This window comes from Cyrtonyx montezumae, unplaced genomic scaffold (genome assembly GCF_038088225.1).
Source record: "Cyrtonyx montezumae isolate F1298 unplaced genomic scaffold, pur_monq_1.0 scaffold_0, whole genome shotgun sequence".
In the NCBI taxonomy this organism is placed as follows: domain Eukaryota; kingdom Metazoa; phylum Chordata; class Aves; order Galliformes; family Odontophoridae; genus Cyrtonyx; species Cyrtonyx montezumae.
In genome coordinates, this window is record NW_027071824.1 from 47,937,790 (window position 1) to 48,081,968 (window position 144,179).

General features: G+C 39.8%; 2 protein-coding genes across 4 annotated transcripts; one reads left to right on the forward strand and one right to left on the reverse strand.

The window, feature by feature from the left end:
* The first annotated feature begins 9,996 nt into the window (after positions 1–9,996).
* On the forward strand, positions 9,997–115,938 carry CEP85L (centrosomal protein 85 like). Of its 2 annotated transcripts, none has more exons than XM_065734640.1 (13): positions 9,997–10,111; positions 25,407–25,568; positions 49,950–50,707; positions 83,963–84,084; positions 95,316–95,433; positions 97,203–97,379; positions 102,432–102,584; positions 102,859–103,013; positions 104,849–104,966; positions 105,290–105,340; positions 113,254–113,361; positions 113,748–113,961; positions 115,238–115,938. In XM_065734640.1, exons 1-13 carry the CDS (start codon positions 10,057–10,059, stop codon positions 115,399–115,401), a joined length of 2,355 nt encoding a protein of 784 aa, XP_065590712.1. In that variant the 5' UTR covers positions 9,997–10,056; the 3' UTR covers positions 115,402–115,938. The 2 variants fall into 2 exon arrangements, with proteins under 2 accessions (XP_065590712.1, XP_065590720.1); XM_065734648.1 differs by having other exon boundaries at positions 97,206–97,379.
* On the reverse strand, positions 60,812–68,579 carry PLN (phospholamban). Of its 2 annotated transcripts, none has more exons than XM_065734822.1 (3): positions 68,418–68,579; positions 63,601–63,634; positions 60,812–61,663 (listed from the first exon to the last, which is right to left on the reverse strand). In XM_065734822.1, exon 3 carries the CDS (start codon positions 61,539–61,541, stop codon positions 61,383–61,385), a length of 159 nt encoding a protein of 52 aa, XP_065590894.1. In that variant the 5' UTR covers positions 61,542–61,663; positions 63,601–63,634; positions 68,418–68,579; the 3' UTR covers positions 60,812–61,382. The 2 variants fall into 2 exon arrangements, with proteins under 2 accessions (XP_065590894.1, XP_065590903.1); XM_065734831.1 differs by lacking the exon at positions 68,418–68,579 and adding an exon at positions 67,282–67,303.
* Positions 115,939–144,179: the final 28,241 nt, after the last annotated feature.

The window sequence follows — 144,179 nt, forward strand, 5'->3', positions numbered from 1 at the left end:
TTCTGATACTAATAATTTTGTGAAAAGACATTTCTTGATAATACTGATACATAGTTCTTACCAAATGCCAGCAGTCAAATATGATTTTCTGGATCTACAAAGAAACAACAGTGCACTTCCTGCTGTTCGAGAGACAAATGAAAATTCAGGACCTCCTGCCAGGAGCCTGTTTCTTATTTCTGAAAAGCTAACTATGCTTTAATTGTGGTTTAGAAGTTAATGTTACTTCAGAACGATCTTCTGAATTCCCATAGCTTCTATTCTGCAGATGCTGACAAACTCTGTACTATATTCCCCGTGACTCTTCGTTACCATCTGCTAAAGGTCCAAAATCTCATTTAGCACACTTCTCATTTGAAGTTCCTTCTTTTTTTGATACTGAATCACAGGAGCAAGCAACTCATCTGCATAGCTACTGGTCAGCTTACCCTGCTGTTTAATAAAAAGCTCCTTTCAGAGGTACACACCAATACTTCCGTTTAGGTCAGCCAAGAGGAATTGTAATTTCTTGGATACGTCTACCCTTCTCTTTTTTCCAATGGAAAACGTAATTTTCAACAGGCAAGCTGATACTCTGCCAGGCAAGGAAAACACATGGTGTTTCAAAAATGTACACTGTCTTCAGTAAAAGCTTCTTTTTGAACGTGACTATTCTTGCTCCGTTAGCCAACTGTACATATGTAGAATTAGTGTTCAGAAAATAGTATTTAAAAGTACCATGAAAACTGTAATTGTAAATTCATTGTATATTTTACCCATTCTTCGTTAGTTTTTCTTATAGCTATGCACAGCATAGTCAGTAACTGGACTATTTTTGTTCTCCCTGTAAAATATTTAAATTCTTTTGTTTAAATGATTGACTTGAAACTGGTTGTTAACCATAATATCACTGTTATAATAATCAATTTTTTACTACTAAACCAGGAATTGACAATTCTGCAGGTAATAAGTACATTTAGTAAAGTCTTATAGAGAAGATATAAAAGGGAACACTGTGCTGTGCTTACTGAGCTGGAGCAGATGTGTAACACACCCATTTCACATCCAACAGGTGCTACTGTAAGACACTGTGACATGTTTATAAGGACAGTCCTCTCTTCTCTGTACTGTGAAGAAAGTTGAATAAAGGCTGCCACTCTCTAGTTAGACCTATAACAGTGAGACTGCCTGTCAAATCTCAGAAAGTTACATGGAGCTAATTTTGTCCATATAACTGATGAAAGTGAGGGAAGAGCTCATTCAGAAATCTTGGCTTTTATTCTTTGCCAAGCAGTCGCACTCTCAGGCAGATTTTGGAAAAAAAGCTCACCATGTGGGAAGATGAGAGCTTGGGAAAACCTGACATTGAATTCCTATGATAACGTTGCCTTCTGAGATGGTAAGCAGTGTGATTAAGTTGCATAACTAATTGGATAGTTTATTCTTTCTGCATTTAATTGAGTTGATGTTGAGGTCCATTCAATCAGTAAGCTATTTTTCAAGCTTTTTCAAGTGTTTCTGGGGACCCTGAAGATGTGTCAAGCTAAGCACACCACAGCCATGTGGACTCCAAACCTTTGCCCTTTCCTGCATTGAACTGATTTGAGTTAATCAGACCACAGTGCAACATGAAGCTCACAAGTCTATATCGTGCTGCTCTGTATGGAGTCACCAAGACTGTGCTGTAGGTACGTTTGCAGCAACTGAGGTCTGGGTACATTGGCAGCCACTACTTGGAATGGCAAAAAAGATTTCTGAGGCCAGCTGTAGGTATGGTTGACTGGGAATCTTTGCAGTGCTGTGCAGGAGATTCTATTTCAATAACTGCTTACTTGTGTTTTGAACGAATAAATTTTTAGCAATTTAGACTCTTACTATATGGCTCAGTCTGAGTCCTTATTTACAGAATTATAGAATCATTGAATCCTTAGAGTTAGAAGGGACATCTGAAGACAACCTAGTCCAACTCCCAATTTTACATAATTAATGTAAAAATATATTTAAAAGTAATATGAAAGATTATGCTAAAAAGAAAAAAAGTCAGGGAAAAGTAGAGACTTTATTAGATTGTGAACTGTATTTCACTAAGATGGTTGGATCTGACTGATTGAATGTGTCTTACAAATTGGTATTTTCAGGTTTTATTTGAATTCTAGAACTTTTTTAGTGCTTCAGAACTGATCTGGAGATCTTGTAAGGGAAGCCTTGTTCTTAACATTTAACATGCCTCATGATGCAAAAATAAATAAATAAATTGTAGTCATTTTAATGCTTCTTTAGAGGGAGTTTTAGTAATTAAAGCAAGATGCACCAAATGCTAAATATGGACCATAGTTAAATTTGTGTGTGTGTGTTTAGAGCTCAGTTTTCTTATCTCTATGCAAGGGACTATTCTCCTTCAATTGAAATATATAAGCTCAAGGATAAATAATGCTTACTACAGTGTTATAGCAAACATTACTGTCTAAATTCTACATTTAAAGTTCACTACACACTTCCAGTGTTTTACTTTAGAGGTCTATTATATTCAGCTTTCAGAGGTGATACATTACCTTCAGAAACAGAAGTGAAGGCAAGTAATATTTGCATGCCTTTAAAAATAATTCTTTATAGTTGTCTGTCTCCTTTTCATTTATTTCTCATTTTTGTCATCCTATTTCTTAATATTAGTGGCTGATTTAAGTAAAGATGCCTGGGCTGGATTCCAGCAGGATCATGAAAGGTTCACGTAATGTGTGATCGGTAGGGTCCTCTAGCAAGGGCTTCCTTAAATGAAGTGACTCAACAGAGCACTTACTGGAGCAGTTTGCAGATGGGAATCCTGTGAACAACTGTCTCTTGTGCTTTCTTAGTAATGTTGCTATTTTATCTTCCTGTACTGATCCTCATGTCCTATTTCAGTGTATCATTTTGTTTTTACTTTTTTTCATTTATCATGGGAGCATATACATAACACTGTTTTGCAAGGACATATCCAGTTCTGAACTATTAGGTAGACTGTTTATCTCTTCAATTAATCCATTTAATTTGGGTAGTTCAAGCTGCTTACCTTGTGAATAGATGATGATCAATTGTCCTCCAGAAGCTAGGGTGATGTTCCCATGTTCTGAAAACTGACCCAGAAGATTGTAAAATCGAGAACAAAAATGGTCAAAGTATAGAGAGTATCTTACAGTAACATCTTGTATTAACAAGAAAATTAGAATCATGATTCCTCAATTTAATTTTAACTGATGTAACTATACATCCTTGTTTGAGAAATTAGAATGGTAAACTAGGGCATTGACTTAAGTGCAGTTCTTAAAACATGGGATTCCTAAATTAGCGAAACAGTCTGCAACAATTTAAGCAGTGATACTTACATGTTATATATATTTTATACATATACATTTAAAGTAACATGCTTGTTTATGAGCTAAATTTCTTCTTGTTTTCTCTGTGATCAAAGATCAGGTTGCATGTTTACTGAATTGCTTCCCATATCATTTCATCACTCAAGCAGTTAGTTATAAGTAGAAGACTGGAGAAAGTGCTTACAGCCAAATTAGAGTCCAAAAGTTACTTTTAGTAAACACTCTTGTCTGTGTTAATTTTAAGTCAAAAGCAAAACAGTCTAAGGGTACTGTGGTGGATACATATTTAATGCATATAATATCTGAGGTCCTGTGAAACAAATCTGGTGGGCACTGTAGCTAGTACAAGCTACTGCAGTCCACTTTCTAATTTTCCACTTTTTTTTGTTTGTTAACTAGATCTGTCTAAAAGCGTATGCTAATCTAACATGTTTGTCAATTTAATGTCAGAATGCTATTAAAATAGTGACAGATATGAAGATCAAGACAGAAGGAAACTGTGCTTTGCTGCCTCATGCACAGGAAAACCAGAGGCTGTTCTGTCAGACTGCTTGTTCTCCACACCAGGACGTTCCCAGCAGTCACTCAGTGTCTGTTGGCCTTGGTGTATTGTACAAGGAATTGGATGCTTCTGAGATGTCTGCAATTGGCTTGCTGTGTGGGATTAAAAATGTCCCTTTAAACTGGCTTTTATTCTACTGACACGGAATACCCAGTCATTTCAGGCAAGAAACTTTTACTGCTGGGAGAAAATGAAGTATTATATTACAGACAAACGGTATATAGTAACAAATAGTTGTACAATCAGCATAGCAATGGTAGAATCAATGTCAGAGCAGAAAAATTAGGGCTGTCAAGGCATTTACAAAATACATTATATTTATAACTACACCATGAAATAATTTTTTCCAGGTGACTATTACGTATGGGCATATGACAGCACAGAGCTGACTAAACAGAACTGGCAAAGTGCTTTCACTTTACTGAAATTTCATCCCTTTGCAGTACTACAGGGTTTGGGTCAAACACAAGTGACCAGAGAATTTCTTGCTAGTAATGTTCATAGGCTGTATTTCTGACTTGGAGTAAACAAACTCCATATTTTAAGCTATAAGCAGACAGTGATGGGCATTTAGAAGAAATTTCCATTTGCAAGTATTAATATGAAGTCACGCTGCTGTTTGGTTGAGCTTTAGTTTGTTCAGCTATCCAGTTTAGAACCACTTGCTGTTTTCAATTCTGTACTTCTCAACAGCTTTAGTATTCAGTAGGGGTGTTTGTCAAAAATAGGAGAACAGGAACCTCAGTAACTGAATGCAAAGGATGTGTTTTTTTATTAGACTTTAAAGCAGGTAGATTTTAAACAGATCAAGTTAAATGCTGTTTTGTGCTTCCAGTGTGGCAGCTGCTTCCCATTTGTGGTGGTGCTTAATCATGCTACAGCAGTATCATCCTTTGCTTTATCCTCCTGTGCTCGTTTATCTATGTGTGGCATGAAGTCAAGGAAGACTGTATTGAAGTAAAATGTCAACTGTAAAAACTCAAACATTGCCAGCAGCAGTTGGATTGAAAGCCTGGCCTGCAGCACTGCTGAAGCTTCCTAAATATTAACGTAAGTTTAAGCACAGAAAAATAAAAACAAAACAAAGAAAAGTTTAGTGTTAATTACAAATTAGAAGCATTTTGGTATGACTATTTCAAAACTGAACAATGGCTGCCTGGTCTGGTGATCTCCTGGCTTAATTTTCTTGATTTTGCTTGTCTCTCTGAAGAATACTAGAAAATAATGCCAAGAAGAAAATTATCACTTTTTAAAATTATCTCAATAGCCTGTTGACTGCAACAGGTCTCAAATAAGACCTTTAAGAGATGCTCTAGCAACAGAACAGATGCAGAATATCACCAAGGGATCTCAATACACTCTCTCGACAGCATTTACTGCCTACTAGTTCTTTTTATCTTAGACCCACTGGAAAATAAATAAATAAATAAAAGATGAGTGGTCATAAAATCAGGCAGGAGAGGAAAATCAGTTCATAGTAAGGGAAGGAGATTAAAATGGGTTCAAGAAAGATGTTGAATATGTTAGTGAGTCCCACCACTAGTCGGGAGGAGGCTGGCTCTTCTAGTACAGGCAGTCTGCTGTGGAATGTGTTAAGAGCCAACCCTGGAAGGTGCCTGCTGCCTCCAGGTTTTTAAATACACTCTCTGTCCTCTCCAAAGCCATTTATTTATCCCCTTCTTGCCCTTTTGGGAGGGCAACGGAGATGAGGGAAAGTGGAACAGCAGAACTAAAAAAATTCCCCTTGAGAAAAATACATCTGGGAAACTCCTTGTTTGTTTTACAAGACCCTGGTCAGATGCCACTGGATTCCACATCCAAAATTTCTTCTTGTGGTATCAGAGTTGATGATTGTGGTATTATTATTATAAATCTCTTTGATTTATTTTAAAATCTTATGATAAAAAAATATGTTTGTCTTCCCCATCAGTAATGAACCATGTAAAATGTGTAACTCCTAGGAGTCTCCCAGCACTGGCATAAGCTAAAACATTCTCAGGCTGAGATTCTCAGATTCTGTAACTCATCATATTAAGAAGAATCTGAAATTTCAGGAGGATTGTAATAAACCATAGCTATGGTAACTATAACCTTGATTTTATTCACTGTCATGGTTTCAGCTGCTACTGAAAGAACAGAGCAAAGCATGTTCATATCAGCTTATGCTCCTTTGTGAAAGACACGCTTCCTAATTTAATTGTAGAAAAAGGTAAAAATAAAAACATCTCACATGCTATTATTTCTTGATACCCACTTTGCAGATACCAGCTGGCACAGTTTATTGTTGATGCTATACAGCGCATGCAATGCACATTTAGTGGAACATTTCAGTCTTTTATAGACCAACCTGCCCCTACCAGCAGGGTACAATTTATGAAGTAAGCTAAGCTGTTGTTAGCTACGTCTCCCCAGTGCAGTATAACATCTTGCTTTGTAACACACGTAACGGTTTTCTGGTACAGCCAGAAAAATTGTTCTAAGGCTTTTCAAAGGTTGCTTAGATTTTGCTAGGACACAGTGTTCAGCTTCAGAAGTTGTGGGTGGGGGAAAATGATTTCTGTGCTCAGTGAAAAGAAAAATAATAATAATAAACCAGTAACTGAAAATCTGTGATTTTAATTTCCAAGATGTTTAGAAGATGTTTGCAGAAGTGCTGCTGTTGGTTCTGACAGAATGCATACATGTTTGCTGTTTTAATTAGGCAGTGGAAATAGTCTGCATTTTCCTATAATGTTTAGCTACTTAGCATTAGAAGGTTTTTCTTTTATATATATAAAATCTTTTAATTCTATTAAATGTAAAATGAAGCATGTGAAATAAATATTGAACACGTTTCTGCCTTTAATCAAAGAAAATAGGCTGCTTTCAGAGGTTACATTTCAGCTTAATTTCATTTAGAGCATTATGTTTTTACTCGGGGGAAAAAAAAAAGTGATTTCTGAACCTAGAGATAGATCACAAATCCTTGGGTAAGATGTGCTGCAATTGACATTAATGAGAGGGCATCTGCTTAGTACCAAGCACTTAAGCTATTACTTTCTATTGTTGTTTTTCTTTGTTGATTCTGCCAAGAGGGAGGAGTTTGTGTCATGAGGAAAGAAGCGGGGAAAAGGCTTTGCAGACAATAGGAACTTGAGTCCATTCGTTGTCTGTTGCATCACGTTTCACAACAATTATACCGGCTGGTTCCACTCAGCTTACATTTACTTGTAAGACACCACACTGCGGCTTTCTATGAGTATCCTAAGCTTTAGACACCTCTGGAGCAGGTCAGTGTTGGAGCACCGATTGCTATACTCTTTAGCATCAGCCCAAGGGATGTAAAAGGTGATAAGCTTGTGCAAGTGCTCTTAGTGCCAGAAAGCACTATGAGGTGCAGAGGCACAAACGAAGCTGCCCAGCAGTACCCAACCTCTCTGCTCAGTTGTGCCCTGTAGACGTGAGAGCACAGACCCCAGTGCTAGCTTGGGAAATCTTCAGGGTCTACAAGGTGAGGTCCATGTAAAGGAAGTGCTTGCCCCAGCAGCAATAAACAGCACATACTTGGCTTGGCAGGAGGTCCATTCCAACTAGCACAGGTTTTTTTAAGGAGCTTTTGAGCATATCTGACAAATTCTGCTCCCTGTCTAGAACTATGCACGTAGGCTGACTGCAGATGCAAAACACTTCTGGAAAGTGCATAAAGCATTAGCCAGCTGAATGTATTCATAGAGCAAAGCCACTGACTGCAGTTTGGCCCAGTTTCCAGGCAGATACAAGGAGGTTATTTGCTTTTGCATTTACGTTCAGTTACAATAAAAATAACTTAAAATCCAATCAAAACAATGAATGTGACCCAAGTTCAATTATCTAACTGCTTGGATTTTTCTTTCTGCTTTGAGCAGTAACATTTTAAAAGCACGATGAGTGGGCTCAGACACCTTGGAAGAAGCTGCTGAGTCAACCTCCCCCTGCAAGCAATGTGGCGGAAGTGATTCAGACAGCCAAACCCACTGTTTTCTGATTGTTCTGATCTCCTCCTTTTATTTGCATTTTTTTCTTCTGTAATATTATTCACAAGTAGTTGAGATATATAGAAAACTGCAAAGCTTCCATGAAGGGCAATGCCAAGAATCCTAACAAGACTGCAGTGACACAACAAGAGATGAAAGAAAGAACTGTTGAGCGTTTCTGGGCATGCAGCTTCCTGGTGGCACAAGCTGCCTCTGGATTCTTGCAGCTCCATCACAGAAGGGCATCACAAACTGCAGAGCTCTGAACTGATAGGGGAACTTTTCTGCTCACCTGACGCTGGATGCCTTCCCCTTCGTGGCATTCAGTTTCTTCTCATGTCGCTGTGTTCCCTTGTGAATATGCTAATGGCACATACCCAGAGTTGAGCAAACTCAATAAAAGAGCTTGCAACAGACTTTACACCCAGTCAAGTTATTTATAGAAGTATCAAACCAAGATGCTCTCAAGTTACTTGGTCCTGAGTGCCTTACAAATTATACCACCTTTTATTGCCCTTCTTACATCCGTTTACCTGTCTCGCTAACATCCATCAGTATCAAAGTTGGCTTGTTGGCTGAAGGGCTGCATGTTTTCAGCTTGATGTTACTGCTAATTTTCTCTCTCCCGTTGGTATCTGTGGCATCATGAAAGTGCTTCCACCCTTCTGTCATTCAGAGGACCTCCAGAAACATTCTGAAGGTTCTTATGGAGTCTTCTGAAGCAGGTATGCACCACTTTTAGTACTGTTTTTTATTCAGCATTTACTTTTTGAAGCCTACCTATGAAACGCTTAGTGACAATTATGCTCCCTGGGTTAAATGAGCTGGTGAGGAATGCAGTGTCACATCTTTGATGAGTACATAACGGCTGTATGCAGACAAGAAAAAGGACAACACAATATGCAAGCATTCCTCCATGTTCATTCCACTATCTCAGAAGCCTCTCTTTAACTGAGTAGATTATGAATATGCAACTAGGTGTAAATAAAATATGACGTACCAAAATCTAACATATTATTTTCCATAGAGATAAAAGCTGTTCTGTGACAAACAGCTACTATTAAAAATGCATCAAGTCACCAGGAAGTATTCAAACATAGATTTAATTTATCGATTGTGGGTGCTTTGCATGAATTGCTCCTGTTTCACCTCACTTCTTAGCTCTGTTACATCCATTGTGCTATGCAATGTCATCTAATTTTTTCATATATTGGTAGTATTGGTGGGTTTTGTAATTCTGGGATGGTTACAGTAAAGGTGGAAGCCACCTAGGTATTTTTTCCTTCACTCTATGGGCAATGTGCATCACTGACAGGTTCAGAAGGCGGCTTGCATTGGGGACCACTGGGCTCCAGTTGCAGACCAACAACAGCAATGTGAGTGCTGCTGTAGCAGAATTCTCTCTCAATGTATTTTGGCAGCCCCAGAACAGCTCGGGTTGGAAGCTTTATACTGTTTTTGTCTTCTTGCTGACAGGAGCATTTTGTTTCCAGCCCTGCGGCCTAAGCTTGATTGTAATGCTTAGAATTAACCGCTCAAGGGAAAGTGGTGATTCTCCTTTCTTTGCACTTTTTTTTTCTTAGGAAGACAAGGGAGTACAGGAAAACTGCGATTTTATTATAAACTATCTGGACGTATAGACTTCGGGTAGGAAAGCATTTCACCTTTCTTTACTGCTGACCTTGATATCAAACTCGCTTCCACCATCGCAGAACTCGGCCGTACGGGTACTGACGAGGCCTGCCAGCTGCCTGCTAGGCAGCAGCTGCGCTGCAGCCCCCTCCAGGAGAGCGCGGCAGTGCCAGTGCTGTGACCTCGTGCCGCGCTCTGTCGCTTTCCCAACGACCTGCGGGCCCGGCCCTCACCCCCCCAGCCGCCCGCCCCGCGCCCGCTCCCCGTGGGCCGGCTTATGCGAGAAGCTCGCCCCCGAGCGCCGCAGCATCTGCGGGCTCCCGCCCACGTCCCCGCCCCGCTCCGCTTCCAGCGCCGGAGAACCAGGCGACGGCGGCAGCGCAATAAAGCAAGTTCGGTGCGCGGCGGGTGTGGCCGGCTCCTCCCGCCTGCGCGATCGCGGTTCGACAGCATGGCTGCGGCCGTAAACCCCCGCTAGCCCCCGCCGCCCGCCCGGGGCTGGACGGCGAGCGGCTCCGCGCTGCCGGGGCGCGGCACCATGTGGGGAGGGCTGCAGCCTCGGCTCGGCGCCGGCCCGCGCGGATACAGAGCGGGTAAGGAGCGGGATGGGGGCTGTAGGGCCGGCACCGCTTCTCTTCTCTTCCTCCCTTCCCTTCCCCGCCCGGCCCGGTGCCGCCGTTCCCCGCGTGCAGCTCCCCGCAGCAGCGCCCGTGCCTGCGGGGCAGCGGCTCCTTCCCCCTCCCCCCGCCCGGAGGACGGAAGCGCTGCAACGGGCTCGGCGGACGCTCAAGCAGTCAGTCTGCTGCTATCTTTAGGGCCGCCCGCACTCAGCGGGGTGTTTTTCCCTTTTAATTCCGCGGTTCAGTCCCCTCTGCCGCGAGGCGAGCTTGCCCGGGATGGGAGGCCCTCCCCCGGAGCGTCGGGGTAAAGCTGTGCTTACCCACGTAATCCCTTTCTGTGGATCGGGCTCTTGTTTTCTTCTTTCTTTTTTCTTTCTTTATTTCTTCCCTCTGTTGTTAGTGTATCGTTGGTCAGACGATCTAAGCAGAAGGCTTGTTTCCCTTCGTGCTTTTTTGCTTTATGTTATTTAGGTTGCAACCAATTCCGGTTGTTAAGAAGATCGTTCGAGTCCTGTTTCTTGCATCACTTTGCCCCTCGGTTTCTGGGCTTTAAATCAGAGTCTGGTTCTCACAATTTGGCAGGATCAAGTTTAAGTTTAGTTTTAAACTGACCCTATGCTAATAGTGCTTGGGACAAGTAGATTGCAGAACATAACCACTGCTGTTGCATCGGTGAGCCCAGGTACCAAGTTTAGTTTTGGGCTGCCTTTTCCAGTTTTTTTGGAGGCACTGAGCTCTAAATTCAGCAAGCAGAGTTCCTGCAAGTACTTTGAGACTTTTGCGTTATTGAAGTAATAGATTGCAGCATAAGTCTGTGGTTTGGCAGTGCCATTGCAAGTGCAAAGTGATGCTCTTGTAATACTTTTTTTTTGTTTTGTTTTCATTCAGAAATTTGGCATCGTGTTTTAATTTTGGACTTGGAAAACATGGCTGCATAGCGTGTATTTGGTTGGGTGACGTATTTAAATGGAAGGATTGTTTTGGTTTCACTTGACAGCGCTTCTCTTGCAAATACAAGCACTGCTAAGATGTTCTCGGCAGCTGCCTGAATCTCTGCAAATAGCCTAATGTTCACTCCCTATGATGTGAAAGAAGGCATTGTTCCTTTTTTTCTTTACTATTATCATTAATTTCTCTATATAATGTGTTTGCCTTGCTGAAGCATGGTGATTTTTTTTTAATGCTTCCTGTACAAAAATGAAATTGTTATCTTTGTGCCACTGCTTGCTGAGATTGGACGCTCTGAACCAAGAGCACAAATCTCAGTGATTTTGATGGAAACTGCAGGATTTCAGTGTTTCAATTCTTATCTGCTTGTCTTTAGGGGCAAGAATACTAGAATGCTGCATCATGCATGTGCAACACTTGTTCCGTTCACTAGCTTCAGGCTGTTACCAAAGGTTGTTGATGTTCGTGTTTTACGTTTGCTTTAGAAGACTCTGGGCTGGGCCATTCGTTAGTCTGTGCGTTTTGTGTGTGTTGGGAGTCAGTGTTTTCATACAGCAATTCTCATCAATAAGTTTTACTCTTTGTTTCTGTGTAAGAAATAATTTCTCAGTTGGCTGTGAGATTTGAGAACATATTTTGCTTTTCTTTGCTCTCCATCCCTCCTCTTCTTTGAATATTCACGGTTAAAGTGAAATTCAAAATACAGTTGTGAGTTAGGTAAAAGAAAGTAGCAAAACTTTTGTAGATAAACCTCCCATCTGAGGTAAGGCAGACTAACAAAAGGTAGTAGCTGATAGCAAGTGCATAATGATGAAGTTTGAACTTGAGATATGGTCTCTGCGTTGTGGTTCCAACATAGTAATCCCTTCCTTCATTGGTCTTACCTTCAGACAGTCACAAAGTTGTTCTGCTAAAGAAGTAAAAGGTAGTTAGGAGCATACAGGCATTGTAATGAAGACTTAATGGCTACAAAGATCCTGTGCTATTATGTTATTGAGGTCAGGTTTGTTTGTTTATTTATGATTGGATGCAAATTTTCCAAGGGAAAAGTATTTTGTCCACAGTTGTGTCCTAATAGGGGGCAGGAGTTAAAGAATTAAAGGTATTCTATCAGAAGAAGAATTCCTCCAAATTCCAAATTAAATGCTTTAGTGGCGGCTTCTGAATATAGATCTCATGGTATTGAATTTTAAATACTGGTTTGGGAGCATAACAATTTCCCTGTCAAGTTCAGTTTGTTAATGAAAAGCATTATATTTTGCTAGTTGTGTGGTAGTCATACATGTATGTGGGATCAGAAGCTCTATGTTTTGAAAGTCTTACACTTCACTTACAGAATTCTTCAGTAGTCAGCTGACTGTAACTATTTATATGGGGAAAATATCTTTTTTTTTTTTTCAATAATAGATGCATATTAATTCTGATTTTTCTTAGAAGTGTAACAGGCAAGGTCACTTCTAGTTTTGGCTTTCATCATTATTATTTCTTTTTGTTGTTGCTTTGTTTTGATTTTCAGTGTGATGCACATCTCAGATGTGCTGTCCTGTTTCCACATTTCCTTTAGATGGGTGCTTGTTGTTTTAGCCAGCAGGTTTTAATGACACATTTTGCTGCCCAGACAATAAAAGCTGACTCTTACACTCTTATGTCCCCTCCCTGGCAGCATTCAAGGCCAGACTGGATGGGGCTTTGAGCAACCTGGTCTAGTGGGAGGTGTTCCTGCCTATATCAGGGGGATTGGAACTAGTGGTCTTAAAGGTCCCTTCCAACCCAAGCTATTCTATGATTAGGTGATTAGTGCTGGGAATGCTTATGATTGACTTAGTCTTTCGGTCTTCTTGTAAGTGCTTAACTGTTTATGAAAGCTCTGCGGCATAGTTTATCCCTGTCTAAAGACAATAGCTGCTGTGCTGCAGCACTTGAAATAATTGAGGTGAAAGATGCGGGTTCCAAGCCTTGTGCTAGCTCTTTGAAGTATACAGTTGGTGAATTAGTTATTTAAGACCATGAGTGTTCATCTAGACATGTTGTAGTCAGTTACGCTGTGTGTTCAATGGATGCCTGTGGGATGTGGAATATATACATTTCAGAGTGGAAAACAAAACAAAAAACTGCACTGCCTTCATTCAGACTTGACTTCGCTACCAGTACTACCCATTGCTGACCATTAACATTTGGTGGCAGAGGCTATTTAGGTGACAGAGGTGAGAAGTGGTGAAGCACTTGAGCAACAAGGTGCTCGAAGGGGTGTAAATACAGCCACCCACGGCCCTGTGTTCCTGGAACCCTGGTGACAGGCTCTGCTCCTAAGGTAGAGACCAGAAGTCATTGAGTCATCTTTCTTAACCCTCTCTGGCAGTGGGTGTGACATGTGAATCTGACACTGTATGTCATGTGCTATTTAATGATGTTACAGTCAAAGTGTCATCAGCTATGAGGACACAGCATGTTATGAGGCCTGTGGAATGCTGTCTCCTTGGTGTAGGGGTCGCGGGCAGCATTGTGCCACAGCAGTGGGCAGAGAGGGACCTGTGGGATGGGATAAGGAGGAAGGAATCCAATAGTTTCCTTTCTGTAGCCAGTTTCATTAGTGTGGTGGAAACATATAGCTGAAGATGTGGTAGCACTGTGGGTACCTGAAAAGGGAGGTTTATCTCCTCAGGCTAGATGAGACAGTAAGATGCGAGTTGGTGTTACCAAGGGTAGGTTTCACATTGCTTACGGTATATAAACTTGTGTATACATGTGTATAAAGGATGTCATAAAATATATTATCTAAGCTTAAAAATTGAGTGTTCCAGCTACAAGACAGGGCGAACTTTGTGAACTTTGCCATCTTGTACAGGCTGTAACAGTGTGAAATTACACTCTTGTTTCGGTGGTGATGAACAGGAGTTACTCGCATTTCTTCACAACAGTGCCGTTTTCTTCCCTCCCTTCAGACAATTCACTTTTATGGACCTAATATCTGTTCTTTCAGTGTATACAAAGCATAAATGCCTTAACTGCTCAGCTGCAAAAAAAAAAAAAAAAAAAAAAAAATTGAAACTTTAACAGTGTAAGAATGTACTATGTGTTTTTTCTTTTTCTTAAGGGGTAGTAATAGTTATAACCTCATGTATTGAATGTTTACTGAAATATTGGCTTATGATTTCACACCACAGAAGGACAGTTCTGTCCTTTTAAGACTTTAATGAAAGAAAACAGTAATTCACTTAATGATTGCATTGATTTGAAGCAGTTGTACAGAATAAGCATGTAGTAAAAGGCAGCGTGAGCCATCATGTCTGCAGTGGGTGATGGAGGAAAGTGCTTGTTGACATAAGAGCACCTGTGTGTTCTGCACTGAACATCTAGCATTTGTCTGCCAAATATTGCTTCTTACAGTGACATGATAAGGTTTTAACAACAGGCATTTGAGGAGTGTTAAAGGACCTGTGCGTATGGACAAGTGGCCAAATGCAGTAAAAATACGTGGTGGTAAGGATGTGCTGACTTGGTTCTAGTTGTCAGTTGTTTGTCAGGTGTTCAGGTGTGTCCTGATAGTGTACACTGGCAATAAAAATCTCATTGTGGCTGCAGTTTGCTTTAAAGCACATTCAGTTTTCTTGCTATGTGATTCAAAAAGTGGCTTTCTATTTGCCTTTTATAGTGGGCTCACCTTGCCTGGCTGCCAGTGATTCTCACTTTGCCCTTCTACAGCACTAGGGAGAAACAGTATGGCAGAGTCAGCAGGTTAAGATCTGAGGGAAGGGATTAATCACCGTCATGGGAAATCAGACTCTGCGTGGGGGAAATGAACTTAATTTATGGCCAATTAATGTACGCTTGTGTAGTGGGAAGTGAGGACAGAAGCTAAACAAGCCAACACACGCACAAATCACATGACCCCTATATTCTCCTTACACTACTTCCTCTCTTGGGCCTATCTTCCTTTCTGACAATACATCCTGGTTGAGACAGGGTTTCTGGTTATTCCAAATGGTTGATTTCTCTGCAGCTCCTTCCTCCTCATACTTCTCCCCTGCACTGGTGCAGGTCCCCCCTGAGTACTTGAGTCTTCCATGAAACTTGCTGCAGCCTGATCCTATCTCAGATGCAGAGCTGCTCTGCTGTGGTCTCCATGGGCTGCGTTGGAGCCTGGAGCACCTCCTCTCCTTCTCTGACCTGGGTGTAAACAGAGCTGTTTCTCTCACTTCCTCACCCGTGGACAGTATTTACCTTTTCATAGATGTACTTCCTGGAGCACAAGGCTGCCCTGGCCTCTATTCAGGTGCCACTGCTGCAGCCCCCTCTGCCAAGCCTGTGACACTCACCCCCAGTACGACTTGAGTAGAATGCTGGTTCTGAGGTAATGCTGCATGTTGCCCTGAAGCATATTCCTGCTAGTGCTAAGGGAGGGTGTTAGTAGGGATGCTGAGGTCTGCTAAGATCTCCAAATGGGAGCTTCTTGCTGTTGGTCTGATTGAGGAGGTGAAAAATATGGTTTGTGGGAGACTGTGAATAAGCTGCAGGGACCTGAGAGTGGATGGCTAGAGATGATGAGATGGATATAATTTGGGTAAACAAGTTCACAAGTATACCTGGCTTATAGTAGTCCTGACCCTACCCTCCTTCAGCCCAAAACTGCAGGCTCCTGTGTAATTGCCCACGAGATGCTCATTTTCCACAGGCATCTGGCTTTGTTGCCTGGGCTGGAGCTTCCTATTGATCGCCCAGCTGTATCCCAGTGACCTATTTCTCCACAGCCAGCCGTGCTGTAAGTGGATCACATCTTTCTGTTCTGCATCCCTAGTGACCTTGGTTGATTTTTCAGTCAAATGGCTACTGTAAGAGGAAGCAGTGATGCAAATAAGAGAAGGGCAAAGGTTGAGAATTCACTTACTTTCAGGGTATAATATTCCCTGAAATTTGGAAGATACAACAGAATTGCCTGAGATGGTTTGTGTGTGTGAATTTCAGAATGTGATTTCCTTTTGCAGCAAAAATGATCTAGTCTTAGTTCCAGTGCTTTGGGGTTGTCAACGGTTTACGGGCCAGTTCAGCCTGGTTCCATGACTAATGGGGCAGGGGGATCCATGGATTTTTGTGGGATTTTGTGACTTGTCAACAGTTTTATCTTCCCCTCTGATTAGAAAATGAAAACATGGAAGGTAACGTGAAGTCCTCTGGGGTACGTAGTTCTTTTTGGAGACAGGTATGCCCAGAACTATCGCCTCTCTATGAACTGAAGTATTAACTCTTTAACTTCCAGTGCACTATGTGGGGATTTTTTTTTTAATCAGTATTCAACATGAAGACGTGACAGGGGTACTTCTGCTCATGCATCCTTTCTACTTCCAAGGGGCCTGGTCTGGCAGTTATTCAGCCTTATGACAAACTGATCTGGAGGACTGGAACAAGGAGAATACTAATGGTAAAAAATTGATAAATGGGGGATTTACATTTGCCTGACTCCTGTTTGAGCCATTGCAGCAGAAAGAGCCTGTGCTGGTGCTAGGTGAGTGCAGAATGCCTGGTGTCATATGGGCTAGCTGTAAAGCAGCTTGCAGGTAGTGGAGAGATCTAGCACAGCCTTGCTTCTCCAGTGCAGAATTGCTGATGATATCAGAAGACCCATAATTAATCCTCAGACTTGCTGCGAAGGCCAAGGAAGATTAAGGGTGAGGATCTGGAAAGTGACATTAATTCTACTGGACTTGCATTCAGGTTAAAACTGGTCCAGAGTAATGGACAGTGACTGACAAGGTGGTAGGAGGCTATCTCTACCTTCCTGAAGGACAAGTACTGGCCAAAAAAAAAAAAAAAAAAAACCATGCTGTCTCTTTATGTATTAAAATACTTGGAACAAGCTTACAGCAAATGATCCTTTTCAGACTTTTAGATATCTAATATGTTAAGAGACTTACAGTGTCAGGCAAGAAACATTCTTGAAGCAGCTTGGAGTGAGATCTGAGATTCCTTATAAGGTATCTGTATGTTTCTAATGTCTGCTTTGTTCCTTTTGTAAGCATAGTTTCCAGATGGTGTGAGAAGCTGCAACTTTTTTAAGGTTTAGAATAAAAATGGCCTTTCTTAAATTTGTGTTTCTTTAAAAGATGGTGTCTTCTCTCCTGCGTACTCTATAGCAAATATGTTTTTGTTTGCAAATTTTAACCTGTGGTAACATTCTTTTAAGAATTAATACATGTGAAAATGCTTTGTATGAAAAGTTCAGTGACTTGCACTGATCAAAGGCTGAAAGTGGGAGTATAGGAATACTAGAAGGCATTGACAATGCTGTTACTTAAAACTTTATTGTTCTTGCTGAGAGCTGTGGAGGACCCAGCTAACAGTTGTCATCTTGATCTCTACTTGTTAGCTTCATCATCCTAAATACCAAATTGATTGAACAGAGCTCGTGTCTTCAGTAGAATTGTTATAATAAAAGGTTTTGCATCAGTAGTGATTGTAGTTGAGAAGAAGTTAGGAGCACAGAAGTGACTTTTTTTTTTTTGTCTGGAAGTATTCTATGTGTAGTTTGTCATAACAATGTATGAAAGATATAAATATACATATATATCTTTTAAACTATTGTGTTGTTTCTTTAAATTTCAGAGTATTTTTCCTTGCTTGTTTTGAATAGATATGCATGGAAGAGAGGTTTTTTTCTTTTTTTGAACAGAGAAACTGAACTTGGGAGAAAATTTTACCTTGTCTCATAAGCCTTAGAAGTTAGTAAAGGAAATCTCCTATTGACTTACATTAAGCCAGAATGTCACCCTTTTAACTTTAATTTGGGAACTCGGTTATGTGTTGTGCAGACTTCTGTAAGCGTGGACTGAAAATGCAGCCTGAAGGCTCTGTCTCTGGTCCATCCATATTAAAGTAAATTCTACCGTGTGTGTAATGCATGTTAAGCTTCTTTGAAGAAAGATGGAAAAATGCTATAATTATGTTTTAGCAAACTGGTTCCGTGAAATGATTTATTTATTTATTTTTGTCTCTGTCTTATCCTTGGCACTAAAGGAAATAGTAATCTGTAGATCTGATTATTAGGAGAAATTATGTTCCTATTTGAAAAAATGAAAAATTTAAGTGTGGGGACAGCATAAAATCATCTTTTTTCTTTTATTGCTCTTTAACCCATTGTTGCAGCTGTGATTACTTTTTCCTATTCAGAGAGGAGGTGGACTTATTGTTTTAAGGACAGAGGTTGATCTGGTAGCAGAATGTTACGACAGCAAAAAAATCAGAACAACTTACCTGATTGTGATTTTTAATATCAGTATGGCTAAGCCCAAAGAGAGGCTTAAACGTAGAAGATAAAAGGATTTAGGAGGAGGATTTAGTGTCTCACCTACAGTACATAGCCTTCTGAATCTCTAGAAGCTGACTGGGTGTCCTGAGGGCTTGCTGTTCTAAGTTTATATAACTTTAAGCTTATTTTCCTAGACATTCATCTCTTCATATTATGATAAATTTAGCAAGCTTAAAAGGTGGGCTTTTGACTGCGTTCACTACGTGGAAGTGAATGGAAACTTAAGAAGTTTATTTTGTGTTTCTGTGGGGTGAATAGTGTAGTCCAAAGACAAAGAGGCAAGCCAGCATAGCAGGCATGACGTAATACACGCGGTCAGTGTGCCAGACTTGAAATGAGAAACATCTGCAGCTTGTCGAAGTTCTGCTTTATGCAAATGGGCTCTCTCTGGAAGGGGAAAACCTCACAGGAGAGCTATCATCAGTTGGACACAGTGCCTGGTCTTGCCCTGTCAGCGGTGAAATGAAAGCAGACTCCTTACTCTCCTGACAACAGTAGGAATGTCACTATTGAGGTGATATTAAATAAACGTGGCTAGATGCTATCTGTGTAAAAACTAGGAATTTTGTTACAAATTGAGTCCTTGTTCTGGATATTTTCTGGTCTAGAAATCAGGCTGAGTATTATTATGCACTGTGCCAACGTAAGGATTTTGTGACCTTTTTAGCTAGTGGAGTGCTATGTTGAGCACAGCTTTCTGCTAGCTAAACAGATTTTGTCCTGCATAGTGAAGCTTGCAGAAATTTATGCCTGTCTTGCTCCGGTTCAGAATTGGCATTAATGCACAGTTTGGCAGTAGGGTTGATTGGCCAAGCACTTCAGTCTAGTGATAAGCTAGTTGCTGTTGGGCATTTATGCGTACCTATACATTCCCAGTCCTCACTTAGCGTTGCAACTATCTGTCCCCTTTCTGGGACAGCTTTGGAGATCAAATTAGAAGAGAACCTCGTTTGTAAATGGGGTTGATTTTCTTCCTGAAGCACTTCTGTGGTATATGCAGTGGTAGGGCTTTTGCTAGGAAACCACAGCAAATCTGTGGGTGGGAAGAGTGACCAGCTTGTGTGTAGCAGCTAACCAATAGATCCAATTAGCGCTAATGTCACACAGCATTCTCAGCTCAAACCTGTTTTTGTTAGTGAAATAAGCTTGCCAGCTGGTCTTCTTGGTACATAGAGATGGGCACCTCTTGCTTTCTGTCCTGTGTGGTTCAATGAGAAGTGAAATACCTGGCTGTGTCTTTAACTACAGTGACAGAGGAGCTTTACAGAACCTTGCTAAATTGCCACCTTTCTTTTAAATTCATATTCACTCTTCTATATTGCATGCTTCCCAGCTTGAGAGACTTTGTCACATGTTGACTTGGTATTGTACAGTGCCATACGCATTTTTCTAGTCACAAAAATGTGTAACTTGTAAAAGCTCACGGATACTGTTTTACACAGAAGTCAGTTTTCATGGCTATGGTTTATGAAGAAAATTTGTGTATTTACCTATTTCTATTAAAGAATAAAGTTAATCTTTATGAAGGAATTCCAGAGGCAAAATAAACCAGATTTGTTGTCACAGTCAACTTAAAATATTGCTCTCTTAGGAAATTAAATTGTGAACACATGTTCCTTAAAGTATGATTCTAGTCAAGTTCTGATTAAACATGCCCTTGACTGGCAGTATCACTTTGAGGACTGTACTTTGAGGACTTTCTTCTCTGGGTTTTTTTTTCCTCTACTTCTCTCAGCTGATACAATTTATGACACTTTTATACCTTCTCCAGTAAGTGAATTATTTTGTGGATGGGCCTTTATATGCTATGTAGTATACTATCAGACTATACCAGTAAAAATGCAATGAAAAGCCTTCTGTCAGTATTCTTCTACTTGAACTCATTTCTGCCTTTTGTTGTACGTTTTTATCTTTCTTGATGTTCATAGTTACTCTGTTCAGTTTCCAACTGAAAAACTTGGAGAACATGGTTAAATTGTTTTCAAGTTCTGTCAAGAAAGCACACCAATAGGGGATGTGAGTCCTCAGGATGAATCATATTTCAGCTATCTGACACTGTAAAGTGCTTTGGAGAAGCTGAAATGTATAGATTCAGTAGTTAAGGCTGTCACTTCATCCCACTTCCCTCTGCTTGTTCATGCACTAAGATGAAGTTGCATCACCCGCCTACTCTCAGCTGTGTTGGTTCGAGAGGTGGGGCTGGGACCTGCTGGTGCTTTGGTTCGTGGCAGTGAGCAGAGCTGTGAGCTTCCACCAACTTCTGGGGCATCAAGAGGAGTGTCTTCCTGCTGTCATCTGTCCACTTTCCTGAATATGTTAAGAACCCAATTTTTTCCAGACCACTGTTCATCATAAACACAGGATTTTTAGAAGAGACCGTGTTGTAGGCCTGGAACTTGTTTTGAACACTTGTTACTAATTAGTCACAGCTCATTTTGTGGAAGGATGATAGAGGTGAAGTGTGTGCCGGGTTTTGTATTTTTATTTTCAAGAACTCTAACCTTTTATTCCCACAGTCCAGCAAACAGTTCACCAAGACAATGTTTGACACTGTCCGTGGAAGCACTTCAGGCCGGTTATGCTGCCATCGTGGTGTGGAAGTTTATTCTATAGCCTGGTCACATCCATGCTGACTAGAATAAGTATTGAGTTGTTAGGTTTTGATAGCACTATAGTAAAACCTCCCCTTCAGAATCCTTTAGTTGTGTACTCTTGCACTGGCTGTCACTGGTAGTTCACTTCTGGATACAATCTGTCTGCAGATTCTCCTGTGGAAGCCACTTAAGTCTTCTGGTGTTTTTGTTCAGTATCTAGGTAGATGTCATAGCTGCCACTTAAAATAATTTTTGTACAACCAGGCGTGTTAGAGGTGTTTTAGCAACCAAGTATAAAGGTGGTGATGCTGTTATTTTGTGTGTGTTGATCATTTGGGATCTGTGCATGCCACTGAAATTAGGAGTGGTAATGATACAGCATTAACTTAGCTGCCTTTCTGCCAGCTGTCTGTAATACAGAATCACAGAGGTTGGAAGGGATCTATAGAGATCATCAAGTCCAACCCTCCTGCCAAAGCAGGTTCCCTACACTAAGTCATAGGAAAAAGTTGCTTATTCTTGTGGAGTGAACTTTCAGTTGCTACTGTACTTTAATAAGTGATTTACTTCCTATACTTTGTTGTTCACTGATCTGCTTTAAATGCTTTGGCTAGAGAGACAGCACCACGCCAGTAAATTTTGCTGGCCAAATTCAAGGTTGCAGTCAACTGCTTATATAAACAAGGCTCCTTTTTATATTTGTTTGGCATGTTGGCTGTAGTCTGTCATGTTCTTTGAAACCATGGCCAGGTAGGATGCCACTTTTTACTGTTCTTTCTCTCCCATTCAATTCTGTGGAAGGTAGATTTTCCTGTACTGCTAAGCTATGTTTATAGTCAAATGGTAACCTTCAGTCTGGTGTACCATATAAGAGATTTTGGCTTGCTTCTCTTGCCCCACTGTGTATTTTGGGCAGATGGATGCTAGCTGGTGATTGGCAGGGTAGCCATCACAGCAGCAGGGTGAAGCAGGTGTGTAGCTGAGCAGTAAGGGCAGTCCTGTGCATCTTTCCCTTTTTATGCTTGGTTTATTTAGTGTCATCTGTTTGCTGTGTGGAAGATCATGTTTTTACAGAGAGCTGTTGGAAAAGAGATGGAAAACACTGGAGTACAGAGTGATTGGTGGTTCTTTAGTACTTGGCTCTGAAAGTCTGTGCCAAATGTGAAACTAGTTAGTATTTAAAAACTTTATTAAAAAACAACAACAAAAAACAACTGACTTGGATTGATGGAAAGATCTGTAAGGTTTTATTTTTTTTGTATTGTTTCCTCAGTGAAGCTTGTGTAACTTCCTTCCCTCAGTGATGGAGCTGTCTGGTACAAAGACAGCTTACTGATTGAGACTTTCTTAATGAGCGTTTTTCTTAATGAGTGTATTTCTACTATCTTACTGCTTTATTTATTTGCCATTTCTGGGACTGGGTTCTGTTAGCTTTGAGAGGCTTTTTCATATGGACTATTGCATGAAAGCAGCCTGGCCCCATGGAATAAGGAAAGGGGAGTGCTGCAGCAAGACCTTCTGTGGCCCTGGGCACAGTGCAGAGGCATGAGTGCTTCCCTGGAGAGCCAGCTGGGGTCTGTCAGCCTGAGCTGAGTCAGTATTAATGAACCAGTGCTGCACTCATGCTGGTCCGTGTGAAGTTATATATTTGGGTGAGCACTTTAGGGTTGCTGGCTAAAGAGTCAGTCTTTACCAAGTAACTTGGAAATGCTCTCCAGCTCCTGGGGGGAACATGCCCCAAAAGTGGCGTGTTCCTTCCTTGCTATCCTTTCCTACTGGATTGTGCTACAGCAAAGCACCTAAAGCTTGATGTGCTCATTATCTTTGTGCCTGTAGGTGTGGAATTGAGAAGATATTCCAAAACACTCTGTGTAATGCTTTCTGTTTCCTCGACTTACACTAACTACAGCAATTGTGCTGGGGATGACTGTCTGCACCCTACTATGTTATCACTGTAGGGTCTAGCTGGTATGGTTTTATCTTCTGGGATATGTTCTAACATGGGAGATGCTCATGAGGTGTTAGGAAAATCTTCTTTGCACTGAAGATGGTTAAAGACTGAAGCAGGTTGTCTGGAAATGGTGTGGCATCTGTCCCTAGAGTTGTTCAAGACTCAGCTGGATGTGGCCCAGAGAAGTCTAATCTAATTATAATTAGCTTTGGTTTACTTTGAGCAACTGGTTGAACTGGATGACCTCTGAATGTCCTTCATTACCTATGTTATTCCATCCTTCTGTGCTATTTTAAGCCTACATTTTTCTTACTGTTAGGAATATTTTTATTACTCTGCCCTTTTTGAGGGGATGTCTATAGATGATTGTGGTCCAGATACTGAACATCTCTCTGACCAAGAAGTCAAATGAGTTTTGCACTTAATGTATTGATTTAATGTGTGGTAGTAATGTTATTTGCTGCAGTTCTGTTAACACTTTAATGTCATAAAAAGTGAAATCCTCTGAAGAGGTGTATTGCAGAGAAAAACATAATAAAGGGTAAATTAAACTAATTTTCTCTTCTATAAATGTATTTCAAATATCTCCTAAATCAGAACTGCCTCAGGCTTAATTAGCTTAGGCTCTCATAATTCAACTCAGCTCTTGCTGGAATAGTTAGATGCAGGTTGAGGGGTGTGACGTAAAACTGTTAAGGAGAGCAGAGCTATTTAAAGAGAGGGAGAATACGACTGCTGCTCCAGAAGCAGCCAGCGTGTTTAATGAAAGAACTGCTGGGTGATAGAAGAGAAAGAAATGTCCCAGTTTCCCACCAGCTGTATGTGGAACTGCCACATGGCAGTACGTTTGGTGGTGATACAGAGTGGGTGGTAGAGGAACGGTACTGGAGTAGCACCCTATTGGGACCTTGGAGCCTGGCAACTGGCAAGCCGTGGGCGCTCATGCCTGGTTCTCTGGTTTTAGGTTTTGCTGCCTGTTCCTTGAAAGATACTCTGAGGGTTAATGAAGGGTTAAGTGACTCTTGGGAGAAAAGATAGTTTGAGGAAGAAAAGGAAATGCATTGCACAAGGCTTGGGTGAAAAACAAGGGTTAGTGAGATACTGAAGAAGCAAGAGAAAATACAGGAACATGCCTTAATGGAAAGGTGAGGGAACTCTCAATAGAGATTGAATTTGACACAAGTGGACAGAGATATCAAAAGCCTCCAAGAACTACTTACAGAAGGCACATTTAGATGTCATGTTGCAGTTAATTGCAGCATACAGTTAAGAAGTGCATACTGTATTCCTCAATTTACAAGTGGTTTTGTGAGCAACTACTGTTGCTTTGGCTGGTAAGTTTAATGATTTGACTGCTTAATGGGAAGCGTGTACATGTTTATACTTCCACAGATAAATGTGTTTGGGCTTGGTTAATATGTATATTCATTTTTACACCATTTTCTGAACTACTTGATTTATTGTGAAACAAATAGAGCTGGAATTAAGGGTGAGCTGTGGAAGTCCTTGTGGAGACAAATAGCTCTTACGACTTCGGGTGCTGCTGAAAGTGCTTAAGTGACCTCAGAGTACTCATGTGTAGCCGAAGAGACACTATATGCAGGCTGATAGGCTTTGAGTCATTTCCTGCTGAAAGCGTTATGCAAAGCTTGCTGCTAGAGGGGGTGTATGTGAGCAGTTTCACAGAACACCAAACCTGGGCTGTGCTTATCTCTGGAGTTCTTTATCTGCCCCTGCTGATGTGGAGTGCAAATATGGTGATTGGCATGCTGACTGTAAGCCATGCTTAGGTTTAGATTATGGTTATTAGAAATTGTGATTGTCCTTCGGGGCTGTGCTCTGGGTTATATTTTCCACTTCAATAGAATAGGACACATTCTCAACAGTTCTTTGAACAGAGAAACTATTTGCTGCTCTGAATTGTGCTTTCAAATGTAACCTTTCAAACACTATTAAAATAACAAAATGTAGCAAACCCTGGATTCTCACAAAGCCTACGTGCCTGCTTGATTTAATAGTCCATCTTGTGATATAACACAAGAAGAAAACAAGTGGCTTAAGATACCAGTGCTTGCTTTGTTTTATAACCTCAGTCCAGTGCAGTTTATGCAGTTGGAAATGACTGTGTTTCAACTGCAAAAGCCTCAACTGATTTCTGTTGCTGAAACATGTTTCTTTGTAGCTAAATGCTTGCAATGCAATATCCTGCTGTATGTTCAGAATCAATCCTAGAATAGGAAATGCATGGTAATTATCTTGGGAAGTTATCATGAGAGCAGTTTAAGGACTGTGTTTTTAAGTAGTGAAAGTGTATTTACTGGAGCTTCTTGGAAAGGAAAAAACAAACATTGGCATAGATTCTGTTTCAAACCTTATCTATGACAGGTAGTGCTCAGTTTTCATCTTGACTAGTATTTTGTTGTTGAATTGTGTACTGTATCTGTAATGACAGACTTCTGGCTTCCTTCTTTATAGGCTCAGATTATTCCTCTGTGGGACGGTTACCTGGTACAGAATCCCTGTTGCAGTCTGCAAGCATTGTGTCAAGCAGTCAAAGCGATCCTGTCAGAAGACACAGTACAGCTTCCGACAGTGGGGACACTGGGATTGGTACCTCCTGTTCTGATAGTGTGGAAGGTGAGTGTACACTGTTAAACTTCAGAAGTTTCTCAGAGAGAAATAATCCAAACTATTTTAAAGGCATGCTTCTGAAGATAATGGTGATTTTGTTTTTTTTTCCCAGAGCTATTGAGAGTATGCAGTTCTATAGTTTACTGACTGGACCAAGTCTTTGTTTTGGCAAGGTTTAATAAACTTACTTCTGTGTGAGTTATGCACATTAATTTGCATTTCTGCAACAGAGCTGATAATTGTTTCATCTTTTGATAGCTGCAGTTAGAAGAGGTGCTGGACTTAAATAGGGGAATAATATCTTGCGCAGCAGTGCTTGGTAAACAGTTGGTAAAAACGGAAGGAATTTAGGAGTTGCTGAAAGGGCACTGCTTTCTGATATTTACTGTGTGTGCCAGCAGTGAAATCATACTCAATGAAACTTTAGGGAAAACAGGGTTACTGTCCTCTAATTTCTTATTTCTTTTGGGAAATAGGTTTATGTTTTATTGAATGGCATTTTGCACCTAATCATAGGATCATGCCCTCAAAACTTTCTTTTTCTGATTGAGGTTCCTTTGGAGGCTCAAATAAACAAAGGTCACTGTTATATTAAGGTCATATTAACTATATCTATAGATTGTCAAAACTTGCTTTGGATTAAATCATAATTCTTCAAAGTTGCTCTTGTTAAGGAGGATTTCAAGCCTCTAAGGTAGCAGCATCTCCATAATATTACAGCCCTTTCTATGGTGTATGACAGTGGGAGGAGGAGAGAAGACAGTGAGAAAGGCTCTGCAAGAAGGCAACCTCAAGCCTAATGCCCCAGTAAGATTTTTCAAGAGTAAGAGAAATGAAAATAGGCCTATAGTATAGTTTTCTCCAGTGCTTTTCTATGTGGAGGAGGGGACAGCTGGACTGAGGTAGTACAGGGAGAATCAATAGAAATGAGGAAAGGGATGCTGTACTATATGAGATGTAGGATAATATACATGAGGGCGGAGTGTTCCTGGGGAGAAATCTAACTGCTGAGAAGTTTGTTAGTCTTTGTAGGAGAGGGAATTGTTTGCTGCCCTTTGTCCCGCTTCATCTGACAGTTAGAAAGGAACTCTTTAGAAAGGAGATTCCTTACAACTTTCTTTCTACATACTTTAGTTTTAAACCCTTACTGGGTTTGGCAAGATGTTTTAATTTAAATATTCAAGTTTTTTGATGTAAAATTGAAATATTAAATGGTTATTAATACAGGAGTCTTACTGCTTTTTTTCTTTGTTATTGGAATTGTAGGGAGGATGAAGGTCTTTGCTTATATATGTATTTACAAGCTGACTTACCCACATGTTGCAGAACAGTATTTTAAAATGCAGTATCTGAATTGAAACCATTCTTGCCTGCTTTTTTTTCTCCCTTCTCTTGAGGGCTTTACAATTTGAGAGAGAGGGAGTAAGAAGAGGAAATGAAACAGCACCTCTTCATCAGATAGTTCTCCTGGCTTAAGAGACCAAAATAGCTGTTCTTTGAGGGGGGTGGGAAGGGGAATGACACTGATGCTGCCACAAGTTTGAAAGTCATTTGTTGCCATCTAATGACTGACCATTTGTGTACTTTTTGTAGAGTGTAATTGCAAGCTGCATTAGGAGTTTCTGAAATAAGAAGTGAAGAGGGAGAAACAGAAACTAGTTCATGAAGTTTGTGCATCTGGTGGTACTTAAATGTAGTGGTCAATTTTTCTGCATCTTTAATATTATGCTTCTTGCCACCGTGTTTAAGAAACTTTTAGCAGAAAAGAAAATCTTAGAGGAGAAAAGAAGGAAATGTAAAGGTAAAGTCAGTGGGGGGAGTCTATGCCAGGATTGGATGTTGAATGTATGCACATTTTTAGTAGAAAGTGCAGTTGCCTAAGATACCTAGCTATCTACATCTCCAGCTGCTCCCTCCCCACACCCACCAAAAGAAAAGAATATTGTGATCTGTGGGACTGCCAGGCCAGACTGGTAAATTGCAGGCTTGATGCTGGCCATCTGCTCTCCATGTGCTGCTTTGGACAGAGCCCTTGGGGATTTTGCGAGGAGAATTTTTCTCACAAGTCAGCGATCATTAGAATTTTTAACAATGCTTAGAGAATGAAATGTGGCCTTGCTATTTCCTTTCTACTATACCTACTAAAAAGCAAAAACTTAATTTCAGAATTAATATTAATGTCTTGTGGAAATCTCAGGTGAACTTTTTTGTGCAGATGTTCAGTGACTTGTAAATATACTGGTACAGGAAATTGAGGTTTTTCTCCTTGTCTTTCCTTCAAATCCAACTACTTGGTCATACTTTATTTCAGAAGCATTTGTTCTTTTTGAAAGTTCAAGGCTTAGAAAATAGTGCCGGGTGGCTCTTGTATTCTTTTCAAACCTCTGTGGTCTGGGGGAGAGTTGGGTTTTGACAAAGGCATGAGGAAGATAAGTGTTTTGTGATTTAAGTGACGTGATGTTTTGCAAAGGTAGGAAAATTAGGATATGAATTGACTAGCTGAGTTTCATTGCTGAAGGTGAGAAATGCTGATGTGGGCTGGGGGAAGCTGTGAAGAGAAGTCTTAGAAACCATAAATGTGGGGATATTAGTTTTGTCAGAATAGGTCTAAATTTCTAATTCAGTGTGCTCTTAATTTCAGGATTAATGTAAAAAGGTTTTATCTTTCTGTAAAAGGTGGTTAATGTGGTGGGGATTTTTTATTAGTGCCTTTTGTTTGTTTGTTTCCTTGACAGTAAGTGGTAGGTGGATACAGTTTAGCTTTTGAAGGAAGGGAAACAAAGCCCACAGATAGAGGAAGCAGAAGGACAAGATTTTTACATTCTATATTTGAAAGTTCTTTTATTTTTAACCTTTCTCTATGCTTAAACAAGGTGTGCTATTACTGTTTTTCATTTTATCCTGACTGTAGTTTGCTCTTGGACATTGCATGCCGTTAGCCTTTGGAAAAATCTCATTCTTTCTGTTAAGAAGGAAGGTGGAAGGAAATGAAATAAATGCAAAGCCCTGGATTGCATTCAGAAGATCAGAGTTGATCTGAACATCTTCATCAGGGAGTTGATGTTCTGCTTGTTAAATTTATTTTTTATAAGTCCTGGTAGAAGTGGTGATGTAAGATGGATGTCTAATTGTGTCTCTGTCTTTTCATTCAGAAATCTGAGTAAGCATGGTCTGTTCACAACTTGAAGCACTGCTACATAGTGCTTGATATATTGTCAGTGCATTTTTGTATAGGCAGGACTTCTTCAGAATACTTAAGACGTTCCTGTTCTATCACTTAATATTAGGAGGCCCAGAAGAATCTCTGATCAGTCACTCTTATTGAATGTTACCATGCTAATGGATTTAAAAAAAAATAATCAAATTACTTCAATTTAATTGTAGTGTTTCTTTGTATGCCAAGAAGGCATGGTACAGACAGCTCCAGAGTTGCTTAGTTTTCTTATACCAAGCCTTTCAGCAGGACCTCACCATGGTATGATGCACTCTTTTCATTTTTCTTTCTGCTGGGGGTGCAAGTAGGGAAGAAAAGCTGATGGGAGTAGCTACTAAATATAACTTGGGCAGAATACATTTTCAGGTTGTAAAACCTAATTATGAGTAACTTAAAGGGGTTCTTGTTTTGTTTCATGGAGCATGCTGCTAAAGATAATGGGATTGAGAATGTGTATGTCTCAAATATTAGCTCACTCGCTCTGTTTTGATGTCAGTCAGGAAGGTGCCTTAGCAGTAGGATCCTGAGAGCCGGCACATATACTTTGTGTTCATTGTCTGTTCTGCTCAGTGATTTTGGAACATGATGGATTTTCAGAGAAATTCATGGACTTCTCAAGTAGAGGTCAATCTTTAAGCATTTGGATCTTGGCAAATAGTGGTGTAAGTTTGGTGAAATAGCTCAGTTATTTGTCAAGAGGAAAATAAAGAAGTTGGAGTCATTCTTCCTTGACTTCCTTCTTCCCTGCTTGCCAAACTTCACATTCTGAAGAAGCATCCCATCCTCTTTGTGTCAGCTTTGTGTTACTTGGATGTTATCTATCCTGACACTCAGAAATGTGCACTTCACCTAAGCCTGTATTAAACACTGTTCCCTGTAGAAGAGGTGCTTTTGTTCCTTGCTACAATGAAAATGTCTGTATTTTTGAGTGGAATCTAAGTACTGAATGCTCTGAGGTTGGCTGTTCATTTTCTGTTTTTTGTTGTTGTTTTGGTGGGATTAAAAATAAATAAATTGAAGCCTGGGTTCTTTTAGAAGTTTAATCACGTTTCTAGGAGTGGATAGGAATAAAATAAGCTATTAAGTTTCCCTTTAAGTGACTGTGAAATTGGCTTGAATGACTGTAGTCATACTGCTAGAGCATCATATATCTGTGACATCATACAACTTGAATGATGGGTTATTTTCACCCGAGACTTGGTTTTCTTGAAGTATGCATCAGATTTCCATGTCATTCACCAAATACATAGAAGTCCTCAAGCAACAGAAATCCTGCAGATGAGTTTGCCTTTTTCAATTGGAAAGTGTAACCCATGGTGTCTTCCCCTGCCAGTTCCTTGTACACGCTACTGGGACTTTATCCCCTCCCACAGGATGGAGGGTCTTTGGTCAGGGTCAGCTCTGTAAGCAGATATTCTAGGGTTTATTGGTGGAGCAGCTTCTGCTATATTTACATCCCAGCACTTGAAGGTCCCAGCAGCTGTCATTCAAGTTTTAAAAGCCCGTTATATCATTTAATCTTCTCAGATACTCTTTGTGATACTCTTTCATCCTCTTTCCTGCCTCCTTTCTTCCCCTAGGGCATTTTTCACTTGTCCTGTGAGGAAAATACATCAATTATTTAATATGCATTCACATTTACAATGCAGCTTCTACTACTAAAAAGCTAAAACTAGGTAAGCATTAGGAAGAGCAGAGCTTCTAAGTAGAAGGTTGTATGAAACTCTAATTTATACAGTTGTGGATAAAATAATATCAGGTAAGGTGACATCTAGGGGAGTTGTCTTTAATATGTCCTGTCATCTGTATTTTGGAGTGTGATGAATATTTGGCATTCTGGTAGGAAAACAAGGAGCATCATACAAGAATTCTTTTCATATTTATGTTAGTGCCATGGGACCTGAGCACCCCGAACTTGCATCTTTGCTGAGTGGTCTTATGGAGGATTTCACATTCTTCCTTGCTACCTTCACATTAGAGAGAGCTCCTGGCCTGCGTTCATCAGAGTCACCTGAGGCAAGCAGGAAAGAGATTAGAGATCATTTTCAGAGAACAGCATGGGAAGAACTTTTTGAGCCATAAACTGTCACTGTATAAGCACTAGAAACATATTCAGATACTATTCAATATTTAATATATGTATTCAAGCAGCATTTGTAGCCTTATCTGGAAGAAAAATCACATAATCCCATTGTAATCTTTTCTGCTGTAGGTGAAGTAGTGTTCTAGGTGGATTACCTCTAGTCATTTGGGATGTAGGCACTGAGTTGTTCAGAGACTTTTTGCTGATTGCTTCTTTTGAAAACATTCTGGTGCTGCCTGGAGTTCTGGGTCAGTAGATGGCAGAGAGGAGTGATTGTATCTTCTGCAGAAATCCTTGTAAATTCCTGTTTTGCTTGTTGTTGTTGCTTTCAACAGACTTGTGCCACTGCCTATTTCTGGAGGGCTTTTTCTTTTAGTTTTTATTGGGAAAAAATTAAATTTCTACCTTAATGCAAGTAATAAACAAAAGAAAGAAAAAAATATCAAGTGTGAGATCTAGTATGTTTAGCATCATCCTCTATTTTAGCTGTGATTTCAGTACTGACAATAAAGCTTTTTGTGAAAAGCTTTGAAGAGAGTATAAAAACTCCCTGCTAAAGGGATTCTTTTTCAGTGCCTCACTATGTTAAGTCAGATGGACTTCTTGCATCAGTTTTGGCGATATAAAGACAGCAGAAAGAGCGAGCAGTGTGCAGTGACCACTCTCAGATTAAGTGTATTTACTCCTTTCATCTCACTTCCTTCTTCGCTGACTTCCTTCAGGTTAGGGGAAGTGAGAGAGGAGAACTGTGACTGCTTTGTTTTTAAAGTAGTTAAAACTGTCACTTTTTTGCAGTCTTAAATGCTTTTTACCCCATCAAACTTAAATGGAAAATTGGTGGATTCCCCCATTGGAAGCATGATTTAAAAAGAAAAAAAAATTTTCTTTTTTCACGTTAAAGGTCTGGGGGGAAAAGACTTTGCTATGATTGTGAACATGTGTATCAGGAGTAGTTGAGGAAGTCTGCATTGTAGAAGTGTACACAACTACACAGAGCTCATTTCTGTGCCACTGAAAGGAGGCAACCCTTCATTCTGGAAGATTTTTAGATTATCTAATGAGAATCTATGGAAACCCTGAATTGAGATTATGACAAAGATCATCCGTATTTTTGTATAATGTAGAGCTATCAACAGCTACCAGCTGTCTTTCAGTTAATTGCAGAACTTTTTTGCTTCCTTACTAGCAATTTCCTTCTGTCGTTGTTTTCCCTAGATGGTTTTAAAGAGCCTGGAGTTGATGTTCATATTCTCATACTGTTACGCTGCATTCTTGTGATGCTTATAGAGGTTGCTTTCAGTATGTCTGTGGTGCCTGAAATCTTTGACCTGCAATGTTGCACTGTAGTTTTAGTAAAGTTTTAGAGACCTTGAGGATATGTGTCTTGCTTTAGGTACATTTACTTGTGTTTAATAGCTGATTTAACCATGCTTAAAGTTCTTACTATTTTCATCTAGAAGTACAAATAGAGAAGTAGCATATCATTAACTAATATTAAACAGAAGCATTTGAAGAAGAATCACAGCAACTATGTGCTAAAGGAGTTGGTCAACAATGTTCGTTCACAGTGGGAGAAAACAGGCTTTCAATTGCTACTTTTGTGGAAGCATGAGTGAATTTAACTCCTTTGTTGGGTAGCTTATGGTTTTACTGTTCTTTGTTTTAGCCAGTGTCGAGGTTTTAGAGATGAGGTGCAAGAGGAAGGTTCTTGGTTCAAAATATGGTTGGATTTAAGAGGAATCTGTACAAAATGCATCAGGAGAGTAGAGGTGAGAACATATCCCAAGTAGATGTTCCTATATATGAAACTTAGCTTTATAGATGTACACTAGAGCCATAGGTCTGTATAAAGAAATCTGTAAGAAGTTTGTATGTAGTCTGAAGAATCGTCTTTGTTATGTAAATGCAGAGATGTACTTTTCTACGATATGAACGGTTAACTGAATTTGTTAGGATGTTCCAGACAACAGTGAGTGACCTGATCTGAGGTTTGGCAGTTCTAAGAGTTCAAAACTGCTCTGAATTCAGCACTGGACTGAAATGAACTTGTTGCTTAGGACTTTTTTTTTTTTTTTTTTTGTGGCTCTGTTGTTAAGATAGAGACAATATTGGTAGTGTTAGTACTGCCAGGAAAAAGAAAGTTTAAAAAAAAAAAGAGAAAACCAACAAAAACTGGAGGCCCTGTGTTTCCTCCTGGCTACAGATTGGTCATTGAGGTGCAGAAATAAGTAGCCTTTTGATTTCAGGGTGAGATTTGGGACCCTTGTTCATTTCTCCCTGTTCCACTTCAAAGGAGCCCTTCTCTTTACTTTCTCTGTAACTTCATAATAAGAGTTAATGGATGATGTTACAGATTCCGACAAACTCAGATGTCATATCTGTAATTTTAAGCCAGTTGCTAAGAGAACTGTAGGATATGTCTCAATGTAGAAATTATTTTTTTTTTTGCCTTTTCTTAATGGCTTGGGTTTTTCATTGCTAATGAAAGAAACAATGTTGAACTTAAAGAAATTTGGTTTTAAAGATGTATTTTTATTGGTGTATTAAGTTTTACGTGTGGCTATTCAAACTCTTGTTTTTATTTTACTTAAAATTTGGCTTAAAGTTAAATCTCTTGTCTGGATATAGATCTTTGGCATGCTCTTTTCTGAAGGAAATTTCCTTCAAAAATCCTCCTGTTGATGAAGGAATATTGGCCATGGTGAGAGGGTGCTTGTACCTTGGTTTGGGTTAGTTTGTGGTGGTGGTGGTATTGTTCAGTTGCTTTTTCTTTTTTTGAAACAAGATGCTCAATCTTTCTCTTTCCTGGGGTGTCCCCAAATAAGGCATTCTGAAAAGTTCAGGTTTCATTCTGCTTATGAAAACAAGTACAACTTATGTAATGAACAGCTTTTAAACACATTTTCTAACCTTCTTTGCAGAAAAACACTTCAAAGCAACCCTGGCCGGTAGTTACTTGCATGGATCTGAGGAGTATCTTGTGTGCATGCATATTGTTGTTTTTTTTTTTTTTAATTTCATTCAGAATAGCTAGTAGTTTTAAAAGAAATCAAGTTTTATTTATTTATTTAATATCACTGAGTGATGTTATGATGGTGGAGGATTCAGACTGACAAGCATACTGGAGGTCTATTTCTGCTGAGTTAATAGGAACCTGTGTTCTTAAAAAAGATATGAAAGAAAATGCTCTGATTTTGGTCATGGTGTGGTTCAGGGTTTGCACCCTGTTCACTTTACTGTTCTCCCTGTTGCTGTTCCTTCAGATGCAGAAGGAAGAGAAAGTACAATAAAAATGAAACACATCGAACAGGTTGTTTATATTTACAGGAATTTGTGGGGAATTATTACCCATAAATGTATCTCCCTGTTTGAGAGCCTTACCTTATAATATTCTTCTTTTCCTCATGATGACTTGCTGCACTGTTATTATTATTGCTTGTACTACAAGTAGTAAATACAACTCTTTTCTCTTTTTTTCAATTTCTTTTCTGAAAGAGTGGTCAGGCACTGGAATGGCCTGCCTAGGGAGGTGGTTGAGGCACCATCCCTAGCGCTGTTCAAGAAGCGTTTAGATGAGGTGCTAAAGGACTTAATTTAGTAGTTGGGTAGAGATAGTGATAGGAGGATGGTTGGACTAGATGATCGTATAGGTCCTTTCCAACCTTATGAACTTATGAACTATCTGCCTTTTTTCTGGTTTTATTTATTCTTTTACTGGCCAAAACTATGTGCTGAGTTAATCATTGCCTCTCGTTTTTAGCAAGTCTGTAAGTTTTACGTAAACAGTTTTAAAAAATAAATAAAAAATAAGATACGAATATATGACACAATTTCATTACTTTTTATAGACAGCAATCACAGAACTGTAGGGGTTGGAAGGGACCTCTAGAGATCACCTGGTCCATCCCCCAGTGTAATAAAAATAACGTTACGTATGTTTATACATTATTATTGTATGTACATGTATCTATATATAAATAGGTCTTGATTGGATGAGCTCACTGTGCATGGGCTGTTACTCTTAAGTAAACAGGATAACTCTATTCTTGATGTGAATCTGTGCAACAGATTTGAACATCCGTGCATATTTCTTCAGTTGTAGGAGCTAAGTTAAACTCTTAGTGACACATCCTTTTCCATCAGAGTTTAGCCTATCACCGTCAATGGCTAAAAATGTTGTATTCTTAAATAGAACAATTTTTTCTAGGCTAATTTAAACAGTGACCCTTTTTTGTATGAAGAAGCAGGAGGTTTTCAGTTTTCCCATTTATAACTTTAGAAACACTTAGAAATTCTGGATAAGATTATACTTAACTGTTCTAATTTATACAATTGCTGCAAGGGAGGCTCTTAAATTGATGAGAGGTGCTTTAGGATTAAGCTTTTCCTTTGAGAATTTGTGTAGTTAGAAGTGCTTCCTTCTTTCTCACTGTGGACTATCTGCATGCATTCATTCTTTGCAGCTGAAAATGGTAGCAAGACTCTAATTAGCTTGGCTCAAAAAGTGAATTAAAAATATTTTTGGAGTGTGTAGAAGGGAAGGGAGGTGGATTTGTTGGGGCCTATAATTGTTAGCTGGTGTTATCCTGAAGTGTTAGTATTTCCAAATGGATAAAAGAATATTTAAAACATTTGAAACGAATAAGTTGAAACTTTATTTTAGAGATTATTAAGGACTCAGATGAAGTTTTTGTTTCAGTCTTGGTAGAAATAAGAATTGGGAAATTTGTGGTACAGATATTTAGAAAAAGGATCGTGATGATGAGATGAAAAGATAAGAACTTCAGATTTAACCTTGGTGTCTTAGTAGGATGGTTCTAAGGAAGAATTTCAGATGTCAGCGTTCTTTTATTACTGCATGAAATGTGTGCCTGCAATGCACACTAGTGGTTTGATAGACCATTTAAGTTTAATTATGTAAAAAAATAACTAGAATAGACAGCAAGGTGTGAATTAGGATGTTTAAACACCATATAATTCTTTTATGCATAGGAAAACCCTGTTGGTAAACAGTGTAGTTGTTCTCCATTTGAGAGAAAAGCTACAAAAAAAATTACTAACTTCAGAGAACTAAGATTGGTCCAAAAAAATGTGTGGCTATTGTCATATACAGGTAGGTAAATGTGATGTCTTCTGAAAGAAGGGTCTTCTGGTTTGTAACTGAAGAGTAGGCTGGTCGGTTTTTGTAGATTTGATGGATGTGGAGTCTTAAAAATTGTGATTAAGTTTGCAAGCTATAAAAGAAAATGTGTTCTGCTGGGTGGTACTGCTTGTGGAAGAGTAACTCCTTTCCCTTACGTAGGGAAGTAGGAAAAAAATACTTGGAAATAAAATATCCATTGTGAATAAAACAAAAGCAGTTTTTGTGGAGATTGCTAGTATTATTTGTGTTGTATTTGCTGTCTAGGAAATCCTTAGTAAAGTGATTCATGACTTCAGTTGAACTGGAAGTGTGCTGACCTTGTGACATTTGGCCTTACCATGATCTTACTTTTCTTCAACTCTCACCAGAGTTACCAGCATCAATAGTCCAGGTAGTTCCTCTCATGGCTTGCCACTATTTTCATTTCTAATAGTGTTGAGGGAGAGGAGGAAAAAAAGAAGTCTGACTTGAAGCAGTCTGCAAGATAGGTACGCTTTCCACCATTCAGGCCTTTCCATGAAACATATATTTACTGGAGAGGCAAACTACCTTACTCCTTGATGTCGAGAGGTCTATGGTAAAGAACTGTACAGGGTGCTAAGCTGGGCAAACTTAATGTGGAGTTAACAACAAGTGATGCAGTTGCTCCAGTTTATACTTTGCCATTCATTCACTGATCATTTATTGAAGAAAAAATGTGAAGGTTAGTTCTGGCTCGACTTCTGGGTTTATGGTCTCTGCCATAACTTCTTAAGTTGCTGATCATAGAATTCGTGGAACTGGAAAGAGCCTTTCAAGTCCATCTAGTCCAAGGAACAGGGACATGCAGATGTAGATGAAGTTGCCCAGGGCCTGATCCAGCCTTGCCTTGAAAGACGCCAGGGATGGGGCATCAACCAAATCTTTAGGCAACCTGTTTCAGTGCCTCACCACACTCACTTTAAAAAAAAAAAAAAACTTTTTTCCTTATATGCAACCTAAATCTACCCTCTTTAAGCTTGAAACCATTTCCCCTTGTACTATCACTACAGACCCTGGTAAAGAGCCTGTCCCCTTCTTTCCTGTAGTTCTCCTTCAGATACTGAAAGGCCGCTGTCAGGTCATCTCTCAGCCTTCTCTTCTCCACGCTGTACAGCCCCAGCTCTCTCAGCCTGTCCTTGTAGGACTCCCTGATCATTTTTGTGGTTTCCTCTGGATGCATTCCAACAGGTCTGTGTATCTCCTGTACTGAGGACTCCACATGTGAATGCAGTACCTCCACGTGAGGCCTCACTGGTGCGGAGTAGAGGGGCAGGATCTCCAGTTTTTCAGTGGAAAAGAGATTGGATTATCTTGGAGAGAGCTGAAGAATGCAAAAAACTCAGAAGGTCTTAAATGCGTATTTTTGAAGTTTTTGATTGAAATGGAAATTCAGAGTAGAAAGGAATCCTAGGGATACAGATGAACATATACTTAACTCTGGCAGGTAGCACTGTCTAACAGAAATGTGATTTACTGGTATGAGTTCTTGTTTGTGGAATTTTCTGGGAATTTTATACTCCCATGGGAGCAGCATACCCTTAATTTACTGTAACAGTTGAAAAACATTATTTAGCCATTTTCTTAAATGAGTGGCTATTATTCCTGCTGCCTGGGGTGTACGTGTAGGACTTCATAGAGTCGGACAAATATGGTTGAGTTCTGTGCTTCAAGTTTAGAGAACAGAGATATTTAGAGAATTATGGATTTTTTTTTTCCTCTGAAACTGACTGAATTTCAGGCTGGTTGCTTCATTTCTCTTCTGTATGCACTTGTATGGATACATTTATGAATATAAGCAAGGAGAGTTTGTGTGTCTATGGGTATAACAAGGATATTGTACTTGATTTTTCATAGGATTACTAACATCACAAATATTTTAGGCCTATGATAAATGAGAATATTTATTACAGTTTTTAAAACAAAATGCAATATGGAAACATGGGATAAAATTACTTTCTGCTTTTTGTTAATAAGCCATTCTTGCATTTAGTGTTTACAGTTTTATTATCAATACAGTTCTGTTTCCTGTGCTTTGAAATTTCAGTGTTATAATTGAGCCTAAGCTGCCTACAATTGCTAACTCAAGACTTGAAGAAGAATTGAGCTGTGGTCAATTTTGTTTTTATTTTATGAAGTATTTTATGGAATGTGAAGCATTCTAGTTTTGATTTCTCAAAAATCATTTGTGTCAACCTCTTTAAAGCTAAAGTGCATTAATAGCCTTCCACCACTTGAGTGATGATGGGAAGATCTGTATGCGGCTTCTAAAATTGCTACCCTTTGCGGAGTTTCAGATTTCATCCTTGTAGCTTGGATGTGGGCTGAATGCCATTACAATTGGCTATGTTAGGGATTTACTGGTACTATTAAGTAACACTGGAAAACATACATACTGCATTGCGCAAAATGGCTCTCTTGTGTTTCTCTGGGGTGAAAGAAGTCTAATAACTAACGTTATTAGGCAGAGTTATATATATATTTTGAAATAGTTCTTGTAAGTATGTAATTCACAATCTGTGAACTAGTGGTTGTACAGCTCGCTCTGAAATAGGGCGCAGATCCTGATAAGCTGTTTTCTCCCACACTAGTTTTTATGATGTACTTTACCCCCTGTGTTTTGCTTCTTAAGATAAAAATATAATCTGAAACTGAGTCTAGCTTTTTAGGAGTTCTGGTTTTCATTTTTGGACCATGCTATGATCGCAATACCAAAAATAAGGTTTTTCCTAGTAGGTTGGAGAGTGAAGGAGACGCAGTCTTACATTGTTTTGCATGGGTCAAAGTGCTGCTAATGTGCTTAGATACCACAGTGATGAGTACTATAAATACCCAAATGTATGAGCCAACAACTGGAAATAAACTTATAAACACTAAATTCTTTCCATTATCAAAGGCAGCAATTGAAACGTTCTCTAGTCTCCACCTCTGTCTCTACTCACAGCTGTGCTCACTGGAAAACAAAATGGATGGGCTAATGCTCTGTCTTCTAATTTTCATGATCTGCAGATAGTTGTCATCAAATCTTTTAAAGGAAAGCTGATTTCTGTTGTTCAAGCTTGTTAGTTTGTGAAGAGTTAACTCCATGTTTTAATATTGCATTTCAAAGTAAAAAGAATTCAAGGATTTAGTGCTCATAAGGCAGTAAGTGTTGCAGATGGCAGCACTGCAGCACTTGAAGCGAGTCTGCAGTTCTTGAGTTTAAATGTGAAAGCTCTCCTTAGTAATGCTGGTGATGTACTCTAGGGAGGGATGTTGACACTGAACCATCATCCTGTTCTGGTGCTAGATAATCCGTCCTGGTAGACATAGCAGTACCAATCTTAAATATTTATGTATTTATTTTTTGGAATGACGGTGCAAACCCTAGAACTTTTCTGAGGAGAAGAGAGAAGTGTCTTCTCTCTGTTTTGAATGCTTTAGCACAGTTCTGTTCTCTACAGGGGATCAGGTGTTGTAATGTGAGACCGCTCGTGTCATTTGCAGCATGAGCTGAGTTTCAAAGCAGGGAATATGGATTTGGTGAACGAAATGGTGCCTGACATGTACATAAGTTGTCAGAAAAACTTCTTTCAGGATAAAAAGTGTTCTTTTCAGAAACTTATTGTAATTTATGGCATACATTTTCTTGCCCTTGTGATTTAGTTGGGTTTGTTGCTTCTATTTAATTACTGTGCTAATGGATGAGATTTTCTAAAATGTGTCAAGGCACAGGGCACTGAACTCTTATCTTCTCTTTGGCATAGATGGTGGGAGAAAGCAATTATAATGTGTTGGGTTTTTTTTTGTTAAGTGAATTGCCAGTGAAAGAATGGAGAAGTAATAAACTGCTGTGTGTGTGTATATTTATATATTAGAAAGCATTGTGGAACTTAATATTTTGTCTAGGAAAAGACAAGCTAAAAAACTGTATGTTATACAGTTCTTTCCTAATTTGGTATCTGTGTATTAAGTCACGCTTTATAGTTGAAATCAGATCTTTCAGATGATCTTTTGGAAGGACACAGATGGCTTACAATTTTCAGAATGTTTCCAAAGAAGTGACTTAGATTCAGCGGGACAGTGTGTAAGCCCTATTATATAACCATCTTTGCTTTGTGTGCAGTCTACTAGCAGGTGAAAATGCTGATAACCATTAAGATATGCATTCTTATATCCTGGAAAAATTCAGGGAAGTAGTATGCAGATGGCAATGATTGAGTTTTTTTCTCTGAAACTCTATTTCATAGCTTCTTTGGTGGACTTAAAAGGAAGTATAGTCCTTCTGGATTGAAGCTCGATTATTTTACAATGCAGAAATTCTCTTAAGAGTGTAAGATTTACTTCTAAATATAGTCTCTGAATTAACACAGCTAATTTTATCTGTGTATTATTCACATTGGCTCAAAATATCAACTGTCCTCTAAGGAAAGCAAAACCAAGAGTGCGTGTGGAGAAGATGGAGGGCTTGAAGGGAGGTTGTTAGTGGGCATCATAGAAACGTGGACCCCAAGGTTTCTTTTGTTTCATGTTGTAGAGAAATGAAGCGTTAGAAATAGAACAGTATTCAGTTGCTGTCAGTCTCAGTACCATGTCTTCACAGGTCTGTCAGAAAACAGAAGGTAATAGAAGTTAGAGTCAAAATGGTGAAATTCAGAAAAAAGGTACAAGAAAACAGATCTTTCCATATCTTTGCAATCATGTTATATTGTCATCAGCTTTATAGGGTAGATTTTTTGTGACTTTTTATTTATGTCTTGCCATTGTCATTTTCAGAAAAATTTGTTATTAACAGGAGAGTCAAATTCTCCTGGTAATAGGTAATTTTTGTTTGCAATAGGACAATGCTGAGAATTCCTGGCTACCAGAACTGCTCATTGTAGGTAACAATGGGTAAAAACAGGTTAGCTTTTTAGATGTCGCTGACATCAGGCACGTTATTTTAATACTCTGCTTCCTGTTCTTCATATGGGAAATTGAGACAGTAGTACTTTTTAAAGCATGGACAGTGCCTTCATCTTTAGAATATAGAGTAATGCTCAAATGCAACTTAAAGGTACTCCAGTGTGATCTGAACTGGGTTCCAGATGGTGACCCTATTGGTGACATGATCTGATTTATTGTGGAAAACCTTAGGTAGCCAAGAAACTTGCACTCTTTGTCTACATAGTTTCCAAGGTTCTCCTTAGCCCAGTTCTAGCAGAATGAGTTACTATTAACACGTTATTCTATTACTGTGCAGGGACCAGCATCTTAAGGGCAGAGATTTTCACAGCAAGTTCATTGCTCTTGAGGTAGCAGTGGAAGTTTGGGATTAACAAGGATGACTTCTGTCCCTTGGAAGGACTTTGTGGAAGCATACCCAAACTGTATGAAGAAAATGGTGTGTGATGTGTTCACCACCTCTGAGTGGCACATAGCAGTGGCAGGTTGCCTGCATTTAGCAGCCTGGCCTGACACGTGCCTGAGGCTGGCAGAGATGGAGGTTATGTACTGAGGCACCTGGCCTCAAATTGCTATGGAGACCTTCAGGCTGTGTGCAGGGCTTTGTCCTTCTGCCTCACAGAGCTTGCAGCCTCACTGCTTGAGTAGTCAGCAGAGAAAAGTGGCAGTGAGTAGAGGGTCGAGAGAGGCTGAAGAAGGTGGTCTGTCACCTGCTTGCTTTCTTAAAGCTGAAAGTTGATGCTCCTGTTGGAAGGAGCTGTTCTTGATGGCTTGAATCAAGGTAAGGGATCCATTTCTTACTGAGCAAATGGAGCACAGACCAACTCACACATAGTATTCTTAGGCTTAATACTGTACAGGTTATTCATTACTATAGACAGTAGTGAATAATCCCAAATGTAGCCAAGAATGCCGTTCTCCTCAGAAACTGGAAGTAGGATTTAAACTTTTGAAGTTGGTTGACATAATCTATGGACTGTACTTACAAATTAATTATGTGCTTACAAATAAATTACTTGCATAATTTATGGCTGTACTTACAAATAAAATATACCTTTATATTTTATATAATAATAACCTCACACTCAGTGGTCAAGAACAGTACTTCTGTCTGCATGGAAGTAAAGTGCTTGGGGGACCCCTCAGAGTCCGCTCTGGTCCCCTGAGTCCCTTTTCTTCATGTCTGAGGTGAGGTGGTTCTGGTGCTGAAAGCTATCAGGTTAGTTCATATGGGATTGCTGGTATTGGAGGTGGGACCTGGAATAAGTTAGAGTTGCAATAACATATGTAAATTTTCTTTGGATCTGAGAAAGTACAACTTCTGCCTCTGTTGGTATAGGAAAGTGGAGGGGTAAGTATGTTCCCAGTGATGGATGTTCTTTTACAGAGGGTGAGAACATCCAAGATTTTTCTCTCCCTGGTGGGAAGCCGTGTATTTCTTCAGGTGGGCTTGGTTGCTCCCTCTTTTGGACAGCCTTCCCTGAGTGGAGTTGAAGCAACTCCAGCAGAGGGATTATCTAGTGGCTGCTGAAGTAGATAGTGTTTGTAGCATGAATATCTAGACAATTCAGAAATTAAGGACAGATATTTTGTGGATATTTTGTGGTATCTGTACCATTTGTTTTTTCCTTTTAGTCATTGCTTTTGATGAATGTTCCTAGAGGCGTATTTGATTTCTGCATGTCTTCACTGTAAAGAGCTTATTGTTGAAGAAAATGGAATTGGAAGCTGTAGGCAGGCTTCACAGAGGTCAAATGCATGTTAAGATGTGGACTTGAAGTAAAAATAAAAAATAGAAAAATAAAAAACCCTATGGCAGAAGCTTCCACTTATTCTTTCATTTCAGCAAAATGAAGTTGCTTGATTATGTGACTGCTCTTCTGGAGTATTGCTTTATCCTCTTATCAGAGGCGGGGAAAATAGAACATGTTAATCTAGAAACTGTTCTACTTAGTTACGTAACTGAAGCTATTTTTAAATAGCTTCAGATTGCTGGAAAAGAAATGTTAGATATTATGAGGTAGGATTTTCCTCTTATGTTCAATTTCTACTCCTTTATATGGAGCATTTATGTTTTAGACTTAAATCTTTTGTTTTACGATTGTTGCCAGTTGTTTGTGTACTTGTACTGCACTGTCCTGTAGCCCAGCTCTGAACTGTGCATGTGCTGCAGTAAAATAGCATGGAAGCTGAATGCCAAAAGTTGGTAGGCAGAGAAGTACATGTCTTTTCATGGTGGGGGCAGGTAATGCTGGGAAGGCAGATTGTTGAAAGGGTTCAGAGCATTCTTTTTATGTTGTCTATGGAAATCATGGTTATATTGGACTGTGGGTGTCTTTTAAATTAGGAGGCAAAGCATATAATATTATCTTTGGAAGGAGGTGGCTCTTTTGAGACCCACTTCTATTCAAACATGCTTAGTTTTGTCATTTAATAATACTTTATCTAGGTTGGGCTAACCTTTGTCTTTGTGGATGAATTTAGCAGACAAATCTGATTCTGAAGCCTAGTTTCCATTTTCAATTACTATTGCAAGCTTAGTACCATGGCAGTAATTTATGCCTTGTTTCCAGTGCCTGAAATGCTCTTACCTTCTGTCTTCTTTAGGCTGTCTAATAAGATGATCTGTGTGTTTCAGAAAAAAGAAATGATAACCTCCCATATACTGTCATATTAGCCTATTTTCCTCACAGGCTTTTAATGGATCTGTATTTCTGCATATCTCCAACAGTGGTAGCTAGAATAATTGAATACTGGAGGGAAAATAGTCCTGCAGTAATTGACTGCTGTAATTATTTCTTTGCTGAATAATCTCTAACAAGATTTACCTGCAGCTTTATGAACTATGTGGCACTTTAAAGCTGTCCTTGCTGCACAGGTCTGATACTTGCCTTTATTTTTAGAGTGGCAGCATCCCACCCTCTGTACAGTATTTCTCTCCTTTACATTCCACATGTTAATTAATTTTCCATACATGATCTTCATGAGATTGGGCTTTTTTGATCCAGATCTGACTTAAGATACACATATCTTTGAAGATATCTTTTTCCTGGAGTTGTGGACTCTGCAGCTGAATATTATTAGCCCAGATATTGCTAGGCAAATTGTCCCTTGACAGAAATGTTAGTAGGCAGAACTATTATGTATTGAGTCTTAAAATATCATCTATATGAAGATCCCTTAAGTAGCCTGGGTGTGCTTGGTGCATATGGGATGTGTTGAAGACTTGAGGGCATAGTTCTTATCTCCTGCTTGCATACACCTCAACATTTGTTAAAACCTAAGCTTTACTACAGTAGATCCTGGGAGCATTACTGTGCATCTCATAGATTCATTTCTTTTGGCCTTTTTTGTTGTTGTTGTGAGGTGTGTGTTTGTTTTTCCCCTGTAATTTCTTTCTGTTTCACTGACAGGTAGAGTCTCTTTGAAGTCAGTTGCTGCTAATAACAAAACATTTGAATTTTTTCTTTTCTTTATTTGTGGAAATACACTGAAAAGTTTTTTTTTTTTTTTTTTTTTTTTTTTACTTGAGATGTGATAACACTTAACTGCCAAGCAGCTAGTTTAAAGGAGCAGTAAGGAGGATGGGAATCATTTTACTCTGTATTTCAAGGGATTTTTTTTTTTTTTTAGATTATTTTAATTAGGGGTAGCTTAAATAACAGATTGTTCAACCAAGTGTTTTTTTAACTTAATTGGGAACTTCAACCTCAAGTCTTACTGTAGTGGAACATAAGAGAAAATTAACGCTTTCAATCAAGCATGTCCCTTTGCTCAGTGGCTTTCAAATTTGATATATTTGCTTTTTTTGTTTGTTGTACTTCATCCTGATGCTGTTTCTTCTTTGATTGCATATGTGCAAGTCTACATTGCCTCCCTTGTCATCTAACTCAAGTAATGAAATCAGGAATTTTGGCTCTTGAAATGACCTTGGTAAATGTAGGGACTGATTAGTGCTAATCAAATAAGATTGTATGAATGTTCTCTCTGTGTGGCCCATTATACTGTTTAATTGCTTGTCCTTGTTGCTGGAATCTAGCAGCTTTGCTAATGAGACTTTTGCCAAGACTACATCTTGGATGTGATGGAAGTGTGACATGATGTACGCAGAGAGCTTGTCAAGTATTAGACTACTTTTTTACAGGTAAACTAAAGTTGAAGATTATCTGCTTTGCTATGTTTGTCAAAGACCAGACTTCAGAAAGTATTTCAGTATCCTAATTACCATAATTGACTGCGCTCTTGAAATAGAAAGTCAAGTGGCTTTTATAGATCAGGCTCATTGTCCATAGTGTGTTCTGCAGAAAGGTATGGAAATCTGAATGAGGGTAAGCAACTTTTTCTGATGTATGCTGAGAGCAGGACTCTCTTGCGTATGAAAGCAGGGAAATGTGAATAAGATTTTCCACTATGAGTAAATAACTTAATGTTGCTCAATGTAACTTTTGTTTGCTCACTGAAAATTGGATACTGCATTAAGCATCATTAACCAAACTTTGAAATCAGAGTGGGGGATATAAATTCTAAATTATTTGAAGTTGAATGTTATCCTTTGTGCACTGTCGGATTTCTGCTATTTTACCTTCTTTATTGCTCGCCAAAGAGATGATGAGTTTGCCAGAAGGGTTATAGCAGTAGGAAGTTTTTTAGGTTCAACTTTTTTTTTTTTTTAGTGTGTGACAATAGATTACAAAAAATCCTACAATAATTAGTTGATTCAGTATAGAAGAATTGGCTCTGAGTTTGTGCCAGAGCAGTAACTGGTGGTGCTGGAAGCCAGTAAATTTGCTATTTTTTCTAATACCATTAAGTGAACTTGCTCCTGAACACCACATGCCTGCTTTTGCTCTGCAGACATAAATGTGACACAAGCAACTTGGCTTTCTGACAGTAACTGTTTTAGTATTTAACATACATATTTTAAATCAGTATTACTTTAATACTAATTAATGCAATTGCTACAGGTAAAATATTTTTAATGTATTAAGGGTTTTTTTCTTGTTGTTTTCTTTCCTGATGTTCATACCCAGCACCTTAGTTCCTAAACATGATTTGCTTATATATAAAGGTTTCAGGCCCACTCTCTCATTCAGAACTTACTAAACGACTGAACAGTTATCTCTGGTCTGCAGAGCTTCCATTTCTGACACAGCTTTCCGTGACACATGCTTGTTTGTTTATTCTCTAGAAGAGATTTATTTTCAGAGACTTCCTCCATTCATTCAGCTCTTAATTCAAGTTAACTATATGAAAATATAGTATGAGTGCATTTGTGAACAGAATGGTGAGGATTTCTATGTGGGGGGGGGGGGGGGGGGAAGCCCAATTAAAAGAAAAATAAACCAACCCATTCCTGTGACTGGCTACTGCTGCCTGGAAAGGCACCTTCTTGCTTCCGGGGGTGATGTTAGTCCCTTGAGCCCTTCTGGTTAGGGCTGGCCAGCTGCTCTTCCATTTGGGATGCTGCATTTGGCCTGGCTGTGGTCAGGTTAGCCCAGTGTGTAAGTGGGTAGATAGTAGGAACATAAGTGTAGCATAAGCATTGCTTGGCATGACATGTCAATCTGTGGTCTTTGTGTGTTGTTTGCTTTTTTTAAAAAAAAACTTCCAAGAGAGTTTAGATGTTCCCAGTATTGAAAGCAGTGAAAGCAGCTGTTGCGGGAAAGATTTTTAAGAGGCAGCCACATGCTCTCACGGCACAGAAAACTTGTGGCTACATCCGTGTTGTATGCTGGACACTGGAACTGCTCTGGCTTGCTCCTGGAGTATGTGTAGTTATATTACACCACAGGGAATAATTTGGCAAGCATCCTGTAATGCACATAAGAACTTTTTTACGCTAAAGCTCAGTCAGATTCAAGTGAATAAACAACAGTGGTTTGACTTCCCCTGTCTACCTTCTGCTCAGTTAATGATAATATTTTAGTTTATTTTCCTGGATTGGAGTAATCTATGTGTTTCTGGGGTTAGGGAGTGGAGCAAAAAGGAAGAGAAGGTCATCTGTTTCTAATAGGGACATTATTCTCCGTGGTCAGGGTTTTCTAATTATAGCCTGGATAAAATATCGAATTTCAAAGTCCTTCACGCAAGGGAGGTCTGTTTCCAGTGATATTACATACACATGCATCCCATCAACACATGCATCTCAGTGTTTTGGTTTTGATTAGTATTGGGCAAATATACTAGCTGGTTGTTTGGTAGTATATTGGGAGACATGAATAAACTGTTAAATGTGGAAGTATATCTCGTAGATGTGTGGTTTTTTAGTGCTGATTTCATTTTGCAGCTAGAGAAGGTTTTCAGGGTTATAGTAAGCCTTTTCTGTCTCTCTTGACTGACTGCTGGAGCAGCTGATAAGGATTTGAAGTAGCTAATTGATTATGTTATGAATCAAACAGCGAAAGCTGTTTGAGCCATGCTGAGAAGAGAGCACTAATTCATTTGTAACTCCATGTGCTTATTCTTTGAAACCAAAATTGACAGATTTCACTTTGAAACAAATTGTCCGATACATCCAGCTGCTGCTGTGGATGTACATACTGTATTGCAAGTTTGAAGCTGATTGTAGAGTTGAGAATCAGAATTGAGGAGAACGAGTTTAGATTTAATTCAGGACTTTAAATTTGGAGCAGAAGAAAGCAAAATGAAATTCTCATATATGAGTAACTCATTACACCAGTAAACAGAGGTGAAGGAATGTGTACTCTTCTAATTAAAATTGGTTTTAATTCTAGTTTGAAGATGATATCTAGATTGTCATCTATATTTTAGACCAAGAATTTTATACTGAATACTACTGTAATCTCCTTGTTACAGAACTGTATTTGAACTTGTATAAGCGTACAGGTGGAGTTTCATCTCTTGCCATTCTTGCAGATGTGACATTCCTACTCATAGAAATCTACATACCCCGAAGTATAGATCTCCACTGTCAAATAAGTCTTTCTGTTTCTTAATACTCTCTGCACCTGATGCAGGAGAATTGTCTACATGTGGTCGGCACATTGCAGTTGTAGGAACTTGGTGTTGTGTATCACTGTCTCCACTGCTGTGGCAGCTGTGTGTACAATTATTTGGCTAGAGAACCATGATTCCTTCAATTTTAAATGGATTGTGTAGCATTCCGTCTTCTTTACAGTATCCCACTTCTTGAGCAGTATCAAGACATAAAACAGACAAGGAAAATGTTTCTCTGTAATACAGGGTTTTAAGGACAAAGTGCTGGGAGGAAGGAAGTGTAGTGTGTCTGTTTGTTAGTGATATTGTGCATCAGGTAGCAAAGCTGGTAGTATTCTTCATTTCATCCTCTCTGATTATGAGCATGTTGTATGTGTTTTTTTGACTTTCAGTGCCCTATGGTAGCTCTTAAAACTGTTGGTCAGTCTTGACCACATCAGCCAGTTCTGTGGAAGTCTTCAACATTCTGAAACTGCAGTGGAAATAGGCAGCTGGGTGGAGGTGAGAGATGACATGGTGTAAGCTTTCTCTTGAAAACGAGAAAATACACAGTGGGGAGGATGTTAGGAGGATGGAAGCTTCAGCAAGGATTTTCACCTCCAAAGTGGCCTTGGTTGCTTTAGGAGTCAGACACGTGTGTAAGAACCCAGTATCAGTCAAGGAGAACTGATTATTATTTTGTGGGATATAATATATTTCTTCTCCAAGATGAGGACCATGCCTTTATTGCTACGTTATTTTGTGTAGTGAAGCATGTGCACAGAGTGGGAAAGTCTCCTTCCAAAGAAGGAGGAGCGTGCAAGTTAGGGGTAAGGAATTCTGATTTTGATACATAAAACTGCTGTTCTTCCTATCTGTGGCATGGAGTATTGGAAAGCATACCCAGTTAATAACTGGTTCTGTCTTTTGCCAGGTCGTAGTCACTTACTGCAGCTATCAACCTGGGTAGCATAGCTGTAATTTTAGAGTATTTAGTTGGGGTATGTGTGTGTGTATGCATGCGTATAGGTTAAGAGAAATGTTGGGATTGTGTCTCTTTCTTTTAGGATCCTTTTTGCTCAGAGAATAAATAAACTTAGCTCTTTTATTCTCTGATCTACTTTAGACCTAATGAGCAATATGAGCTTGGGTGAGGTGTAGTCATGTGACATGGTGGGAGCTGATCCTTTAATGAGAGGATGAGGAGCTTATTTCTTGTTGTCTGCCTTCTGTGATATGAAGTGCTTGTTGCTTGGGATGTGAGAGGTCTCAGGCCTCAGTCACCTCTCCTTTACCTTGGTCATCTTTGCCCTTCTGTCCCTTCCTGAGCATCATATGACTTCTCCGTTCTTAGTATTTCAGTTTGCATTAGGTTTAATAAATTACACGAAACACTGTTTATGTTATGTCCTGTTTGGATTTGTAAATAATACAAAACCTAAAAGGACCATAAGTCTTTTTTTTTTTTTTTTTCAGAATATATATATATTCTAATCAAATGATCTGGGGAAACATAGTTTGAGAATAGTGAAATCTGAAAAGGCTGTGCAGTACTGTCTTGGAAGCTGTCATTAATCTGCCTTGTCTCCAACACTTCAGTTTTACAAAGTGCATTCAGTGCATTGTGTTCCCTCAAAGGAGAGGGGGGGGTGATGGAAGAGCATCAAATCAGGACACTCGTAAATTGGGTTGCCTTTATTGTTTGTGTCATAAAAACTATTTGAAATTGTGTGGGGGTGATGAAGAAGCCTTGCCTTCCATGTTGAAGGTGGGAAATAAACACTGCCTTCAGCCCACAGCCTGCCTGATAACTGTATGTGGAGCTGCTCTTACCACCCTCTTAGTGCAGTTCTCAGCAAAGTAAATTATTAAGGCACTCATTTTGAGAATGAAAGCATCTTGAAATCTCGAGTGGTTCTGAAGACTCCATTTTCTGAAAGAAAGAAATTCTGAAAGAAACCCATTTCCTTCTATTTTTGCATTTCTCCTTGAGGCTGATGTTTTGCCCTCTGGGTGTTGATGTAAGTACAATACAAAATGAATACTAACGTAGTGAATCTTTCTTCCCAGATCATTCATCTTCAAGTGGTGCATCCTCCAGCCGATCACTGGTTTCCATTCCCACTGCCCATGTGATGCTGTCTGATCCCAGCTCTTCACTTTCCAAGCACAGGGAAGCTTTCAAGTCTGATGGCTCTAAATGGAGTACAAGCTTTGTACGGCTGGGAGGAGGCAGAAATCCAGACGCTCTAGAGAATTCTCTTGACATGAAAGCTGCAAGGCCTGTAAGAAAATGGTCCTCACTGTCTAAGCTCAGCTCACCAAACACCTTCAGCCAAGATGACAGTAGTCATTCAATGGACTCCAGAGCTGATTCAGGCAAAGTTGTGTCACCACCATTAAGGACAAATGGACCAAATTGTTTGCATGACAGCATGGAGTTACTAAAAAGTGAGGACAAAGAAATAGGGAAAAAACGATCTTCTCTACTGGACTGCAAATACAAATTTGAAACGTGCAGCAAAGATGATTTTGTTTCAGATTCCTCGAGTAGGAGACATGCCTTAGACATGAACTACAGTGCCTTACCTGAAAGCAAATCTGTGGAAGCCAGTTGTGAAGCATTTGGACAGAGATATGCAACCTTGGGACAACAGGCTGTAAGTGGAACTCCCATACAGCCAGCAGTCAGGACTCAGATGTGGCTTAAAGAGCAGTTACGGTCAAATCCCCTGGACTGCAGGGCTGCAGAAGAACCCTATGTTGTAGCTGTATGGAACGTACAGCAGCTGGAAGACTTTAGGCCAGGAGGTGAAGAGCCTGCGCAGGTAAGACTAAAGGGTGGTGTTTGCTGCCATCATGTGGCGTCTCATGTTATATGCAACGAATAACGCCTTTCCGACAGCTTTTAATAAAACACAAAAGGAATCACAGGTCCTTTTACCAGGTGGTGGCGGTTTTAAACATATATTGGGGTTGCTGCTGCTTGTATCATAGCATCATTTGACTGCCAGTAATTTTCTTCTGACATGTGCTTACTTAGATTGAATCTGCTGAATCTTACTTAAATTGAATCGGCTCACATGAGACCAGCATCTCTTGTTGAAGCTGGATACAGTAAGAGGTTAAGCAGCACACATTTTTAACAGTTATTTAGAGTTGTTAGTCACAGTGTAGTGGAGGAAATGTGAATTTTCATCTGAGTTATGAGACGTAATTTACGCAGTCAGTAGGACTGGTCCCTGCATACAACTTCACTATATCTGGGACTTAAAAGCTCAGCTCAGTTTGATGTTACTGCTTATATTTTTAGTAAATTAGCTGATTACTGTTAGTTGAATCTAATCATTTATTTAAATAAAATGTGTTTGTATTATTTGAAGGTTTTTCATATAGTTAACACCAAGTATGTGAATTTTTTTTAAGAGGAGGATTTGTGACAACATTTCTGATGTGACAGTTCCAAATCTTTGCTTCTACCTCTTCCCCCAATGGGAAAACATAGCTCATATGGGAAGGCAGTGAAATGGAAATGTTTATGCTTGCATATGTAGGTAACTTTGTCTGGACAAGAAAATTGCAGGGAGATTACAGTATGCAAACTTTCCTAGCAGGCAGTGTGAAGTTAGACTGAGATACTGTCCCAGTGGAGATAACATAGCTGTATGTGAAAATAACCATTTCTTCCAGGCTGATGATAACAAATAGTTGTGCTTAAATTTTGTTGTTTGTTCCATTGTGCATTGTGGGAAAGACTGACAGATTTAGAGGTTCTCAGGATCTTACATTGCTCTTAAAGAGATCTGTGTTTTTATTAGTATTTATTAACATAAAAGTTGAGGCTGATTAAAGTTACCAAATTAATATTATGTTGTCATCTTAAGAAATGGACATTTTTCTAGATTCTTCACTTTTCACAAGTGTATCCTCAGTCTAGTTGTGATGGTGTGCAGTTTCCTTTTGGTTTTGGAACAGATGAAGCCCTGGGGTGTATTACTATGTTATTGTTCAAAAGCCTCTCTTTGTGGTTAAAGGTAGATAAACGGGCATTGATGCCAAGCTGTGCTTTGAGGACAGGGCCCATAGGGGGAGCACAAACGTTCGTTACATTTTTGGCTGTGTTCTTAAGATGGAGCAGCAGCTTTTCTGCAGGTTTGGGGGATTGTAAAATTGCAGGTTAAAGTTTTTCCTGAAATGGCTTCATCTTGTTTCTCTTATTTTTATATCTAGATTGGTAATTTATGGCTGGATCAATGTTTGTTATGGAATACAGATAGGATCCTTGCTTTCTCAGTCAGGGCCCATATCAGCCATTGATGATAGGGTTTATCAGGCTGCCCAGAGAGGTTGTGGATGCCTCATCCCTGGAGGCATTCAAGGCAAGGCTGGATGTTGGTCTGGGCAGCCTGGTCTAGTGGTTGGTGGCCCTGCCCATAGCTGGAGGGTTGAAACTAGATGATCTTTGAGGTCTTTTCAATCCAGGCCACTCTGTGATTCTCTCTGCTTTTCCCCTTACTTAGTTGCAAGGGAGAGATCATAGGGAGTCCAGTAGTTTTAAAAAAAGAGTTCCTAGTGGTTCTAACAAACCCTTTCATTGGTATGGTTTGGGGTTGCATTGGTGGTTCTTGAACCAGGTCTGTCAGGTTTCTTTAAGTCCAATTTGTCAAATAAGTTTCCATAAAGTAGAAAAGTAAGGCACAGGCAAGAGCTGGGCTTCCTCTGTATGCAGGTGTGATAATTCTAGTAGAGGAAGACAGAGATGAGGGAAGGAGAATGTTGTTTTAACAAAGTTTTGATTATAATTATGGTGAGGTTTTAAAAGTGTTTTTATATGTAGTAATATTTTTTTGAAGATGTGTGGTGTGTGCATCTAGGAACTGAGGTGCAGTTTTTCTGTGAAGAAATGAACCTCACAATCCTAAGTGAAGTATATTCCTGGGAAAGAGAGCAGAAAGCATGATTCTAATTTATTTTTTTTTAAGGGGAAGCTATGAATGAAATCAATCAAACAACCTTCTATAGTGTCTTAGTTCCAGCTGGGACTGAAATGTTTTCTTCAGAGGGCCTATTATTATTATATTTTGGTTCTAGGAGAAAATCAAAACCAGTGTTGATAACAGACTGATGTTTATAGTTGCTGCTAAGCAGTGTTGTACATAGCCAAAGCCTTTCACACTGAAGGGCCTGGGAGCTGGGAGAGAGCAGAATTACGACAACTGACTCAAACTGTCCAAAGTGATGTTCCATACCAGATGGCATAAAATTGAATGAGTTTTGAAGGGGATAGGAGTTCATTTTCCTTTTTTCTGTTACTTGGGGGACTAGCTGGGCATTAGTCAGTGGGTGGTGAACAATTTTTTGTGCAGCACTTGTTGAGTACATTTTATATATATACATTTGTAATGATTTTCCTTTTTTTTTTAATCTTAGTTTTTTCTCAGCCTAAGAGTTCTACTTTGTTTTTTCTATTCTGTCCTCCATCCTTGTGGGAAGGATATCAGTGAGCAAACAACTGTGTGGTGCTGAGCCACCTGCTGGGTTAAACCATGATATATAAAAATCTTCCCTTTTTTTTTTCCCCTTTAGTGGTTATTATTTCAGGTATTTTGCTTACTGAAAGTAAGCATGTATACTGATGGTAATGCAGTGCTTTTAATAGGATTGAAATAATTGCCATTTATTGTATTTCTTCTTTAAAACTACGTTGTCCTGTACAGAAAACAAACTGAACTTTCCTTTTAGCAGAGAATATTGGGCAGCTCTGTGTAACTTCAAGGTGCACTGACGTTAAAGACAAGAAAATTGTAAGGAAAGTTCAGAATGTTGGGTAGCAGACTTGCATCCTGTCCTGAAAGAGAATCTCAGTACATCTGTGATTTATACCAGTAGGAAAGATGCTGTAGATCAACAAAAGCCCTCCTCAGAGGGGATGGTGTTAGTCTGTGGTATGTTTGCAGGTTTCTGAACTGAATCTCCAAGGAGGATCTAGAATTTGTTGTGTAACATGGAATTGGATATAGAATTTTTTTTCTGGTTAATTTTTATTATTTAATGTAAGCCTCTTGAAGATAAACATTCTTCTGGACTTTCGAGGAACAGATTTTAATGACACTTCAATGAAAAAATGTTATTTTTTTTCAGTGTTCAGCTGATCTTTTGGTATTTCAGCAGAGGTGGCCATTCTAATACATTTTTATTTTATTTTAAACTCTCAAAGTGAGTGAGTGACTAATTAAGCCTTTGTTAAGAGGAGAAATTGCTTGTAATGCAGAGCATCCCATTTACTGAACTGACAGGACGTAACCAAATCTAGATATGAAGGCTCAGTGTTTCCGTGTAAGCATATTTCTTAAAGCCTGATCCTGTCACCTGAATGCAATTAGGTAGATACTGTATGTTAGTCCAGAAATAAAATTTAAAGACACATCCCACAGTTTTGTTGGCATATAATACAGGAAGAGAGGAGTTTCAGAACACTTCATGTATGTAGAATGACACGACTTAACTGGAAGAAAAAACAAACAGATCATATGGTGTCTTTGACTTTTTTTTCCCCATGGTGTGCTAACTTTGAACAGAATGTTGCAAAGATGATAGATGAAAGTTGCTTACGTGCAGCTTTTTCCATTAATGCCTCTCATTTACCATTTTTTTAATGAAGAAAACAATGTCTTGTTCATACCATATATGTTACTACAAATCAGATTTTAATGCAGTGAGAAATGAGAGATGCTGCAACAATCATCATTTCAAAACAGTGCATGCGTACGTAAACATCACCAAACATGTTACAATTTAACTCAAAGAGAATGTGCTTCATCATACTGTTGTCACTGAATTTTATTCTGAAATGTGAACTCAAAAGTAGTTTTTCCTTATGATTCTGACAGGCCAGAGAAGTGGGGGAAGAAAATCATTATCAATGTTTTTTCCAAGTCAGATTTTGATGAAAGCATATTTCAGCAGGATGAAGCTTTTAAACATGAAGAATTACCACTTGAAGTTAGAATTAGTTCACTGTTGTGAGCTTTTGTGCTCTGTTTCTTTTGCTGTAAAGTCGCTTGCAGGCTGACAACTGGATTCAACTCACAGTGAATACATGGCTCAGTCTAAGTGCTAGCAGATGGTGGTAAAGCAAGCTTGGACCATGCCTGATTACAGGAAGAAGCTTGGCACTGGATAACTGATAGCTCTTCCAGTTTTGTGTGTCATCCATGGAGAATGCATGTTTCAGTTTCAGGAGCATGCTTCAGCATTTAAGGTTCTGTGACTTTCATGGCTGTCTGGGAGAAGCTTAGGATAAAGCTACCCCACGAAACAATCCTAATGGCAGAGTTTGTGCATAATTTTAGAACTGGAAGTAAATGATAGGTGGAATCAGACTCAACTTTGTCCTTTTTAATAGAAGGAATCGTTTGTGTTTGGTTTTGTGTTTTTTTTTTTTAATGCTAGCTCACTTAACTTGTTCTAGTTGTTCAGCTGTCAGTAATTTCCATAAGGTAAGGAAACTTCTTTGTGCAAAAGAACAGACAAAGTGCTCTATGCAATCAACAAGTAGCCGTTTTGCTTGAAAACCAATTTTTACTCTTTAGACTAGAGTGGGCTTTGTATCTATTTCTTAATTTCTCAATTTTTCATCTTGCCTGTATCAACTACTAGCAGAAATCCTAGAAGATATGGAACTGCATAACTGTTACAACATATGTGTTTATAAATCTATGCATTTTGAAGCAGAATATTTCAAGATAATCAAAATAAGTGGAAAAAATGGTTACAGTGATATGACTGTGTGAAGTTTTCTGCTTTAAATACAAATAATATGTATCAGCATGAACAAAAAAAAGCAGAAGCTATTTTAAATTTTTATTGCATTTCACAAAGCACAAGAGAAATCTTCTGTTTGACTTCCGTATTGATGCTGTCCCGCATAATGGTATCTTGGTGCTGAAGGAGATAATGTGGTGTGGAACATGGGTGCCTCGTCATAGTGGACCTGTATGAACACTGTTTCTCTCAGCATATTGCCTTCCTTCTGTGGTAAGTCTTTTTGTAGATCCAGCTGATATGGTCTCTTCTGCTCTGGATACCTGAAGCAGCCACAACAGCAGTAATCATGTGGTGATCCTATATGGAGCTGCAGTAGGTCAGCTCTGTAATTTAGAGGGTGCCTGTGGTATCAACGGCATACCTGCTGAACCAGGTAAACTTTATGCCATATGCAATGCGTATATGCTGTTATGCTTGGTACCCGATTTGTTGGGGGGAAAAGAGATGCTAAAGAGCAGATCTTGTGGCCTCAGAGTGGCCTACTTGTGGCCTCGTTCTTTCCCTGTGTGTCTTAGGGCTGCCTGCTAGGCAAATAGTTCTAGTAGGAAGGAGCTCTCCTTGATCATTGCCTTTCCCAGAGAGAGTGGGGAGAGCAGGTTATCCTGTGAAGGGCCATAGAAGGATATTCCACGGGAAGCTTTCATTGCAGGCTTGATGTGAGGATATGCTATGCTATGCTGGTGAGTTACAAGTGGCATGTCAACCAGTTCGAGGGTTCCACGTGATGCTCTTGACCTGTGCATAAGTGGTGAATCTGACTTGCTGAGGATGCAGAACTCTTGTTCCTGCTGTGCAGAGGCACTGACAGCTCACATATGTGGCAACACTAAAGGATTTGTGGATATCATAAGCCTTGATACTTGCCCTTGTTTGTTTTTGTTTTAGATCTCGCAGCTGCTGTTTCTGCTGTGTAACATGAATGGCTTCTGGCTTTCCAGGTTGCTGTGAACCACAGGTGTCAAAAACAGTGTCCCTAGAAATTACGTTTTCATCTTTAAACTTAACCCGTTTGCACCTCAGTTGCTGCAAACCACAGTTCATATCACCGGTGTCTGTGCTTTTGCTTTCTGCACGTGGTTTGATGCATGCTATGTACTCAGTGCAGGTTTTTCGCTCTGCCTTCCTGCCATGCACTCAGTGGGAATCCCATTTTTAAAATTAGATGGTTGCAGGAATTGGTTTTTGAACGATGCTGATCTTTTGCAGGTCTTTAAATGCAAGTTGACTGTAGCATCTAGAAAACTAGAATAATTGCTTATGTATACTTGGATTTCCTTCCATACTCAACAAGACTCTCAGCACATTCCTTACTAAATGGCAGGACACAACTGTGTGTAGCTTTTAGGTTCACTTCTGCTAAAACTCTCCAACACTTTCTCTGTTGAACGCTTCACTCTCTTCAGTCTTGGCATATTTCTAGTCAGACAGATTGTTTGACCTCCTTATGTTATCATTTCAAAAGAACTCCAAGCCCTCAGAACTAGGCTTGGAAAGAAAGTAGAACTTCCCAGGGATTCACATCAGCTTCACAAGGATGAATGCAAGCACTAAAACCAAGACTATGAGTAGGAAATTGAGCAGCAGATTGAGACCTCTGTTGGTGGCAAGATCCATAATGTGTCTTGGTCTGCCCTCTTGTGCTTGCAGCAGCGCTCCAGATTATTTGCTGAATGATAAGCAGCACAGAGTCACTCAAGTTTCATTGTCCTGAGCTGTTTATCTGTTCTTAGTTTCTGCCAATTACAAAAAAATACATGCCATAGCTTTTTGTAAGATAATATCTTACTGATTCTGTTTCATATGCAGAAATGGATATGTAGAAAAGAAACAAATGTGACCAGTTATCCTTTACACTGAAGTGTTGCCCAACCTTTTTAATAACCAGCTAAGTTAGAAAAGATCACAAGAGGGCACTGTTCTATAGTTCTGTATCATTATGAAGTGGTTCTTCTGTCGTTTTTAAAAGCGAACAAACCATAACTAAGAGCAACAAAAAACAATCCTAGGAAGCAGTCAGTTTGCCTAACTGGTGTTGTCAGATATTGCCATAAAACAAGAGCCCGTTTAAAGTGGCTTAAATTACCTGAGTTCTTGTGGAGATAACCACCAGTTTTTAAAGGAATTCTTAGAAGTGTGCCCTGGGCTTTAAGCTGTGCAGTGAGCAAGAGGTCTTCCCTCATCTCTTTTCCATAAGCAAAACACAGACCTTCCTCAGTTTTTAACATCTAGTCAAAGCTAAAAGGCTCATTTTCAGTGTTAAATAAGATATCCTACAGGATCTAGAGATATCACAAAAATATTTGTGACAGTTAATAGCCATATGAAGTTGGTGTCTGGCCATATTCAGTCGTGCATTAGTTTGCTTCCAGATATGAACAGTGATAATCTCTAAATGAATATGTTCATTGCTCTGTGCTCAAATTTTGGTACAGCTGGCTTAGGTGAAGTACAAGGTGTGAGTGTATGTCTGATATGATTAGTTTTCCAGGTGTTCTTAGAAAGTTTCTGTAAAAGTTCTTTATGCATTTTGTGAGAAGCTTTGTTGTGTTGGATTGAGTGCCTCAGCTCTTCTGCTGGAGGCAGAGGCACCTCAGTACTTTTGGAGCTGCCTGCCTGCCTGCCTCATCCCCATCAGCACAGACCCCTGAAATGCATAATGGCTTCATCTGGGGAAGAATGAGCTCATTGGTATTTGCATCTTCTCAGCCAGGTTCTCTAAGTGTTTGTTTGTTTACATCTGATGTCTTTTTGTTCCCAATTCAAATCTTTCCCAACATAAAGCTGCCACAGATATGTCATTTAAACCAGACTTGGGAGTCAAAAACGGAGTCTTTTTTGAGGGAGAGATATAAGATTGTCTTATGCTTAACAGTACAGAGGCTGAACAGGCAACAGAGTAGCAAAAATACCTTTCATTGGGTGGAGAGGAACAGAGAAATGGTAGAGAAAATGGCACCTGCTGTGTCTGCAATTTTTATTGTCTCATAGAAACGTTGAACTTTTCTCTAACACTTTGATAAAATTCCCTAGGTTCACTTACGTGTACTAGATATTGAGTGTAAATTAAGTATATTTCAGTGATTTGGACATCACAAAATAGACAAGATTTCTGTTAAAGGGCAAAACAATATAAACAACTATTAAGAATCAGGAAGCTTGTCAATGACTCTTATTCACATAACTTTGATTTTAAATAGGTGATAGGATGGATACTTTATAAACAGAATTGTGTTTCAATATCTCCTTTTATGCAGTAGTATGTTTTCAGACAGTCATTTTAATAAATAAAAATACAACTAATGCTAGTTTTAAAGCTCTTACAAGTATACAAAGAAAAAGAGGGCGTATAAAAGCCTTTATTTCTGGGTTGACATTCTGTGATGTGGTGCATGGTAGCAGTTTCTTGTATCAGTAGTTTTTTGTATCAACCCTAAAGCACAAATGAACCTTACAGTACATGCAATTTATCTGTGTTGAAGTTGAATAACAGTAGAGCTTCTAGCTTATTTATACCTTGGTTTATTCTCATTTGCTTATTGTCTATTTAATTGTTTATTGTCACAATTAATGGCTTTTGAGATACATAAGAGAAAAGCAGGTATTTGGGTTTTTATAGGGAGGTGGTTTTTTCTTTTTTTAGCAATGCTCTGCTTTCACTGTAGGCTATAATTCCAACATGTTCTCAGAATGTGTACTTCTGTTTGACTCTTAACACCTTTTCTCTTCAGGAAGTTTTTCAATATAAAATTGTTAGCTATTTTCCAGTAGAAGTTTACTGAAATAAGTCCAAAGTAATCTAAAATGCCCATCTGAGGAAAGCAAGTATGGAAACCCTCCCATCACAATAATATAGATTTAAAAATAGAAGTTTTCTATTATTTGTATTTTCCCCACAGAAGTAGTACACTGTTTGTGGCTTTTGTCTTTTCCTTTTTTTTTTTAGTAGTAGTGATAGGGAAAGTGCATGTACGGAAAATCATGCATTTATGCAGATGCTCAGAATGCACAAAACAGGAGTTGAGTTTTATATTGATAGTTCCGGTCTTATTATGACTTAAAACAGGGTGTGTCTGTGTTGCCAATTACATCAGTGCTTGTCTTAATCCTCATACAGTAACTAACTGCCTCTAGTGACTAACCTCTCTTCAGAGATCTGCTCTCAGTGTGCCTGTTTGCTGGTTGGGAAGTATGTCACCACTGAGCTTGCATTAAATTCAGTACGTGGTTTTTTTTCTGAAAGATTTCTTTCCTTTCTGTTGTCAGACTCTATTTATGTAATGTTAAGTCTTAAATAGAGATTACAAGATTAAGATAAACTCAGTTCCATTTTCTGTGCTTATCAGTGGGATAGTGGGTGGTGTAGAAGGACTCCTATTTAAAATAGATGTCTGATCTGTCTGTTGGTTGTTGAGCTTTCTTTGTTTGAAAACTGTAATGTTTCTAGAAATTTAGCCTAACACCAACAACCTGTGAGTACGATGATATGTATGAAAATACTCGCTTGTTCTCTAACAGGCATTTGCAGTTGAGTATGGTAGTGTTGCTAGTATTTCTGTGGTGTGTCCCAGTCACAGTAGTAAGGATTACCTGAATCTTTTTTTTATCACATCAAATATAAGCCACCTAGAACGGCAATGGCAAATACCAATCTTTCTGTAGTTTTAGACCGAGGCAATTATTGTATGAATTACAGCAGGCTATACTCAAGTTATCTGAAACCAAATATTAAGAACTTGGGTCAAGTTATCTGAAACCAAATATTAAGAACTTGGGGCTATTTCTAATTTTTTACTTGTGCCAGTTTTTTATGCTACTTACAGAAAATCTTCACCAGTATGGTAGTGTGCATTTGTCTGCAAAAACATACTGAAAAATCTTTCTTGATGTCCTTTAATTCTGTAAGGTTATATCGAGTGAAGGTGCAACAGTGAAAAATGCCAGTGGAAAAAATATGCCTTTTTGTTTTCAGATCCAAGTTCTGTGTGTTTGTATAGAAATACACACACGCATATAATATATATATATATATATATAAAATAAGATCCTTTAAATTTGGGAAAAAAAACATTTGAAATAATAGTAAAAAAAATGTGTTCAGAAGATACTTTTGTTTTACTTTCATTCCCCTAAAAATCCTAGAACAAGGTGTATGTTGTCAGTTGATAGCACAAAGATACAGCATATTGTAGGGCTTAGAGCAGACGTTCTTCTACTCTGCAATGTGTGTGGCATGTGTGCCAACAGATCTTCTTTGGGCTGAATTTGGAACGAGTACAATAGTTCATGGACTTTCAGAGAAATCCAGAGATACTAAAAAAGTTCTGATCCTGTTTGTCTGTAGTGGTTAACCCACGGAGAACTGGCTAAAACATGGGGAGACTTACCAGCCCTCTGGAGAGGCTGTTCCCTGCCCCAGTCAGAACAGACATCTCTTGGCTGAACAGATAAAATAGGTCATGCACAGCTGTGTAACAACAGGCTCTAGACACTGTTCAGCACAGAATTGTGTTTTTAATACATGTTGCAGGCAGTAAGAGCAGCTCAATGGCTGGCACACAGCACAGCCTTAGTCCAAGCCCCTCTCCCAAGGGGATCCTTGCATTGGGGTTGGAAGTGGAGGTCACTCTTCCCTTTGGGCGGCTTTCCTAGAGAGCAATGCAGAGAAGTGCTGGAACTTCAGAGGAGCATCACAATGATACAGATCAGCAAGAGGCAAATTAAGATCAGGCAGAAATTCACAAAGAGCTCCTGGAGCCTTTGACGTGCTTGTGGGTTGACCTCAATAGTTGAGGCTCTCCTCAGAGCAGAGCGGGTTATGTATTGGACCTTCTCCATGGCAGCAAGGAAGCAGAGGGCACAAATCAGAGGTTTTAGAAGTGCAGGAAAGGAGAGGAACTGTCAGGAGCAGTGTAAAGTGCCTATTATCTTCTCTTTTTGTTTAGACAGCCTTTGTGGAGCTGGGAAAGCAGGAAAGTGAAGAGTTAGAAATGCAGAAGTAAAGTGCTTTGAATAAGTGCAGGAGATTGTTTTGAAGTTCTAAGAAGCTTGAAGTAAATAAGTTGTTTTCACAAGGGCTTTAGTTTAAAATTCTACTCCCAGGGGCTACTGCTGCTTGGCAGGGGTTGAAGACTGTAAAATGGAAATTGTGGAAATGTGGGACTTAGCAGGTCTTGCCTGTTTAGATGCTAATCCTTCCATCCTTCCTAGCCTGTGGAAAGGCTGGGGTTGCTTTCCACCCTTCTACCCACATTACTGCTAGTTGAAGCACACCTGAAGCCTTGGGTTAGGGCTGGAGGCCAGGATCTCTGACTGAGGCTGCTGGTGACTTGTATAGAAGATCAGGCTTCTCAGAGGTTTGTTTTGGAAGGGAGGAGAGTGAATCTTGATGCATTGCCATTCCAAACAAAAATACTTTATGGTGTGTAATTAAAAGCTATGCATCACTGATGCAAGGAATTACAGTAGTATTTTTTTTAATCAGACAGAATAGAATAAGGACTAAAAAGTTGAGGTACCCAGGCAGAAGGTGGCTGTGGGAGCAAGATAAAGGATGTGTATTACTTTGTCTGATGCTTGAAATAAAAAATGCACACTTGTTTCTTCTCCCTTTTGATAGCGGATGGAAGCACATGGCGTTGGTCCTCTTAGAACTCCCAGATGGTTATAAAAGCCCTACTGTGTATATCTTCCATGGTGAGAGACTGTGTGCTTGCTTAGCTCATGGTAAAGGGTAGGTGCTATAGCAGTGTGAAAAATTAGTTCTTAATGTGATGATGTTATATACATTTCTCACACAGTGCTCTGAAAGCTGAACTTGCCCCTGTTGGTTTACAAGTATGTATGGTGGTAGTATCTTTGACACAAAGCCTCTCCTTCTGCTTTTTTGTTTTTTGTGTGTGTGCATGTGTGTGGTTTTCTTTTATTCCTCTCCAGTAAGTTATACAGACATGTCTTCCTCTCTTTCATATTCTTCAGATAAAGGCAAACAATTGCTTAGGTATCTGCAAAAATTTTAGGGCATTCTGACTGACCCAGAGATATTTTGTCACTTGTGATTTTTTTTTATTCAGCTGTTTGTTGTCTTCTGCGAAAGACACGGGAGTTGAACCACTGATGGCCTTAAATAAGTGCAGGTAAGTTTGTGCAGCTAATTTGAGTGATGGACACTGTGCAGAGATTAGGGTTTCCTGAGGATGGCTTCAGCCCAAGTCACTGTGTCAATTTTTTTTTAAGGTACGGGGTATGCAGCTTGTGGTCTCCAGGCTGTGTGACCTGCTGACAGCTGACTTCACCCTGGCTGCTTTGTTTCTTGGGGGCCCTCTGATGACTTTGAAGAGGAATGGAATTGAGTTTTACCTGTGCCAGTGCACAACAAGCCCACTTCTGTGGGCTGCCTTAGATATCCTGTACATTTGCAGGAACCTGTACAGCATGATGCTGAGTATGTTTCCAGGGACAGTGACTGAATACTTTAAAGCACTGCTCTTAAAAGATGGGCCAGGCATCACTGCTGGGAAGGCATCACCAGTACACAGAGACAGAGATCTTAGAGAGGACAAAACATCAGCACACAGCCAGTCACTGTGCTCAGCTGAGCAGTTACACTGGCACTGGCTATACAAAAGTAGTTATACAAAAAGATTTTAAAATAAAAGGATGGTAGCATATCTTAGAGTGTATACCCCTTATTGCTAGAAAAATACATAGAAAAGGATGAAGAGAGGTCAGATTACAATAAAAGATTGTGTGGGTTTGGAAGTCTTTAAAACACCTACGTGTTGCTTTCCCTACTTAGCCTATCTGTGAGAGAAGTTCTCTTGTAAGCAAAGAGAACAAACTCTGCTTAAACAAGCTTTTCTTTACAAATGCATGGTTTCAAGTAGTAAACACATACCTTGCTTGTTAGTCCTCCATGACACTGTCGCCACCTGAAGCATGGATAAAGAGAAACAGTCAGTTAATACAGCTCAGTAACTAGCAAGGTCAAAAAGGGCAGTCTGACCATTACAATAAAACAAAGGCAACCATTGCATAGATAATAGCTGTTCTGTTGTTTGCTCACTGACCTTGCTTTGGGTCAATATGAAGAAGTATTATGCATGCACAAAACCACTTCTTGAAAGTGGAGCAAATAGTGATATTTATTTGGAACTTAAACCAAACTGTGTTGTTTGGGTGTGGCAAGCCCAGAAGGGAAGATGTTGGCTACATTTGTGTACAGTTGTGTTTAATGCCGGGCTCTTAATGGATGTGAAGGATCTGTCCTGTGCCCAGGGCAGCTCTGCTGGAAGACATGACATGGTTTACCCCATGTTGCCGTGTGGGGGATCCCCTACACTTGGGGCCTTAGGGTGAGTCACAAGTCACTATTACCGTCTCCCTCTTCACTGACGTATGACTGTTTCCCTGATTTGTGTCAGGCTATTTTTATCTTTGTTTCTGGACGTCCTTCACCGTGACAGGAGATCTGTGACCAAAGTGAAAACTGTGCGCCACGCTTGTTCCTGGTGCAACTGCATTGACTCCATTGAAGTCACACGGGATAAATTTGGCTCCTTTGGAAATGCCACAGCAATTTTAGACGCAGTCTGTTTCCTGTCATATGTTTACTAAATGCAGTGGTGATATCAGTGGAATGGAAGAGGTTTGACATATTTGATTTGTTGCTGCCCTGTACAAGCAAGCTAAGCCCTGAAAAGGCATTGTTAAAAAGACCTATTGTGCAGCAGCTTATTTCACAGATTCTTCTTTACAATGAAATATATATTTATTAAAAAAAAAACAAACAGCAACAGTGGTCTAGTTTCATATGCTGGAAATAAGTTTCACACTAATTGTCAGGATAGCAATGCAAAAAAGCACCTTTAATTTCTGTGTTGCTCTAGTACATGTTTAGATCTGTTCTAGAAATTACCCAGTGTAAGGAATTACTCTGTGCGTTTCTGTGAGCAGTGTGGTATTCCTGGGTACATTCTCTGTGTGTGCAGAGGGGATACATTTCAAGTTTTTTGTCTGCAGTGCCAAAGTGAAGAAATTCTGTGAATTGTGTTGACTCTGGTGTCTTTTGTCCCAGTTGTCCATGGATTGTGAGGACCCCAGAGGAGGAAGTGTTGCAGTTACAGCTCTGCCTGCACAATGTGCCTGCAGTTAATGTGTGGGCATGCTTGTCATCTCTGGCTTCTTGTGTTAATGTATAGATATTATTCCCAGTTGCATTACTTTGTTTTGAACCTGCCTGTCGAACACCTCCTCACTGACTGTGCAGAGCTGTTTCACTCAAAACTTCCCCAGTCTAAAAGTTCTCCTTTTCTGAGTGAGGAAGTTAAGAGCTGATAAGAAACCAGTCTGAATTGGCTTGAAAGACTTCAAGTAGGTCTGCTATCAATTTAATTCAGTGAGTAAAAGCTTCCATTGATAAAATAGAAGTTGCTTAATGGGTTTTCAACACAGAAGTGATCTACAGAGGTATGTTACAATTTCTTTTATTGTGAAAGATGGGTTTCACCCTGTTAGATGAGTTTACCCAAGCTAGGGGTACAAGATGCTGTTTCCCATTCTGGTTCTGGACTGGGAGTTGCACTATGCAGTTGTACTAGTGAAATACTGTCAGCCAACTCAACAGCTTGACTGCAGAGAACAAAAAACTGATTAAAAAAAAACATAAGGGGAAAGAAAGAGCAGAAAGTAAAAAAGAAAAAAATCTGGGATGGGTGAAAGCAGGAATGCAGAAAATAGTGCAGGTAAGGAAAAACTGAGGGAGAAAGTAGGAAAAAAATGAGCAAAGGAAGAGTGTGGGAAAAAGAGCAAGGAATTGTGTGAGGGGAAATAGAAAATTGCAGCTGGAATGCATTAAGTCAGTGAAAGGAGCTACAGACTGACTAGTGGGAAATGGTTTTTTTTTTTTTAATTGCATGCAGAGAACATTGCTTTCTGGAATGGGAAAAAGTAACAATTCAGCTCAGATTTTGAGATGTGCTGGTAACAGGAAAATTAATTTTTCTATTTTAAAGCCTGTATTGTACTGAAATGCCAGTGCAGAAACTCACACATTAAAAGCATCAGTTTAGATTCAGGTTTTCCCCTTTTATTATTTTCATTTCGATGACTTCTGATGTTCTCCATGTTTGAGAAATGAGATCATCACTTGAATAAGAGCCTGTATATTTCAAGGCCACGGTATGGAAAAAGGTACGGCTATATAAAAATAAGCAAACAAAAAAACAAGGTAGACTATCAAATTTTTGAATATACATAGCTTGGCATTTTGGTTTTTGAAAATTACCTACATTCCTTGTGGCTAACTGTGACTTTTATTTCTGTCCATTGAAGCAGCCTGGAAGCTGGTGTTTTTGGTTTGATTTTTAACTCTGGGTTAAATTCCCTGCAAGTGCTGCGGAACAACGCAGCAGGGTCTTAGACAGGTGCCTCAGCCTCCACACTCTTCTGATATATCATTAAAATTGGATGTATGGTACTATGTACTTTTTCCCAGCTGTTCATGATATACTTTTTCATAGAAAAGCTTCCATGGGGAGATGGCTCCTTTCTCTGTTTACCCTGTGAACTGAAGTGAGAACTGAATTGCATCTAACAGTCATAAAGTATACAAGTGGGTGGGGAATCTGAAAGTTATTTCTTATTTTAACATTTATAGCAGCAGTGATGAAGCATGGATTGTGAAAAAAAGAAAACAGTAGATGAGAAAGGTTTTAAAGTAACGTGATGCTGGGAAAGTCCTCATAAGCCACGTACTGATCTCTGGAAAACAAGAGCAATCTTCCAGTTCTGAAGTATCTATCTCATAAGCTAGGGAACATGACATAACTTTCCTGCAGGGTTTTGATTTCTCAGCTGAGATGCTTTTCTGTTGCTAATTCAAAATTAGTGCTACAGCACGTAAAAAGGTGTGCTTGTTCCCATGTAGGCGTATCTTGTTTACTGAAAAATTAAATAAAAATCACCTTTATAGCATCAAATGAACCATCCTTAGCTTTGTGCTGCACAATGAAGACACTGTGTCCTTAAACTCCTTGAAGGATGAGAGATTTAATGCATTTTTTAATAGAAATGTACTGTATAAGTAAATTGGAATATCTGGAAATAACAATAATACAGTTGTGTTTAGAAATAACTGTCAAAGAAGCAGAAAATTCTCCCTGTGAGCTAAGTGTGGTATTTCATATCTGATTCGTAACAATTGCTGGCTTTGCTGAATCTGAATGTCTGCAACATGGGATGTAACCAGAGTGAAATTATTGGATTTAACTTAACAACAGAGCCTTGCTTATGTCTACTGCACTGCTGTGATAAAGTTTGTGTGTGATGGCTGGAAACCAATCCATGCCAGTTTGCAGGTGTGTCCCTGAAGAGCTGCTCTAGCACTAAAGTTTGAGTGTGCCTGCATAGGCAGTGTCATTTTAAAGAGGTATACATGTTATGTATGTTATGGGGGAGAAGGTATTCTGCTTCATGGGAAATATACAAATTTTTTTTTCCACATGAAAACACATGTTAAGTGACTTCAGTTATAGTTGTTGGCTTTGAAGGCTCTGTGGGTCTGAAGTGCTGCTACTACCTGCCAGGAACAGCTTCTGGAGAGTTTTTCAACCAGCTCTCTGGCTTCAGGGCTACAGAGCATCCAGCTACTGCCTTCATCAGCCAACACAGGGTGCTGAGCACAAAGCCAAGTGCTTGCAGGTATCCCTACCTGGTGCCTAACATTTGGAGAAAAAGGAGCCAGGTGTCTCACAACATCAGCACGCTTGTACTTTGTCTCTTTCCTAAACCAGAACCTTAACAGTACCTATGTAATAAGGTGGGCATCAATGCAGAGCAGAAGAGCAGCCATAAGGAGAAATTTCTTAGTCTGGAATAAATCTTATTCTTGTGGTATTTGTGTGTGTGTGTGTGTGTGTATTGAATTTAAATATCCTTTGTGGTGTGTTCCCGCTTGAGATGTGGTCCCTGTTGCTTGTTAAGGCTGTATTTTGCTGTACAGTGTATATACTCTTCCCTCCACTAGGATTAAATGGATTACTTTCTGCATTAGAAATTAATATCATGATGTTACAAATCCTAGTTACGTTTTTATTTGTTATTGGGAGTGTTCCAGTTTGGCAGTTACAGTGGCCAGAAAGAAAACAGAAATTTTTCAAAGGAATTCACAGCAACAATATCACAGGAGTTCAGTTGCTTAAGTACAAATAACAGGATACGATTCCAGTTCTAGTGCTGGTATAAATCAGTTAACATGTATAATGAAGGGTGATCACTTTATCATATAGCAACCAAAGGTTTCCTCACTCAGTGTCACATCAGCAAAGCACTCTTCTCTGAGTTCAGTGACGGAGGAGCTTTGTGGGGCTGAGTTTCTCTATGTGGGTTTTGTATTTAAAATGAAACAAAACCAATAGATTAAGAGGAGGAACAAAGATTGAAGGATGATGATGGAAAGCTTCTCACTGCTGCTTTGATGATGCCTGTATATATCATCTTCCCAAGGATAGTTAGTGTCTAACCAGCATGTAGAAATACATCAGCTGTCCCTTAAATGCAGCACTGTATAAGTAACTCAGAGCACATTTGCCTGTTCCCCTACTTCTAATGAACATTGAGAACTGGATGTTAATTTGACTAGAGGAGTTTATGTAGAAAGCTGCAGCTATAGTGCCTTGCTGTGGGGGTTAAAAGTGCCAAAGAGAGGGTGCTTACCTCTGCTGCAAGCCCTTGGGAGCGTGGTGGCAGCTGCCTGTGGGTCTCTGGTAGCCTGTCTGAGTCTGTGACCAAGTGCTGGGAACAATTGAAGGAGGCTGAGGGGAAAAATAACAAAAGTTCTAGAGGCAGGGCTCCCGGTGTCATTCAGCGATGCAGAAGTTGTGATTGGCCTCAGCCCTGCCTTTTGAAGCATGCAGTACTCATCTCCACTTGTTGGCAGCAGGAACACACTCAGTTTTGGCAGATCCTCTGTCCATGTGGGGCGCAGGGAACTGCAGCCAGGGCGCGAGGGAGGGGGTGAGCTGTTTGCCGTGGCCTTTTTTATGTTTACTTATATGAGAACTTAAATAGGAGTTGGTTCAGAGGGCTGTTCTGGCTATGCTGCTTTAGCTACAGTGATGCAGTTTCTTATTAACAAAAACCTAACTCCATAATGTCAATGCATTCCACTCAGGATTTGGAATGATGTTCTTTTGTACCACAGGTTTCTTAAACTGTACCCTTCTGCGTGTATATATAGATTCAGTAATATTGTTATACAGCTGCTACAGTGATGTGAGTTCTGCTATATCAGCTTTCTTCTGACCATGTTTGAACTTAGAAAAAATTATTTATGTCATGCCTCTTCCACCCCCTTAAGTTAATTTGTGGGTTGAAGGGTATCATGTGTGGTGGTAGTGGTATTTTTAACTAGTAAAATCTAGTATGTGTAAGTTCATCATTTGAAATAATCATTCCTATATAATTTGAAGTATTTTACCTTACCTATAAAATACCCCAGTACTCTTTTTGCGGCCAGGAACTGTACCCATGGTTTTGTGCCCTGTTCTCTGGGGAGAATTGGAACTGGATGAGGCACTGCAGGTTACCTCCTGCATCTTATCCATGAAACAGTGTCTGGGAAATGCCAGGTAGGACCACAGCACACATTGTGTATCGTGCACTTGTGAGGAGGTTTGTGCTGTCTGTTGCGTGGCTGCATACAAGTGGTACGGTTCATGCATTCAGGAAATAGAGGATTTGCTGGGTGTGGAGGTACTCAACTGCTGCGTGTGAGCACCCAGCATTGCGTTTAGTGTGTGGATGCTGTAGGCAGCATGAGCGTTATCCTCATTTGGAAATAGCAGGCAGAAATACAGAAGCTCAGCCTAACTCTAAACATTTAGATCCAGTTTTGACAGTTGTTGCTTAGCACAGATTAGTGCCTGGCATGTGCATGATTGGTTTACTTTTTTTCAGTTGGTTTACTGTTTAATTTTTCTCTTATTCCCTGTAAGCCATACTCCGATGCCTCTGCTGCAAGCCGGGGGCAAAAAAGTACTTGAAGACTTTGGAGGTGATGTTTAGTTCTTTTATGCACTTCTTGTCAATGTTACAATTAAAAGTTAGAAACTGAGTTTTTATATTATGTGACTGCTTTCTGTTATCCTTTAATAAATTCAGGAAATTCAAGGTCACTTGTTTCAAATGAAAGCTAATTGAGTATCTCCACAGTGATAGTTCTTCACTAGTGCAAAGGATTTTACAACTTAGTTATAATGGTATTATTAGAATTATTAATCTCTTAACAGTCAAGCAAACTGCATTTGACCTTTTTATGAGGGAAGTTTCATGTTGTCACTTGCTATCATCCAGCAAAAATACTGCTATCTTTGCAAGGTGTAATATGAAAATGATTTAAGTGTTAACTCCTGAAATTCATATATTCTGTTTGTTATTAGTCCTGCATCCAGCACTGCAGTGCCTTTAACATCAGTTCCTCCCTTTTACCGAGTCATCCTAAGATTATAACAATACTTAGTTACTCTTCCCCTGACTTTCACCTTTTTGTGTTGAATTGCTTGTAATCAGCATTCTAGAGCTTTTATAATATGAGATGCCCTTAAAGAATGCTGTGTGCTGTGTGCAAGTGAGGAGCTGCAATCAGCATGGTCTTCTTTTCAGAATGGTATCTAGTAGTAAAAGGTAAGGCATTAATGCAAATGGTAGTACCTCGTCAGAAATGTAATACGTGCCTTCTGTATATGCCTAACTCAGAAATCTTATACATTTCTGGTATTATTTAATATATGTTAATAGTAAAATTCTCCAGTGTAGCTCTTGTGAATGCACTGCATTTGTATTGGTGTTTCCCTGGCAAGAGACTTGCTGGGACACCATCTCTCCAGAAGCCTCATCAGGTTGATTTACTGTCACCCACTGGTGAGGCTTTGCGAGGACCTGGGTGAGGCAGCCTGCTGCTCAGGGACTGGGCAGCAGGACCACGTGTGTGAGGGTGTCTGTGTGCTCTTCAGTTCCCTCCTTGGTAGCCTGAGTCTGAGCACCCATGGAGACCAGAAAGGAACAGCTTTTTAAAAAGGAATTTGTGTTGGAGGATTTGGTCTGCTTTATTTTGTTCTGGGGAGCAAAAATGTGCAGCTGTTGCTTGCTTGACCTTAAATGGAGATGATCTGGGCTTTCTCCAGTGGGATTAGAGGTCTGCCACCAGAGCATGTTTCTTCTCATAAATTTATTTGGAGATCCGGTTGATGTTTGGGATAACGTCCAAAAAGAGACTGTTACACTCCAGCATACCAGCTCCTCCATTTAAGTAATAGTAAGACTCCCACACGTATGCACTAGTTTGTGTGTGTAGGAGGAACAGAGCGGCAGGTAGTGATACGAAAGTTGAATACAGGAATTAAATCTTTCCTTTTGTAACCAGTACTTTCTGACCTGATAGTGAGGTGCAGTCCACCCATGCTGCCCTGGGGAGCCTGTGCCAATACCTCACCGCCCTCTGGTGAAGAGCCTTTTCCTAACACTCTGTCTCACACTCCCCTGACACTGCTCCATGCTGTTCCCTAGGGTCAGTGCTGCCCCTCTGCTCTCTCTGAGGAGCTGTGGGCCACCATGGCCTTCCCTTAGCCTCCTCCACTCTGGCTGAACCATTTGGAAATAGTTCTTTACTGGAAGATGCTCAAGCTGGGGAACAGGCTGCCCAGGGCAGTGGTTATGGCACCAAGCTGTTGGAATTCAAACAGCGTTATAAGTGTTTCAAAATGCTTCATGATCCTTGTGGATCCCTTCTAACTGGGAGTATATTATAATTTTGAATTCTTGCAACATGGGTAGAAATCCAGGCATCAACAAATGTGACTTAGGAGGCACTTCATTATCTCCAGTAAGGGAAAGGTTTCTTTCAGTTATATTGTATTGTACGTATCCTTCAGTTATATTTGTGTTGCAGACTGAGTTCAACTTAAGGGAAGTTTTTTATTCTTTTCAAAAATACAGGCAAAGCACTATTTTCAACCAGTGTGAGCAGCACACCAGATTTACAGCAGGTGAGAATATAGCCTGATCAATTTCGAGGTGCTGGTGTTGCTCACACTTTTGAGTTCTCTTGCTTGATTTTGATACATTTGTGACCCAAATGTTTCTGCTCTGCCTGATGCTCCCTTTAATGCTTGCTTAAGTGATTCTCATCGGGATCTGGAATGTGACTAGATTCTGACAGTCATTTAGCAATGTTTTCTGGATGAATGGGGACAAACTTGCATTTTTGAGACTGCAGATTTTCCTTCTATCATGAGGCTTACAGTTTCTTTTAGCATTGTGGAAAACAGCTATGCTGAGAAATGTATCCTTGGTGTTGTGTTCTTCTACTTTGGGACAAGCAGTATTTACTTCTGCTAAGCACTGGACAGTCATTAAGTAGTCAGATCTTCACATTTTGTTCTTTGTTATAAACAAGATGAACTAACTTTTGAAGCTGCAACTTTTGAAGCATAGCACTGTGAGGTCATTAACAAACCTGTATGAACAGAAAACTATGACTTGGGCTGAAATATTTCTCATTTTGGAAATGCTGAAGACTCTGGCAGTGCTACTTGCCTGATTTGTTAATAACTGAAGACCTTTTCAGAAAGGCCAGCTTGAATGTTTTCAGTTTGGTTGGTGTTCTGTCAAAGTAGATCACAGAACTCACAAGAGTGTCATGCCTGTTTGTCTTTGGTACTTTGGCCTAGGGTTAGGAGAGAAGCAGGGGAACAAGAAATTTTGCCTGGCTCTGAAAATTGATGGCAGCCTCCCATATCCCTGCAGAGAACTTTTATTTGCCTTGGACACAGCCAAACTAGATCAAACTTGACTACTTCTATTTTACAACAAAATACTGATGGTGCAAAAAGCCTGCTCTTTCAGGTACTTGATTGCTTATATATCAGCAAAGGTAGATTAATGAAGGTCAAAATAATCAGTAATTTGAACAGTAGCAGTTAATTACAGTATTTCAGAGTGTCTTCCAAATAGCAACATGATACAGAATAGGACATTCGTGACCATCATTAAGGCAGAAAGTTTTTTCCTTTTTATGAAATGCTTGTGGGATTTGTCTTTGATGTTTCCTGGTGTCCTCAGCTGACTAAGCTGAATAATGTATTTTAGGTGGTGTGCAGAGGTCCTTGTACCTAAGAAACTGTGCTGAGTGTCTTTGAGATAAACTGTTCTAGCAAGCACAGATATTAGCTGTGTTATTTGATGTGTTATGAGTGATGGATGAATGGTGGGACAAAGACATATGAAGGAGAGATAAAGTTGGAAGCCACGTTCCAGTTGCCAAGTGGTGATGCTGGACTGTCTCCACTTCAACACCAGCTGCGCAACAGAACAGAACTGGCTGGGGTTTGGACTCAGCTGCTGCTTATCTCCAGCTGCAGGTTGTGCAAACAGAAACAAACTGCCCAAATGATGAACTCACCATTCAGCATTTAGAGGCCAAAGAGTTATTTCGTGTGGAACATTACAGGAACCACTCCCTGTGGTGTGGAGGGGCAGTTTGTAGACCAGTGACCAACAGTACATCCACCTGCCTGATGGGCATCTTCGTTCAGTTCAGAATGGAGACAGTATCACTTAGACATCCAAATTTGGTGTACCAGGGCAGCTCTAAGTGCTAATACCTAGCTGGTCAAACTTTGAGAGGTATGTTTGAGAAATGCAAATGCAAAATACCTTCCTCCTCTCGATTTTTATTTTACTTAAACAGTGGGAATGCCTCTCCTTCCCTTTCTTCAATAATGAAGTGTCATTTCACAATTACATAGGCAAGAAAAAAATGCATTGTCATAAATTATTTCTTTCATGCCACCTAAAAAATTAAGATCCTAAACTCTATTTTCTCAGAATTTGAGGGAAAATACTTTATATTTTTCTTTTACCCTATTACGTAATGCAACAAAATAAAACAATGAACCACTCTTCTAATTCAGACAATCTCTGAGTTAAAAGAACGGATTTCACCATCTTGAAAGTATTTCCCAACTATGTATTTTGTTGTGGGCAGCTGCTTCCCAATGCAAGCACTGCTCTTGCTCACCGGAGGGCAGAACTTTGCCATGCAGATTTAAATTTGACTAGTGAGTGATAAAGCATGGCTTAATGGGAACGGTTGTGGACTAGAATTTGAAGAATAATGAATTTCAATCTCATCTACGTTACCACATTTGAGGATGTATTTGGTTTCTTCAGAGACTGCAAGACATCTATTTTGAGCCTGCTTCATAGAGAAGCTAGATAAAGATTTGCATGGACAGCTTTGAACCATCTGGTATTGAATCAGCTTTGAATCCAGATGCTGTGTTATTGCTGTCTTTAGAAGGGTTTGCTGTAGATGCCTCTAGTTTTCTTTCATTGTCTTTTGGACAAAAGGGATTCTCCAGCCAGGTGAGCAGGAGGGCTGCTCCATGCTGAAGTGTAATGCAGCACTACAGCATATTCCAGCAGGATGAAGAACGGGTTCTTATACTCTCATGTGGAAGATGCAGCTTCATCTTAATTTTAGCTCCAGTGATGTTCTGGATGGATAAGACCTTTTTTTTTTTTCTAATTCACATTCTTAATTCAGCAAGTGTTTGTGTTGTTTTTTTTCGTCAGCCAAAAATAGTCTTATTTGTGCTTAACAAAAGCAGTGTTTTGCTTACAAAACTTGGTTTCCACATAGAGAATCTGCAGTGTTTTGGTACTTCTTGGTGAGCCTTGGAAAAAAGCATCTTCATTTTTATATCAATATCCTTTCTGTAAAATTTGCCTAATAAAGGTCGTTTCTTTATAAGAGCCTTTGAGACCTACTAGTGGGATATGCTGATGGCTGGAGATGGAAGTGCTAATTATTTTTAGTGTTTTTTTTTTTTTCTCTGCTTTTTCTGCTTATACTAAGGTTCTAGGCCTGCCCCCATTAATTTATCTCTTAAATAGGGAAAACACCTTCACACACTGACACCAATGCTAAAATGCACCCTTACATCATCCTGCTGCTTTTGTTAGAGACAAGTGTGTTTCAAGTACCCCTCATAAACTCAAGTGGAAAAGGTTCACAATTTGGATTGAAGCCAGACAGTTTAAAAATCCATCACTTGTTCCACGCACAAATTATGTGACTATCTTCCATGCCTGTGTGCTTCTCAGTTTATAAGTGAATCCTGTGTTAAACTAGTTGTGTTTCTTTTATTTGTCAGTGTTGCAGAAGTTTCAGACCAGAATCTTCAAGTATCTGACTTTGGATGTTCTAAGAGTTGATTTTGCAGAATTAAAGTAATTCCTTCTAAATGCTGGGGGGGTGGGGGGAGGAATAAACAGGTCTGTGGGAGGCAAAAAATAAAAATAAAAAGAATGGAAGAGAAATATTTTTTCAAAATTACAGTGCAAGAGCCTGAATCGCTGCTGGTTGTGTAACAATCTATGTGCTGCTGTGCAGGGATGGTGGTGGTAGTGCCCCTAAGCCATGGAAATCTTGTAGTAGTAGATCCACATGCTTTTTTCTTGCTGGCTGAAATCTAGATAGTACCTCCAAGGAAGAATTTCTACAATGGGAACAGAAAATTTGAGTGTGCCTTTAATGTTTCCACCTACTGAGTCCTGTAGTCATCATGTACTCAAAAGAATCCACAGACCTTCTCAGATTTGCATGGATCTGTTTCTTAGGACAACTTGTTTTCATCTTCCAATACACAGTAAGATGACATACTAAACCTCCGTATTCTGCTGCATACAGAAAGAACATCATTGTCTTTTTCCTTCTTTGTTTTTTTTCTTCTTTGTGTTCATGATAATGAGAGCTGAAGGACAACAAAAGTGAATTTAGCAGTGATTTTTTTCTTCTGTTTGAGATTGTTTCTGCTGAACTATTTGAGTTTACCAACATAAGGGTGTAGAAGGTAGTAGAGAAGGCAGATCACTACCTGATCACCTCTTCTCCAGGTGCTCTCAGTTATAACATGCACAGAAGTTTCATCTGCAAAACTTGAAATGAAGGAATTTGTCTGGATCCCATTCTTTGTGCAAGTGCCCGCTGACACCAGTTCTGGATTGCTATTTTTAAGTAAAAAGAGTTATTTTGTGAATTTGTGTGAATGTTTGGTTTTGTTTTCATGTAAATATTTTGAACATCTATGCTTTATTTTTGTGGGAGTTTTTTGTTTGTGTTTAACCTCTGTTAAATCTGATGAATGTTAAATTCACAGTTAACGTTTCTTTTAAAGTCATGAAAAGCTGAACCAAACAATGCAGATGAAGAGAGGCCCAGTTTTCTGGTTTGGGGGCTGACACTTTTCACAGAATCTAAAGATCATCCATTTAAAAGCATTGGTAAAGAATTTGAGGATCACTTTTCCCCAAATGCCTACTCATGCTTCAAATTACATTGAGAGGAACGCTTCTCTCTTTCAACACGTTTGCATGTCAAGGGGCTCTGATGCTTTGCTTGGTAGGGTCTTTTAAATCTTCTTTTCCAATTATTGCACGGTAATCCCTTTTTTAATCTAATATTTGCTTAAGTTGAACTCTTTTAATTATATCCTCCTTTTAGAAAAAGGCTCCTGTCAACTTCTGTACAACACTGGTGCCTGCTGTGCTCATCTTGGCAGAGTTTTCAACTGTGCTGCTCATCTTGTGCAAGCTAGCAAAAAATAGAAGCATTTTTGCTTCTTACCGGTCACTTTTTTATCTAGTTTTCTTTGAAAGTGAGCAGAAATAATATTCAAGTAACAAATAGGCAGTTGACTCAGGCCTTGATAAATTGATATTTGTAGATATCAGTGATCAGAATTTATCTGAAGGTGTCCAAGTGCAGATGACTGAGATACTGTACTTTCAGGGATGCTTCCATTCAGGATTGATTTGTGATTTATTTTCTCCCTACCTAGCCCATTTCTTATTTATTTCTGTCTTTCTCATACATTCCATACAATCTTTCAGTGAATAATGTATGCCCTACGCTTGTGCTGCACTTAAAACAGAGGGTGCTTTCTAGGCTTCCAACAACCAGTCACTTTTTTGTCATGCTGCTTTCCAAGTCAGAATATGAAACATAAAAAGTAAATTTAACTTCATTGTGTTCAAGGAAAATAGGTTATGGATGTTCTCCCTTTCATTTCCTGATTTCTTTTGAGAACATTTGAATTTAACTGTAATGTGAAGATAAAATGAACACTTAATAAAACAAGTGCTTCTATACTTAGGAAAGCCCCAATTGTTATCAGTGGAAAATTCCAGGCACTGTTGTTTTTAACGTCATGCTAAGTGGCACCTAGAAGTGTTTTGTGTTCATAACATTTGCCAGAATATAAATGGAAAGGATTTCTGACAAAAATAAAATCAGTGTGGTGTGGACTACAAAGGAATGTTATAGCAACGCATAAAAGTCGGAGCTGTTTAATTGTTCTTGGGAAGATAGGCAGAAGAGGGTGCCCAGCTGGCAGCTCTGGAATTGCTGCCTGAGAGGAGTGTGGTGGCTCAGGGTGGCTGAGGTGGGAAGGTGTTGAGGGTTGAGTGGTGTGGCTAGTCTCAGTAAGACCCTCCTCCTCCTCTCACATACAACAGCACGCTCCAGTGGGTGTCCTGCCAAGCCTCCTGGGAGTCACTGTGTTGACTTCTTAGTTTGTTGGTTGAGACTTTTGTTTTCTATTCCAATGTGTAGCCTGGGTTTTTCCACAGCTCCTGCTTCTGCATTCAGGTCACCAGTGCATGCAGTCCTTGCCTGTGGGCCTGGGCTGTGATGCTGGCCCTGAGCATGCTGCTGTCACTCAGCTAACCTGCTCTGGACTGTTCAGGAAGCACCTTCACATAGCAATGAGCAGAATCAGCCACAGTACTTCGTTTCTATGTGTCAGTATCATAGCAACTCGCTGCTATCCTGATGTAAGCTGCTGGGGTGAAGAGCACGGCTTCTCTCTCTCTGTGACTGTCAAACCCAGCCTTGACAGCTCAGAAGCTGCAGTGCTAGGGAAGCTGGGAGAAGGAAACGTACAAATGGCAGTGAGTGTGAGGGCCATGATGTGTGGGTCCTGTCTTGTCTGCAGCGCTGCTTGTGTTTGTGAGAGATGCTTCAAATGTTCTTGGCAAAATGTTTGATTAATAGCTAGATGGAGGATTGCTTTTAGACAACAGTTTAGTGTTGTTACTGTTGATTCTTTTTTTATTTGGAAGCTTTCCCCTTCAAAAAAATAGGATGCTGGTAATGTCTGTGAATATTCAGCATTTGAGTTTCAATTTTTGCTGGAAAATGGTTAAAAAATCGAACAGCAGATACGATAGTGCAACTCTGCCTAAAAGGCAAGAGGCACACTGGCTGCCACTTGCAAAGCCAGACAACTCTATTGCAGTTCTGAATGCTTGCTGCAACAAGAGATGAAGAAGGGCAGAGCACCAGCAAAGGACTTCATGGGCTTGCTTTATAAGGCCCCGAATAACTCTTCAAGGCCAATATGGCTGGATCCTAATTATATAATGGCCAAAAAAAAACCCAACAGCAATGCTTGAAAATGAGAAAGTTGTCCTTTTATTTGTTGTATTGCTTAGCCAATTTTGAGACTCAGAATTACCAACACTCAATTAGCTTTCACAAATCAGTGTACCAACAAGTACATCTGTCATGCTGGCTGGCTGTTAGAGCTCCTCACTGTAAAACCTATGCTGTACAATCATGGCTATATATTTTTAGGGTCAGCCATTTCTTAAGTGAGTTTTAATTCTGTTTTATTTGGCCTGTGTTGGTACCTAGCTGTGATTCTCCTCTAGATGTTTCATCCATTATGTTCTTAGTCACAAATTCTTGATCTAAGCATAGTTTAAACCTAACATTGAGCAGAATTTCTGATGTGTTACTAAATAAGGATGGACTTGCCTCATATTTTCTAAAACATATCCAGTGTAGATCTTAAAACTCGAATATTCTTTTGGTTGCTTGTGATGTGCTTTATTTGCTTTTCCCATTTTTTATAGTTAATTCTTTATTTTCCTGATCCTCTTATCCCAAATTTAATTCCATAAGTTATGGTTGTATATGTACTGTCAGCCTGGGAAATGAAGTATTTACTGTTTTCTTTTATGCTTCTTTAGCCTTTGACTGTAGTATTCAGTTCTTTATTCATAAATCTTTTTACTAAGCTTCCTAATAATTAGGATTGTTCTTCTTTGAACATGTTCTACTATTTCAGTGACTTTCTGGTAGTACAATGCCCAGAACTGAACTTATTTTTCCAGCTGAGTTTATGCCAGAGCTATTTAAAGCCACCATTGTGTTCCTTCCATCACCCCCTTTCGCTGTGACCTGACACACACTATGTAGGCAGTCCAAACTTGTTTTCAAGCAGCTTAAATTTTGAGCTCCTGACAAGTTTATTCTCCCCGCTAGTCTGTGATCCTTCTTTTGTTAATTACTTTGCAGTTTACATGTCTATATAAAGTCTACTTTGGAATTTTTTCCAAGCTTTGTTGATTTTTTGTTACTTTTCTCATTTCATGTTTCACCACTCTCTGTTAGTGTAATGCTAACCTCTCCATAATACATCAGTAGTCCTTAGTACCATACAAATTAAATATTCTTCAATTTTGATTTTAGTTGTCTCCTTCTCAATAAAAATTCCCCAAGGAGCAACACAGGTGCCAATGCTGGACTGAGGATGCACACATGGGCATAATTAGACATTCTGCCTCTCTCCTCCAGAACTGCTTCAGATTTGTATAAGTACAGCAAAACAAGGTACAGCCTATGTGTTAGAGCCAAGAACTTCTCTGATTATATTGGCTGCGCAAAATCACTGTCTCCCCTAAATGGCAAAGTTGTAGGAGAGCAGAGCTGTAAGTAGGTGGTGGTGAAGCACAGATGCTGCAAATCAGGATTTCTTGGTTCAATCTGTACTCATGTTTTTACCCATCTGAGAATGTATTAAAATACATTAAAATGCTGCTTTGTGGCTACTTGTTTCAGCAGGGTACTGCACTTTCTGTAGAAATGATTCCTTGCATAAATGGGTACTTGCTTTGCTGAAAAGTGATTAGGGCCAAATTCAGCTTCACAACACTTGTGCAGCATGAAAACCCTTAGCCCTGTCTTGCTTTGCTGGCAGGAAGACAGTCTTGGAGGACTGTCTTGACTAAAGGAGCTGTTGCGTACCAAAGCATTCTGCCTGATGTTGATAAGAAATCTGGGGAGGAAGGGATAGGTAAATCCTTCTTTCCTTGCTGTGTGTGGGGGGATACTGTTGCAGAGCTCTGCAGTGACCACTGTACTGGTTCACAGATGGGAACCTGTTCCCATTGCAGGGGAGGAGAGAACAAGAGGCACCTCTTTGATAATGGCTGCATGTGTGGGTTTGCTGGTGCCCTTACCACATGTTGAGTTGGGATGGCGAGAGGTGAGTCCCTGAGATATGCAGTACTTTCTCTACGTCAGTCTTACCAAGAGAGCTTCTTGCTGTGTGGCTGACCATGGTTGTGCTGATTCTTTGCACTGGGTTAATGTGGGTGCACAGTATTGGTTTTCCTCCAAGTAATGAATGGCAGTCAAACCTCACAACAGAAGATTAACAGCAAGGTGTCAACCAAAATACATCATTCTTGTAAAATCTTTATAGTTGTAGTATAGATAGTGTTAAATTATTTGAACTGCAGCTTTAAAATTCGAAATCTACTGCTTTTTTTTTTTGCTTGCTTTTACAGTAGATGTCATTTTGATATTTTTTTTACTCCACCTGCAATATGGTGTATTATGATGTGGAATGCTGCTCAGTAAGCTGAAACACTGAACTGTTTTGGGTAGAAACTACGGAGAAGATAACGTTAATTATTGCAGTTAAAATCACAGTCATTATTGGCCTAAATGATCCGTATGTCGTTATCCTGTAGTCCAGAGAAAAGTTTTTTTCCCACTGCTAAGAAATGTGATTGAATCAGTTAGCAATGTCTATTCCAGCAATAAATATTTACATATGGGCTAGTACAGCAAAGTTTTTTAAATTTTATTTCCCAGCAACTAACTGTGTCTTAGCAGTGACTTGAAGGCATGCCAAGTCATGAAAATCAAGGCTAAGTCCTTATCAAAAACAAGCAAGAACCTTTGGACACCACTGCTTTAACTGTGCAGATGTTCTTAGTCCAAGGCTGATATGCTCATAAGAGTTGCCAGTTGACAGAAATAGTTTTATTTTGTGGGCCAGATGGAAAAGAATGCTGTCTGTTTCAAGCTAGGTTTATTTTATGTGTGTATGCTTTTTTGTATTGTGGAGGATTCAAGTTGAGTACTTAGCATTGGGAATGATCTGCTCTTCTGCATGTCAGTACTAAAGACATGCCTTGCTCTTTCTATTTGGCTTAATGTCCTTAAAAGATGAAGTACTCAAATGTAAGTGGACCACCTGTGTGCTACCACGCCATTCAAAGCATCTGGAAAGTTGTTTGGAGTAGTCAACACCATGTGCTCATAAATAAGTGAAGTGTCTTGTTATTCTGGGCAGTGCTAAGAAGTATTTTTAGCGGGTTCTTTCTTTTTTAATTACTGAAATGTGATATTGGATCTTTTGTTTTTTTTATCTCTTCAGAGAGATAACTTGAAGAACAAAGGCAATTGAAACAATGTAAAATAACGTTTTATGTGTTATGTGTATATCCAGCAGGCATATGCTCTATAAGATTTAGATAAATTCCAGCAAACATCTCGATCAGTCAGCTAAGGGAAAGAATTTTGAAGAATTAATTTTGAAGAATTTAGCACTAGCATCTAATTGGTGAACTGTTACTCTGTTCTTAACATTGTAAAATGCATTGCCTTGTTTTTCAGCAGCCTTAATATTTCACTGTCTTCTTACTTAGTCATTTATTGAAACCTAAGTTGAAGGCTTTATGTTTAATGTTAGTGTTAACTATGGAGTTTGCATGTGTGCTAGATTTAAGCAACAGGTTTGCTTTGAAGAATTGTGCTAGGAAAACCACTGATGGCTTCCAAAATGTTTTCAGTTAAGATGGCTTCATATTTAAATAGTTGTCTGTAATCTCATCCAGTCTCTGTTCCCTTTTAGTTGCTTTTCTGAAGGTTTATTTTTATAGTTTGCTCTTAAAAAACAAAATTTGCCTCACTCAGTAATTGGGATGATTTGGCTTTGTAAAGCCATAGGCTTTCTGTTCGTAATGTCAAGCAGTTGTGGGTGGTTGGTTTTTGTTGTTGTTTTGTTTTTGTTTTTCTGGAGGGGTAGGGAAGGGGTAGAGATGGAGTTTCTGATTCTGAGAAGGAAAGAAAATTGAACAAGGATCCAATCCACCTTCATTTAGAACTATTTCTTCCTCCCTCCCTCCCTCTCTCCCTCCCTCTTTCTTTTTGTCTGCAACCCAAGGATGCTGAGGTGGATATATAAAATCAGTTAGCACTGTAGTTGGAGAAGCAAAGGAAAAAGAATTTGTAACACCAAGTACAGTGTCGGTAACTGATGTTGTCACTTTATACTGTATGACGTGGCATGTGTGACTAAGAGAGACTTTGACTGGAATAGTTTTATGCTGGTGACTATTAATTCAAGCAGTCACAAGAATAACTGTAATACAGAGCAATATGTGACAATCCTAAGGTATTCTGTAAGTACTGATGACTACTTCGAAGTTATGTGGTTTGGTTTTGGCAACCCAAACATAATAAATTTTTCATTCATAGATCTGTAAAGCTTAAGTTTCTTACAGGAAGAACACTTGGTTAACAAATCAGTTGAAAATCTTAACCCAGCTTTTTCTTTCTTTACCTCCCAGTAGAGTACCATCTTTGTAGCTTCCTTTGAACAAGCCTAAGTTTGATGGATTTATTAGAAATAGCAGATGTGAAAAGCTTCATTCAATAATATTTTCACAGGGTATGCTCCAGCAAGAAGTTGTACAAGGCATCTTTTTTAGGCACAATGTTTGAGAGAATTTCCAGATGCTTTTGGTGGTTTTTAGTGTTTATGGGATGTAGTCATGAGTGAGCATAGGGCAAGAATTAGTAATCATAGTCATATATCAGTGACCATTTTAAGGTTTAGAGCTATTAAGCACAAATGAGCAATACAGATACAAGTATTATTAAAAACTCTATTTTAACTTTTAAACCAAAATTTGCCATATTTTCACTTTCTTTTCTTGCTCTCTTCCAAAAACTTAGAGGCACCATAGTCCAAGGTGTCACCCCGATAATATGATAAGTCTTTTTTCTTAAATGGTGGTGAGACCCTGGCTCAGTCTGCCCAGAGAAGCTGTGTCTGTCCCATCCATGGAGGCATTCAAGGCAGGGTTGGATGGGGCTCTGGGCAGCCTGATCTGGTGGGTGGCAGCCCTGCTTACAGCAGGGGGTTAGATCTGAATGGGCTTTAAGGTCCCCAACCTAAGCCATTCTGTGATTTTGCTAGTAATGAGAAAAACAGTGGAAGATGAGATGAAGGCTCATGGCAGTTGATGCTGGATTGCCTCCATCTGAACACAAAAATCCTAACTTAAACTTTCCCTTATGTGGATTTCTGATACAAACACTCTCATAATGCTTTTTATACTCTGAGTATAAAAATATTCCCTATTAATCATCCCAGTTAGTTATTTACTCTTCTTCCAAACCATGTTGTTGTTGGCTTCTGTTCAGCTTGACTGTTGTCTTCATATCAGTTTGTAACGAGGCAAACTGCCTGGCTTTTCTGAGTATCAGTGGCAAGACTGAAATCTGCTATTTCTGAAACTCTTTTTCTTGGAAGAAGTTAGGATTTAACCAGGATTGTATTCCCATATTCTATATTTCAAATGCACTTATTTACAAGACTGTTTCTCTGCTTGCTCTAAGTTACAGGTGGGCGTTAACAAGTTAAAGGAGTGGATTTTTCTACAGTTATTGAGCAGGTCCAAAGCTATTCAGCTGTCTCATTTCCAGTACTCAGCTGCAGCAGCATATGAACATTTTCTGTCATTTGTCTTAATAATGTATTTAAATTCTAAATGAGCTTTCCATCTCAGACTGGTTTCAGAGCTATGAAGTCATTAGTTATTATGAAATAATTTTTAAGTAGTTTAGGCCATACTAAAGTCTGTTTAAAGAAAATGTGTATAAATCCAATTGTTTTATATAAGGCAAACCTGAATGAAGTGTAAAACAGCATTACATTTCTGGAAAAAAAAAAAAAAAAAAAAAGCCAAACAAGCCACTTTATGAATTCATGAATATATAGGAGATAATCTACCTTTACTGTTTTGGTGGCTAATTATAGAAATATTTTATGCAGGTTCCATCTGGAACGTCTCGTCAAAGTTACCCAGCTACCACATATCAGGACTTCAGCAACTGGGAATCTCTAATGAAAATTAAAGACGGGCTGCTAAGACAGAAAGAGATTGTGATCAATCGGTGAGTAAGCTGCTCTTTGCTGTGTTTGTTAGATCAGATGACATAAAAACTGATGCAGAACCTGAAACAGTAGAATCATTAGCTTTCAGTCCTGCAAGTACTTATGCACAAAATATGTGGGACTTAAATCTTGCCAGGAGACAATACAGGCTGCTTACTGAAAGTTTTCTACAGATTTGGGAATTTACTCAGGGGTTTGATGCTTTTGCTAAGGAGAAGGGAGAGCAAGACCAAAGCTAGTTCTGCTGTTATCTTGCCCAGACTAGTTTCATGCAAGTCTTCATGCTTGTATCAGACATCTTTCTGCTTGTACGTAGGTCTTGGGAGTGATGCAAGGTGAGAGCTGGTAAACTGCCTTGTACTGATTCTGCTTGTCATGGGAAAAGAAAGAAATGCAATATATCTGAAGCCAGCTGATAATTAAAGCTTTGATAAATTGCGGAAACATACAGTAGTAAAATCCTATTTAATTGCTCACACAAATCGTTCAAATAATGAAATATTAAAATCATTATCTACATATCAGGAAATTCATAGTTTCAAATTGAAATTGTTATCAGTCTGAAATTAGAGGTTGGCAGCAACTCACTGCTGTAAGTTTCTAGTACAGCTGATGTAATTTCTGGAGTTCTAGATGTTTAGATGGAATTAAGCCTTAATGAGGAAAATGTGCTTTTAATAAAGGTCTTGAGCTTAATGAAGCTTGCACTAAATTAGCAAATGTCATCAGGAGCTGTGGAGTTTGGGTGTAGGACATTTAAGAAGGGTATTTTTATATTTGACATAATTATCATTTGGCTTAGTCTGTGTTTTAATAATAAACTCTTGACTCATGATTGAAAGGAGTGGTTGTTCTTATCTTGAAATAGTTTTGCCCTCTTATTGTTGCTTTGCTCTGCTGCCTGGGGAGAACTGCGTAAAGCAGGTGTGTGCTAATCACAGGAATGTCAGGCATCTGGGATGAATGTTTTTATATTTCATCTGATAGTTCCTCTCCCATAATTGGGTGGAGATGGACAACTTTGGCAACAGAATTATGCCTGTGCACAATCTGTTATTTGCCCTCTTGCAATAGGAAAAGTAATTGTGGCAGTTCAAGATGTTTCTGCCCCCTAGCAATCTGCCCAGTGCCTCTGCTGGCCAGTATCATTTTCCCTATATCAGTTTAGACTCATGGTAGCATGTGTTTTCCTGACCCTGCAGGAAGATGATACATGAAGTAGGAACCACAGTGGCTGGTGCTGTGCTCAACATCCTGCTTTAATGCAGCTCTCCCATGAGGAGAAGCAGTTAAGATGGAAACATTTGTAGTCATTGGATAGATCTACTCTGTCAAGAATTTTTTGATCAGCTATTTAGGGGCTGTCCAAACTACAGCAGATTTTTGATAACAAGCCTGTTCTATCAATGGTAATGGTTTATAACCTGCAGCCTGCCTGCCTTTCAGTTTGTAAACACAAAATGCATGATGGCCAGGGGCTGTCTTTTGGTACCTTTGCTGAGCACCTACGCTCTACAAGAAGGCTTGTTACACAATGGCAGCTAAGCCATCAGTTCACATTACTCTTCTCACAGTGAAAATGGATTTACAGTCAAGGTGAAGTTTCATTTTACTGAAGTGACAGTTGGCAACCTAGTTACCTGATATTGTCCATCCTGAGAGAGAAAAGCAATTTCTTGACATCCCAATGGCAGTGTGTTAGTTCTTTTTTTTTTTTTTTTTTTTGTATGACTTAGAGAATAGCTTTTTCTGGATTTATGGTAGAAGTTAGTTAAGGTGATCCCTTTTCATTCATCTGAAAAGAGAAAATGCACTCTGAAAGCTACTGAAATGAAAGATCACTTTGTGAGTTTTTAGAGTCATGTGCTTTAAGTAGGCATTTGGTGTTACTGTAAAGCACAATGTAAATTGTATTATAATCAGAAAGCACAGAAAGGACAGTTGTCTAAATATTAAGCCTCCACTTAGGCAAACAGAAAAGGCCTCAAGATTTATGATTTGAAAACAAAGTTACTTCAAATAGCTGAGTTGTGTTGTTTAAAATTAGAACAATATGATGTTGTGTATTTGGAAAGGTCTTTTAAAAGATTTTAATAGTGCTTCGGTTTGGGTTTTTTTTATTGATGGTTTCTCTCATAGAGGAAATTGTACATAGTTGCATTTCAAAATTCTAGAAGCAGAACACCATTATGAAGTGCTAGTGTTCTATTTATTATTAGATGGAATATTCATAATTCTTAAGCATGAATAATACATTCATTCAACACAATCCATATTTTCCAAGAGGGATGCAAGGCATTGCACTGAGAGTCAAGATGATGTCTGGTACTAAACCTAGGATTTTTGGCTACTGTTATACTTAGTCTTATTTTAAACATTTTTTTCCCCTTATTTAATGAAAATTCTGAACACCAGCCCAAAGTGCCTAAAATAAATGTTGAATGTATAACCTGAAGGATATCAGCAAGAGTTAATTAATGGGGGAGCTGGAGAAGGACAGGTTACCCCCATGCCATCTGGAAATTAGAGGAACAGTAAAGGGGTTGGCCAGAGGATGCTGGAGGTGGGGCTCTCAGCTGGTGCTCTGGCCATAGATGTTTGCAGTTGAGAGGTGTGAGAAACAGCTGAATATAAAACAACACACCAAGAACACCCTTGTCTTGCTTTCGTTGCTAGCTGCTCTTTCACCCTCGTGGTTGCTGTCCTGTCTATTTGAAGTTAACGCGCACGCTTATGTTGTGAATTGCAGCAGGAGGTAAAGGAGTTAAACATCACAGCTGAAATGCTTAAATCTGTTGATGAGCAGGAGATAGAGGCTGCATATGTAGCTGTGTCCTTGAGGTGCTCTGCCTTGTTGTAAAGGTGGCAGAGAGGAAACAGAAACTACTGCCTGCTTCCCTTCTTTACCCATGGTGATTAAAGGGCAACAGAAAACCAACCCATCCGGGTAACATTATTCAACTTCCTTGTTGAATCTAACAGTTTGGAAAAGCTAACAGTTTGGAGAAGCTGCAAACAAGATCTTGTTTGAAATAATTCAAGAATTAACACTTGGTATGTGAATCACCACACTTGGGTAGATTTGTGTGTCACTGGAATTCAAAGCCATTAGTAGAACGCTAGGAAAAAAACAGCCACTTGCATATGTGAATTGAATAAATGGCTTGATGTGTGTTCTGTACACTGAACATCAGATTTCCTAGTAGATGAGTTAAAATTGATGGGACTTGTACATCTGAACAAGTATAAATGAACACAGTAGTATAAAATGAGTGGATATAAAAGTGGTTTGATTTTGCTTTTATAGCTACTGTAGAAATCCTTGCCAGTTTCATGAATCAAAGCTTGAAACCTGTTTTTGAGTCAGCTCTTAAAGAACAAGGGAGGCACCACTTTTATAAAGTGAAAATGTGGCATGAGGGAGGGAACGTGGCATGTGTGTACAGAACACGGTGGCACTTTCTAAAAGTGTGTATCATGCTTTTTCCACTTAAGATCTGATGGCGCAGAGTGTGAATAAGGATTAGGGGTCTTAACAATTTTGTTTGCAAGAGGAAATCTGCTGCTGTAATGCTTATTACTAAAATGTCTGTCACCCAGTGTACAAAATAATTGGATTATGTCATTGCCTTACTTCTCTGGCAGTTTAATATGTGACACTACATTATATTTGGCAGCAGAGGGAGCCAGCAGTATATGCATTAGTTTAGAAAATTACAGCATCACATTTTAATTCTCAGTGCTGTTCCCATGCTGTGTTCTCTGTTCAGTACATTAAAACTAAAACTACAGCATTATGGTACAACTATGAACATCTTCTCAGACTGGCAAGCCACTGTGGATGTCTCTAGTGTGATACTGGCACCGTTTGGTGGGGATTGCGTGTAGGGAGGTATGTGAATAAATGCCAAATATCTGAACATATGACATAAACTGCTGAAAATAACACTTTGCATGCAGTGTTCTTATCCAGACAGCTTAAGGGCATTTGAACTGCTTTTTAAGGAAAGGTAGATAGGAAAGTATCACTTTAGTGAATAGCTGTCATTCTTCAGGGCATAGTAATGTTCACAGTCTCCAAACAGTTGCTAAATTATTAGCTTTCTATCCAGAGTTGAATTCCATTTTGCTGTTTTCATTGGGACATCTGTATTAGATTTTCTTTGCCTCCTGTCAAATGGGCCTGTCTTTACTTTTTGACATCACACTGGGTATGCTGATAGTGTTGTGTTCATGTTACTGCTACTGCAGGGCTGTAACTTCTTAATTTTTGGATGCTCTGTAGATCTTAACAGAGATCTGGGATATTCCACTGAGTTGATGTCATTTTTGATAAATAGCACTGAAGCTTTATGCCTTCCTTGATCATGTACAAATGTACAGTGGGAGTCCTGTGCAGGGATTAGACTATGAGGAGCCTTCTTGAGTGTCTCAATGTGTAAAATACTAATTGCGTGCAGTAATATCTTCAAAAACATGAATTTGTCTCTTTTTGATACCACCAGTCCCCTTGGTAGTTGCTGGCTGAGGTATCTTGGGCCAGTAAACTTTTAAGGAAGCATTTTAACAGTTCTAAAAGTTCGGTTTCAGGAGCCAATATCAGTAATATTGCTGAAATGAAATAGCAGCAGCCCCTTATTAAATAACAGCCTAAATTGTGGCACCGATGAGGGGTTGGAAGGACCTGTCTAATGCTTCTTCAAGCTAAGGGGATACACTGCAGCAGTATTGCTCCTGACCCATGCAACCTGTTCTTCAAAGCCTGCAGTCACATGCTTTACAGTGTTTCCAGGTTGGTCAGTTCAGAGATTACTTAGCTTAATCATTACAAAACTTTTTCAACTGTGTGTTAAGTTCCAGGTCATGCTTTCCGGACCTCTGGTAGCTTTTCTTATTCCTTGAATTCTCTCCAGCTGATTTTACATCATCTGGAAGTGTCCAATTTGACAGCTGAGGCTTCCCTCTTGCAATCTGCCCTTCTGCATTGCCTGGTTTTGTAGTATAACATCATGTAGTTATGCTCAGTAATTGCTCAATAATCCCACATATTCTCCTCTGAAAATTCATTTTCTTTTATGTGAGTTTAAATGTTTTTAAGAAGTCTCACTCTTGGCAGAGATGGGGGGAGCAGCATGACTCCTGTCAGGAGGATGCAGAAGTCACAAAACTCCATGGAGGGAGGGAGGGAGTATCCACTGCCTGGGCAGTCAGCCATGTCCATGTCCCTCTTGTTCCTCACTCCCCCTTGGCTATATGCCAGACACCATTTGAACAAGTCAGGTGCAGTTGTTGGCTGTGCTTTTACCTAGCATCCCCATATGTCAGTGCTAACTTGCCTCCTGAGATCAGAACAGCATATCAAACTTCAGTGCAATTCAAAAGAGTCACTTAAAAAGTAACAATCTGACTATTAGAGAGTGTCACCTCTGGGAGTCCAGAACAGATCTCTCATGTTCTTCTCCACATTAACTTTTCCATGGCTGATGGAAAGATAGTGTTCCTTTTGGGTCACAGATACGGGTTTGCAAAAACAAACAAAACACCAAAAAGCAAGTCTTGATTGCATAGGAAATTGGAGTCTCTCATTCTTGCATGAGCTTTAGTGGTATCAGAGCAATTTGGCTTGTCTTACAAGTTACGGAAATGTATTTGTGTTGTTTTAGGACTTTGTGTACTACTGACTTCCCTTTCTATCAGCAGTTTGCATGTCTGATCCCAAGAGATTGCCTTTAAAACAAAGAGATATAAAAACTAGCATCCAGCTTCTTGAATCATCAAAACAAAGCACCATACCTCTTAACTGTGGCGTGGAATGAGTGACGCTGGAACTTCAGAAGGACTCTTATTATATTACACTTCATGTTCTGATTCTGAGGAGGTGTTTTGAATCATTTTCACCTAAAGTGATGATTTCTTGATAACCTTTGAAGGTGAGCATTGATTGTCATTTGACTCACTATGAAATTACTAAGATGACTCCTGTAGTGGAGGAAGCTGCTTTCTTCAGTTCCTCGAGTGTCTGAAGATGCTGGACCTTTATCTTCATTTTATAGGACTCTTAAACTTATGCTAATTTTAGACTTTTTGAAGTTGAAAGGAGGAGATAATTCTCTGGTGACCATGGGTTTCTAAAGATGCTTTCATATTAGAATAAGTGATGAAATGATTTTATGGAAACAAATGAGTTGATCCTCAGGTTGTAGAAAATGTGGCTTGTTTCCAGGCAAATGCACATATGAGTGTCTGCCTCAGCATGTGTGCGTGGTTAGCTAGTCCAGTGTGAATATGAGAAAATGTTGTGAATGCCAATTATGTTCTACAAACGTCCTGAGAGAGGCACAGGAGCAATTTGTATATTGAACAGTTTATTTATTATTAAAGCTGGCCTCTGAGGGCAGTCCAGGCTTTTGCATGCAGAGCTGAATTGTGTTGATGGTACTTCATGTCTTTTTTGCTGATTTGAGTTTTCGAAGAGATTTGTTTGAGCCGAAGGACAGAACTCCAAATGAATTGAAATCAAGATTCCCCCCACCCCCACCTTACTGAAATTTCAGTTAAGGCTGTAATTTTCTTTTTGCACATTTAAATGTCAAGGGATGTGAGTAATTTTCCTCTGGATTCTGGCCAGATTCATAAGTAGAATCTCAGTCATCTGGCATGGGATGAGCTTATCTGCCGTTTCTTGGAGGGCCAAATGTTGTCTTCCCCATGTCAGTCTACACAGAGGAGCAACGCAGGAATTATGCAGTAGTAGCAGCCTCATGCTGCCCGAGGGGCAAAAAGTAGCAGCCCCCCAGGGGCTCTCAGGAGGCAAAAGCGGTGGTGGGCATTGGGCAGGGATCTGGTGAGGGACTTCAGCAGACTAGGCAGCAGTGTGGTGTTCTTCTGTTCTGCATGTACCAACTGGAAGTGAGCTACTGATTTACAGACTTGGCTTTAGGTATGCTAGCAACAGTCACTTCGTTCCAGGTCATACTCGTGCTCATTAGGAGAGAGCAGTACAGATGCTAGGCTGTTTCTCTGTTGGTGAGGGATTGAAAGGAGTGATTTTTTTCCTTAGGTGCATAATCAATTAAAAGTATTCTGGAACGTATGCATTTTCCAAGATCCTTAACGTTAAGGTGAAGTCACTTGTGAAAATGGTAGTCTTCTGTAAATAAACTTAGCTAGCATGTAACTAACTAATGTGGGAGTTGGGACTGAAGAGACAGATAGAGGGAACCTTAGAGCACTTAGCCACCAAGTCTGTCTTGTGTCTTGGATAACCTGTCACTGCTGCTGAGTCCCTTTAGAAAGAACATACCTGGGCGCAGCACAGGCAGGATTTGGTCTTAGGGTATCTATATATATCTGTATCTGTAAATTATGGCTGAAGTTCAAAAAAAGGTGGTGAAAAGGCTCAGAGTGAAACTCACAGGGTATCAGTGGAAGTTTCAGAATAATAATAATGAAAACATGGGTGTAACAGGCAGATTACTTCAGAGAAAAAACAAAACAGAAAAATCAACCTATCTAAAGTAAAATCTAACAATACGGTGGCCTCCGTATCTTCACTGCAGAGCTCTTCTGTAGGTAATGGAAGTGGTATTCTTGCTCATTTAAAGAGGATTTAAAATTTGATTGTTCCTGTGCTTTCCATTCCTGGAGACTTCTGTGCCTTGAAACTGGAAAGGTTTGTGCCAGATTTGTCTTTGAAAGCAGTGATATTAGTGCTATGTTTGTATTAGCTGGATGGATGGGAGAGTTAAAGTTTATACACTTTTCCATGATACTGTCTTCTGAAATGTCAAATTAAGTATGGCACACTTTTAAATATCCCTCTCAGAAGGATATCTTTCATTCCTGCTATTTGAATTTTTTCTTTCTTTGTTTATTTTTAAAGAAACCCTTCTTCCTTTTGAGTCCTAATGATTGGTTTGTGACTTCAGAGCAGGACTGCGTCTCCAGTTCTTCCCTCCTCAAGTCTGAACATAAAGGGGGAGACATGACTGGACAGAAACTTGAAGTATTTTCTCATCTGTCTGACAGGGGAATGGGTTAAATCCTATGACAAGTCCTGTGATACTCAGATAACATGCCAGTAATTCTTACTTTGCCATCAACATAGAGTTGCAACACCCACTGATGGAGAAATGGAATTTGTGAATGAGAGCACTTTTTGTGGTATTAAGTACAGTGTTTCTACTGCCCCTTAGTTACTCTCTGGTTTCTGTAGAGGAGCGTTTGTGTGTGTGTGTGTGTGTGTGTGTGTGTGTGTGTGTGTGCTGAGCTGAGGCCTGGGCCTGCAGACATTGAGGCACAGCTAGCTAGCTGCATTCTGGGGCATAAACATGCTGAATGCCTGGGGAGAGCTGATGGTGTTTCAGCTGATTAGTGAAAGGGAAGAGCTGTGAAAAGTTTGCCATGATTGGTCAAAACAGTTACAGAATTTCAGCCTGCTCTGCTCTGCCCTCTGTGAACATGGAGGGTGCACGTGAGTTACAACACCGTAGCGGTTACAAGGGGAGAGTGGCCTTGCTGCCCCGTCTTTCCATCTCGGGATTATTTGTATGTTTTTTGCCTGCCCAGTGTGGCAGTCAGCACGTACCTGAGTGGAAGATGGATTGGTAATGGGAAGGCTTGTGGGGACAGTGTCCCCTCTGCAGTACACAGGTCATGTTTGTGAGAGCACTTAAATAATGTTTGCAGCCTGTGGTTATGCTGCAGATTAGTAGTAACAGCTGTGGGGTAACAGAAGATTAAAACTGTCTTAGCATATGAGAACATCAGTGAGAAAACGCATCTGGTATGAAGTCTCCAAAGACTTAACAGGACTGTATGTAAATAGTAAATATGTTTCTATGGTGCTTTATCTTTCCCTCTGCTTGTGACTGCTGGGCTGTTCACAGGATTTTTGTCTCTGGGTGGCACGAGGTTAATGATATTTTGAGAGAGGCAGTTATGTGAAGAAGCTGTGCAGGATCTACACAGACGTGAAACATTTTCATGACAAGTTTTGCTGGCCGGGTTACAGATGGGGGAGAGTTTCACGCTTTGCAAAGCAAAAAGAAATGCAGTTACACTCTTCGCTCGTGCGTCTCTATTTCATCGTGGATTAATTTGTTCTACCTTTTTTCCTACAGGGATTTGTTAGGGTAGAGAAAAGATTATGAACAACGGTACTGTAGTTGGAGGTTCAGAAATATTTAAAAATGTTTACTCTGTGCATTAGTGTTTGTTTTGGGCTATTGAATTCCTGCCCGTCAGTAAGGCACTGCTAGGATGTGATCAGCCAGGAAAAGAAAATCGCGTGGTGTCTTCAAGGGATGAGTGGCGAATGGATGAATAATGTTAAAACAAATGGGGCAGGGACGTTATAATAGCTGTATCTGGTAAGTAATAAGGTAATAAAAAATGAAAAACGACTTCTGTTCATGGATTGAGACAAATCACAGTAAATGATCCCAGTCTCTGTGACCAAGGATGCAGCAGAAGTCAGCAAGGCTGTATATTTTCTCATATGATTACACAAGCTTTTGAGCTTGTATATGGCCTGTTACAAGTTATGAGCATGCTCTTTTTCTTGATCTTCAAATCTGTTTGAAGCTTTTAGATTGAAGTGACCTCATACAGAAAGACATCAACCTGAAGAGCTGAGTCTGAGTACAGAATTGTTCAGCATTACACAGTCCATTTATACAGACTTTTTTCTATGGATAGAAGAATTGAAAAGGGAAGTTTCAGGTTCATCTGTTTATATATTTTAGGCCATTTACATGGAGTCATGTAAATGCATTCACTTTCTCTTATTTATGAATTTCACTGAATGAATCATTTTAAGGCAATTGCAATTTTGCAACTACAGAATTGCAGCTTCTTTGTACTGGTTTCCCATTCGTTGCAGTTCTTCATAGCTGAAAAAATAGAGGAATGTGTTTTGTGCACATGCATCTTATCTTTGATGCTCTCCTAGTATTAAAAAAAATAAAAAAGAAAAGAACAAAAGAAGGAAGTGGAATTAACGGAGTACATAGAATAAGAGAAGAGCTGAGCTCAGAAGGAACCTCTGGGTCCATGTGGTCCAAATGCTGTTTGAGCAGGGACAGCTAGAGCTGCTTGCACAGTACTCTGTCCAGGCAGCTTTTGAAGATCTCCAAGGAGGGAAACTCCACAGCCTTGCTGGGCACAAATGGCAGTTGTTTGTAAATTGTTCGAGCAGGTTGTTCTGTGTGTTTCTGGTAGGTACTGATTACTTTGCTCCGGTTATGTCATGGGGCACCCAGCTCTCCCCAGAGAGAACAGCAGAGCTTGCAGTCTGTGCCTCTCATGTTCACTTGGGCTGGGGTTGAGAGATGTCTTGATTGCCACCTAGTCACATTAGTTCAAATGAAGTCATAATTTACATAGTGATACAATGTATGATATAATTAAATAGTGATGGAAGTGTGGTGCTAATTTTTGCTGTACACTAGCCAAACGATTGGTGTAAGAGGTTTAATTATTTAATATGCAGTACAGGATTTTACTGTAGTGGTGGGAACTGCATATAAAGCAGCTACTGAAAAGACCTGGAGCAGCATGAAAGACCCCACAGGAAAGACATGGAGCAGCATGACAGACCCCACAGGAAAGGCCTGATAACTTTTGTAATGACATTTTCTTTTTAATTTTTCTGCTCTTCTTGCTTTGTGCATCTCTAAACTGTGTCAAAAGTCAGCTCTCACAAAGAGAGAGGAACCAGAGCAAAGCCCAAGTAAACTGAAGATGTGAGTTTTATTTGTTTGCATTCTAATTTCTGTATACTTCTTGCTACTTACACTTCTGGATGTAGGAAAAAATGACAACAGAAGCTGCTCTCCAGCCCCTACAAAACTGATACCCAAGTACATACTTCTGAAAGATGAATTTATGATTCCCACTTGAATTCAGGCCACTTGGGGGATGCTTAGATGAAAGGTGCATGGCAGCTCTAGTTTAATAGCTTGTATCCTGATGAGATTTCAGTTCAGGCTGAACTAGGCTAGTTGCAGTCTGGCAGCGGTGGGAAAAAAAGCCCACAGCTAAAGTAGATCCAGGATTATGAAATACTTAATCTGGTCTATTGAGTATTTGTTACCATTTCATTTGACAATATGGAAGAGAGTAAGTAAGTTGAATAGCATTGCTATAGTATTTTCCAGTATAAGTCTCAAGATCAGTTTTTTTAAATATTGGTTCAATTCAAATTGTTTTCAAATAAAATTTATTACAGGCAAAAGCAGCAGATTAACAGTTTACATCAGAAGATAAGAGAGAATGAATTACAAGCTCAACATGCAAGACTGAGCCATCTTGTGAACTGCGAGGAGCCCTACATGACTAATTTGCAGGTAGGATGGATACTTTTTATTTTAGAGAATCTTTCCATTACTCAGTAACTGTCACTTGAAAGGATGCCCAAAATTTACAGTAGGATAAAATGCAGAGCTTTTATGTTTATTAATGGCTGCCTTCAGATAACTGTAAATTGTATGGAGTAGGATGTCCTGAAAATATGGCAATTTACTTTGGATTTGTAATATTGTGTACATGCTTTGATGAAAATGGGATAAGAATCCTCATTCGTATTGCAGCACTGTGCAAGAATGATGGTTTTTAACAGCATGTGTGTAACACAGCTGTATAAGGAGATATTAGAAGATAAAACGTCTGAGAACCACTGATGAAAGGTTTTCTGAGGGGGACAAGGAGGTGCTACCCAAAGAAGTAATGGAAATAGTATCAATATAATCCATCTCAGCACCTCCGTGTATCAGAATGGTCTTGCCAGAAGAAACTGTTTAAGGCAGATGTGCAGAGAAATAGCTTTGCCATCCTCTTTTATTACTTCATGGTTTTTGTGACAGACACTGTACCAGGAGCTCAGCTAACATACTTCAGCACAGTGTCAATTGTGTTCTTGGAATAGTACGTGTGTGTAAGGCAAGAATGTTTTGTGTAAGATGGGGGGGAAAATTCAAGTAGTAACTCACTGTGAAGGTGGAGAGAAACAATCTTTGCATGTGGATTTTGGTGATTTCAGAATTTTCCTCATGAAATACCTTAAAACTCTGCCTAGATTAAGATTTTGGAAAGAAAACTAAATCACAGAAACTGAAATGTGAATGTATGTAACCTTAGTATACCAAATGCACTTCAAATAAAACAGCAGTTGCTTTCGTCTTTCATAATTTAAAATGTGCAAGCGATTTATAATAGATCTTAGGATTTCTGCTTGATTTGTTTGCTTTCCATAAGATTAACTTGCAAATGGAAATCTACTTTAATGGAGATTTTAATCTCTTATAATGCTCTGCACAAGGAATGTTATTTTAAAAGCTCTCTGCATAATTTCTTTAAAGATACCAGTTAATATTATTAAAAGAATATTGAAACTGAAAGCCTAATGGGATCCATTTCCTTTTTCATCCTATGGGTGGTTGATTTCCATTTTGTGCTTTCCCTCCTTGGGCAGTGGAAGTAGGAAAACAAGATCGAACTGTATGAGATAGAAAGGGAGGAGGGCTTTGGTGGACATGACAGAAGGCAGGAAGCCTGCCAGCTGGTTGTAGCTATAATCTGAGGCTATCCCTGCACCCTTCTTCTTCTCAGTTGTGATAGCTCTAAGGTTTAACTGTTGTGTAATGTTCTACTTTAGCAGAGTCTGTGAGATTGAAGCATATCTTACTTTATAAAATGTACGTGAACATATTATAGTTTTTTTTACTTGTAGGAGATAATAGGGTGATGTAGTGTCAATGACTTATTCTGGAAACACATTTTCTTTGGATTTTAAGGATTGGAGCCTGTTTTGGAAGAAAAGTTGCACCTCTTTGGTATATCTCAGAGAAAAATTGTCCCACGATGTTCATTTTCAGACATTGTGAATGTAAGGGTCCAGCTTCCTTTTTTTCATTCCTTTTTTTTTCTCTCCAGAAAATTCCTGAAATACACACTGTTTGCACATATTTTTAATGTTCGAAAATCAAACTCCACCCTTCCTGAAAGTGACGAGGTGGGGGGGGGGGGGGTGAAACCAGAGTGTTTTCTTTTGTGCTGCTAAAGTATGCAGTGGTATGTATGTGTTCATTTATATGATTGTTCAATTTCTTTTTGAAAGCAGCCACAGTATGAGAGTGCGTCACTGCAACCTCGCGTTTCAGAAAGATCAACATCTCACCTGGAGGAGCTTGAGCGGAAGATTGCAGAGGCTGAGAATAAGGAGTTACAACTCGGTGAATTTCTAAAGCAGATTTCAAACAAATCTAGCGAGGAGAAAAAGAAGATGGAAGAAAAAGTAAGTGTCTTTCATGTTCCATGTTTCCTTCTGACCTTGTTAATACAGCATATATTGTACTTGTTAGGAAGCAACTTTGTGTAGGGATTATAGAGCTGTTTTCAAAATGAAGATAAACTTTATCTGTGATAGTAAGCATTGGCAGTGGATAAATCTGAACTTGTAGTGAGGAAGTAGCAATCAAGACACATATTTCAGACCTGGTTATGACAATTTTAACCATGTATCAGTTAAATTTATTTCAAATAGAAGCTGCTCAGCTCTAAGCCTCATAATTCATTTAGATTGTATGTTTATTGCAGTAACTGGAGTATTGTCTGAGAACACAGGAAAAGCATGGAAATGAAAGCTCCTTTTTAATATGATGTGTAGGTGCAGGCCTCACACTCTGAGGTGCGCTGAAGGTGCCTACTCAGCAGAAAGCAATTGCAGCTTCCTTAGGATGTGCAGTGTAGCCTTCAATCTGAGATAAGGAAAGGGCTTATCTGGCTGTGTTCTTGGAACTCTCTTGATAAGAAGTTTCTTTGGAAGCTGAAGCAGTACCTGAGGTGCTTTTGAATGTCCCGACAGCCTGTCATTAGTACAGGCTGGAATGTGCCACTGATCAGTGATTCCTAATATTCAGTGAAATGTTGGCACTGTTACCTTCTCTTTAATCAGTATGCCTTACTGCTGTACTTAGATTTATATTCATGCAGATTCAAGGGGTGGGAGCTGTGTGTTACTATGAAGCAACAGGTAGGAAGGAAAAGTAGAAAGTAATAGCTAATTTCCATTTCTGCCTTCCCATTTCTGATAAATCCTGCTGTATGCGTTTCGTTGATGATGACGTTAAGGAAGGGGAGAAACTGAATTCTTCTGCTTCCTCCTGTTTCTTCTATTGTTTTTAGTGCTCATGTTCAGGTGTAGGCACTGCTGCTGTGAGTGGTGGCAGTTCTGAGGAGCTGTGCCCCAGTGCCTATATTGACTGGATAGTTGGTCTCCAAGAACCTGATTCATTGTGCAGATCTGACCCACCCCATAACACCCACTCACTGGGGGAACAAAAGGCTCTCAATGAGAAAAAAAACAGGAGGGGGAGCATGTGTTGTAGTAATAAATCGAATGCCCTTCTGTTTGAGGGAAGTCTGCAGAGGGAAGAAGATGTGTTGTGATCCTGCAGTGGGGTTGTTGAATGTTTTGTTGCCTGGCAACAGTCCTTTCTGCAGTTCCTCAGCTGTGCCTACAGGGAGAACACCCCAAAGACCTTGATGTCCCTGCTGCGTGGTACCAGATACTAAGGGGCAAAACCTAGAATTTCTGTACTGATCAAAATGATTGTGGTTAGTAGCTGTTCTTGGGGTTATATTTGAGTGAATGCTTGTGTTTTTGAAGAGCCTGTTAACCCTAAGCCAGATTTGGCCAGGTACTGGGAAAATGCTGGAGGGCTATTATATGAGCTTTCTAAGAGCATGTATAAAAGAGAATGAAAGTTGGATTAAGGTTGCTGGTGTTATCTAGTTACATACTGTTGCAAGTTTTTTTTCTTATATCGACATTTTAAACCTACAGCATTTAAATACAGTGTTCAGATGACATGTTTTTGACAGTAAGAGACAAGCTGTGACTGTTCCGGTGCAAGTAGAGGAAAGAAAACATAAGAACTCTCCCATTTCCTTGTTCATCAGTCGGCAGTGATGGAAGGCCTAAGAGTCTCCCTCCTCACAAAAACAGGATGTAGTGGAAATGGAGAAAGTTCAGAGAAGGGCAGCAAGGCAAATATCCTAAAGAAGAATATGAAATCATAGCTACCTTGGGAGAAAATTGGACAAAAGCATCTGGAGACTGGAAAAAATTACGTTTATCATGTTCTTTCCCTTCTGTAAACATGTACATGTGTGCACTGTTGGAAATGAGACGCATTGAGCTAAAAGACTTCTTGGTCTGAAGTGCTGTGTCCCTTCTAATATAGCTTTCCTTTTGAGAAACAACAGAGCTGGCAGAGAGAAGAATCACACAGAATCTCAGAATTGTAGGGGTTGGAAGGGATCATGGAGTCCAACCCCCTGCCGCAGCAGCTCCCTAGCCCAGGTTGCACAGGTAGGCGTCCAGGTGGGTCTGGAACGTCTCCAGAGAAGGAGACTCCACCACCTCTCTGTGCAGCTGTGCCACTGCTCCGTCACTGCACTGGGAAGAAGTTCCCATGCACATTTGTGCAGAACTTCCTATGCTTCAGTTTGTGGCCATTTCCCCTCATCCTATCACCACACACTGCTGAGAAGAGTCCAGCCTCATCCCTTTGCCTCCCACTCCTTAGATATTTATAGATGTGGATCAGATCCTTTCTGAGTCTTCTTTTCTCAAGGCTGAACAGCCCCAGGTCTTTCAGCCTCTCCTCATAAAGGAGGTGTCCCACGCCCTTTATCATCTTTATGGCCCTCTGCTGAACTCTTTCCAAGGATCCCTGTCTTTATTGTACTGAGGAGCCCAGAACTGGGCACAGTACTCCAGGTGAGGCCTGACAAGGGCAGAGTAGAGGGAGAGGATTGCCTCCCTTGTCCTGCTGGCCATGCTTCTTTTTAATGCACCCCAGGATCTATTGGCCATCAAGGCACACTGCTGGCTCGTGGCCAACCTGTCATCCACCAGGACACCATGTCCCTCTTCTCAGAGCTACTCTCCATGAGGTCATCCCCCAACCTGTACAGGTGCATGTGGTTATTCCTCCCTGCATGCAAGACCTTACACTTGTTTTTCTTAAACCTCATCTGGTTCCTTTCTGCCCAGCTCTCCACCCTGTCCAGTTCTCACTGAATGGCAGCACAGCCTTCCAGCATGTCAGCCATTCCTCCCAGCTTTGTGGTGCTCTTTACTCTGTACCTGTCTTCCACATGCTGACATACCAAACAAGGGTGTATTTTTACCACTTTGAAAATAATACTGGTGCCTGAAGAGAAGGTTTGTTTTCTCCAGGCTCCACGTGTGCTCAGCCTGGAACTGAGGTAACTGGGAGTGTTTCAGTAGGTCCTGAAGTTTCAGCAGCCTGAAAAAGCTCTGCTGTGGCTGTCCAAACACAAGCTTGGCAGCTTGTTGCTTCTTATCTGAAGGAGTCTGCTGAGGTAGATATTACAACACTCTTCACAAGTGTCCTTGTCACAAGTGCTTAGCTTCTTCCTTTTCTTTCTGCCAGACATGAGCACACATCCTGGCTTCTGTAGATGTTGCAGCACTCACTTTAGTTTTGAAGCAATTCAGCTGTGAATTGCGCTGCTGGACTGGAAAAGTTTGAGCTCAGATACCTGTACCCTGCTGTCTCCTTCTCCTTCTGTTGTGGTTAGTTGTGAAGACTTCTGTAAGGCACCTCTGGTAGCTGACAGTAATGATCTGCCCTTCGATTTCTATGGCTTTAGTATCTAATTGCCAGGTGGTGAGAGCCTGTCCCAACTAAGTCATATGCATGAAGGATGAAATAATTAAAAAAAAAGAAAGAAAGAAAGAAACAACCCACCAAACCAACAACAGCTTTCTTCTCAGTAGAATGAGCAAGAGTGAGTAGAGGAGGGGTGGGAAGCATATTTTTTTCATCTCAGGAGAGAGAAGGTAGAAAGAGCACTTGGGTTGATGCTGAGGATGTAGAGGGACAGGGGGAATTGTAAGGTGAAAACTGTAGCTGTGAGAACCGTAGGAGAGAAAATTTCCTAGTGTATGTTTGCAGGGCTCCAAGAAGATTCAGAAACCATGTGATCTTTATCAGAGGTACTGAAGTATTTGGAATGTTATTTGGAATGAAACTTGAATTCCTTATGCGTGAGAAACAAAGGAAAGGGATTTCCAAATTGGACAGTCACTAAGTGTGTCCTAAGGCTTGGAGTATGGGGGGAGTATGTGTTTCTACAGGGCATGTTGTGGCAGAAAGTGATGGCTGAGTTGCAGCTTTGCCTCACTGAGTGTGGGGTTTAGTTCCATTTTGTCTAATTTGAAAGATTTTAAAGTATACTGAAAGCTTTGCTCAGTTTTGAGGTCATAATGAGAACAGCAACAAAAAAAGATGTAAAGACTTCTGGCCTATTTGCAGTCTTCAGTTTTCTGGTCTATTTTAGAAGGCTCTTTCTTTAAAAACCTTTCTCAATACTGTCAATTAAAACTTTTCTGTTGGCCACATCTCTGAGCTCTGACATTTTCACATTCATTTCTCATAGAGGTGGGTGTCTCTAGAACCAAAACAAAAGTTCATTTTGCATTTACTGTCATGACAAGTGTATGTTGTCTTTGAGTTACAACGCACTGGTTTGAGTAATAGAGATACTGTTTTCCATTAAATTGTAAATTGTACTCTGACTGGAAAATACTCTTCTTGGAGTTTTTTTTTGTGTTTTTTTTTTTCCTTTCTCTCTTTTCACAAAGTACCAGCAGTGTAAGCAAACATAGTACAAGATGCTTTAAGAAAGCAACTGTTCTGTTTTGATGTCATCTGATGTAATTGACTGGTCAGGTTTCTGGTGGCAGTTCTTGGGTTAAGTTTTTAGGTCTCAGTGTTTCAAGTCCCGGTCCTAGGCCAGGAGAATAGGAAGGAATAAAACATCTCCTCATCATTTTTTTTTTTGCACTGGAACATGCTTCCTAGCAAAGTGGTTGTTGCTCTGTGCCTGACTGCTCAGGAGGCATTTTGGCAATGCTCTCAATAGCATGATTTGACTTTTGGTCACCCCTGAAATATTCGGACAATTGGAATTGAAGTTTGCTGGTCCACTCCAACGTAACTATTATAATTCTAGCACGAACGTGCTTGTTGGTGAAAAAAGAATAAATGTCTATTTTAGCCATTAAATTGTAATTTTTTTCCATTTGCTTTCTAGACATAGGTGGAGCAGCTGTGGTTGGAAGTCTGTTGTGGATCTGGAAGTTTGAGCTGCTGCGATTAATAATGGTTTTTTTGTTTGTTTGTTTGTTTTGCAGTAATCAATGCTTTTATGAAGCTGAGAATACAATTCCTGAAGAGTGACCACCCTTTGGTCCCAAATCAGGCTTATTTTCCACTGTAATCTTAACACGTGTTTTCTTATTTTCTTCTAGCTTAAAACTAGAGACCACTATATTAATAGCCTGAAAAAGAAATGCCAGAAAAAGTCAGAACAAAACAAAGAAAAGCAGAGACGAATTGAAACCTTAGAAAAATACTTGGCTGACCTACCAACGCTGGATGATATAGAAGGTCAGAGTAAGCAGGTAGGGTGAAAGAAGTTGGTTTTACTTTTTATAAACAAACAAACTCTGTAATATCCATTGCCAGATTTTTTTACTGTTTCCTAATTCATTTTTCCCCATCTGTTGAGAAAGATAGGTGTTTCAGTGTTTTAGGAGACACTGTTGCTTTTTGGTTATTGCCATGCTTAGAGAACTGCAATGGGACTAAGACTATATGTAAGGTAACTGCAAAGCCATGGCTTGCTGCAAGCTCTTTTAATGTGGCATTGTGTCTGACTAATGTAACCTGTGTTAGCTGCAAATTCTAGAGGAAAAGAACAAGCAACTTGAAGAAACTGTGACTGAGTTGGAAAAGAAACTTGAAGAAGCTCAATCTCAGTGCAGAGAGAGAGAAATGCAACTGGTGTGTCAGAAGAAAAAAGAAAAAGAACTGATCACAACAGTGCAGAGGTATGAACAGCTCCCTAAACTGTGCCCTGAAGTAGATATGCTTTCCCAACTAATGTCAAGATCTAATGTTTTGTTTTTTCACTTACACTCTATTACAACTTTCTATTTTCGTTGAAAGAGTGGTCAGGCACTGGAATGGCCTGCCTAGGGAGGTGGTTGAGGCACCATCCCTAGCACTGTTCAAGAAGCGTTTAGATGAGGTGCTGAGGGATTTGATTTAGTAGTTCAGTGGGTAGGGATGGTGATAGGAGGGTGGTTGGACTAGATGATCTTGTAGGTCCTTTCCAACCTAATGTATCTATGAATCTACAATACTAATGACTTTTTATGCTGTAAGTTGGTATGAATCGTAGTGTAATGCAATAGAAAATCCACCAAAGTTTGGTTTGTATCAAGTTGCAAGGAGTACCACAGAGAAGTCTGTCTAGAAATTCTTTGCTGTCTTTTCTGAAGATGTAGGACTCCACTACAATGGCATCACAGGCTGCTGCCAGGCAGAGGATGGAGTAAACATGTTCAGCAAAGGAGCAGTGTGTAGAAGCTGTCAGCACTCCTATTTAGTAACTAATCTTGTCACGAACTGTGCAGAAGCTCCCTTGGATATTAGCTGAAGGTTTTATCAGTTAAGGGTCAAAGATTTAAATAAACTGTAGCCGTCTCTTATCTTTTCGCTGAGACTGAGGGATACTTACAGAGAAATGTAGCTGTTGCTTGTCTACTGTCATTGAACTTGTATAACTGTATTTAAAAAAAGCAACAAAGCCAACTACGGTAGGACAGGTCACCCTGAGAAGATTCCAGATGAAATTTTGAGATACTGTTACAGTGGTACTTTTTGGATCAGCAGAGATACCTAAATGCTTGTTTAATAACAAACAAGCAAACAAAAAAGGTAGGGAGGATGGCTTTTAGTAATTTATGTGGATGTCACTATAGTTCAGTGTCCCACCCTTGCATAAACATGCATGCCATAGCAGTCAGAAAGTGTTTCCATGATGAAAGGCAAGCTGGTGGGGACATCTTGCCAGCCAAATTGTTGACGCATTGTTTCCATCTTACCAGTGAAAGGCCTTTTTTCTTGGTGCCCTCATAATCTAGAGGGGGATCATTTTGTCTTTTCTGAAAGCCTACAAATAGCTGAAGTGACCCTTGGTTTCTAAATTAGACAGCAAGATTAGTACTAACAAAATGCATGTTCTTTCTGATTGAAGGTAGGCAAGCAAAAGCTCTCTGATTCTAGGAGCTTGATTTTTAGCTGCAGAAGGCCTGAATGTCATGCCTTGGTATGGAAGCAGCTGGCAGAAATGGCTCTGTGACTCCCTGGCAAGCCAGACACAGAGAGTATGGAAGGTGGGCTGCCTGTACTCAGTGCTGCCTCTGATTCTGGACTCTGCTTCAGGTCATACATGCCCCTGTGACAGAGTTGGATTTTTAAGGCTCCTGTAACTTGGAGAAGCTCAAAGACTGCCCTGACCAGTGCTGGTCAGCAGCACAGAAGAGCTGTGAACAACACAAGGTTTCCTTGCTCTTCTCTTCCTTCTCCTTATGCCGTACTGCTGGGTCTGTGCCTTTCAGAAGATATACAGTGTTTAGTCCTTAAAAACCCTTTTTACGTAAGTTGGCTCTAGTCAGTGCCACAGCTACTTCAGTAGTTTAAGATTTCCATATCATTCATCCACTGTTGGTTCGCTCATTCAGTAGGCTGAATTCTGCTAGTTACTATTTTACAGTTCTGTGTGGAAGATGGAACTTCCTTTTTTTTCTTTCTTGCTAGAACATACAGATCTTTTGCATTTTCTCAGTACAATTATTTTTTCCTTCATGTTGAATGGCAGCTTGCAACAAAAAGTAGAAAAATGCCTAGAAGATGGTGTTCGCCTTCCTATGTTGGACACAAAACAGCTTCAAAGTGAGAATGAATGTCTCAAAGAAAAGAATGAGAAAGCCAGTGAGGTTAGTCTGCAAACTGTGTGCTATTTTTAACCCTGAATCCTGTATTTGCTTTTTGTTTGTTGTTTTGTTTTTTACTTTTGAAACAGTTCTGTCAGCAGAGAATTTCACATTTTTTGCTAAATCAGTTTTCAGTATCTGCTTCTGTTCAGTGGAATTATTTTATGTGTTTTCAGTTGTGTGAGAGTTAAACTTTCTCTTGTAATTTGTTTTTTCAAAGATATAATGTAAAATCTGTGGCTACACACCTGTAAGTTGATTAAAAGGAAAAAAGCCACAAGCTGAAGATTTTCAACCCTATTAAATGACTCAATTTTATATTCTAGGTCATAGACAATCAACAAAAACAGATAGAGGGACTGATCTTAGACATGAAGGTAAGAAAGAGTATGTTCTGTTTACTCTGCCTGTGTTTACTTCATAAAAATGACATTAGTAAAATTGTGTTTTGTCCCTTCCTAAATAGGACACAGACAGAAATATTAGAATTTAATCTTACAGTCTAGTTGGCCTGTGTTCACTTGCAAGCTTATTATTTATTTGTTATTGTAGTTTGTAGGGTTTAACACTCGTTAGAAGATACTTTTTGTGAAGTGGTAAACTGTTGCTATATAGCATTCTTATTCACTGCTGATCTAGTAGATGTCCTATCAGAACTATGACTGTGAACTGAGAACGGCATTTTGTGAAGCATCTCTTCCAACATTGGGACTCAAAATGAAAATCCAAAGTACAAAAAGTGACTTTACTGCTAAGTTCCCTAGCAAGATGAGAACCTTTTTAAACTATGATTTCACAGAGTTGAAGCAGATTCCTCTTCATATGGTTTCTGACATGTTGCTCACTTAAGTATTCTCTTGGTGAACATTGAACACTCAGGATAGAGTCAAGGATTTTTTAAGACAGCAGAGGTTACTAGAAGTCAGTTGCAGCTCTGTCAATCAGATTAGCACATCAAGTTCTTGATCCTTGAAAGGTACTTAGTGACCAGTGTTTGTTATGGAGAAAAGGAAACATTATACAGGATATAAGAAAGAAAGTATGACTGGTTCTAGAAGAAGCTGAGCATTAAAAGCAATAAGTTAAACATCTGTTTTCTTTAAGTACTGAAGCCAAATTCAATAAATTTTAGTTTCTGTGATCTTCTTCCACTTTGGTATTTGTCTCCACGTTTCTTATTCCCATACTCTCCAGCAAAAATTGAATTACAGGTTTGACCCTTGAGGGTAAAGGGGGTGTCTCTACTTTGGCTCAGGGTGCTTTAGGTTTTGGAGAACAACAAAATGGTGGCTGAAGGCCTTCTCCTGAAATGGAAGGGAATTCACTGTGGAGAGAGAAACCAAATAACAAAGAGATACAAAACTGCCTGCTTAGCACTTGATAGGAAGACGTGCTTTCTTACTTTCACTTTGCACACTGGGGTAGTTTTCTTTATCTTCCCTTATGAAATTGTTTCCTTTTTCTACTGTGCAAGTAAACAGCAGATCTGATGTCTGTTGACAACAACATTTTTGCTTAATTGAATTACAGTGTATTAAATATATCTGTAAAAAAGCAGTAGGGAGTTGCAACCTAAAGTACATCTGTTAACTGAAAAGCACAGTCAGACATCTAAAGCTCTCCTTGGTTTGAGGACACCATCTATCAAATGGCCATGTTTGCACAGTGCAGCCTGCCGTATGTGGAAATTACGGCACAGGCGGATGTGCTTCCCTGATTCAAGAAACAAGGTCACAAAATGAGCTCCATAGCCTTCTCAAATTCTCTGTCCCTCTCCATAATTCAGTTTAGATTGTTTTGTTGAAATGCGCACATTATTTTTAACCAACCTAAAACTTCTCATATTTCCTAAACTTTCTCATCTTTTTCTCACCACCACCTTAATCTTGAGACTTAGTAGTTTCAGTAGACACTTATACAGATGGCTGTTGTGTGTGCTTCTTCTGAAATGACTAGGGATCTGTGACTGGGAAATGCTGAGTAGCTGTAGCAGCCTGTGAACAGAGGAGTGTTCTGTTCTCTGGGATTTCCTCTTACCTTTCCCATTTTGAGATGTTTTGTATAAGGCCAGAAAATAAGATTTGAAAGTAGTGTTAGCCCTCAAATTACTTGCAGACTACAGCAGTTTCTTTGTATCTTTGATCCCCTATCCTTTTCACATTTGTTCCATGGGAAGCATTGAAAATTAGTTTATAAGAAATAGAAATCCCGTATAGGCAGGGAGATGTAATTCATCTTCAGTTGAAATCTTATTTTATTTCCCATCCTCTGACACATTGTAAAGCTATGCTTGAGAATGTCTTTCAGTTTTTCAAGCTGAAAAAGATGATTCTGCTTCAAACAGTGTATCAGGCAATACTGGGTTCTACTTGCTCATAATTGTGATGGAGTGATTTTGATCTCTTCCATATATGGCTTTGCTTAGTTGATTTTTTTTTCTCCTGGCTGTGAGGGATTAAAATTTTGGTTGATCTTGACGAGATGTCATCCTGAATACATTGCACATCTTCCAAAAGACAAAAATGACAATTGAGAGTATATTTTTTTAATTAAATAAAATAATCCTTATTTACATGATTAATTTAGATAATGCAGAATTAGCATTTTTTTGTACTAAGCAGCTAGAAGTCAACTTACACGACGCCTGTGTTATCCAAAGTACATCTGTCAATCCTGTCAGTCATCATAAACCCTAACAATGCCAGGGCTGGAAGTAATGCCACCAAGTTGTAACTTCAGAAAGCAAAAGGGAACAGTAAGGATAAATTACAGAGGACTCTCAGAACTATGAGAATTGGGAAGCCATAGCACTATGGGATCTAGCAAGCGGGTCAGCATATGTGCTTTTATGGAGCTTTAATGTAAGGATAGCATAGAGTGATAGATGTTACGTGTGCCTCTCAGAAGTAACACTTGTTTCCATGTTTGTAGTTGCTGTTCTGACCATCTGCATGTTATTTTGAATATTCCTAAAAGGTGATTTTAGAGCAGCTTGCACAATTATGCAAGTACAGTGTCAGATGTAGTTCTCAAAATATACTGGGAAATGTAATATTTCTGAACCCATTCTCCTACCACCTTCCCACCCTAAGGAAGGCTGCATGGTCGAATCTTTAATGTCTGTCACTGACATAAACTTGAAACATGTAAATAATACTTCTAATGCATGTGTCGTAATTGGGGCTTGGTGTCCCTGAACTTGCTTATGGAAGAGAAAATGTGAAGATATGCAGAAGATGGGAAAGTAGTTTGGATACCTGTCATTACCTTTGTTGCACTGTTCTCCTTGTCTCTAAGCAGCTTCTGCATGGCTGCTACCACACGCAAAGCTAGTTGATCCTTCAGTCTGTCTCAGTATGGCCATTTTTCTTAGTAGACTGATTTAAAAATAAAATAAAGGCGACTGTTCAAAACCACTGCATGTTACACTCATCTTCAAGCACAACAAAGGAAAAGCATCAGGCAGAGCTATTTCCTGACCTCTGTGGCCCAGAGTGTTTCCTTTGACATGGAGCCATGATCCTCTTCCTTCATCCCCTTCCTTTGTAGCATGAAGCTGTGCTTTCTAGTCACTGCTTATCTATAGGATGCACGCTATTTCAGCACTTCCTTGCTAAGGGCATGGTGTGGGTGAACTGCGGAGGTACATCAAGCGTGTGAAAATGTTCTAAAAACAAGTAGTCATTTCTAGGTTCTGCCTTGTGATCCCTATTACTTAGATGAACAAACATGTATTTTTATCTTGATTAAATGCATAAATTTTAACGCCATTGTTTTCTGTCCTTGAAGAAGGTATCCCTAAGTTTCTTGTTACCTGTGCAGCACTGAGCTGAATGTCATTATTAAGAAACTTTCTCAACACTGCACACCATTTCCCACTGGCCCTTCTTCAAGAGGCCTTGCTTCTCACTGCTCCCTACCTCCTTGTCAGCAGTATTACTACAGCTGCCAAGTCAGTTAAAAGGCTTCTCCTGTGTTATGTAAGCCACGTATGTGGAGTAGGCAGGCCTGTATGTGTAGACATGGTTTCCTATGTGCTACAGTCCACAGTATTAGTGCCCTGAAAGTTCCATCCTTCATGCCGTTTAGGAATAGCTCCCACATAAGACTAAGTTTGGCTTTATTCCCAAACTGTGATTGAGTCATAGAATAGAGTATCCCAAGTTGGAAGGACCCACAAGGACCATCAAGTCCAAATCCTGACTCCACACAAGACCACCCAAAACTGAAACGCAGTGTCTAAAAGTGCTGTCCAAATGCTTCTTGAATTGTGTCAGCTTGGGGCTGTGACCTCTTCCCTGGGGAGTCTGTGCCTGTGCTTGACCACCCTCTGGTGAAGAACCCTTTCCTAACCCCCAGCTGACTTTGCTCTGTCACAGCTGCACATGGTTCCCTCTGGCCCTGGTGCTGTCACCAGAAAGCAGGGCTTAGCACTGCTGATCTGCTCCCCGTGAGGAGCTGTGGCTGCCATGTGGGCTCCCCTCAGCTCCTCTGCTCTGGGCTGAACACGCCAAAAGACCTCAGTCGCCCCTCATACACCTTGTCCACTGGGTCCTTCACTGTCTTTGCATCCCACTTATAGATGTTCTTTAATATTTTTACATCCTTCTTGAGTACGTTGTCATATTGCAACAATTAAAACATGAATTTTACTCAAGACTGACTTTGATCTTTCTATAACATATTATTTAAGTTATTACATAGAATTCCCTATAAAAGAGTTCTTTGTTTTGGAGGAAGAATGTTAAGGATTTTAACTACAGAACTTTAAGACAAACCATTCTTCTCAGACAGTGTCATTCTGTAAATCAAAATCTATTGCTTCTTGAAACGTTCCATCTCCTCCCCCTCTGTGGTCTCTGGTTCCATTCCATGGAAGGTTACATTCAAAACTGTGCCAGAGCACGCACTGTCACCGATGCACCAGCTGTAGTTTGAGCATGATGAGACTGGATTTGCATCTGGTAATTGAAACAGGTTTTACATATTAACGTGCTGAGCTAGGGACGGGGAAGACACTTCAGATGTAATGTTGTAGCTCAGCATCAAATCTGTCAGTATTAATGACAAAAGAGGATCTCTTTCTTCATTGTGAAACCTGAAAAGGAGTATATATAATAATCAGTATATATTATGAGCATTTGACTTTTTGGCTTGCTTGGGGTGCACTGAGTGAAGAGGAATTGTGTTGGGCTTCATTTAATATATATAATATATATAATTATAAGATAATGTGTTTAAGTAAGCAAACACTTTATTTTTAAATATTATTAAAACATAAGAGCAATGAAAACATGGAAGTAGTGGGATATTTGACGTTATTTTTTGTGCAACCAATGTGTTGGTGTGGTTCAGTGGAAGTGGTTGCAATTCTTAGTGAGTTTTCAAGGTGTTTCTTGGAGATTTCTCATAAAATTTTTCTCTTCCTGTTCTTCATCCAAATATGAATGTGCAAATGTGTGTACTGCCAAAAAGCTATGATGTGAATAAGGTTTGATTGTGAACTGAGGGATACTTGTCTCTGGAAGGATATGTCTCACAAAAGTCTGCTAAGGAGACAAGGTTAAATTCTTGAGTTGAATATCTGATTACAACTTGATACATTCCATTTAAAAATTCACACTTATTTGTGACTTCATTTTCAATCAATATAAACCATAAAAGGGATGGGGTTTTTTTCATCAATCTTGAGACATATTCTCAAATTCCTTTATCAAAACAGAAGGCATGGCTGCATATGTTTCACTGTTCATAGGACTGTGTTTAGAGTATCCAAATGCATAAAATTATTTACCATAACATGAGTTTGCTGTCATTTAAGTTTCATTTCAGTTGCTGTTAGGATTTGAAACGTAGCAAAGATAAGCTGACTTTTTCCTTGAAGAACTCATTGAAATGAGTGGTCAAATCTAACAAAATTGCTAAATCTGTGAGCCATTTTTCACCTTCAAGTTCTGGCACAAATTTTCCTCATTTATAAAGACTTGATTTCCATCTTGCTTCATAAAACTGAATGACATCCTTATAATCAGCATCCATACTTTTAAGAAACTTCTGGAATTGGTGATGATTCAATTCCTCGGACTTTACAGAATTCAGGGCTTTGATGATAACTTGCACATTACCAGTTTTTAAAGCTTTTATGCACAAATTTTCTTGATGTGAGATGCAGTGATACTTCATCAAATGAGAGTTGCTGGTGCAATTGCATCATCTTCTATTAACTTCTTAAGTCCCTCTTTTTTTTACCATCATCAAAGCTCTGACAGTAGCTGTATCAGATATATTGACAAAGGTGAAAGAAAATTGCTGTAATATATTTTTTACTGCTTCATACAAATCTAGAGCTGTACTTTTGTCTTCTAATGGCACCAAAGAAGCCATTTGTTCAGTGACATTCGTTATCAATACCTCTAATGAAAATGACAAGTTGAGCTGTATCTATAGCATCAATACTTTAATCTGTTGCCAAAGCATTAAATTTGAAATTAGCAGCTTTACTGTACAGTTTGGTGGGGTTTTTTTTGACAGAATTTCCTGTTTCTCCAATTTACCTGGCTACAGTCTGGTTAGACAAACTGATTTTAGAAAAATCTGCTTTTTATCAGGACAAATTATATCTGCCACACCTTCCATGCACTGCGTAATAAACTTACCATCAGTAAATGCTTTTGATTTTACTGCAGTCAGATTTGTTACCACATAACTAGCTTTTATAACAGAGTCTGACGTGTAACTTTTTTTTACAGATTGGTTGAGGTGACAGACTTTTTTTCAGTTCTGTTATTTTGTCTTTAAAAAGCATTCCTTGATATTCAAGGAATTTGACAACATGTTTCTGCATATATCTTTTTCAAAGATAGTCTTTGAAAACTGACACAATTTCCTTACAAATTAAGCATAGTGCCATTTTACTTGCCTCGACAAAGAAGTGCTAATCTCTCAGTTTTTCACTGAACACTCTTCTTTCATCTACATTTTTTCATTCTTTTGATTCCTTTTTTCTTTTGAGACTACATTAGGTCGCCAGAAATATTACTGTCAGTAATCACTGCATTCAGCAATCACATGTAATATGGTTCGTGTGGGTTTCAGTTTGAGTGTGTGTGATGAGTGGAAGAGGTAAAGTTAGCTCTGTACTGCAGCCTCCCCTTGTCCTGATTTCAGCTGAGACAATGGTAATAGCACACCAATGTTTGGTTGTTGCTGAGTGATGGGTGCATGTCTGGGACTGAGCCAGGCCACTTGGTGACCCACTGTGGGTCAGGGAGTGGGCCACTGTGTGGGCAGTGCTGGGCCACGTGCAGCCCAATAGACGTGGGTTGGACATGCCTGCTATGCATTGTTATTAGTATTCAGATAAGATGATTCAAATCTTCCCTTTCTGAATTTTACCAGATGAGTGAAGGTATGTGTTTGACAGCTAAGGTAATTGCAGACATGCTGAATTCATAAAATAAAAATAAATCAAATCGTACAGAGAGTTGCAAGCAGCTCTTTCTGTGTTGCAGGAGTTGTTGGTTTATTGCTGCTTATGACTGACCTGGAAGTCAAACCCAGAATCTTCCAGTTCTTAAGTGCAGCAGCATCTGAGAGTTGTATTTCTAGTTTTATTAATGATAATCATAATTATTGCATCTGTTAAAAAAAACAACGCTATAAACTGCAAATAAGTTATGTGTTTTTTTGCCTACCATTGTTGTTATTTCAGCGCAGTAGAACTGTAGTACCCTATTCTGATTTATCTTGTGTGAAGGGTTTTAAAGAGGATGGTACTCTGTGTCAACTACTAAAAGCTTTCTTCTCTGCTGTATAACAAATTCAGGAGGTAGACACTGTGTTGTGAAATGCTATAAGAACCTGTGCCACAGTCTCCATGGAAAACCAAGGCAAAAAACCGTTTAGCTATGAATCTGAAATGACATAAGTTAAGTTTACTTGTCATTAATCTACTTTTTTCAAGTGAAATGATTTGGATAAAATAAACACGATTGTGTGATTATTTTACACTTCTACACACCTCTAGTTATCCTGCGTTAGAGTGACATTTTGCATACGTGGTCTTTTTGTTTAAAAACAGATGCTAATAATTTAAAGATTTCACAGGTACTTGGTTCAGCTAAGCTAGTACCCAGATTGCTCTCAGAGTTCAGTTGAACACTATGAAGTGGAACTTGGTAGAAATTCAGACGTAATTCAAAAGCAGTAGTAACAAGCTTGGGAATTTATTGATGATTTTTTTGTCAGTATGAAAATATAAAACTGCTACCCGTGCTTTCTTTCAATATAGTCTATGCAGGAGAAGCTTTTGCAGGAAGAGAAAACAGTTCTGAAGATGACAAATGAGCTTGAAGAAAAAGAAAGAAAAACAGAGCAGTTAAATAAAACTCTCTCTGAAGTAAGTATAGACTCCAAAAACCCGATCCGTAACCGTGTCAACTTGGAAGAACCTCATAAAATGATTGCAGTAACTTGTGAGGCTTTATGAGCTTAATATGTATAAGGCTTTATGAGCTTAATATGTAATTCACTGTATTAGATTCTGTGCAGAAATATAACAGATACCATCCCTACCTCAAGAAGTGAAAATTGTAAGGGTGAAGGCCACTAAGAGCTGTGTAAAAGCTATTTGCTGTTCTTTGGGGGGACACAGAGTTATAGCTCTTACGTATGGAAGTAGCTATTTTTAGTTCATATTGCTTGTGAATTGATACAGGGAACTTTCTGTAATGCTACACGCTGCAAACTAACGTGACCTTTTTTTCCTCTTTATTTCTTGTGAAGAACCAAAGACTGACGGAAGAAAACGCCTCTCTGAAGGAGCAGATACGGCAGCTGGAACAGTCCCAGCAACCAGTGTCTGAAAAGATGCCTGTAGTAGACGAGTTGTTCAAGGAAATGGCCCATTGCTTTTCTGACTTGAAAGCTCTGTGCAGTATTCTTACCCAGAGAGCTCAGGGCAAGGAGCCTGACCTTTCCTTACTGCTGGGAATCAGATGTAAGTGATGCTGTTATTCCAGTGCGTACTACTGTTTTGCACATAGAATAATAACAGTTTAGTTAAGTGACTCTCTAACATTGCCAGGTAAAGAGGACAGTCCTCCCCTGATCATGCAACTAGAGCACTTGTGCACTAAGTGTACTTCTGGAGCTCTCTGAAAGTGCTGAGCTTTTACCACACCTGGGTTGCTATCTGCCTAAGGCTACACAAGTCCTTGTCAAGTCAGGAGAAGGTCACTGGGTGTTCATACAGACTCAGTCACGGATATATTCACACTGTTACCACGTGTCTCCCTCACGATGCACACAACAGTCAGCCCTAAGGGTTAACAGACTTCTGTCGTATGTGTTCTGCCCTCTAAGATAATGAGGAAGGTGAGGTGTAGGAAGTCCTGATGAATGAAAATACATGATGTGTTTCTTAAAGCCCATGGGATCAAGTGGTGGAAATACACATCTGCTCTTTGAACATGTATATGTCTGATTTCAGGGGGGACAGTAGGTGTCTGAGTGTCTGGCAGCTCCAGCTTTGGTAATGTTAATTGCATATCCTTCTCCACTTCCCATGCTGTTAACCAGGAGATAGAAAGTACGTCCTATGCCAGTCTGATAGAGCTTGAGTGTAGTTTCTGTTAGGTTTTTCATTTTAACAAGCTTAATAAACTGTTTTGCACTTGAACTTAATCATATCCTCTTGCCTTCTGAGTGTTAACTAGAACAATTCAGATAGACGAGTTGCTGGACTCTAGCTGCAGCAGAGTAGAAAGGTAAAAGTGCAGTGTTGTATAGAGACCACGTAGATTCATCTGCACTGGAAAACTCTGGAAACCTCTGAAATGCTGTGAATGCACATAAACCAGTCTCAAAGTCTGTGAGATCATTGTCAGCCAGCAGGATGAATAGTGCAACGCCTCTGTAATACTGCCTCGTAATTTTACATGGTCTTGTTTCCCAAGCCTGCCTGTCCCTCTTTACTGAGTGGCTAGAAACTTCAAAAATTGTTATCCTAACCAACTTTTTCACTGCTTTTGAGGATTATTAGTCATTACCGAGTGTAGGTGCAGAAAGAAAAGCAGCAGGGATGGGTTCTCAGCTGGCTTTAAGTTCCCATGGCACAATGTTTTGTCGGCCTTTCATCACACTGGAGCGTGTTTTTTCTTGAGCTAATTAAAGTGACTTTCCCTTTATTTCAAGCGAGGCTGACTGTTTTAGGTATTCAGAGCACGGCTGTCAGAGCTTTAACCTTGGCTTTTGTTTTTGGTTTTTTTTTGTAGCACTGAACTGCTCAGCTGAAGAGAATGAAAACTATTGCAGCACAGAGACTCTTTCGAAGAAACTCTCAGACATTTGTCAGTTACGAAAGGATATTGATGAATTAAGGATGATAATGTCAGACCATTACGCTCAGGACATGGGGGACAATTGTATCACTCAGTGACAACATTTCTTCTAGTAGCAAGTGACTTATTAAATGCTGCTGTGTCACAGGTCTTTGCATTTCTGTTAAGGAGCCATATTGGAAGATAGCAAATAGCACTGCACGTGCCTCTCTGTGAGGATCATGCATATGTAGTCTTGGGAGCCAGGTGGGGAGGGGGGAGAGTCGTGGTTTGAACAGAGTGGTACAAACTTCAAGAGATCTTTCTTTTCTCCAAACTACTGAATGTAAGAACAAGCTGTGAAGAACGTTTAAGTTGGATTCTGTTTCCTTCATCGGGGCTCATTTTGTTGCTTCAACTAGTTTGTGGAATCAGAGCGTTGGAACAGCCGTGCTGCTACTACACTCAGTCCTTCCCTTCCTCAAGGGTTTGTGTGGCATTACCTGCATTCTGACATCAGTGTGGAGAGTCAAATGACCTTTGGCTGTATGTGGTGAAGACAAGGGCTTCTGAATCTTCACTTAGCTGTGGGAGCTGCAATCGGAACAGTCACAGAGCGCTACCAACAGTAATTGCTCTTCAAGTTGCCTGAAGAATTTGCTACAGGAAATATCTTGCCTTTAGTAGTAATGGATGTCTAGGTTTGCTGAAGAGTGGAATAAAATCAACTTTCAATTCCTGTATGCACACGAAGCCCATTAAATTTAAGCATTATCACGATGCTTTGAGGAGTTTCAGTAACATCAAGTCTGTGACAAGCCCAGAGAAACTGAGAGGCGTGAACCTGCAGTGCAGTACATGGCTGACCAAAAAGAATAGACTGAATTTTAGTGTTCATACCATAATACTTTTTACTTATGTCATCTCCATTTTAAAGCACAGCTTCTCTGTATCTGTATCCCTACAGACCTCTGATGAGGTTGTAAACAACCTCAACCATTCTTTACTGCAGCTACAGAATGAGTGTCAGGCATTTGGAAGAGTCAGGGCTCGAAACACAATGTCTCTGCTTATCAGTATTAAATTGTCAGTTATCCAAGGACAGCAAAATCTTTCATGTTGTTTGGTAATTCTTGATCTTTCTTATAGGAAGAGATTACCTTAAAAAAATAAGATCAGATTTTATTCAGTGAGTGTCACTTGACAGTGCTGCTTCACTCTTGTGGGACAGATAGAATATTAACACTTCTGATTTCCTGGAACAGTACTGAAAGCTGTCTGCTATAAAATGATGTTGGTAATGAGCAAAACCACTCTCAAATTACATTATCAAGAAAATATATGACCCTCAGTCATATATGTGGTATTCAAAGAAAGTTTCATGTGGTTGAGGTGCAAGTCAGGCTGCTGACCTGTATCATGGACAACAGCAGAAGTCACTTAGTGTAGAGGTTAGAATTGTGTAAATTCTAGGGTAACATTTTATAGCAAAAGTTTTCTGATTATATCTCTTTTAATAGAAAAAAAATGGTTATAGCAGTGTAGACTGAATTTACTGATTTTATCTTGGTGTTTTGCTTTCTGTTCATTGTTATGCAGTTATTGGTAATGTGTTTTTAAGTTAGTGGTTTTTGTTTGTTTTTTTTTTAGCTATAATGACTAATTTATTTGACAGTTTTCTCTATCACAAACCTACACATGGACTAATCTGTGAAAAAATGGTTTTACAATGTATATTGTAGCTACACAGTATTTTCAGATAGATTAATCTGACTGGCCCAGCTCCTGTGGGCACTAAAACATCTAGATTAAATCTCAAGTGAAATTGCGTGGTGTCTGTGCTCTAAGGTTGAAGGGAAGAAAAGGCCATTTTATTTTAAACTGTTGAAAGCTGTTCTTTCTATAGTTTTGAAAGCGTACTGTTATACTAGTGCAAAACTGAAAGCAAGGATCTTTGCACTAATTTTCCTGTGTCTCTCAACCATAAAAGCTTTGGCTTTTTGGATGAGGGCCACAGCGAGTTCCTTTGGTGTAGTTCTGTGGCCCTGCAGTGAAGAAATAGTCCCCAGCCTATGGCTTCTGTCTGCTGTCAGAAATTCAGCAACAGGATTTCAGATAACAAATTAGTAATATTAGGGAGAAAGTGAGCACTGAAGTAGCACGCTGTTATTTCCTTAGATGGGAATGTTGTACCTATAAAAATTACCGAGCATTTTTCTACATTTTGTGGAAATAGAGCATGTAACAGAGAATGAAGTAGGAACAGGAGATTTTTCAAGTCCCTGTTGTGCTGTTGCTTGACTGGTGTGGCTCCACTATCTTGCCTGTTGAATGTACTGCAGAGCTGAGATCAGTAATTTAATATTTGTAAAGCACTTCAGGAGCTGTGATGCTCTGTAGGTATTAGTTGAAAGTCCCTCAGGAAGGAGGTCCCATTTTATTTGTAATACTTTGATTGCAATGCTGTAATCTTAATATTTTTTTTTTAGGGAACCCGTGATATTTATGTTGACTTTAAAGCACTTGGTTGTTGGGTTGTTGTTGTTGTTGTTGTTTGTTTTGTTTTAAATATATAACTATCAGTCGAGTTTACCTGCCTCAGTCAGATGAAAATAGGGCTGTAATTGGTGGATGTTTGAGCCAAAGATGCAGGCTACCAACTGAATATCTACACTGATACTGTATTTTGCTTTGGTTTCTTGAAATTGGGCCTGTCGTAGTAGTAGCAGTTACTATATATGCATCACTTCACTGATGCCTCTAAATGGAATAAGCTTTGTCTAAGATATGCATGACTGATTAATTGATTAAAACGTAGTGTATGTGATCTCATTCAGCATATTGAATACACAGTTGATTAATGAATGTTAACATTGGAATTGCTTGGATTTAGTCATGACAACTTTTTGCTGTGGCTGTTAGACAATCTCAAGGGCTGAAAAAGAACTGCTAACGAATGGATACTGTACCGTTCTGTTTGTCAGCACATTTGTACAGTAATTTTTTTTGTATAGTTTCAGATCGAATTTGTACAGTTCTTTTAGAAGGTATTTACAGTAACTACTGTATTTAAGAATGTATTTTGAAAAAGACTTGGAAAGTCTTGGGACAAGCTATAGGTGATGCTGTCTATTTGCTACGTAGAAGTAATGCAGCTCAACTGTGTAAACGTGATTTAGGTTCCCAGCCCCAGTTGTGTTGCTGCAGGGTGCAATAATTCTGTGAAACTGCCGAGATTGCTGCCACCACCCGCTCAGACTTCAACATTTGGAGCTGCTGGTGGCTGTGAGGTAATGGCAGGAGCCCAAGTTTTGTCCTTTTCACTTCAACACGTTTCTTCCCCTCCTTTGCCCTCACTGCCTGCCTCTTGTTGCAGGTGTCCTTCTGGCAGGGTAAGAGCACAAGGAAAGAAAGAAAGAACCCTTGCTCTGCGTCCCACTTCCCTAGCACTTGTTCCTCTCACTGATGTTGCATAGGTGGAGACACAGATGTCATTGGGCTCTTCCCATTGATGCAACGAGTTCTGTCAGGAGAGAGAAGACCTGAATTAATCCGCTTTTGTAGGCTGGAAACCAGTCAGTGGTTATTACTGAAAGGGATAATTTATTCTGGTAGCTCATTAGCAATATTAATTCCACAGCTGCGTACCTTTGTGCCTTTTTTTGCCCGAAGTTAAGTAGAAGTTCCCTTTGAACTTGAGATAAGCCGTTAGAACGCTGATGACTGCACCTTGTTTTCCTCTTACCTGCCAGTATTTTGTTGTTGGGCTTTTGTAGGCAGAACTCTGCGAGATATCTAGAAACATGAAGTGCTTACAGCAGGTACCAGGTGTACGCCCAGAATGTTAGCCTGCTTGTCGTATGCGGCTTCCTTGAATATGAAGTGAGAGCAGGAAACTCAAAGCATAATGTGATTCTTTTGTGTGTGTTAATTGCAGTATATCATTAGTTCAGTGGGGAGGAGTGTCCGGAGCTATCTTTTAAAAGCACAGCTGACATATGGACTGGATCAGTCCCCAGAGACTGGTGGTCGTGTAAATTGGGTTCAGTTTTTGAACCGCTCAGAATACCTCATATGTAAATAGAGTTGTCATGACTTAATCAAAATGTGTTTGTTGTAAAAAGTGAAGGAGCCACTGGCTGGCTCAGCTTTAGGCTCGTTGTTCTTGCCTCATTTTGTAATTTTTTTTAAAGTAGGGTTTACAGCTAGAATTTTGAATGCCAAAGTTCTATTTATTAAATAATAATGAAAGTTTTCATTGTTAATGACTGGTATTTTTTCACTGGAATTTGTTTGTTGATGTTTGGGATTTGTATCCACAGAGCAAAAATAAATTTTGTTACAAAATTGATCTCTTCTTTGCTGAATTTTTTTTCCCTGTTGTTATTTCTTGTTCTAAAACGGAGACATTGGTAGCAGAACTGCTACTTCAGAAATCTGAAGAGGAATCTTCCCAAATGCTGAGTAAGTAAGTGTTCATACCTGGAAATGGTTTCTTTTCAGGCTGCTCCCATAAGAAATCTTAGGGCCCAGCTGGAGCATAGAGTGTTAAGTAAGTATGTGGTCTCTCTTGACAACTTCCCTCAAGCCCCTGGCTTTCTTCACTGCGCAAAGCATAGAGGTCAGGGGATCTGTTTCCTCACCTTTTCAAAGATGAGATTCATTTCAGTAAGCTAATGCATGATATATAGTACTGATCTCTTGCTTTTCTCAAAGCTTGTGACTGAATGTTGGATGACGTGCTCTTAATTCAATTAAAACACCGTGTGCCCCATATAAATGTATGTAAAGGGCTGCACAGGTGCCAACTTTCCATAAGATTTCTGAGGGTGACCTTTTGTGAACTGTTCAAAGTCAGGTTTAGATTTCAGAGTGTCACGATGAAAGCACAGCTAACAATAGTAGTGGCAGAAAATGTTCTCTTGCCTTCACACCACAAACAAAAATACAAGTCCAAAACTGGTTAGAAATAAAACATGAAACAAGAACGTGGCAGGTAACACTGCAGCATCTCGAACAAGGACGACTTTGCTGCAGCAAAAACTGCAGCAGAATACCTGCTGTATGGAAATCAAATAATTCTGTGGGAGTTGCTAATGGACAGTGGGTCGTTTGTTTTATAAATGAATGGGCTCAGTGTACTTGGAGAATTTCCAGGTGGTGAAGGAAAGCATATAATGATGAACTATGATATTGATTACATCAACATACATTAATATTATGTAGCACATGCATATTTATTTTCCTTGCAGCAAATCACCCCCCCCACCCCCCCCTTTGGGGGCTATTGCTGCTTTTATCATTGTTCTCTCAACATTACAGGTCCTAACAGCGTGGAGCTGAAGCCTCACTTCAGATCGTGGCGTTGCGTGGTTTGTGGGGAACCTGATCGGTTCAACTAATGCTGCTGGGCTCTCTCATGGGCAGCTTGGCAGCTACCCTGAAGAATGCAGCCCATGTGTATTAATAGACTGCTCTGTGTACCTGTGAAAGCATTTGCCTGGAGGAAGGAGAAAAGAAACTGTTGTCAAGTTCTGGTTTGGAGTGAACTGTAATGCTGAAGTTGTGGTAAGAGGATTTTCTGACTGGAGTTTCCCCTGAAGGGAAAAACTGAGTAGAACTTAATGATAAGAATAGAGGGAAGGGCCTCCAGTAGCACCAGGGGGCATTCAGGTTGGATGTTAGGAAATACTCCTTCTCCAAGAGAGTGTGATCAGGCACTGAAATGGGCTGCCCAGGGAGATGGAGGAGTCACTGTCTCTGGAGGTGTTCAAGAAACATTTAGATGTTGTACTGAGAGACATGGTGTGGTGGCAGGTGAGTGGTTGGACTGAATGATCTTGGAGGTCTTTTTCAACCTTGGTGGTTCTATGATTCTATTGGTGTAGTATCATAGACACTTGTCTCCTTTACCACTGGATGTCCCCAGACCTCTCCTGACCACACTCATTCTGAGCTTCATAGTGACCTCGAGTGCCACACTGGAAGGTTGGCTCAGCCCTGCAGCCGTGGAGTCAGCACCACCATCCCACAAGGCCCCCTCTGGGGCAACCTGCTCTTCTCAGCGTTTTGACACAAAATTGCTTCAGTCTCAGGGAGTGTAAGCCACGCTTCACCAAGGTTGGTGAGCATGGAGACAGCTATGAAGCCAATTCGCCTCCTCACTGCCCCCCCACACCCCCCAAAGTGCATCATACTGAGGCAGGGCAGAAAAGTAGTTTGAAATTGCAATTGAAAGTGAAGAAGTGAAGGTAAGGAAAGCACACCACACAGGGCTTCAGTCCCCACCTGCTGCCACTGCCACTTCCTCTGATGAGATCAGACTGTGTCAGTTGTAAAATAATTTTCTATTGAAAATAAACAAATTTGATCACCGCAGTGCTACCGGTTAAAGCAAGTTCTCACTCACCCTGCACTGTAGATTCTCTAATACCAAATGAATTGTTGTCTTCTCTTTATGACACCCGTGCTGAGAAAATACATTACAGATACCACTTTGGCCAAAGCTTTAAGCTGATGTAATAATTTGAGCAAGGTCTCATTATGCCCTCCATAATCACATCCACTCTCACGCAGGGAACTGGGCACAGGGACTGCTCATTCCCCAGCATTGCAGCCAGAGCCGGGCCATCACCGAACCTCAGCTACTTGCAGTCCCCTTTCGCCCCCCTCACTCATTGCTTTGTGGATGGAGAAGGAAGACTGCGTGGCTGCCCAGGACATGCTTCGTTATGCAGGCTTGCCACAATCAGCTCATTGGTTATGCTATCTCCCCTGCCCTAGTGCCCATGAAATTGAGAAGATAAGTAATGGGATATTTCTAGTTTAGATTAGGGCTTGAAATCGTTAATTAAAAGCCAATTATGATCAATCTGTTTCTAACAGCTCTCCCCCCTCATAGTCATAAAAATTAATTACCACCATAATGAGCCACCAAGCAGCCATGCCCTGTTGCTGCATCCACAGACCCAGCCCAAACTGCCCAGGCATGCAGAGCTCACCACGCTGCGTAGTGCTCTTAAAGTCAGCACACAAGCTGCCCCAATGGCTGATAGAGCAGCTTTGCTTCCCAACCTGTCAGGCATGTTCTCCCTGCTTTCCGTGCTGCAGAAGGAAAGACATCTCCTCTCCACGGCAGAAGGAGGGCTTTCAGACACTGCTGCACTCAGTGTGGACGTATCCTTATGACTGGGGCCAGTTGCTGGGGGTGAGAGTTATGGCTGTCTGGGACTGCAAATTAGCAGCTCTCAGTGTAGCAATTTTTGGCTACAATTTTCAAAAGCCTGAGAGCTCTTGTCTGTACAGCACAAAATTGGTAACAGAACCCTCTACTATTTCCACAGAGGAAACAAACACGGGTTGTTTGTAATGTACATTGCAAGTGGTGACTTCACAGAGGAGAAGAAAGAGAAATTCTAAGACCTTGATCACATAAAGTAAGAACAACCAGTCCAGGGAAGAAAGCAGTAGGAGCTGTAATTCATCAGTTCGTCCATAAGACTGCTAAAGGAGATAGAGTGAAAGCCTTGCTCCAGTCAAGATAAGATCATTCATTGCTCTCTTCTTGTCCACTGAGCAAATCATTTTGTTGTGGAAGTCCATCAAGCTGGTTACACATGATTTCCCCTTCATAAATCCACGCTGACAATTTTGCAATCGCTTTGTCTTTAATATGTTCCAAAACCATTTCCAGCTCAGTCCCAGCATCAAGGTGAGGCTGACAGGTATTGAGTTGCCTGTATCTCTTTCTTGCCCTTGAAGGTACACATGATGTTTGCTTTCTTCCAGCCCTTGTGACTCTTTGCTGTGACCATCCAAAGATAACTGGAGGCTATCTGACTTCTGTAGGGTCCTGAGCACTTGTGGGCCCATCCCATCAAAAGCTACAGCACTGCTCAAACACCTGAATCTCTTGGGAAGCAGCCCTCTCAGGAGCCAAGCACCATAGTAGGCCATTATTCTGCATCACACTGCACTATCCAAGCAGAGCTCTGCCTCCCACTGCCTCTACTCCAACCCTCTCTGTCCCTTTGGCCCCCTCCAAACCTCCTCCAGGGCTGGGGCCAGACATGGAATCTATAGAGCAGTACCCAGAGTGCTCCCTCCCCACCCTTCCCTGGGTGCTACTCAGCAGGACACTGGTCCTGCTGCTGTTGGGTGCCATCGTTACTTTGTGATGGAATTTTCCCAGTGTAAGGGTCCCTCCTCAAATGTCCAACAGTCTGCTGGTGCTTAATGATGAGTACATGTCATGTTTAATGGAGAATGAGCTAGAAAGTATTGTGAGAAACTTCAGAAACTTGTGCACAGCTGTTTGATCCTTTGACAAACACTGGACAGATTGCACTCCGTCATCTCCTACAGGGAGAAAGTCAACACTACAGAAATAAAGTAGTCTCACAAGGAGGAGTCCTGGCCAAGAAGACAGAGACTTGCAGTAACGATTAGGACAAGATGTACAGAACAAAATGCCCAGAATTAATGTAAGTGGATTAAATGTCAGGATTGTAATTACTGCAATGACTTCTATGGTGCTCTAACAGAGCTCAGGAGTGAGACGCAGGGACACTTGGTTTGGTTCAACCATGGGAAAAGCATAGCTCCTGTCACCATTTCCTGCACAGACAGACAAAAGGCTGGGCTGGAAGCCAACTGCAACTTAAGCCCTGTGCATCCTGCTCTTGTGTGCCTTCTCCTTGTACCATCGATTGCTCTTCTACCCACTTGACATTTCACTAGCTAATGAGTGACACGTCTGGCCTTTTCCAGATTTGACAGCACAGCCCTACCCCACTGTATCACACAAAGGTGATTCTGTCACAGACTGTTTTAGAAACATACCGGTGTCTCTGGATGGAGCAGCACCAATTCCATTCTCATAAAGGTTCTCCTTTACAGAGGGGAAGCCTCAAGGAGCAGAGCAGCAGAAAGGTGCTGGTTCAAAGAAACAGGATACTGTGGCTGCCAGCCTTTGCACCAGCAGTACAAGGAGAAATTAAACTGAGGAAAACTGTCCAGCAGTACAACTAACAAAATACCACATTAAATTCAAGTGGAAGTGAAGGGCATTCACCTGAGGAATAAAAACTGTCCACTCACAGCAAGAAAACCCTGTGCAAAACATCTCTCTGATTGGAAGTGCAGGCAGGATACTTCACCAAGGTCTCTCTAACAAGCTGATCTTACCCTTTCTCCAATGAGAGAGAAGGAAAATGTGCATGCCCAAGTTGCTCATGCATATGTGCCTCACTATAAGATCTTTAAAAGGCAGGGGAACCTCCTGAGTTGCCCCATCATTCATGGGCCACAAATGAGCACAGTGTGGGAGAGTAAGGGAAATAAAGAAAAGCAGGGGGGAAAAATAATACACCAACCCCCCCAAAATCCTGTCCCACTCCAAGCAAAGCCTCAAGCTAAAGCCCAAAGGGCTGATGCTGTGTCTACTGTTTTGGAAACACCACACTAGGGCTGAATGTGTGAATGCAAGGATTCCCGCAAGCTATGTTTTTGTGAACACAGAGGCCTCTGACCTGGTACAAGAAGCACTGACTGTGACCACGAGCTATTGGAGACACTCTCAACATATTCCTTGTACTGCTCAGTGAATACTGATGGAGACTGAGCTTCAGAGCAGGAGCCCCATGAGGGACACTATCACACTGAGTGAGACACCACTGCTCTCATAGCTGGACTGTGGTAACCCACAGCAGCCACCAATTTGGCTCTTACCAACTTTCCCAGGTACAGTAATCAACACATCTGTCCTTTCTCTACTGGGTTTCTGTGTCCCCACAGAAGAGGTGGGGACAAAAGACCACCCAGGTGAGTGGAAAGAAGCCTTCCCAAAGCATCCTGTCACACTGGGGCTCCTTCAGCCCCTTTTATTCTCATTCACTGTTTACTCCCCAGCAACATGCCCCTAGCAATGGCCACATCAGCTACACTATTAATGTGGTAATTAATTTGGTTCCTCTGTTAGCTGTTCTGCTCCTCTCACAAAGAGAAGAAAGAAATGTTTTAAACTGACCTCTGCTCCTAGTTTATCATGATCTATCTCCATAACAACAGCTGCCAGCATCTTTATCCTGGCTGTGAGCTCGCATGCCTGTGGGCCAGCAGGTCAAGCTGACCTGCCTGGCTCCTGCTGAGCATAGAACCGTGGAGCGGCCTGGTTTGAAAAAGCACCTCAAAGATCATTCAGTTTCACCCCCCCAGCATGGGCAGATTCACCAACCACTAAAGCAGGCTGCCCAGAGCCACATCCAGCCTGATGTCTGCTACCAAGGCATTGCTCCACAAGAGCTTCTTTGGGGGGCACAAAATTAACAGCTAAGGAGCACAATGGGCTGAAGATAGGGATGCAGAAAGCTCACCCAGCTCATTGAAACCCAGGTTGCAGTATGAGGGAAGGATGCCCACAGAAAAAGCAGCTTGTCACGAGTGTGTGTCACATAGTAGGTATGTACAGCAGTCTTGTCTCTTCCTGGCTGAATGTTTGACCTCTCTGAACGAGGCATGGGACAAAGAGGGCTAAGGTGCAGAAAGGTGATCCTCCCAGGGAGCGAGCAGTGTGCTCTGCTTTCTTACTAAAAGAAAGAAATTCAACCTTTGTGCAGGATGACCCAGATTTCGCTTTTAAAACATGCAAGAGGCTTGAATCTTTTTTCCTGACATACCATTTAAATTCAGAGCAGCAGAGGTGTCTATACCCTGACAGACACTCAGCCTATTTCATTCAAAGGCATTCATAAAGTATTTCACACACTAAAGATGGCTGTCACTACAAAGAGCAATTCCTGCAAAGCAGTAGAAGTTTTTATGATAGCACTGAATTTTATAAATTACTTTTCTTCTTTTTAACTCAACAGGCCAAGAGATGCTAAAGGAGAAAAAGAAGGCAATAGCAAAGAATACGCCCATTATTGACAGACCAGTGAGAACTAAAAGCAAACTAAAAACACCTTTCCTTTGCAATCCATCCTCTTCTACCTCCTCCCCCACTTAGTGCAGGAGTACAGGGAATGGGGACTACTGTCAATCCATAACATCACTGCCACTCCCTCAGGGAGACCTTTCCTCCTTTTTATACAGCTACTCTGAAGACAGCTGAAAATTCACAAAGGTGTGTTTTGCAAGGCCTCACACCTGGTTCAGATCTAATTCCATGCCCAGGAGAAGCTTAGTGGAAGGTTTCCATGAAGGTCACTGCTTCATATTGGGTCAGTACACAACACTCACTCAACCTGTGGCCAATGGAGACAGTACACCCCTGATGTGAAGAGCTCCACCACTCCTACTGGCTTCCAAGAACTCACAAGCTCTCCATTTATTATGCACGTTACCTGGGCAGCAACCATGTTCTTAAAGTAGAGGAGAGAGAGCAGCTTTAAACTGCTAAATATATCTAAGTCAGTCCCTCTGGACCCAACATCCACAGTCAAAAAAGCCAAGTAAAATCCATTAATTTTAAATCTACTTACCTCAGTATAATCAAAACGTGTATCTCAGCAAAACATCTTGGCTAAACAAATAGATTTCTATTTGAATCACACAGTGATGCTGTTCTTAGAGACAAATACTTGACACAAAGCACACAGGCACTGGAGGCCACAAAATCTTTTTAAGCTTCTGAATGAAGAAATTGCCATATAAATACATAAGAAATTAATTGCAGTATAAATTATACATCTTTCAGAGTAACATGTTACTCATCTAATGGACTTGTACATAAGGAAAAAAATGGTAGCAACATCTTCAACACCTAAGATATTTGCAAGAACCCCACAAAAAAATAAATAAAAAAAAAAACCACTATAGCTGAAACAATGCTTGGGACATCAGAAAATTGGCTGAATAGAGGAATTTTAAGTGAATGTTTAAATGAACATACATACCATGTTAAACAAAAACAAAACCAGTATTTTCTGTTTTTTTAACTCATGACATCAAAAGCTGAATCATGTTGTAGGGTGAATACCCTGAAAGAATAGTACCCACACAAAATAATGAAGGTAGACAGTATATTTTTGTATGGCTTATACAGATGGCATAAGGACAACCAGTAAATAAAGACTCACCTGTCACTGATGGTTAAGGCTCACCTGGAACTCCACAGGGGAGGGATCTCCAACAAGAGATCCTTCTCCAGTGGTGGTCAGCCCTTAAATGGGGTCTGGGAGAGGTAGAGCCAGACTCCACTCCTTCTGGTCACACAGTGCATTGCCTTCACCTGTGCTCCTGCAGCTGACTCAGAGCTCACCTCAGGTGATCAATCCAAGGTGTTCAGGTTGTGATTCAACAGTTCCCATACACATGTGAATCACTAAATACCATAACTTCAAAGAGTTCATTGCAAGTAAAAAAAAAAAAATTCTGATCCATGCCTTTAATAAGTGAAAAAGTATACTGCGTATATATAAATTGAGTGCATTTATAGATGTAGTACATATATATAATGTAAATACACATGTGCACATACATGTAACTGTGCATGAAGTGTAGTGTTTGTTTAATGAAAAAAAAATGTAAACCACCAACATGTGACGTGATTCAGAGGTTCGTGGCAAAAAAAATATAAAGATACTTGAGTCCTATAAGCCAAAGTATGTTTGGATGTTGGATTGCTCTGCGTTATTTGTATGATTATATTTAATATTTTTTTCTTGGTTTAAAGTTAGCACCTGAAATACTCTTGAATTTCTCAGAGGCAAATTCTTTGCACCTTATCTTTAAAGGACTGAACCGCAGTGCACAGCCCCCCAAGCTGAGGAGCCAACAAACCAAACAACAAAGATAATAAGCAGCAGAAGGAGGAAGATGAGTGTTTACTACATACAAGAAGCACGAAGGTTGAATTCCACAGCTGTTGCAGAGCAGGCAGATGAATCTGAAGGCTGCTTAGAGCAGATCTAGTGTGTTAACCACGGAAATCTTTCTTGCCTAGACGGAAAAAGAATTTGTGCTGTCATTCAGGACATTTCATGAAGACTACTGCCCACACTGGAAATAATTTGCCATTGCACAGCATTAGGTAAGTAGGTGAAAAGGCACAACCTGCACCAGACAATATTGTTTGCATGAAGATGGCTTTGAAATTGAGGATGGAATCAGATGAAGAAGAAGTAAAAGCAACTGTTAAATTACGATAATTCCTCTGAGAAATATGAGAAATCCTAAAGGAGAAACGAAAGGAATGGCATTGTTCAGTAATAGGATATTGATTCTTCAGTAAGACAGTAAGTGTTAGAAAACACTACAAATTTATGCCCTGCAAGCGAGTTATCTAGTGACCTCATACTTCACTATTACTTTCATGCAGGCAGTGAGGGAGCAAGAAACAAACAGCATTCCTGACCTGCAAAAAACAAGCTACTGCTGTCACAGAGAGCTTGCGGATGAAACCATTGCCATGCTAATGAAATAGCAAATCTGTAGAAGAGCCCTTCCTCCAAGATCAATGCAAAGGTTTCTGTTGTCTTCCCAGCAAAGAATGTTACTAGGTTGCAAGAGAAAGAAGAGAAAGAAGAGAAAGAAGCCTGCTGCTGATCTCTGACTATTGAGATGTTCACACCTCAATGTCCACTGTAAAACTTCCAGGACTTTTTTTCGACATCTTGTCAATGGTTTACAGGCTGGTTTGGCCCAGGCCTGTGACTAATAGGGTGGGACACACACACACACTGTGAAAGGGGTAAGGGGGAAAAGGGAGGGAGAGTATAGATGGACATGGGCCCCAAAACAAAACAGCTGCAATGATGAGGAGGGAAACTAATACACTAAATAAGATATCAGAATGCAAAATAACACAATATAATTGGAATTGAAGCTAATCAATCAAATAAAATGAGAGCGAGAGTGTCCGAAACCAAAGGCTTTACACTAAAGCTGAAAGCAAGATGGCCAGGGAACCTCCACTGCTGAGATGTCCAGCAAAAAAGAAAGTCTCGGGACTTGTCTGTAGTTTTGTCTTTCCCTCTGGGTGGAAAACCAGAATGCAAAGTCCTCTGGGGTATGTAGTTCTTCTTCTCTTCTGAGAGCCAGGCAGTCCACGGACTTGGAGCATTAACTCTTTAACTCTCATTGCCTCATATGATGTTATGATATGGAACACTGATAACAAAAAAAAAAAATCATAAAACCATGGCACATCTGAAATGCATGAAATAGAGCATGGCAAGTTCACCTGTGGTGTAATCCTATTTACTTTGCTTGATTTAGACTGGATTTGAATGTAGTACCTGCTGGGACTTCAAATTGTGATTAAATTTGAAATGCCACTGTTAGACCTCAGAAAAACAAGTGCTCCAGTTCAGGGAAGGAACTGGAACTGAACTGTTTGGGGAACAGCCATTCATCTTTATGAAAGAAAATGATTAACTTCGTTGACCAGAATCTTACCAACTTACAGGACTTTTAACAGAGCAGCCTTCTAGGTATTCAACTTTGTCACTTAAGAATGGCAGAAGTTGCCAAATTTCATTACAGTGGGGATAAGATGGTTGGACCTTGTGTCCAATGAGCTGTGGAACCTGTACAGTACCCATTAAAAATGCTGCTGGTCAGTGTTGTAATTCATCTCTTCAGCGCTGCAGCTGGCTGACAAATTCTCAGCATGTCTGCAGATGTTGGCAGGCAGCTGTGGATCCGTGTTCAAGGTGACATGTGATGTGCAGAGGTTCTGGTTTGAATGCTTCCTGCCCCTATGTGAACCTCTATCTGCTCTCAGTCAGGTGGCTCTTGCTACAGTGCCTCACTGGCGTACATCAGTGTCACAGGTAGGAAGGAAATACAGTTCTGGCTTTCTTTAATTGGTTGCTCAGTATGATCCAGACTGGAACTATCTTGTTAGCACTGTGAATTAAGCATTACTAGGAAGAGGAAAATAGTGAGACCTAATGGTCGTCACCCTGTGCCACAAATGTGTTCTACTTTAATAGAAAGTGAAAACAGTGATGAAAGTTTAAAAAGAATTAATGAAACTCCTGCCTTAGCAGCCCTTTTAAACTTCTACTAAACCTAATTTTCTTTGACAAGAGGAATTAGAAAATTGATTCCTAGTAATTCCTTTTCCAAAATTCAAAATTAATGGCCTTTCTTGTGTCAGTAGAGTTACACTTCCTTCCCACTGAAGATTAGAAGTGCTTTTATGTGAACACATTTCCCCAAGATAATGACACTGTGGATTTGCACTATGCTCTGTATAACACAACAAGTGCCCAGTATCACCTGCAGTGCAGAACAGCTGGATGCTGAGCCATAACCTGCTTCACCTTTTCCTTGAAGTATGTGTTGCAGAGCAGTTAATGCACTGTAGATTCACATCTAAGATTACTACTTGTCATCCACAACAGAGGCTTTTTTTTTGCTTCTTGAATGTTGTTTCATCCTTACTGAATGTTGATCAGCTGTAGGCTTTGGTGTTTCTTCACTGAGTTGCTGGGTTGTCAATAGTGAAATGTTTTGGAGACACAAGTGCCCCAAAAGACTGCATTACAAAGTGAAATGTCCAGGAAAAAAAACCCACAAAGGATGGTCAAGTGGGAATGCTAACATGATGGCAGTAAAAGGAGGGGCCCTGATTGAACATAATTCGTGGTAAGAGTTTTCAAAACATATTCTGAGACTGGCAGATGCTTGAAGACAGGAAACAGAGGGCAGAACTGAAAAGAGATTCACACTAGAGTGAATACTCACATGAATCTGTGCTCAAGATGGTGGTATCCAGTATACCCACACAGAGTCTGGAAAAAAAAAATTAAAACAGTTTTCTTCTGGTGCTAAGGCAACTGAGATATTATCAATGGGGGCCTGGAGAAGAACTGTAGAGGATGGTAGAAGACTTTGTGATACTGAGCAGTTGCATGATGAAACAGAAGTCAAAGTGCAACTTCCCACTAAAATGTCAGCTCTGTGCTAGTGACAAAAAAAAAAAAAGTAAGAAGAGTAGATGGAGTTACTGGGAACAGGATGCAAGCCTAAACTTACAGCTGGAATACTGTACCCTGAGTGCTGTGTGAGAAGCTCTCAGAGATGGTAAATGTTTTATAGAAGGGCTCACAGATGTATGGAGCTGATTTAAGATGAGAAATAACTAAAGTTACCAGGACTTTTCAATATGAAACAAAAGAGAGAGAAAGAGAACTCTTTTCTATAAAATTGCAGCTATTTTAGAAGAAATAAAGAGGGATATTTGCTATCATTTCCTGGAGAAAATGACTGAAGGGAAATCATTCGTGACCTAGTATATTCAAGGTACCACCTCTTTCTTAGAGTCTGGATACAGCATTTCTGCTTATGGCAAGAGATCAGTTCTGAGAGTTATTGGTTCTGGCTTACCTTGTCCTTTATCCTCTCCTCTATGCATCTGCTGCTGAAGGCAGGAACCTTGGCTATGGGTACCATTGTTCTAACCAAGGAAAACCTTTCTTTTTCTCCTGTTAGTCCATTCAACAATTAGCACAGTACAGCCCTGCTGTAAGAAGAAAAATGGTGAGACGTATAAATGTAATTAAATAAACCTGCTATCCAAGTATACAACAAAAGATCTCATTCCATCTGTACATGAAGCACCAGTGTCTGCTTGTATTTATAATTCAGTCCATTTTCATCTTTCACTTCAGAGTCTCAAACTCATTGCTAAACTTCAGGTAGGATACTAATCACTGGAAAAAAGTTAGGTGTACATTTTTTTCAAAGCAGGCCAGAAACAAGCACAAAGGGCGCTCATAGTGATGTATTTTAATTGCTCCTTCCAGTGGCAACCTTATCCAGAAGATGTCACCAAAACACAAGTTGTACTCAGTGTTCCTAGAACAAGAAACATAAATGGAAGGACTTCTAGTTTGTAGATGAATCACAATAAATAAATAAATAAATAGATAAAAGTCAGGAGGGATGTTGAAAAAAATACCTTGAAATAAAATTACTGTATTTTCAAGGAGAAGTTTAAATCCTCATATCCTCATAGCAAGAATGCTGGATACACTGTACAAGGGAAAAATCTGACAGAAATTACACAACAATGTTTTGATCGGAGATCACATTCTTGACAAAATTCTTCCCTTAAATTAACAAAACACAGGCAGAGCAACCAGAAAGCTTATTGTTCTATTTTTCTGCTCTCATTAATTCCCTTTCAGATGTGTTTTCTTTCCCCTTGATACCTTCCCTCTGCCAGGGGCTTTCAATATTAACAGTGTGCTCCTATCTCAACTACTCTTAGGGAGCATATCCATACACATAAAGTCAATACTTAATCTCAGAGTACAGTGATCGTCTGCATGCTCCAGATCATATTTGCCAACTTGAACTCTTTTTTTTCCTATTTGTGATTGTCAATCGACTATAGTTTTAAAGCAATGAAGACCTTCTTTTACTATAAACAAAAATTCAGCAAAGAAAAAGCAAAGGCATTCGTAACGGAGAGCAAAATGCAGCAAATGCTGCAAGTGCAAACATTGGCTACCACAAATTCAGAGCTACTCTAGTGGTACCTCTTGTGTGATACCTGGACACAAGCAACAACTGCAAACAGGCTGCCAGTGCTTAGAGCAAACAATTACATCCTTCCAACTTCTACTGGCAGGTTAAGCCTAAACTCTAGGAGCCTTAAAGTAATGGAAAATGTGTCCCTTCTGATTTTGTATCAGTCAAAACAATGGAATGGAGCCAGGTCTGTGTTAAAATTAGATTATAAGTGAAAAGATTTCAGCATAGTGCCAGTGTCCTGAAGGTAGCGACAGTACAAACATACTTGGTTATAGGTTTCTAGATTACCTACACAGTGCCAGAAACAACCCATTTTCTATCACTAGATTTTCCATCTAACCAATACAATTCAGTAAAAATGAGTGCTATTTTAAAGTCCAGACATCTAACACCTATTAAACAAAGAATTTTTTTCATTAAGACAATACAACTTTACTTAAGGGTAGATTTTGTTTCGAAGTCTAATGCTCAATTAGGTATAAATTAGGAGAGCAAACAATGTGAACAGATATCCAGCCTCACTGGATGGAAGAAAAGGGCAATTTCAGACTCAGGGAAGTTCTGTTTGCTGTTCTACCAGGCATTAAATCATTGGACATGCATATATATTGATGACAGTAATTATCTCCCATTCCATAAAACAGTTTTTTGCCTCTTTGTCATGGCCCAAAAGAGAATACTTGAAAGTAAACTCACTTCCCACTAACATGCTGCAAAACCTTCCTGGTTTCATGCAGACCTGAACAAGCAGCATGGCTAGGAAACAAGCTGTTGGGACAAACAGAACTTGCATGGCTATCAACTGGGTAACTGAAGAGATCCAAATTTTCTATTTCCAAATTCAGTAAGTTTTCAGTATATGCTTCTATGAGCAAAGGTATTTCTACAGAGAAATGAGAACAATCACTTTTTCTCTTCCATTATTTTGCAAGTGGATTCATGTTCTGCTCTCTGTATATATAATGATTGGATTTGATGGTAGATCCAAAGAAGAGCATTTATCATCCTAACATACATTGTAGAGAAAAAGTGCTTCCATGTGTAACAGTTAGCAACCTGAGTTGGTGTCAACTAAATACCAATGAAAAGATTTTTTACATCATTTTTTACAATTTTACATCACATGCTGAACAATTACTATTCTGTATTTTCATCCAGTGCTTAGTAGAATTACTGGAATCACAGAATCACCAAGGTTGGAAAAGACCTCCATGATCATCCAGTCCAACCATCCACCCACCTATCAACAATATTTCCCCACTAAACCATGTCCCTCAGTATAACATCTAAACATTTCCTGAACACCTCCAGGGATGGTGACTCGACCACCTCACTGGGCAGCCCATTCCAGCACCTGGCCAGTCTCTTGGAGAAGTATTTCCTAATGTCCAACCTGAACCTCCCTGCTGGTGCAACCGGAGGCCATTCCCTTTAGTCCTATAGCTAGTTACATGGGAGAAGAGGCTGACCTGCAGCCTCCCTTCAGAGGTTGCCAAAAAATTGCAATTAAAAAGATGACATGATTACAAGAAAATAACTAGTTCTTTAAATCTACTTTTATTTATTATGGTTTTTTTTTCCCTGTTCTGTGCTGTTTTCTATATTGGTAGAGAATTCAACATTACATATTGCTCATTAATCAAATTCCATCATTCAGCATTTGCTAGTACTGATTTCTTATATTCTAAAATTCTTCACGTTTTATGAGCCAGGATCATGGATTTTCTGCAGTTGGCTTACTGATAGCACTGATCATTTGAAAATTGAATGAAAAGTGTGATCTTGTAAGTATACCTCCAATTTCCTTCAGAGCTCTCCTTGAGGAGAGATCAGGATTAGGTTAAAGCTGACCTCAGGGCCTCGTCTCTGAACATCTCTCTGCAAGCAATAGAGCAGAAGCATCAGTTCAGTAGCAACAACACTGTGGTATGACAATTCACTCCCAGATTTGGCACTGGAGAGATGTGAACCAACACAAAGTTGCAAAGTCTTTTAAATTAGTTTGGCAACAAACATTCCAAAAGTTTGTAATCACTGTCCTGTGGTACAAGCGAAACAGACTGGCAGGTGCTGAAGGAGGCTGTGGTGTTTGTCACTCTTGTTTTTCAGTGTTCCTTATTCAAATGTACTGCCTTCATTTAAATTGGTCATTGGAGCTCTTGGAGGATGCAGAGGTGGTTCCTACCATGATATACAGTGTGCACAAGCCTGGATGAGTCCTGGCTGTGGAAACTGCTTCCTTCTTTGAGACACTGTATTGGAGATTGGAAACAACAGACTCGAAAGTAAGATACAAAGGTTCAGCATTCCTCTGATGAGAAGGAGCCATGGCCAAGCCTGTGAGATGTGACTGACAGCCTCCAACTGGTACAGAAACCTCCAACTCCAATCTCCTGTCTTTAAGTGAGGAATTTCTGTGGGGCAAATATCTCCTCTCAGAGTTCAGAGAGCAAAAAGATTTATGAACATCACTTCACCTTATTAGAAGTTAGTTATTATTATGGGCAATGGAAAAGAAAGTTAACCATGTTTCTGTGACCACTAACATTCTTCAAGACTTGCTAATTGGAGGCTGGATAACTCTCAGGCTTAACCTAGACTATAAGTACATGTCTGCATGAATGCCTGTATCTCCAGCCCTCCCAGCCACTCAGTGCATCCCAGTATTTGTAATGGTTTGTGATACTAAAAACCAACCTGAACCATGAGCTTATTGTGCAAGCAAGTCAATGAAGAAACTGAGATTTTATCAATTTTCTGACACTATCAGCGTAGCAGTTTTAAGTAAATCACAGAAAGCAGCAATACACTAGGCAGCCTTCATCCTTCACTGTCTCACCTTACATGTTTGTTGTTATTGTTAAAAAAAAAAAAAAAGAAGTAGAAATCTGCCAAATCATTCCTTTCTCCTGGTAAATGGCAGCACCATTTCATATGAAACAATAAAAAATCAAACTGATCAGCCACCCACACATTTTCTTTAAAACTCTCATAAATTGGATCAACATTTAGAAAGCACAGCAAGTACTGGCATTTAAGCAGTATTATAAAAACTGTCGAGCCACAATGGTGAATATGTATCCTCCCTTTGTGCAGACAAGATGTTATGAGACACTGCTCAGCAAAGCAAGAACATGATTTTTATGGGAATTTTGAAAATAGAAATTGTGTCTTCCTTTGTGTACATGAGAAATGCAGTTAAGCCCCCAACCCCAGGATCAGCTGCTCACAAAGCTGCTCTGGTTCTGTAGTCACGCTCTGTGCCCAGAGCCCGCATCTCCCCGTGAAAGAGGTTAACCACAAGCTTCTGTGCTCCATCTAATTCTTGGTCCTCCCACACCTTAATTTAAACTGAATTGGATTCTCACATGCCTTGGGAGCAGCAACAGTTATTGCTGTGCCATATTCTCCTCTCATCCGAAGCGACTGGCAAGTTCACTGTTTGTCAGTGAAATGTATACTCTGCTTGCAAGGAAAGAGAAATTAAATTGGATAAAACTATTGTAAGATTCGTTCAGCTCCAAAACACAGAGCTGCCGTTTCCTTCTTTTTCATAAACAGTGCAGTTGCTTGAAAACAAGCTTGGGTTGATTGTTTCTCCTCAATGATGTTTCAGGGAAAAGTTGCTGTGAACAGTGTCTGTCATTTTTCTCCTCTGCTTCTGGCTATTAATCAAATTTTTTTAAATGTTTTAGTATTTCTTTTTTAATTTACATTCTTCTACAGTTATTATCAATGTAGTTGTATTTTCAAACATGTACACACAACACAGATTTTAAGATGATCTCTATATCAGAAGGAGGCTGGTCAGATGCATTAATAACCTTTCATAGAACACTAGGTTGTTAACATTTTCCCTCATTTTACTAGTCCCTCCGTATCATCAATCTGAACTTCTGGTGTGGTTAACTCTCATGGATGCACTGCCCACAGATGTGCACCAGTGACCTCCTCCTGGCGCACTGGCAGAGTAGAGGTTCCTCAAAGCCACCTTACAGCCATCTCAAAAACTCAGTATTTTGGCAAATCCTAACACATAACAAAGCATGTGCAAGAAACATCTTGATCAGTTTGAGTCTTCAGCTACCTCACACTTGAAGCTGGGATACACAGGTTAACATAACCTATGCAATCATCTCGTCTCCTTTCCATCCCCACTGGAATACCCTGGCTCCTGAAGGAGGTCAACCACAAGGCTTTCACTGTAGGGAAAGTTGCTTTCTCTGGAGATGAGTGGTGAATCAATCCACAGAAGAGTTTTGCAGTGTTCTCTTTCAGCTTGCATACTGGTGCTTTTTGTGCTCCTGAAAGCCTGCTGCACTTGTCTCTCCACAAGCACCAGAAGTCTTTGTGTTTTTTTGGTCTGTAATATCTACAAGATTAATCTGCACAGGCTACAAGAGACAGTGCTTCCTGCTTTCTATCCAAACAGGCAAATTAGAGCTCACCATCTGCAAAGACTTCTTCAAACAACTGTTGCTTGTGAAAGTTAAGGAACAGACCAGGCTACGGAACATTCTTTCTTTAAATCAAAGTTACAGTGCCTGCAGTATGATGTGTGATGCTGCATGCCATCTTCAGCCCTCGAGGTAAAATTTACCCACTATTTTAGTGGCCCAGTAGATCTAGTCTGTTTGAGCAGAGACCATGCAAGTCATTTCACTCTGGAGTGGAATTTAAAGCAGAGTTTAAAATTGCAGACCCAGAAAATTGATCTTAAAAAACCACTCAACTCTGTGAAGAGCTCATAAACCTAAAATTAAAGCTTTAAAATAAATGCAAAAGTCATCATCTCCTGCATTATGTTTCTCAGTTATACCAATTTAAAATTTTCACACTGAGATAATCAGCACAGCCCAGCTCCATGTCAGTAATATCACCTACACTAATGCCCTGCAAGCACTGCCACAGACTCTCTCAGGTGGGAGGCCAAGTTCCAGCATCAGCTACCAAACTTGGAATCCATTTCTTTTCTCAAGTGTTAATTTTTTCTTTTGCTCTGTGAATCTATCACCGTGTAGAGGGACAGCTGTACACAGGTTTTACAGAGATGAGTAAGATGAAACCAGTGACCTAATAAATTCACTTTTTGTAGCTGTACAGTACTTCTCCCCCGTGCAGCTGTAACAGAAGCAGCAGGATGGAAGCAATGTGATGCAAGCAGGAGGGAAGCAAATACATAGAAATCATTAATTGTCTCCTTCTGGAAAAGGAACCCTGTTTCTCTTCCACACACTTAGTTGTTTTACTGGGGGATTGTTTTGAATATTTTCACCACTATTCTCTCAAAAGGGTTGAGTACAGGCTTCAGTTTCTCACTTTTATAACCAATGTGAGCAAGCTGGTATTTGCATTTCCAGTTCTTCTCTCATACCACAGAGGTTTACCTGGTCTTTAAAGTGTCCCGAAATAAGCTAGACTTAGAAGAGTCTATTTTGGTAATAGCAAAGGAAAAAAATACAGATGAACTACATAGTCCTCTGAGGTAATAGATGTAATTATTTCCAGTACTGAATCACAGCATATGAATTCGCCAAACAAATTGTTTCTTGAAATTGTAAGGGAAGAGAAGAAAGAAGAAAAAGTGTTTTCAAACATTTCAAACAGAGGCCAGCAGTTAGTGCTCTGCTGATAGCAGACTGCGGTATCTACAGTTGTTCTAAGAACTAGCAAAATGTGAACAATCCATTTCTAAAGTAGAAAAATAAATCCTATAGATATGTGCTTTTCTCCCATATTAGACAAGTTGCACCCAACCAGCAATTCTTCAACATTTTTCATTCACCGTAAGAGATAGTGAATTGCTTCCCCTATCTCTGGGGTCACAAATCTGAATGTGGCTCAAGTTCATACGTTTGGCAGAGGCACCCCTCCCAGTTAGCAGATCTGCTCACTGCAGCAGCCATTTGTCGATTCTGGAACAAGCAGAGACATTTAGGCAGAAGTGCTGTGGTAGTCCTGTTCTAATGGCTCAGCTATCTGGCATGATGCCTGGCATCTTTTGATGCCTCGTTATCTTATAAAAGCAGAACAGCTGCACACGTGGTAAGAGTTTTCCAATGAACAAGTCACAAGACTCTCAGAGATATAGCCAGTGAAAGACTGTTGAAATGCTCTTAGAATAATAATAACAACTTATCAATGGTTGGAAGAAAATCATCCTTTTACTGATTAATTCACAGGCTCTGGGAAGAGTATTTGCTTGGGAAATATCTTCTGCTGGTTCTAATGGTCATCTGTAAGAAGGGAATGTTAAGAAGAACACAGCTGTAAGCTCTTCTGAATTTAGCTCTTATCAGATATCTGGCTTGAGAGACTAGATGCAAAACATGACTTTTTTCACCAAATAATATCTGTTTTGATATATACAGCTTTGAGTGATAAGCTCCCTGTACATACCTTCATCTTCAGATTTGTGATCTTGATACTATAACTCTGTTAGGCAGTGGGTAACCAGCTCCACTATGTGGGCATCAGCTCATCCGTGACTGTGCAGAAAGGAAGCTGTTTAGGATACTTCAGCCTGGCAGAGATTCCCTTGCACGAGAGCTGGTAATATAAAAGAACTCTAAATGAAACTACATCAGTTTTTTTATCAGCAATAATAGTGAGAGCCTGTATTTCAATAACTAGTCAATAATGAAAGATCCCTTACTCAATCCAGGCAAAAAAAATGCACATCCTGACTCATATTTGCTCATTAACAGGTATTTAGCTGACAGGCAACAATTTTCAGAGATGCCAGTCTCTGGAAGTTACACTGTAAGAAAATGGAGAAGAGCAGAAGAAACTCAGTGTTAAATAAATTTATACACAGAGAACTTTCGTATCTGAGAGAGGTGAGGCACACTCCCTGAGGACAGTCAGCTCCATGTCTTTCCAAAATAAGCCACAGCACAGCTTCTTTCAAATAAAGGAATGACTCATAGGGTGCCACTGTCACCACGTCTGGCTATGAGTCCTTCAGAACTCTCACTGACACCCTCTCTGACTTTGAACATTGGATGACAAAAGCCAGAGCAATCTTCACACTTCAGGCTGAAGAACAGCAGGTGCTTCATGTTTCTATTTAATGCAAGTGGTAAAATATAAGCCTGCACAGCTGACAAAGTCCCCTATAGTAAAGCCCCCCAAAAAGCCCCAGAAGCAATTCTTTCCTTTCAGAGATCCATGATAAGGGCTGCATTAGCAAGGGGGTGTTCAGAACAGCTCCTCTGTCAGACTAGCCCCAAACCCTGCTGCATGGCCAGGTTATTTTGTTTGCAAACAAGTCACCCAGAGAAGAAAGGAACTAAATGACATGTTTCTGAGAGGATACACTGAAGACTAAGAGCACTATGTCAATATTTGCCTTAGTTGGAAGGGCAAGTGTGTCACAGAGTCTGATTTTAGTCTGTGACACTCATGCTCCTCTCTTGCATGGGGAAATCATAGCATGCCACATCGCCCTGTGGTGCAGACCCTGTCCCTATTCCCCAGCTGCCCCTCCCCTGACACAGCTCCATGCTGTTCCCTCGGGCCCTGACACTATCACACAGAGCAGAGCTCTGCTCCCTGTGAGGAGCTGCAGCCACCATGAGAGCTCCTCTCAGCTTCTCTGCTCTGGGCTGGGCAAACCAGGGGACCTCAGCTGATCCTCATAAGTTGTGCCCTCCAGACTCTTCACTATCTTCATAGTTTTATGTCCTTATAAATACCTCAGGGCAATAGTATATGGCAACAACATGGTTACTACTACCTCATGAGAAATGTGTTGTTTTAATTAGTATTTTTCCCTTCTTGTCCAGCTACAACGCAAGGTGAGCAAATGCCCTCCTGCTCATTGCTTCAGTTCTGGCAAGAGATAGTGGCATCTAAAGGGCTTACTTCCTCGAGGAAAAGAGCCCAGTGTGTGTTTGTCAGCCTTTTGAACTTGTATTTCTAAGTGGAGACAGAAAACACATCGTATCAGCTCCCCAGGACAGGGACGAACATTTCTTAGTACGGAAGCCTCTGCTTTTCTTGCTGCTTAGGTTACAGTTCTTCATCTTTTACCCATCTGAACCTCAAGTCACCTTATGTTCCAACTCACAGCAGAGGGTTTATGTGTCATCTTGTACTATCAAGGCACTTGGTCTCCAGGAAAAGGAACAGAGATGCTGGCATCTAGCAACAACATATGCAGGTCATCAAACACAAAACCCGTTGCTTTGTAGCTAGTCACAAACTTGCCATTGTGTTCCACCTTCACTCTCTTGCTAAGATCCTGATGTTTTTCATTTTGGTCCATTTTAGCAATTGACTTCATTTTTTATTCCAGTGCCAAGTATTGAAAGTTACATTTTAGTTTCTTTGCAGGAAACTCCCTGCTTGCTGACCATTATCTATCTAGGGTAAATTGTCTACAGATGCCCACTATGTGATTAAGAAAGATTAAACAAACAGTAAGGGAACGGTATTAGGAAACTAAACTGCCAGTGCTGGCAGTGCATACAGTTACGGCTTTATTATTGAAGGGAGCACATCTTTTTGAAGCCTCAATAGATTTTACAAGTTACACTATCTTTGTGTTAATGTCACATAGTGGTTCAAGAAATGAGGAAGATACTTATTTTCCTAGCACTTTATAATAGAAAGAATAGATATAAAGAAAAAAAAAAGTCTTTGATATTATTTTTCTACTCACAATTCTGTGACAGTTACAGAATACTGAAAATAAATGGGTTACTCTGACAATAATGTTTCCTATTTATCTCCATAGAAACTACAACAGACACAAAGAACACAATAACATTACCTGATAGAGCAAATTCTCAGCTACAAAACACTGTTTCTCAGTGTAGTCACCACCATCAGCTGTGCATTTTTTGCCAGTGATGAACAAGAGCCTGCATGCTGCACTTGTCAACACCTGTACCAATGGAGGTGAACCACTGTCACTGCCATCACTGCTGAAATGCACCACCCACTGCCTCACTGTGCTTAAACCCACTGTTTGATCTCCATAAATGTTCAGAGAGCATTGATTAATGTCAATGGATGCAATTGTTTCCACATGGAGGAATTCAGTGGTGCATCTCTGCTTCGTACACATTTCCATGTCAGACCCCGTTCTGTCAGATTGCCCCTCTGCTGCCATCTGTCACATGGCAACAAGATGTAATGGAGCACTGGCAGGAAGGTTCAGCCTCTACAGCCATACCACCAACATTCAGCTTCAGTGTTTGCTTTGAGAGTCACATAAGCATGAGTTGTTCCTTGCAGAGCAGTACACATCCACAAACACAATTAAAAAAATATATATTTTTTTTATTAAAGAATTCTTTATGGTGACTCCTCACTTCAGGTCTCTGTCCCTTCAATGAAAATCCCTTCTGAACTCAGAAATACCTGCACTGAGAGAAAAGGGTGAAAATAGGTGGATGCCTGTTAAGTGTCTCCCTCTTACACACACTATGTTACCCTGATTTGCTACAGGATTTCAGGTAATAGAGGATTGCTCTATGGGAAGTGAAAAAAGTTCCTAGGTTCCCCATACTAAGGAAAAAAACATTAAAAAGATTCCCCCAAACATCACCAACTTGTCTAACAGCAGCTGAATACAAAACACCTCAGTAATAACTACTGAGGAGCCTATACTGCTGGAAACACTTGTGCTAATTGCTTCTCCCCCTAATTATCTGCAACAGAAGCATAAAAGAAGTGGAATTGATCTGTGAAGTGCTGTGCTGAAGGAGTAGCCTTTAAGGAGGAGCTAATTAAACCAGGATGAGCAGCAGCATTTCATCAGGACAAAATGCATGCCCATCCAAAGGAGTGATGGGTGCAGGACTGTGAGTTCACAGTAATTAAGAATGAAGGTGAGCAGTTCTGGTGGGTAAAGACTGGGCAAGGCTTTAGCTGTACTGTCAAGTACACAGTGATGTTAGGCTAGAAGACAGCTCAGTCTGGACAGAGAGTGCTGACCTGAACTGGAGAGGAAGATTTTGAGTCATTACCTGGCAGAGTGAACAAGTTTGCCAATTGGTAAAACAGGGAAGAAAGAGAAAAGGCAACCAAGGAATTAAATTCCCAAAGATCTGGAAAATTAGAAGAGTTGAAAGGATTATAGTTAGGTGCACTCAGAGGACAATTTGGAACGCTGAGGAGAAAACAAAACAAATAGATTAAATAAATAAATAAGAGACTTGCTGGGTGTTGTTAATATGCTTGCCAGTCAAGCAGGGAACAGACTGAGTCCAAGTCATGTTCATATAGGTAAATCCCCACAAGGGCTGGACAGGTGCCATTCTAAAGTGTTAGCAACATCTGGCAGGTGAGCAGAAGGCAAGGGGATTAGCTTAGTATTTACACAACACATCTCCAGAAAAGGTCAACGTTTGCAGCTGCTATGAAGTAGCCTTGTGGAGAAGCTATTCCATGTGTATAGATGCCTGAAGGTGCCATCGGGGGTGGGGACAAGGGGCTGGCATTCAGAGTGAGAAAGCCCACTGAATTAGAAATATCAGTTGAGAGAACAATACATTTCAAGAATGATCTGTGCACTTTATTTTTTCAGCAGTTCTCTTTTCTGCTTAAATGCGAGATCTAGTAAACAGCTGCTATGTTTAAATGCAATGCATATAGCATTTCCTTATCTCACTGGAGAAACAGCTGTAAATGTGAAACACCTCCAAGAAACCTCAGTAAGAGCAATTCAGTGCTTACAGTGTTAGTTTTAAATACAGCAATACATTCAAATTTTAAGAGCTCTGTCCCATAAAACCACGAAAGAGCAGGTGTATTTCAAATGCTTATTCCATTTATCATTTTAAATTATGTTCTCTATGAGTTTTTAGAGTCTAGAACAGATGTAAACACAAGGAAAAATTGGATATCAAATCATTATAATGTTTGTAATTCATCACCATGGAAAAACTAAAAAACAAGACTTGGCCATGCCATTGCTGTGGATTAGATCCATTTCCTCAACAAAAATAAATAAATAATTAAGGATAAAAGCCAAATTGGTATAGTAAAAGTATCACCTGCAAGATATGCTGAATAATATTTGGTAGCTCTTCTGTACACAAGCTCTAACATACTGTTTTGTAAGCATGACAGATTCATTCAAAGCTAATTGTAAATACCAAGTTCCTATATGTGACTAAATCAAAATCTTAGTTTCCACAAGAAGCAAATAAAATATTTTCTTTTGAAGTGCTACTGGATAGCACAAACATCTTTAGCATTCAAGTCACATCACCTTCCACATCCTCAGCAGGCTGAAAGCTATTTTTGCTTACATTTAAGAAATATCAACACAAATAATTGTATCTTAAAATGATAACATATAAATCACCTTTGCACATGCAAAGCACAAGTAATTGATTGCATTCAGGTCATCAGCTGGATCTGACAGAGTCCTAGAGAAATACTTGCTTCTGTGGGG

What these genes read in the sequence shown, in the direction of transcription:
- PLN (XM_065734822.1), bottom strand. Translation starts at nt 61,541, where the DNA reads ATGGAGAAGGTCCAATACATAACCCGCTCTGCTCTGAGGAGAGCCTCA.
- CEP85L (XM_065734640.1), top strand. Translation starts at nt 10,057, where the DNA reads ATGTGGGGAGGGCTGCAGCCTCGGCTCGGCGCCGGCCCGCGCGGATAC. An exon ending in GAGGTGAAGAGCCTGCGCAG is followed by an intron (nt 50,708 to 83,962) that starts GTAAGACTAAAG and finishes TATTTTATGCAG; the next exon opens with GTTCCATCTGGAACGTCTCG. An exon ending in AAAAGAAGATGGAAGAAAAA is followed by an intron (nt 97,380 to 102,431) that starts GTAAGTGTCTTT and finishes ATTTTCTTCTAG; the next exon opens with CTTAAAACTAGAGACCACTA.